At 54.9% G+C, this 134,496-nt stretch overlaps 10 protein-coding genes, 1 non-coding gene and 1 pseudogene across 17 annotated transcripts in view; 7 read left to right on the forward strand and 5 right to left on the reverse strand.

The window, feature by feature from the left end:
- Positions 1-986: 986 nt before the first annotated feature.
- Positions 987-6,882, reverse strand: TAT (tyrosine aminotransferase). Its single transcript, XM_066637637.1, has 11 exons — positions 6,648-6,882; positions 6,426-6,530; positions 5,884-5,951; positions 5,520-5,678; positions 5,011-5,149; positions 4,671-4,723; positions 4,250-4,402; positions 3,553-3,681; positions 2,802-2,885; positions 2,490-2,588; positions 987-1,130 (listed from the first exon to the last, which is right to left on the reverse strand). The coding sequence occupies exons 1-11, from the start codon at positions 6,880-6,882 to the stop codon at positions 987-989; spliced, it is 1,368 nt and encodes a 455-aa protein (XP_066493734.1).
- Positions 6,883-15,500: 8,618 nt separating this feature from the next.
- Positions 15,501-17,408, forward strand: MARVELD3 (MARVEL domain containing 3). Its single transcript, XM_066637938.1, has 2 exons — positions 15,501-15,630; positions 16,798-17,408. Exons 1-2 carry the CDS (start codon positions 15,501-15,503, stop codon positions 17,406-17,408), a joined length of 741 nt encoding a protein of 246 aa, XP_066494035.1.
- A 2,226-nt stretch (positions 17,409-19,634) lies between these two features.
- Positions 19,635-43,127, reverse strand: AP1G1 (adaptor related protein complex 1 subunit gamma 1). Its single transcript, XM_066637024.1, has 23 exons — positions 42,860-43,127; positions 35,401-35,604; positions 31,929-32,053; positions 31,396-31,537; positions 30,943-31,039; positions 30,119-30,195; positions 27,569-27,664; positions 27,353-27,433; positions 27,092-27,190; positions 26,629-26,684; positions 26,106-26,219; positions 24,564-24,704; positions 24,243-24,297; positions 23,501-23,623; positions 23,318-23,407; positions 23,090-23,217; positions 22,664-22,768; positions 22,186-22,327; positions 21,836-21,962; positions 21,648-21,743; positions 21,404-21,564; positions 20,973-21,071; positions 19,635-20,730 (listed from the first exon to the last, which is right to left on the reverse strand). The coding sequence occupies exons 2-23, from the start codon at positions 35,599-35,601 to the stop codon at positions 20,629-20,631; spliced, it is 2,457 nt and encodes an 818-aa protein (XP_066493121.1). The 5' UTR covers positions 35,602-35,604; positions 42,860-43,127; the 3' UTR covers positions 19,635-20,628.
- LOC136660789 (small nucleolar RNA SNORD71) lies at positions 24,876-24,961 on the reverse strand. The gene has a single exon (XR_010794915.1). It is a non-coding gene; the product is annotated as a small nucleolar RNA SNORD71 (small nucleolar RNA).
- Positions 43,128-46,903: 3,776 nt separating the features above from the next.
- On the forward strand, positions 46,904-51,422 carry ATXN1L (ataxin 1 like). The gene has a single exon (XM_066637231.1). The coding sequence runs from the start codon at positions 47,160-47,162 to the stop codon at positions 49,125-49,127; it is 1,968 nt and encodes a 655-aa protein (XP_066493328.1). The 5' UTR covers positions 46,904-47,159; the 3' UTR covers positions 49,128-51,422.
- Positions 51,423-53,135: 1,713 nt separating this feature from the next.
- Positions 53,136-57,405, reverse strand: ZNF821 (zinc finger protein 821). Of its 2 annotated transcripts, XM_066637171.1 has the most exons (8): positions 57,114-57,403; positions 56,933-56,997; positions 55,785-55,909; positions 55,528-55,683; positions 55,287-55,417; positions 54,854-54,958; positions 54,332-54,501; positions 53,136-53,942 (listed from the first exon to the last, which is right to left on the reverse strand). In XM_066637171.1, the coding sequence occupies exons 4-8, from the start codon at positions 55,637-55,639 to the stop codon at positions 53,282-53,284; spliced, it is 1,179 nt and encodes a 392-aa protein (XP_066493268.1). In that variant the 5' UTR covers positions 55,640-55,683; positions 55,785-55,909; positions 56,933-56,997; positions 57,114-57,403; the 3' UTR covers positions 53,136-53,281. The 2 variants fall into 2 exon arrangements, with proteins under 2 accessions (XP_066493268.1, XP_066493267.1); XM_066637170.1 differs by lacking the exon at positions 55,785-55,909 and having other exon boundaries at positions 57,114-57,405.
- Positions 57,406-57,496: 91 nt separating this feature from the next.
- Positions 57,497-63,537, forward strand: IST1 (IST1 factor associated with ESCRT-III). Of its 4 annotated transcripts, none has more exons than XM_066637174.1 (10): positions 57,497-57,590; positions 59,133-59,232; positions 59,621-59,801; positions 59,930-60,017; positions 60,275-60,358; positions 60,543-60,653; positions 60,741-60,929; positions 61,175-61,267; positions 62,035-62,083; positions 62,500-63,537. In XM_066637174.1, exons 2-10 carry the CDS (start codon positions 59,145-59,147, stop codon positions 62,697-62,699), a joined length of 1,083 nt encoding a protein of 360 aa, XP_066493271.1. In that variant the 5' UTR covers positions 57,497-57,590; positions 59,133-59,144; the 3' UTR covers positions 62,700-63,537. The 4 variants fall into 4 exon arrangements, with proteins under 4 accessions (XP_066493271.1, XP_066493272.1, XP_066493269.1 ...); XM_066637175.1 differs by lacking the exon at positions 57,497-57,590 and adding an exon at positions 57,716-57,822; XM_066637173.1 differs by lacking the exon at positions 57,497-57,590 and adding an exon at positions 57,849-58,082.
- On the reverse strand, positions 62,979-84,517 carry PKD1L3 (polycystin 1 like 3, transient receptor potential channel interacting). Its single transcript, XM_066637939.1, has 32 exons — positions 84,202-84,517; positions 83,857-83,955; positions 83,449-83,489; positions 82,821-83,288; positions 82,161-82,292; positions 81,760-81,936; positions 81,430-81,557; positions 81,200-81,329; positions 80,902-81,027; positions 79,767-79,995; positions 79,380-79,564; positions 78,938-79,168; positions 78,154-78,255; positions 77,657-77,835; positions 76,742-76,888; positions 75,746-75,942; positions 73,131-73,333; positions 72,409-72,577; positions 72,089-72,263; positions 69,060-69,321; positions 68,828-68,927; positions 68,599-68,733; positions 67,641-67,826; positions 67,112-67,409; positions 66,545-66,690; positions 66,232-66,356; positions 65,865-66,025; positions 65,458-65,668; positions 65,214-65,315; positions 64,860-64,991; positions 63,999-64,056; positions 62,979-63,328 (listed from the first exon to the last, which is right to left on the reverse strand). The coding sequence occupies exons 1-32, from the start codon at positions 84,515-84,517 to the stop codon at positions 62,979-62,981; spliced, it is 5,700 nt and encodes a 1,899-aa protein (XP_066494036.1).
- Positions 84,518-104,773: 20,256 nt separating this feature from the next.
- Positions 104,774-109,804, forward strand: DHODH (dihydroorotate dehydrogenase (quinone)). Of its 2 annotated transcripts, none has more exons than XM_066637335.1 (9): positions 104,774-104,843; positions 105,436-105,648; positions 105,780-105,979; positions 106,114-106,196; positions 106,494-106,681; positions 106,915-107,028; positions 107,206-107,359; positions 107,976-108,135; positions 109,102-109,804. In XM_066637335.1, the coding sequence occupies exons 1-9, from the start codon at positions 104,808-104,810 to the stop codon at positions 109,154-109,156; spliced, it is 1,203 nt and encodes a 400-aa protein (XP_066493432.1). In that variant the 5' UTR covers positions 104,774-104,807; the 3' UTR covers positions 109,157-109,804. The 2 variants fall into 2 exon arrangements, with proteins under 2 accessions (XP_066493432.1, XP_066493433.1); XM_066637336.1 differs by having other exon boundaries at positions 104,795-104,843; positions 105,439-105,648.
- Positions 109,805-110,464: 660 nt separating this feature from the next.
- On the forward strand, positions 110,465-110,584 carry LOC136660777 (5S ribosomal RNA; annotated as a pseudogene).
- Positions 110,585-111,394: 810 nt separating this feature from the next.
- On the forward strand, positions 111,395-113,331 carry LOC136660632 (haptoglobin-like). The gene is made up of 4 exons (XM_066637940.1): positions 111,395-111,476; positions 111,611-111,706; positions 111,975-112,052; positions 112,574-113,331. Exons 1-4 carry the CDS (start codon positions 111,395-111,397, stop codon positions 113,329-113,331), a joined length of 1,014 nt encoding a protein of 337 aa, XP_066494037.1.
- Positions 113,332-122,293: 8,962 nt separating this feature from the next.
- Positions 122,294-134,496, forward strand: part of DHX38 (DEAH-box helicase 38) — a 14,706-nt gene continuing 2,503 nt past the window's right edge. The window contains exons 1-23 of one of the 2 annotated variants that reach the window (XM_066636915.1): positions 122,294-122,472; positions 122,788-123,122; positions 123,370-123,539; positions 123,629-123,736; positions 123,942-124,107; positions 124,283-124,401; positions 124,473-124,549; positions 126,507-126,662; positions 126,830-126,991; positions 127,811-127,918; positions 128,153-128,274; positions 128,358-128,495; positions 128,605-128,791; positions 129,415-129,600; positions 131,254-131,394; positions 131,487-131,597; positions 131,680-131,796; positions 132,646-132,753; positions 132,844-132,956; positions 133,163-133,371; positions 133,453-133,607; positions 133,687-133,842; positions 133,941-134,075. In XM_066636915.1, the coding sequence (XP_066493012.1) occupies positions 122,797-123,122; positions 123,370-123,539; positions 123,629-123,736; positions 123,942-124,107; positions 124,283-124,401; positions 124,473-124,549; positions 126,507-126,662; positions 126,830-126,991; positions 127,811-127,918; positions 128,153-128,274; positions 128,358-128,495; positions 128,605-128,791; positions 129,415-129,600; positions 131,254-131,394; positions 131,487-131,597; positions 131,680-131,796; positions 132,646-132,753; positions 132,844-132,956; positions 133,163-133,371; positions 133,453-133,607; positions 133,687-133,842; positions 133,941-134,075 (3,270 nt within the window). In that variant the 5' untranslated portion in view covers positions 122,294-122,472; positions 122,788-122,796. The remainder of the gene's footprint in view (positions 122,473-122,787; positions 123,123-123,369; positions 123,540-123,628; positions 123,737-123,941; positions 124,108-124,282; positions 124,402-124,472; positions 124,550-126,506; positions 126,663-126,829; positions 126,992-127,810; positions 127,919-128,152; positions 128,275-128,357; positions 128,496-128,604; positions 128,792-129,414; positions 129,601-131,253; positions 131,395-131,486; positions 131,598-131,679; positions 131,797-132,645; positions 132,754-132,843; positions 132,957-133,162; positions 133,372-133,452; positions 133,608-133,686; positions 133,843-133,940; positions 134,076-134,496) is intronic. The other variant, XM_066636916.1, reaches the window with a different exon arrangement.

Here is a 134,496-nt window from a genome sequence, read left to right on the forward strand (position 1 = left end):
TGCCAAGCAGCTGTGGCACAGGAGCACAAGGCAAGTGTGGTGGGGCACCAGGGTCCTGTGCCCCCCTTGCAAGGGCAGACCAGAGAAATGGGGGGGGGGGAATTGAGCCCTTTGGGTCCCTTGTGGCAGGTCAATAAGGCAATACTAGCAAGAAGAAATGCAGAGTTCTGAGGTCACTGAGTGAGGGGTGCAGAACCTTGCTGCCCCCTCAGCCTTCACTGGCTAAGCACAATGGGGGGGAGTGAGGGAATGCACGTTCAGAAGGGGGGCCTCTGGTGGCCCAGGATTCTGGTTTCCTCCACACACACCCCAGCCCTGGCTGGTCTCACACCTGCTGAGGCAGCTGGTGCCCATTCTGGGCAGGTGCAGGCACCAAAAGCTGCTGTCCAGGGTCCCTGAGGGAGGCAGGATGAGGGAGGGGCAAGAAATGTGCACACACTCACAGCACATGGAGGCCAGTCTCAGCCAAAGGGCAAACAACTTTTCATGCATTTATTCATACGAAAAATACAATAACTTATGATGAGCTTCCAAGAGGCACAGGAAAAAGCAGGCCTGGGGGGAAGATGGGCACTGCCAGGCTGGGCAGGCGGGCAAGGGCTGCCTCTGCAGAGCAGTCAGCCAGGCACTTAGCTCTGGGTACCAGCAGCTGGTGGTGGGGAGAGGTTGGGCCTCTCCAAGCTCTGTTGTCGTCCTCACCGTCCTGCAGAGGATGTCAGGGCCACCTGTGGGGCTTCCCTGATACAAGCTGGCACTGGCCTGCACAGCAGGAGTGTCTCTCTGCGCTCCCTCCAAGTAGTGTCCTGCGCCTAGGACGGTGTCCCGCCCAGGAACCCCCGAGGCCCTTCAGAGACTGCTACAGCATATTGGAAGGGCACGCTGGCCAGGGTGGGCTGGGGCAGAGGCCAGTATGGCACAGCACCGGGGGGGGAGGGGGGCATGACTCAGAGAGGTGGAGTGGACGCAGCTGGGGCAGAGGCCCCTGGCTACTTGTCACATTCCAGGTCCTGCACTCCTTCTCCGCCCTGATAGTGTTGCTCACAAAACTGCCGGATACGCTGGCAGGCCTCCACCATCATCTCCTCTGGCACTGTGATCACCACACGGAAGAAGTTGGGGTATTCAAAGCACTGCCGGGAGAAGTGGGAGAAGACTGGTGAGCTGGGACCACCTTCCTCCGCAGTTTAGCCTCTGCCTGTGATGCTCTGAACGAAGGGCCCACTGCACCTGCCTTCCCAGCCTAAATTCCCCCCCCCCCCCCCGCAACACCTCCTGTCATGAAAATGCCAGGCCCTACCCTGGGTGGCCCATGGGAGGGGCAGAGAGAGGGACTGAAGCAGTAGGCCAAGCGGGGACTCAAGTAGGGGTCTGCACTGGCCAGGGGGCAGGATCAGCACAGGCCAACTCTGGGCTGTGTGCGCAGGGAGGCCTGCCAGGGAGGAGCAATAGGATACATGGTCCTGAGGATACATGTAGGATACAGTAGGATATATGGCTCCCAGAGGCCACTGGGAAATGCAGGAAGCTGGTCTGGACAGGACCCTGGCCTGAGCCAGCAGGGCACTTCCAATGTTCTCATGCCTGCCCCTGTGGCCAGCAGGCAGTGGGGCAACTGCTCTCTGCACAGCCCCAGGCCTAGCCAGACCACAGGCAGGGCCGCTGAAAGAGCCCTGGAGAAAGAGCTGAGCCACTTCTTTCCCAAAGCACCCTGAGGGATCCACGTGTGCTCCACAAGCTGCTGATATTCACCCCTAGCCCAGCCCAGTCCAGCCCAGTCCACCCCATGAGGTATAGCTTCCCTTTGCCCAGCGGTCATCCAAACCGTTTGCATGGAGAGGTGAGTACCAAACAACTTGGTGTGGGCAAAGAACAGTTTGGACTCTCAGTTGTGTGTCTGAGAACTGGGCTGTTTAGGAAAGCACAGGGCCCCTTCAGCCCTCCTTATAGGAACTCCTGCCTCATTTCCTGCCACGGGGGGGGGGGCAGGGGCGCCCTGGGGCACCTCCCAAGCAGACAGGCTTGGACTGCCTTGTATCTACTGCTGAGGTCTGTAGCCCTGAGAGATTTGCTCAATAGGAGACTATGGCAGGCAGGAGGGATGGTGCAGTGGGCCATGGCCTGTGTGCTGCTTTGGGGCCAAATAACCAGTGGGGGTGCAATTTCTGTCAGGAAAACGGTGCCTGAGAAGAGACGGCTCTCACACCATCTTGGCGCTAACCTGCCAGTCTTTTGGGTGTCCTGCGGGGACAGCAGGTTGAAGGGCTCGGAGGACACAATGATGGATCTGGCAATGGGCTTCCCAGCCCTTCACACCCCTCTCCTCCCCGGGCTTCAGGCACTTTGCCCTGGCATCTCTTGTGGTGGGTCAAAGTTTCTCGCCACCCACAGCAGGAACCAGCCACAGGAGGCAGAGGCCTGAAGGCAGGACAGGAGGAGCTGAACTTCCAGCCCCGCCCCCCCCCCCCCAAATCATCAGTCAAGACACTCACCGTGGCTGGCAGGCAGAACACTGACTGCTCCGCGATGAGCCGCTCTGTGAACTCCACATCATTCTCAAACTCAGGGAACTGTTCCATCTGAATCCCCACCTGTGGTAGCCGGGGGGGGGGGGGGAGGAAGCTGTGTATCAGAGCAGCAGCCGGAGCTGGGCCAGTTCCTCCCCCTCCAGGCCCCCAGTGGCCCAGGCCTGGCTTGGTGGCCGCCAGCATGCAGAGCACTGGGGAAGGGGCACAGGCCTCAGCAGGCAGGGGACTGTTTCCTAGGCACTGCAAGGCTCATGGAACAAAAGGTCACTTGCTCACCATGAGGTACATGGCCCCCGAGGGCCGGACAGGATGCAGCCCACAGACAGTGGAGAGTGCATCATAGCACAGGTCAGCGTTGGACTGGAGGGGACAGAGAGTGGAAGCGTCAGCACTGGGCCCGAAGCCGCACTGGTGTTGCTAGGCCTGGTGCTGCTCACCCCATAGAGCTCCCAAGCCAGGCTACGCAGCTCAGTGAGCAGTGGAGGCACCACGGAAAGGCGATCTTCACCTCTCCAACAGCAACACATCGCCCAGCAGAGATGGCAGAGGCCCTGGCAAGCCTGTGTGCTTGCCGCTTGTCCAAGTACCCAGTGCCTTGCCTATGGTCCCCTCTTGGTCCTTTGGCTGCCCTTCTTGAGCTGGGTTGTGCCTGGAGCACAGTCACAGCCACAGCCGCAGTCTCCACAGTGCATTCCTGATACGTCTCTGCCAGCGCCCCCCTCCCTTGCCTGACCTCCCCACTGCTCCCCCAGCATTTTTGCTGTTTCAGGTCATTCACAACTATTGCCACTCTCCACAACGTGTCTTAACCACACTGTCCTCAGGCATATTGGGGAGGAGCAGGGGGGCCAGGTGTTAGGAAGCCCCCCAGCTCCTCCTCCCGTCCTGAACCAGTGTAGTTACGGCAGGGAAAACAACCTTGCTGTGCCACTGCCTGAATGAGTGGGGCACCCCGCTGCTCTTTCAGGATGCTGAGGAGTATAGACAAGAGGTGCTTGGAGGAGCCCTTAGAGGGAGGTGAGGGTACCTTGAGGAAGCTGAGGGTGTTGTGGTAGAACTCCGGGGAGGTCCAGCGAAGGATGCGGCCCAGGGCTCCCTGGACCACTGTGCAGGGCCCCAGGATCCGCTGGCTCAGCCTCAACAGGCCGTCTCTGATCTGGAAGTGAAGGGGCACAAGAGAGCTTGGTGGGGGGGGGGGCATCTCCTGGCTCAGAAGCCAGAAGCAGACTGCAGTTGCTTGCGCCCAAGCAAATTAGCCATTCTTGCCTCAGCCTGCTCTGTTTGTGTGAGATGGGAGGGACCAGGACTAGCCTATGTGGCACAGGAGCAGGTTCATAGCCTGGAGACCTCCAGGCCGAGATGGACCGGACAGGAGGAGACCCAGGGACTTGCGGTCATTAGAGGCAGGGAGGGCAGAGCCTCCCCTGACCCTGGTCACCCCCCCGCCCCAAAAGACCCAACAAGTAAAAAAAAGTTGTGTCCAGAGGCCTTCTGAGGGCTGGAGAGGCCACATGCAGCCTCTCTGACCCTCACAACACCTTCAGACACAACTGGAAGGGTCGCATCCAGAGGGGCGACCACAATGGGGCACCACAATGCTTGTGTTTCACCAGCACTAAAAGTTATGGCATGGCTCTGAGGTGATCAGGCCAGTGCCTTCCACCTGCCTTCTGCCCCACTCCAGCAGCTCCTGGGCAGAGTAGGGCAGGTACCTGTTTGCTTACCTCCTTCCCAAAGATGTCCCTGCGGTCATGAATGAGGATCCAGCCCATTCGCCAGCCAGGCACCAGCCAGCGCTTAGCCAAGCCTCCACAGGACAGAATGGGCACGTTGGTGCTGAGCTTCGCCAGGGACTCATATTTGCAGTCCTCAAACACCTGCAAGCAGAGGAGGAGGAAAGGAGTGAGGGGCTACAAGGGCCAACTCCACTCAACCCTCTCCCAGCTGGGCTCCAGGAGCTGTGTGAGTAGAAGGATCTTTGCCGCTGGGAACGTCCTGCGCAGCTGGCTCTGGTTGCTGGTGATATAGGCTGGCTGTACTTGTGACCTCAGGCAGCCATGCCTGGAGTCAGCCAGCCCTTGGCAATTGGATGGGTCCAGGGCAGAAGCACGACTGCACTGTTTCACTTTCCCACACAGCACTTACCATCTCTGCATAGATCTCGTCAGCCAAGATGGGGACGCACTGCCTGGAAGCCACTGCACCAGTTAGAGGAAGAAACTCAGTCAGCCACCCAAGCCGAGGTGTGGAGGCCCAACAGACCTGCACAGCCACTGCCCAGCCCTAGGGCCAGGCAGATCAGAACAAGGCCCTCTGGGATCCTCACATGCCCAGGGCAGAACAAAAAAAAACAACAACAGAAACAGCATGCAGTGCCCAAACAGGGGGAGGCTAGAGGAGCTGCCCCAGGGAGCCAGCAGCACCTGCAGGCCCTTGGCAACAGAGGTGCTCCAGGACAGGTTCCCGGCACCTGCAGAGGGCTCACCTGCCAAGATCTTTTGCAGGTGGCTCTTGCTGAAGACAGAACCACATGGGTTGGATGGGTTGTTCACAACCAGACAGGCGGTTTTGTCATCCACCAGAGACTCCATGTGCTTCAGGTCCACCTCCCAGGACTTCTCTGGCTAGTGGGGAGACAAAAACCGAGTGGGGAACACCTTCCAGTCAGGCCCCTGGAGGACAGCTGTGCCTGCCCTGGACCTGGCTGGGGTGTCAGAGGCATCCCAGAGCTGGGAGGGAGGGAGGGGCAGCAACCCACCTCCCCTTCACCACCCTGCCTCAGTTCTGGTTTGGGGGCCCAGCCCAAGGATGTGAAGGGCAGGATGGAAGGAGGTTCTCCGGTCTGGAGCCTTGGTCCCCACATAGCCCACACAGAGCCTCTCCCGGACCCTTCTTTTCCAGCCCCAACAGGTGGAGAGGCAGAGGGAGGAAACCTCTAGGGGTGGTGGGCTGCCTGCCTGCCTGTAAAAGGGAGCAAGCGGGACCCAGGCTTACCAAGAGGTTGTAGTACTTGACTTCGATACCCATAGAATGAGCCAAGGTCTTGTAGAGTGAGAAGCCCGGGCGTGGCACCAGGATGTTCTGCCCAGGGTTGGCCAACACGGCAAGGGCCAGCTCAATGGCCTGGCTGCAGCCGCTTGTCAGAATCACATCCTGCAATGGGGGGGGGGGAGCTTTGATCAGGGTGCTTTGCTCCAGGGGGCACCCACAACAAAGGCTGACCCAGAGCCAAGAACACCAAGAAAGTGATAATTGTGTTGCAAACCTCCCTCTGGAGTGGGTGAGGAGCAGTGGGGGCACCCTTATGCCCCCCCAAAGAGCCCCTGCCCCATTCATCTGTAGGAGCAGGATCCATTACCTGAGCTTCCAGGGGCGCTTCTGGGCAGCTGTAATATTCTGCAACTACCTCCCGACAAGAGTGGTAACCTGGGAGGGAGGAAAGAGTGCAGTAAATACCTGCTGCCTTTGGGAGAGCTTTCAAACCCCAGACAGAGAACTTTTTGTTGAGGTTGAGGGGATTCCCCCAACCCCAGGAACTGGCTCTCTTCCACCATGTCCTGTGTCACGTGGCTTGACTCCGTGACTTGAGCCACCTAGATTTGTCCCCTATGATGTTTCCCAATTCTTCAAGCACCTCCAGAGTGAAGGCTTTTTTTGTGGGCAGGGACTTTGAGTCCTTACAGAGAAAGGCTCAAGGACCCTGAGGCCTTGCCCTTGCCACAGCAGTGCCCTGCCCTTTCCCCCTAAGAAAGTGTTGTGTCCTCTCTGCCCCTTGGCATCCATAAGCTCCTTCCTAGGAAACACCAAGGGGAGCCTCCAGACTCTGCTTTGCTGATGCCAAGGGCCTCCTTCCCTGCCTGGACAGATGAGCCACCTTTCTGGCTGCAGAGAGACACTTACCCACTGAGGGTGCGTATCCATTGTACCGTCCCAAGTCAAGAGCTTCCTTCATGGCCTGAGTGACCTCATCATCTGTGGGGAGGTTCCCAAACACTGTTGGGTCACCTGCAGAGAACCGGAGACTGAGCTAACTCTGCTGCTGGCTACAGCAGAGCAGCCTTTGTGCAGCCCTAGCATGGCCCCTCAGCAGCCTGCCCCTGCCCCGCCACCCCCACAGCTTACCTATGGACAGTGAGATCAGGGGCTTCTGAGGGTTGGGCTCCACTTTCATGCTGTCTACAATGGCTCGGATGGGGTTGAAGGTCCTCTTGGACATTTCAGAGGCCCTGACTGCCCAGTGGGGCTTGCGCCCCCTTGTCTTGCCTGCAGTGGGGCCCTTCCCGTTGAGGTTGATATGAACATCAAGGATGGAGGGGCGGCCCGTGTTGCCGTTCACTTGGATCAGGTATGACTCCATCTCTGCCCAGGGGAGCCTGCAGAGAGCACAGAAGGAGGCGCTTGACTCCACTCAGTCCACAGAGGCCTCTGCAGCCATCCCTGCAGAGTGCTGGCTGTGGACAGGTCATCCTTCGCCTGCAGCTGGGGCAGCGGTTTCCCTCTAGCAATGCTACTGCACTGCCTGGCAACTGGAGCATCAAACATGCTGGTGATGCGGGAGGGATCTTGTAACCAGAAGCCTGGCCTGGGTGGGTAAAGCCTATTTGCCCCTTCCGACCAGTGGGGTATGTGAGGGGGAGTCAATGGCAGGGAGTTGCTATGTGGGCAGGTGGACCTGACTGAGTCTCCATTGTCACCATCGGGACATAAGAGGCGGAGTGAGAAATCTAGAATCTTCAGTTCATGTCTTGCCTCTGCTCCTCACCAGGAGGTGGTAGACAAACCACTGCTCTTGTGCTCTTTCTCTCAGCCTCAGGTACAATTTGGAGGTATAAAATTGGGCTACCTAGGTGGGCTGTTGTAAGGACAAGTAAGATACACAGTGCCTGTGGCAACAGTGCCTCCTTGCACAATCCAGAAAGGCAGCCTCCATGCAGACTAACTCTGAGCTCCAGATTGAGGAGGGGCCTTGGGAACAGTTTCAGGCAGTTGATCTTTGCACTCCTCATAGGCTCCAAACAAAACACGGTGGAGCAACAGGCAGGATGAAGAGCAGGAGGCATACACAGCTGGTCAGTTGTGCTGACGACCAAGGCAGAGTCTCCAAGAGGCATGCTGGATCTAAGGCAGCGCCTCAGGAGCTGGAAAAGTGGCACCAGCTGCCTGCCGACTCTGAGGGTGGCCCCTTTCTCTGCCCCCACCAAAGGAGTGCAAGAGCTGCAGGGCTGTAACAAGGGGCTCCACTACTGCAGCTGCACCTGCACCTACAAGTTGCCTCAGCGAGAGGGTGCCCGGCTGGGGCAGAGAGGCCAAATGGTTCCTGTTAGTGACAGCTGACTCTCTGGTGGGACCAGCCCAGTCCTGAAGCTCAGAGCCCTGCAGGCTCTCTTGCCCCCCACCCCATATCTGCAAGGTCAGCACTCTGCTACAATTTCTCCTTCCGCTGCTGATATGAGAGCCCAAGTACCCAGAGAGTCCAAGGAACCCCTTGCCCCAGAGACTCCCCTCCTGCCCCAGCCAGGGACTAGAGGCCCCTGGGGAAAGGGGCCCTTTTTGCATCCCTAGCCCACTGAGCCCAGGTCTCCAGTTGGGAGGGGGGCTGCATCTGATGTGGTTTCCAGAAAGCTGTGTCACACACAACACTTGGGCACCGTCAGCGGAGGAGAGTCCCTGTGCAGTTGCGGGGACCCGCTTCTCTCCTCCAGGGGCATCAGCCCAGCACTTGCTGACATGCTGGTCCCCCAACCATGGAGAGGTACTGCAGCTCTGACTCCCTCCCCCCCCAGCTTCCTGGCACTCCAGGGGCCAAGCACATCAGGTGCCCTACCTGATGCACCCAAAGAGGTGGCTGCAGCTCAGCACAGTGACCAGAATGGGCGAGGGGCTCTGAAGCACCAGCTCCCCGCAAGGCTGTGCAAAAAGACCAGACCCTGCCGCACTGGAGCCGGCCTTTTATGCAGTGGGCAGGCGAGCAGGCAGCAGCCCTGGCAGGCTCACAGCAGAACCCCAGCCAAGAACTGGGTGTCAGCCTGGAGACCTTTAGCTATTGGCTGATGGGGAGGGCTGAACTCCCCACCCAGAGACCCCCCCAGCCCAAGCACTGGCCTTGCTCCAAACATCTGGCACAAACAATGCCTGCACATTAACCCTTTCCCAGGAGAGCTTTGCTGCCCATCCCGCTACCTCCTTTGAAGCCCCACCTCTGCCCTGCACACACCGCTGCCACCATGGCAATGGAGGGGCCCAGGCTCTGCACTCAGAAACAGGAAAGCCAGGCTGGAGTTGGCGGCCTTGCCAGCTCAGGGGTGTGAGCCAGACAGGAGTGGTGCCAAGGCCTCAGTGGATGGGGGGGGGGCACTGAGTTGTGGGAGGAGGAAGGCAGTACATGATGCTCTACAGAGGGCCCCCACATGTCCCAGTTTTCTCCGCCTCAGGGGCCCGGCAGACCTGGCAGACGACAGGCAGCCTGATGCAATCTGCTGGAAATGCCTTCGCCTCCAGTTCCACGTGGCAAATTGCTAATGAACCCCACATGTATCATGGCTCCCCCTGCCCCCACCCAAGCTGGGAAAGGAGAGGTGAGCTCAGCAACAGCTGGAGTCCCACCACCTCCCTGCACCCACAGCCAGTCTGCTCGACCCCCACCCCACCCTGCTGGAGCTCAAAGGGTTGGGACTGCCGGAGAGAGCCCCAGGCATCTTCCAGCAAAGCAGTTGTGTTCATCTGCAGAGCAGAGAAGGGGGGACCCACAGTGTAATGTGTCTTGCAGGAAGCCAACAAGGGGACACGTGTCAAGGAGTGCAGACCCCACCCCACATTTTCAGCCAGGGCCACCCCCACTCCAGGTGGGGCTGTATCTCTGTCATCATTGCCAAGAAGTTTGGTGCCCCAGAGCAGGCCAGTTGTCTGAAGAAGCACTGGCTTCCTGTACAGCACATCTCATCTTTTCAGTACCCCTTGGAGCTCCCCCCCCCCCGTTTTGGGTGCCAAGCTCCTTTTTTCTTCCCACTGCAGACTGGTGCAATATGTAGAGTCTGTCTGTGCCAATGGGCAGCGACTGCCTGGAGAGGTCAGGCCCCAAGAACAGCGACAGTCCCTTCCTGTAAGCTCCTGGCACTAGAAGTGACAGGTTCTTCTTTGCAGCCACCCCTCCCCAAGCACACACTGAGAAAATTGCTGCTCCCAAGAGCCCACTGCCTTACAAGTGGCAAATGATCTTCCCTGAGAACAGCAAAGGCCTAACGCTGATGTGGAGGGGGAACCCAGGGCTGCAGGTTGAGGCCCTTCAGCACCCATTGCCCTGAGTCTGAGTGACCACCAGCCCACCCCAGTCTCCCAATTGCTAGCAACCCCACAGCCCCCCAGGGCCCCACCCCCAGCAGTCCTGTTGGAGTCAGGAAACCTTCCCCCCCCCCATGGCAAGCCATGGCTGATGCTGTCTGGTAGAAGACAAATGTCCTTGAGACCCCCCCCCCCCATGCACATATTCTGCCTGGCAACCAGTTTGGGTGATGCAACACAGCGATTGCCTGCCTCCCTGGGTGCAGAGGCCAGCAGGAGTCACCGGAGCAGTGGGCCAAGTGATAGCCTGCGTTATATAAGGTAGTACTGAAGAGGCCAGGGAGGGAGGCCTTGGAGCCAGGGCTGGGCCCTCCAGCACATGCAGGGCCCCAGGGTTGCTAGTACTGATTGCCCAACCAGAAGGCATCTGGAGCAGAATTCCAGGCAGGTGGAGGCAAAGCTACAAGACAAGTAGGCGGTGAGAAGGGGGGGGCTGTTAAAACATGGCAGGAGGGAGCTTGCCTACCACAGAACCACACCAGGCATACCCTCGGCCAAGCCCTCTGCACTCTGGTGTTGCCCACTGGCTACTTCCTTGGCGGTGCCAGTTTCACCCCCTCCCATGTTCTTTCCTGTCAAAGCCCAGCACATATGACACTGAGAAGGAAGAACAGCCAGGCACCCCCTCGGCAGCTGTTCTTCAGTTTGGGGCTAGGGCTGTTCAGTCCCCCACGGGGCTCATACAGGCTCAAGCTCTCAAAGAAGATTCCGCTATAGGACTCCACCCCCTCCAGTTCTATCACATGGCCTTTCTCATCTGGATGCCTTTTAGGTTTGCCCCTTGAAGAACAGTGCACCAGTGTTTCTCAACCAGTGGTACTTGTACCACCAGAGGTACTTGAGGCGGTGTCCAGTGGTGCATGTGGGATCCCCAGACCCCCACTGCCTGGCAGTGAGACCAGCAATTCAATGTGACAAGCAGCAGTAGGGGGCTTGACTTGGCTTGGCAGGCAGAGCTCCAGTGTGCACTTTTTACATGCTCAAAAAAGCTCTCCCGCCCACCTTGAACCACTTACCAGGTGCTTGTCAGGTTGCATCTGGTCTCCCAATCCAGAAGTAACTGGAAGTACCAGTTACTTCCCGTGGTACTTCTAATATGTGGCCCATGTGAATTGGTATGGCAGGGACACACATTAAGAAATGCTGCAGTACATTAAGCCCTTGCTGGGGAGCCAATTCCAGCACCCTCTCTGGCCTCAATGTTTCCCTTTCCAGAGCCATGATTCTGCACCAGGACTCCAGTCCTTAGGACATCTTTGGTCTTTCCTCCCTTTCCTGAGACCACAAGGAAAGTAGATTTGGAGGTCTCAAACATAAAGCCCGGGGGCCAGATGTGGTCCTTGGAAGCTTTTTATCTGGCCCTTCGGCTCTCAGCTGCTGAGCCATGCTGAGGTGTCACTGCTGAAGGGGCAGCCCACATGGGTTCTCCCATATCTTGAAGTATGATCAAGATCTATGTATTTGCTCTTCTATCATTTGCAGAATGAGTTCCTAAGTGAGAAAAAAATGTTTATTTCTGGTTATCACCTGTTTAATGACATCACTTCCTGCCTAATATCATCACTTCTGGCCCTCAGCAGGCATCATGAATGCTATTCGGCCCGCTGTATGAAATGAGTTTGACATCCCTGTTCTAGACAGATTGTGGTCAAGCAGCACCCGACATGGAGGCTAAGGAGGGATGTGCAGAGAGCTGGGTTGGATTAACCTAGTAGCAAAAGTAGCATATGCTGCAAGCCTCACATTTTTGATGTGCACTAAATGTTTGTCTGGTGAAATTGGCATCTCACAATCTGGCAACCCTGTTGTTTACATGCCGGGGGGGGGGCCTGCATGCTGTATGGTACGTAATCATTACGAACGTCATTAATAACAGGATACAAATAAATTCAGTTCAAATTTAACTTTACTGCGGACTGTTGGAATCCTGTTGTACCTCACTGCCAGCAGAGCATGTGCCAGTGCTTTATGTTTTAATATTTATGTGTATTTTTTTTTAATTTATGGCCTCTTTATAACATATGCTACAGGTCTTGCACTAGCTTAATCCAGCCCTGGCAGACAGCTGTCCTCCTGCCCAGGGAAATGGGCCCTGCTGCAGTGTGAATGCACATCTCCTTCTGGAGCAACAGCAGACCCCCCCCCCCCTGAGCCCTGCGACCTTGCCCCTTTCTGGGCTGCTAGTTTCTTTCCCAGAGGCGGGAGGGCCAGGAGAGGCCAGACTCAAGACTGCTTCCTGCTGTAGCCTCTTCTGGGCCTTTGCTTAGCAGGTGACTTCATGGGCTGATCAGGGGCAGGTGGGGAGGTGTCACACTGACCTCCCCACAGCCCTCCCTCCTGAGAGCTGGGTTTCAACCTGTTGTCCCTGGAGACATGGTCGGATTATTGATGCCTCACTCCTGCCCTTCCCCAGCCCTGCCAGAGGTTCTGTGGATGCCATCGACCTTGTGTTTGAGGGACAGCTTTCCCTAGCGAGCAGCACTGACTGCGCAATGGGGAAGGTGTGGACGCGGAAAGGCCGGCTTGACGTTGCCAAGAACAGTGCCTGCCTGCCCCCGCTGGCTTTGAAGCCAAAGTCAATATTTGCCCCTTGCATCACAGCAGTTTGCTTTGTGACTTCGCACTGTCCTCTTGTGTCAGGGCCTCTGCCCTCTTCACCTCCATGGCCTTGAAGCAGCTGCAAACAGTGGGCAGGGGGGTGCTCAGTTGACTTCATGGGCACAGCAAACAGGTTATGATGCGGGCAGTGGTAATGTGAGCAAGTGGTCAGCTCCACCCCCCAATCCTTCAACTCCACCCCAGCCTGGGCAGGCCCCACTGGCTGTCTCCCACCAGTGGCAGGTCTCCCCTACGCAGGCAGCCGGTTCATCCCAAATTATAGCCTCAGTACACCATGAGGCAAGCCAGGAATCCACTGGCCAGTTCATGACCCGGGCACCACAGTGATGCTGAGCAGGCGGCGTTCCCAGAGGCTGGCCTGGTCAAGCCAACAGCAGGAGCCTTCTCTTGGGCGTGGCTGGACCCGCTCCTGGGGCAAGGCTGGAGCTCTTTCTCAGCCTCCTAAACAAGCCAAGGACAGCCAGCCAGCCAGTCAGCCAGCTAGTGGCTCCTACAAAGGAGGCCAGCTGGCCCATGAGGAAGCTTGGGCTCTGACCCCTGCCTCTCGCTTCCTGTGCCCTGGCTGGGAGGCAAAGCAGGTGGGTATCTTGTGTCCCCTGCACAGATCTTCTCCCAGGACAAGGGCTGGCTGATCGGGGGGCAAGGGTGCTAGCAAGGAGGAAGCTTCCATGCTGCAGGCACTCAGAAAGGGATCTAAAGCAAAACAACTTGCATTGTCATGCCCCCACTGCCATTGCCAAAACTGGCAGACCAGGTCCCGTTCTGGTCCCTTCGCCATAAAAAGGCTGTTTCAGGTCTGGGAAAGTGCATCAGAATACAGGCCAGCCCTGCGGGGTCAGCCAAAGGCCCTTGGACCTGGCAGGGAGCATTCTGCCCAGGCCCAGCCAGCTGCTGCTGAGAAGAGACTGCTGTTGAGGTGCCTCTTTGCAGCACCTACCCCAGGAAGCCTCCACACACAGTCACACCACTTTCCATGCCCTCCTGACAGTGGGTACCAGTGGGGGAGCATGGACTCAGCAAACACACAGCTACATGGGTGGAGATTCCCTGTGCTATAGGCTGACTGCTGCGTATGCCTCTCTGCCCCACCCCACCCCACTCCCTACAGCACTAGTAAATATGTCCTCACTATAAACTGTGTGGCTTATCCAGGCGCGGCCCACCCATGAGGCCAACTGCAGCAGCTGCCTCAGGCAGCAGACTCTTTCTGTGTACTTGCCTCCACTGCTCCTCCTTCTCCTTCCACTCCCTGGATTGGAAAAGGAAGAGGGGCGACCAAGAGGAAGAAGAGGAAATGTGGATGACGGCACTGGCCTCTCCTTTGGAACACAACTCCTTGTCCTGGGGAGGACAAGGAGTGCTTAGTCAACATGCCTGCCCCTCCCCCAAAGGAGCTCTTCCTGCCCTTGGTCTGCTGTGGTCAAAAATACACTTTAGATATAGGCTGATGGGTTCTGAGCTGTCTGTGACAGATCGGGAGAGAGATCTTGGGGTGGTGGTGGACAGGTCGATGAAAGTGTCCACCCAATGTGCGGTGGCAGTGAAGAAGGCCAATTCTATGCTTGGGATCATTAGGAAGGGTATTGAGAACAAAACAGCTAATATTATAATGCCGTTGTACAAATCTATGGTAAGGCCACACCTGGAGTATTACGTCCAGTTCTGGTTGCCGCATCTCAAAAAAGACATAGTGGAAATGGAAAAGGTGCAAAAGAGAGCGACTAAGATGATTACGGGGCTGGGGCACCTTCCTTATGAGGAAAGGCTACGGCGTTTGGGCCTCTTCAGCCTAGAAAAGAGACGCCTGAGGGGGGACATGATTGAGACATACAAAATTATGCAGGGGATGGACAGAGTGGATAGGGAGATGCTCTTTACACTCTCACATAACACCAGAACCAGGGGACATCCACTAAAATTGAGTGTTGGGCGGATTAGGACAGACAAAAGAAAATATTTCTTTACTCAGCATGTGGTCGGTCTGTGGAACTCCTTGCCACAGGATGTGGTGCTGGCGTCTAGCCTAGACGCCTTTAAAAGGGGATTGGACAAGTTTCTGGAGGAAAAATCCATTATGGGGTACAAGCCATGATGTGTATGCGCAACCTCCTGATTTTAGAAATGGGTTATGTCAGAATGCCAGATGCAAGGGAGGGCACCAGGATGAGGTCTCTTGTTATCTGGTGTGCTCCCTGGGGCATTTGGTGGGCCGCTGTGAGATCCAGGAAGCTGGACTAGATGGGCCTATGGCCTGATCCAGTGGGGCTGTTCTTATGTTCTTACACTTCTTAGGTGTGTGCACGTGCGAGAGAGAGTGCGTACACTTATGAGTGTCAGGCTTTCTGCTGTTGCCACCAGTCCCACTGTTGCTCCCACAGCAGGACATGCTACAATACCTTTGCAGCAGGTTATGGGTGTGTTGTGCTTCTGTTGAGGGGGGCAGTTCCCTGTTGTCATCAATTGATTGGGTCCTTCCATATGCCCTAGGAGAGGGTATTGCCAGCACACCACCACATTCCTGGTACATGCTGGAGGTGTTGCCAGAGGGGGTAGTAGCTAGTGAGGCTGCACCTGGGGGGGGTCTTCCTTGCGCCTCCCCCTTTGCGTTGGACAGGCAGAGGACGCAGACAAGGGCAGCGGGGTGTGTGGGGTGGCACTGTTGCTATGCTTCCTCCTGGGTCCAGGAGGCTTATGCCTTAGGCCAGCAGGACCCCCCCATTGGGCCGGGGTCGCTACTTGTTCCCCAAAGGGCGCACCCTCTGCGGCCTCAGACCCCAGGACAGCTCTTGCGCTTTGGTCTCCCTCCAGTCCGACAGACAAGCCCCGACGGAGGGGGGCGCTGGCTGAAGAAAGCACGAAGGCGGGCTGGGGGGGGCGCCCGTTCTGCTCGTCCCGGGACCCGAGCCAAGGTTGCCCGGAGCGTCTGCGCCGCGCCCGCTGGAGGCCGGAGGAGCACACCTGAGCCAGCCTCCCCTGCAGCTGCTCCGCCCCGCTCCACCTGCGCCACTCGGAGAAGCCATGGCGGCCGGGGCCTGGCGTCGGGGCCAGCAGCGGGGGCCGGGCGGCGAGGCCCCAGGCGCCCCCGAGGATGGCCGGAGCGGCGGACTCTTGGACGGGCCGCGCTGCCGCGCTCTGTGCACCACCAGAGGTGAGAGGCGGCCCAGCCGTGCCGTCCACCCGCCCGCCTCCTCTCACCGCGGCTGCCCGGGGAGGGCCACGCGCCCCTCGCAGGGACCGAAGGGAGGGCGGCGGCGGCGGATCCCCACTCCCCGCGGGCGGTGGCGGCGGCTGCCCACGAGGCTTCTCGGAAAGAACCCCGGCCCCAGTCCGCCCCGTCGGGGTGGGGGCGCAAAGAACGCGCGCTCAGTGGAAGCAGGACTTTGAACCAGCGGCGTCGCCCTTGTACCACGCGGTGACTCCGGCTCAGACGTGACCCTGACCATGTGCAGAGTGCCTCTTGCTTGGAGGGCTGCACCCACCCCCGGGCACAGCCTCTGCGCAGGCTGGAGCTGCAGCACTTTTCCCTTCCGACAGTCTCTGATAACCGCCCCCCCCCCTCCAAAGCAGGCGGACACACACTGGGGCTACGCTGGCCTCTAGGTGGCATGCACCGACTTGGCCATGGCTGGGCATTCTAGTCCCCCAGGGCGGTTGGGTTGGTGAGGGAGGTGTGGTCAGGTTGTCAGCCTATTCGCAGGGGGGCCTGGCCCCCAGGCTGAGAAGAGCCCAAACATGGGTGGAGGTGGCTTTACTCCCCACCCACCCTGTAGCCCACCCACCCTGCAGCTGGCTGGAGTCCACAGCCATGCCAGATCCTTCCCTATCAGGTTGCCAGCTAGCTCAGATCAGGGAAAGGGGGACCTCAGTTGGGGGTCACCATGCCCCCTCTCCTGGGAGCAAAAGCCTCTTGGGTCCAAATCCTAACCAACTTTCCAGCACTGGCATAGCTGTGCCAATGGGACTGCATCCTGCAGTTGGGTGGCACTCAGGCAGGCCTCCTCAAGGTAAGGGAATGTTTGTTCCCTTCCTTCAGAGCTGCATTGCCCTTATTTCGGTGCTGGAAAGTAGGTTAGGATTGCACCCTCAGTTGGAGAAAGCTCATGTGCCCCTGACTCAGCCCAAGGCAGGACAAGGTGCATCAGGCCCTTTGTGCTACTTGCCAGCTGTGCTCCTCCAAGCACAGTGAGGCTCAGAGTTTAAATCCCCCTTACCCAGGAGCACTCCATGGCTTTGTTGCCTCTTGCAGGGGTATTGCACTTACAGTGCTTGTGAGAGGGTGGCAAGTGACGTCTGCTGTTTGGCACATCTCTTGCAGGCTGCTGCCAGTTGCTCCAGCTGCTCCTCTGCCTGCTGATGATCACCTGCAGCTCCGTCTCTTACAACGCGACTGGCGGCTACACGGGGCTCTTCCAGCTGGGCAGCACCTACTACTACCAGTACGGAGGCGCCTACAGCGGCCTGAGTGGGGCGGATGGAGTCAGAGCACAGCAGCTGGATGTCCAGTTCCACCAGCTCAAGCGGCCACCAGCCCAGGCCGCCATGGCCGTTGGAGGGGCACTGATGGCTTTGGTTTGCCTCCTGCTGGGGGCCGGGCTTGTGCAGCTCCCCTGGCGTTGCCCAGCCTGGCTGCTAGTGGAGGGCTTTCTGGAGGCTGCCATAGCTGTTGGGCTCGTGCCAGGCTTGTACTTCTATTATAAGCGCTTGCAGGAGACCTACAGCTCCCAGCTGTGCAGGGAGCGTGAGAGCCTGTACCACAGCAAGGGCTACAGTGGCTTTGACTGCAGCTTGCATGGAGCAGAGATCGCAGTGGGGGTCGTCACTGGAGCGGCCATCGTGACCTTCTTCATTGGCGCCGGCTTGGCTGTGTGTGGCTTTCGGAACGCCCAGCACCCCCAAGCAAAGCCGACACAGATGCACCAGGTCTAGCAGGGCCCCCTGCAGCCAGTGAGCCTTGTTGCCAATGTTGGGTGTCACAAACACTAACTATGTGCCTAGAAGGGGGCCTTCATCCAAGTCTTAGCAAGAATGCAGCAGGCCAAGCTGTGCTAGCTGAATAACCAATTAACCTTCAGGCAAACTCCTCTGGTCTGCACAATGCAGTCTACACCTTTTTTCTGCTGCTGCCCCACCCTACAGAGCAACCAGGACAAGCCTCAGCTACCCCCCTCCAAGGTTGAATGACTCCATAAATGAATGCAGCAGTCCCTCCGCTGCTGCTGATTGTACTAGGACTCTGGCTGTTAAGGGGAACCCCTACAGGGCCTGAAACTTGTGACTGCTGTGGTAGACCTTTCTGGTGCCCCCTCCCCAAGTGCTGGCAGCTTGCAAGGAAAGTGACTGTTTGGAAAGCTGCTGGGTGGCTCAGGAAAGGTTTCCAGTCCAGTACCCCCCCCCCCCACTTCAAGGCTACTGCCTCCTGCTACTGCAGGGGGAGAACATGGGCCTATATTTTCTCATGGTGCCTCCTCGGCAAGTGCCTGGGCTTCCACAGGCTACCCCAAGGACTTGCTGACTTGATTGTTCGCTTGCATTCTGGAATGAAGTAATGGAATGAAGCCCTGAGTAATAAAAATCCCAGCTGTAGTAGCAGCCCTGGCTGTGTGCATGTTTTAAGCTAGACTGTTAAGAGGCCCATGATGTCACTTGTCTCTCCCAAGCACAAAGGATCATCTTGGCTTCTGGCTGGTTTGCATCACCCCTTTCCATTATACACCTGCATGTCACCTAAAGAGGTGGGGGGGAGGGAGGGGCAGTCTCCATGCTTCCAGTTTCTTTTGATGCCTCTGTCTAGCTCATGGGACTGCCATGCACCTGCTGCCCCCAGTGGTCAGCAAAGTCTCCCAAAGAGAGAGGGTTTGTGAATAAGGCGAAGAAGCATCAACAGTTGCAGGGGCTGGAGGGCAGAGGCTGTGAAGATGAGCAGCTGAGGGCTCTGGGGGGAGGGGGAGCTCTGGACCAATTCATTTCTCCTACTGCTTTCAAGTCACCAGGCTTTGGTTATTCCATTTCCACCCCATTGCAGACCCAAAGGAGCCTTTGCCTAAGTCAAGCGGAGGCTGGAGCCTGGACTGGTGTTTGGACAGAGGCCTCGTCCTTGGAAATGCAAGGTACCCTCCCTCCGGTAACATAGCAAGTATAAGGCACATGCCATGGCTCCTGACCTGACACAGGTTGTGGCCACTTTGGGGTGCACCTATGCCCCTGCAAGAACACTTTTCTAGTTATTTATGTCCCACCTTTGGCCCTCCATAAGGCCTGCCAGGCAGCTCACAAGTAGGGCAAATCCAATGTTGACTGTATTTGAGTCCTTCCTCAAAAGAGCTATAGCCTGGGGAGTAGTAGCTAACCTCATGTTTCTTGGAGAACCACCAAACACCAGCATTAGGGTGAGGGAATGATGATGTTTCCTAATATCTGCAGCCTCCAAAGGTCCTCAGCAGTGACCCTCCATATTAACTGACAAGCACACTAAAGGGCTTCCTTGGACATCACACCTTTCTGGTCAGTGTATGGACACTCTCAAGTGCACAGGAGAGAATCAAGATGGCGCTGTCCTCCAGAGAATAGAGCTGGAGAGGCAAGCAGTTGCTTGGGAGCACTGGATAGGCCCTAACTGCACTGGTGTGGGCTCTGTCGGAACCTATTGCACCAGACCAATCAGCCTGCCCACTCCCCAGGTTTCCCTGCCACTGTCAAGGGGCATGGCAAGTCCAACGCCCCTGGGTCGCTACATGGCAAATGCCAGTGCAGTCTCACAAGACTGCCCTTGCCTATGCTGCTTCTGTTGGGCAGGCTGGATCATTGGGGCATCAAAGCCACTAGCCTCCTTCATACAGACACGGATGGGCTCCTCAACCACCAATGTGGCAATCCACTGGGAGCCCTGCTGTAACACCCCCCCAATCCCTTGGGCGGCCCAAGCCCTGTCTGCCCCAGAACCATCTAGATCACTGAGCAAGGGAGCCCAGTAAGCTGGTGACCATCTCCCAGCAGAGGCAGGGCTGGTCTGGAGAACAAGGGATATTTCAGCTCTCTAAGGTAGGCTGCCCTGCACGTGATCAGCTGGCCCTGCCTCCTGGTAGTGGGAGGGGCATTTTCAGGTCAAGAACAGCCCCTTTCCTCTGCCTTCAAACCAGGGGGTCACTGCAGAAGTCTCATTAAACCGCATGGTCTTTATTTCAGTGCCAATATTACAGATACAACACAAACGTCCCAGGAGGAGAACGAATTCAAATGGAATCCAGGACTCTGACAGACTCAGGAAATGAAAAGGGCCAAGAGGAGGAGGAAGCAGCAGCTTTGTAGTAGAGGAGTCTTGAGATGAGTCTTTCTGCAGGCAAGGGGTGCCCCCATCGCTAAGCACCTTCTTGCCTACAACAATTTTCTACCCACCTCCCACAGCTGGCAGCCAAGGACCAGACCAGTTCCAAGATTCCAGGTGGGAGCCCCTGGAAGAGCCACTTGCTGGGGGAGCCTGCCATGTCCATTGTGAAACGCTCCTGGCAAAGCTCTCTCAGGGGTGTGGCTCCGCTGCTCACCTCCAGCATTAAATTCTCCAGGCCAAGCTTCTGTCCAGAACAGCAAATCCACCATACACCTCAGCCGGGCCCCTTTCTCAAACTCACGCCACTGCCTTCAGGTGGGAAAGCTAGTGTATAAAAGGCACCCCGACATCAGGGGACTCCACAGAGAAAGGGCCAACAGCATCCTTGGAAGAAGGTTCCAATGTGAACTCTGGATGAAAGAGCCTGAAGGTGGCAACCCCACTGCCAAGGAACCAAACCAAAACCCACCCTCCCGCCCACCGAAGGACAGCCCAAAGAGGAGAACAGCAGCCCCCTCACTGCTGGGAGGAGGGCACATGCTACAGTGTGCCTGCCCACCCTTGCCCCACTTTCCAAGAACAAGGGGAGGCAGCAGGCATGGCTCAGTGGCCAGGAGAGGAGGGGGTGCAAATGTCTCCAGAGAGGGGCTTGGTGGCCAGCCAGGCCAGTTCTCGCACTGGGCCACAGTAGCTCCCTTCAGCTCCCCGGGTCATGAGGTGCTGCTGGGGAGGGCGGGGAGACATGGTGGACTCCTGGTGGGGGTGCTCTAACCCAGAGTTCCTTCAGCTGGCCAGGTGGGGTGAGGAGGGCAGCGCTGGTGCTCACTGCCAGGACTGGGCAGGGAAGTGGTTGACTTCAGCGAGGTCCTGCATGGCTGAGCCCTTGTGGTTGTACGTCAGCTTGATCCGCATGCGGAGCTGTTGCTGCAGGAGTGGGAGACAAGAGGAGGAGGTGACCCTCTTTGCAGGAGGGACACTCCCATAGCATCTACCATCAAGGCAGGTGAGGCTGCAAGCACCTACCCATCCCCATGCTGCTCCTGAGGTTCCCAAGACACCTCTACTCCACAGGACTTTAATCTCCTCTCCCCCCCCCCCCCCGCCAGGCACACCACTGAGGTCTTCAAAAGCAGAGTCCAGCCTGTGGAGGCAGATCTCACCCTCACCTTTTGTGGATTCAGGACTTTGATGACCTGTGTGATGGTCCCTGTGTTGAAGGCCGGGATGACGCTGCTGCTGGGAGACAGGAGCTGCAGCTGGAATGTCTGGGGAGAGGTGAAAAGAAGAGTGATCTCCAATCTCAACCGGCTTTCTGCAAAGGGAGGGCCCAGCTCCAGACAGCACAGGGAAAAGTGTGGCATGGCACTTCCCCCCACCCTGAGCAGCACCTGAGATGGGGAGGTGGGCATGAGGAAGAGAAGCAGACCACACAGACTCCAGACCAGCACAAGGCACTCTCAGGGCCAGCCCTTCTCTATGAAGTGACACCAGCAGAGCCCTTTTCCAAGGATATGCCCCTCCCCAAGAATCCCCAAAGTTAAAGTGCCCTGAGAGGCTGATGAGGCAGCTGCTCCTGTCTGGAGGACTTGAAACTTGCCTTTGGTACCGCAGCCTGGAAAACAAAATCCGTCATGTCCACTTCAGTGCTGTTGGAGGCCTGAATGGTGATCACGGTCACACTAGGGTTGGTGTTTGAGCGCTCAAAGGCAAAGTCAATCTTCAGTCCATTTTTGCTGTAGGCGGTAATGGGGGGGATGCCTGAGGAGAAGAAGCCCACTGAGTGCCTGGAGGTGCTGGGGAATCCTCTGCTGGGGCCCACCCCTTGCTGCCCATGCACCTACCAGGAGGGACATCGTTGAAAATTGGCTGTGAAGAGAGTCCATCCAGCAGGAACGGGGGCTGCGAGAGCTGCGGAGCGGGAACGGGTGCTGCAGGGCCTGTGGGAACACCACACAAGAGACAGGCCAGGATGCAGCTGGCCAGGACAGGCAGGCAAGGGCTCCTCCCCTCCAGCAGACCAGTGCCTCACCTGTGGGGGCCAGGTCCCCTAGGAGGTCAAGCAGCTCGCCACCAGCAGAAGCAGGCTTGTTTGGAGGGGCTGTTGAGATCACAGGCGTGATGTCGTTGCTTCCCAAGAGGTCCAGCAGGTCATTTGCCTGATGAGGGACACCCAGCCAAGCAGTGAACACCACACCCAGTCCACATGGCAGCCTGTGGGTTCTGGAGACTGAGTGGGGCTAACAGCTGTCCCTGAGTGAGCTTCACCCCTTCCCCTCCTGCTAGCCATGTGCTGTAGAGCACCCATTCCCCCCATCCCCAAAGTTTGATCCCAGAAGTGGCCACCACACTCCTGGCAGCTGGTCTCCTCCACTCCAGTACCTGACTGGTGGGCTGCAGGCCTGAGAGAGGTGGCTTGGTCTCCAGCACTGCTGGCTCTGCCTCCCCATTGGGCTGAGCAACATCTGTCGGGCCATTGGTGGTCAGTTTCTCCATGACTGGCATCCTCTCCAGCAGGGCTGACCTACAGAGGAGATGACAAGACGGTCACTCCTGCTCAGGCTCAGTTGGACTTTTCTCGCAAGGTGGGGAGGGGGCTGGTCCTTTCTCCCACCCACTGTGGCTGTTCAGTTCCAGCATAAGCCCTGCATGCGAACAGGTCTCTCTACACACATCTTTCCATGACACCAACAAAGCGCCAAAGACCCCCTCCCAGTGGGGCACACAAGGCGCACCCACCCACAGCTGAGAGAACAACAATGCTCCCCCATCACAGGACAAATGTATAGTGGTGCCAGGAAGGGCTGTCAGCACAAGCCACAGGAACCCTGCCCGGCCTGGTGCTCAGCATTCTACTCACCTCATGTGGTCATACTTCTTGAACAAGGCATTGTACTCCACTGCCCTCTGCTGGAGCTCCACATCAATGCTGCTGCCGTATATGGACACCACCTTCTTAATGCGGCTGGAGGTGGGGAGACAGGAAGCCCAGCCATGACAAGCAGCCAAGGGGGGCACTGATGGTAGTGGCATGTGCCCGTTTCAGCTGTCCCCCCTTCAGGGTCCTCAGACACCACTTGGTGTCCATGACAGCACCTGTCCTTCCAAACCAGAAGCCCAGTTCGGCACTCATAAAGCCACCTGCTCCTCATTGCCCCTCCCAAACAAGGAGAGAGATGGAGGGAGGCAGCCAGGGGTACACAGTCACTGAAACAGCAGAGAGGTACAAGATCAGGAGGAGAGGGCAAGCCTCTCTCTACCAGGGCGCTGCCCAGAAGGCACTTACTTGACTGTGCCAGTGAACCGCGTGGACAGCTTCATGATGGCTGTGAGGGCATAGCCTCTCGTGACAGCCGCAGTCATGTTGGAGATGAGGACACTCTCCAGAACGTCAAGGACTTCATCCTCCGTGACCTGAGCGAGCCAGGAGGTGGAGGGATCAGAAGAGCTGCCATGCTGCAGGGCCACTCTGGCTCCGTTCCACAGAGCCCCCAACCACACACCCCAGACCTACCTGGATCGGCTCTTCCTCCTCACATTGGCCAGACACCAAGAGGTCTCCATACTCTCCTATGCACCAGGAACCCACCTGCACCAGAGGTTGCTAGCAGAGGAGGAAAGGACACGTCTCAGCCCGCTGCAGCAAGAGGCACCCAGAGCCCATGCCAGCAAGCGGCTTCGCACACCAAGAACTTACCTGGGAGTAGTCGCCCAGGATTGCTTTGTAGAGCCTCTGCACAGTATAGGCATGCATCTCCACACTGTTAGTGATGAGCTGGATGAGGTTGGGCACAGCATCATCGCGCACGTAACTCCCGGCCTGCAAGATGAAGGCACTAAGGAGCCATCGGGGCAAGCAAGGCATTGCAGTCCAGTGCCCTTGCCAGAGGAGAGGCTAGGCATTGCCCTGGCCCACTAGCTCAGGACAACTGCTGGCCTGCTCCTCTCCCAGACTCAAGATGGACCATGCACCACAAGCAAGCTGCACTCAGGCCATGAAAACCCTGCCGAAGGCCTAAGATGGGAGCCAGCCAGGCCAGTGCAGCAGCAAGTGCTAGGCCGTGCTCCTTGCTGCAGATAACACATTTGTGGAGCGTAGGCAGACAGAAGGGGGGCATATCAGGAGGCAGGAACTTGAGAGGGGAAATCCCTAACTGGAAGACTTGAGAGTGTCAGGGTTGGGAGAGTGTGGCACACCAGGGCAGCTGGTTCAGACCTAGCTGGCTGTGCTCACCCCTCCCAAAGACAGCTGGTTCAGACCTGGCTGGCTGTGCTCACCCTTCCCAAAGACAGCACTCCCTGCGCTGTCTGAGTCACCTCTCTGGGGCACCTCAGGGAAAAGGGAACTGCCACCCTGGTTGCTCAGCCCCGAGCAGGAGCCCTCCCCATTGAATACAATGCCTCCAGAGGCTCGGGACATGTTCAAGGACCCCGCTTACCGTGGTCAAGACTCTCATGATGGTGTCTATGTGCCAGCGCTTTGAAGGAGCATATCTGAAAGAGCAGCAGTCACAGATCCATGAGAATGCACCCAGGCTGCCCCCCCCCCCCCCGGCATCTAGGTGGCCACACAACCACCCTCTGCTTGTCCTTCCCCTAGAAAGATCCTCAGGTCCCAGTATGCATCTATCAGAGCTAAGTGACAGGGCAGGTTGAGGGAGTCTGTCCTGCTCTGCTGCCTGAGTGGGGGCAAGCTGAGGCCCCCCAGTGCCAGGAGAGGCAGCCGCAGACTGAGAAGCCAGACTGGTAGAGCCTCTTACTTTTCGGCAGCAAGAAAGATTCCCGACGCACAGTCTGCCTTGAACTCTGGCTCACAGGAGTCCAGGAAGTAGAGCAGTTCCTTCATCATGCCCCGGATGTTGTTTCCGTTCACCAGAGCAAAGCTCAGCTCCATCGCTCGCCTGGCAAGAGGGAGAGCAGGGGGGCCCCCCTGTGAGCCTGGTCTGGGCCTCAGCCCACCAGGGAAGGCTCAATATGCCACCAGCTTTCCAATCCCATCCCACCAAACAGGTAGTATGGAAGCCACAACCCCGCAACACCCCTTCCCAAGCAAGGCCCTTGGGGGTGCCAGGCGTGCTTTGTCAGCTGCTGAAGTGTCACCAGTGCGCCAGGCGCTCTGCCGATGGATCACTTTCAGGCTTCATCCTACAACAGCACTAGCCCAGTGAGAACCCACAAGACTGGCCCCCTCCCACACTCGTGCATTGCAGGTCTGGCAAGGATAGACACACATCCCCTATCTGCACAATGGAGCCCAGAGCACAGTTCCCGGGAGTGGCCAAGCACCATCAGAGACCAGCAGGATGATGAAGTAAGGGCTTGGGGAGGTAAGCAGCAGCAGGGGTAACCCCCTTTCTGATTGCAGACCCACACTGTTGCAATGCAGAAGAAAGCAGGGGAGGGGCACTTGCTGGAGCCCTCCTACACTTCTCACAGGTAAAACATAGCTCATTTGTAAACCTAGGAAACCCCAATACGATCATCACACATAGATTTAAAATGCATACACTTGCATCTCTCTCTCTCTCTCTCTCTCTCTCACACACACACACACACACACACACACACAGAGCAAAATGCTGCCCAGGGACACACCCTTTCCTGCCCCCCCCCATTCCTGAAGGTGGGAGCAATGACTGCCTGCCAACACAACTGTCACTCCTCCTTCATGCCTTCTTTTCCCTCCCTCCCCCACAAGCAGCCATCCACATTCTACCGAATGTCTACATTGTTCAGCATGGAAGTCTTATTGTGAGGGCTGCCAGGGTTGCAGTGCAAAGGAGCAACAGTTACACCAGCAGGCAGCAGCACCTCCAGGCCCTGGGGAGGGACAGAATGGACCCTTCATCACTGGCCAGCTACTGTTAACCAACAATGAAAACCACTGCTTCCTAGTCACAAGGATTCTAGATGCATGTTTCAAATACACAAAAAATGGAAGCCTGCCCAATTTATTCAGAGAGGAAGCCCTGCCTCCTCAGTTCAGGCCATGGGGTGAGCCATACCCCCCATCAATCTGTGCACCGCAAGAGGGAGGCCAAGCGCCTTTCATACCTTCTGTGCTGGGAAGTAATCTGCAAGGGGGTTTTAGTCATCAGACCTATTTGGATGCCACCCTGAGGGGGCCCACTGGGAGAAAAGGGTGAGATGTGGGCATTTGCACGGTCAGGCTTGTTCACAGAAGCACCTTGAACACTTATGGCAAGAGCAGCACTGCTGCACTTCTGCTACCATTTCACTGGCAAGGCAGAGAAGCGAGGCATTGCCAGCCAAGTACACCTATTCTGGGCAGACTGGCTCACCGTTTGATGGAAACGTCCAGGTCCTTTAGACAGTCTACGATAGTGCTCCGGTGGCGCTGCACAGCATTGTGGTCAGTCTGCACAGTCTTTAGTAAGGATGTCAAGGCAACGTATCTGCACAAAGGGAGTTGCTACGTTTAGCTCAGGACAGCCGTTCTGCCTTGTGGCGCAGAAGGAACGCAGTACTTGCAGTCAGTACTGCTGGGAAGCAGGCAAACGGCCCAACAAACAATGACAGCAGCGCCCCCCCCCATCTCTGCCCCTCAACCGCAGTGCTGGGCACATCAGGCTTCCTTGGGGCAATAGGGGTTATTCCTCATGACATAAATCCAAGCCCAGACTCCCCCATGACAACCTGCACACAGCCAGTCCCAAGGACTGCATGGCAGATGGGGCCACACTATGCTTCCTCCTCATGTGAAGTAGCATCAACACCAGCCACACCAAGGCTGTCCCATGGAAACCAGTGCAGGCATTGAAAGAACTGGGGCTGCCCCACCGCCCCAGACAGGCACAGACTCACCTGATGTTTTTGTCATTATTGAGCAAGAACCGGCCAAGGATGTTAATGGCTAATACCTGTGGAGGATAGGGGGGGGAGTCAGGAAGCACTGCACAGGGCTCCTCAGTGCTCTCTTGAGCCAAAGCACTGCACAAGGAGGCTGGGAGCAAGCCCCCGACCCCCCCATTAAAAACAAGGCACTGGCCAGCAACCTTGGCAGACAGCAGGTGGCTGCCTGGGGGGGGGGGATTCAGTTGATGGGGTTCTGGCAAGGGAATAAAGTTGGCAAGTCCCAAGGGCCAGAAATCAATGGCTGCCTCTGCTTGGCTCAAGTAACCGCTGCTGAAAAGCCCTGGGGGGAGCCATTTCCAGGTCAACCCCTACACACAAGGGGTCGCCTGATGATGCAGGCTTGACTGCGGAGACATCTTGCAAAATGCCCTGCCCAGCCCACCTCCTTCAGAGCCCCACATGTGTGACGTACCCGCAGTCCGCTCTCAGACTTGATGTCCATGATCGTCAGGACTGTCTCATACAGAATAGCATTCCCCACGTTTTTGCTTGTCTCAGTGTTAGTGGCCACCTGGAATCCAGAAAGAAGATGGTCCACCTTCCTCTATTCCCAGCTGGGGAGGCTACCCTGGCCCACCTCTGGCAGCACCTCTTGGGACCCTTCTTGGCTTTATCTGGGGAAAGTGTTGGGGTTGCACATGCAGCCCTCTCCCCCCACCCACCCCCCACTCACCTGGGCAAGGATGTCATTCATGGCTTCACTTGAGTCATCGTCGTTCCGGCCCAGAATCCTCAGCAGCCGCAGGATGCGTACCTGAAGAGACCAGGTTCACCTGCTCAGCTACATCTGCCACGGAAGGCTCCAGCAGAGCCAGCCATGGGGGACCCTCCCCCTCTAGTAGGGCTTGCCAAGAACTGACCCTTCCTTCCCTTGTCCCCAAACCTGTACCTGTAGGAAGGGGTCGCTGATTCCAGAAACGTCATGCTCCGGGGAGTAGCCAGACATGATGAGGTTTTTGAGGATGCGAACGAGCTGGGGCACAAGCTGTGGGGGACACAGAGCCACCCTCATCAGGGCCTGTGGCACCCTTGCTCCTGACCAGTGACTAAAAAGCCAAGGGGCCAAGGCCAGGGGAGTGCTATTGGTGACGGTGGTCAGCAGCTTCCTGAATCACCCCCTGATCCCAACTGTTCCCAAGGAGAGTCCTTAGCCATCTCACCAAGAGCATTTGCAGACAAGGCCGATGGCTGGAGGTGTTATTTTATTCAGAAGTAAGCCCACTGTATTCAATAAGACTTGGGCTGTAATCCTATCTTGCTCACTGGAAACAAACACTTCTCTTTACTGACAGCAGAAGCCAGGGCCACAGAATGACTGCTGGCTCAGCCCAGCTTCTACTACCTGGACTCAGTCAGGCAGTTTCTCTCATTTGCCTGCTGCCACCTCCCATCATGCTGAAGGACAACAGTCCTGCTGCCAGCCTGCACAGCTGCACAACAGTGTGGTGTGCTCCAAGGCAGCCAGCACAGGCCTGTTGGCCCTGTGGGGCTCAGCTTGCCTGGGTCTCAGAGGGAAAATTCAAGATCAGCCCTGGGTGCTCTGGACTGGGACTCCAGACAGTTTCTGTCGTCCCCGTCCCCCCCAAAAACCTACAGTCTATCAGTTTGAGGACATATCAAAACATCAGGAGGTCTGGTCTAGAGGGTAGAGCCTCCGTTTGCCTGAAGATAACATCCGCAGGTCGCCAGTTCGAGGCCACTGGCACCGTGCGACCTTGAAGCTGAGCCTTGACAAGCTGAGCCGAGTTATTCCATCCGCTCTGAGCCTGGCAGGATGGAGGCCAGAATGTGAAACCAGATCAGAGAGAAACATCTGGAATGTTGTGGTTCTTGAAAGATAGAACCTTCTTTCAATTGCAAAAATCCCTAGGGGATTTAAATAGCCTGCCTATGTAAACTGCCTTGAATAAAGTCTGAGGAGAAATCTGACGACCAAAAAAGGCGGTATATAAATACCTGTATTATTATGTTTTATCAGGACATTGCATAAACACTCTGCACTCCTCAGTCTCAGGTGTATCCTAGTCAAGTACGGCTCAGCACTCCTCAGTCTGGGGTGTATAGTGGTCAAGCCTGTCCTTCACAGGGGTGAGGGAGCAGGCCAGACATGCAAGAGCCAAGGCACCCTTCGCAGGGTGAAAAACCCCACCCTACCTTGTGCTGAGGGGAACTGAGAGTTCTCATGTGCTTCAGTCCCCAAGAGCCCCCTATCACAGAACCCCCAATTGAGTGTAGCCTCACGCTCAGCTGTAGGGGGTCACCAATCAATGCCCACCTCAGCTTGCCCCTCCAGCCAGTCAGGTGCAAATGCCCTGAGCAGAATAACCTGCGGGGCCCCAAACCAGACAGACCCTCCCCACACACTCATTCACTTGCTCTTCCTCCTCCTCTGCCCCCAACTCCCACTGCCCAGGGACACAGTGGCGCCCAGGCAATGGAAAGGATGACGACACCAAGAGTGCCCCAAAACCATCACCCAGCTAGGGGATGACCTTGTGGACCCATGAGATACAGGAAGTGAAACCAGAGAGGCCGCAGGCCTGACCCAACAGGGCTCTGCTGAGGACGGGAAATTGAAGCAGGCTCTCCCTAGGGAAAGGCTGCCCTGGGCATTAGGCTGAATCAAGGTGTCTATGCACTCAGCCCTCAGTCTGCGAGACAAGCATCAGCATTGGTGTGAGAAACACCAATTGAGCGGGAAGGCAGGAGCGCCTCCCTGGCCCAACGCAAGCATGCACTGCAGAGAAGGAAAAGAAGAAGAACAGCAGCGCTGCTTACCTTTTCATTCTAACACAACACAGCAGGGGTCCAGACAGGAGGGACAAAAGAGACGAAGCAGGCATTAGGGCGAGGAGCACCAGCTCACGGCATCCACCACAAGGCGGGCAGGGCACCCCCAGGCACAACCACCCCCAGCTCTCCCAAGGGTGGAGCAGTGGCTCCAGTCTCTCAGTGGCCAAGGCCACAACCCCTCCCCTGGCAAAAGCTCTTTGCTAGCAGCCTCACTGCTGGTGCGTGGAGTGGGAGGGTCCAGTCAGCACTGGAGGCCTGGCAAACAAAGCTGAACCACAGATTTCCCCCTGGGCACAACAGGCACTGTATCACCCGCTGCTGCCCCCACCACCACCACCGCTGCTGCTCAGCCACTCAGGCAAGTGAAGCCACTCTGCAGGAGCTTCTCATAGGCAGAGTGGTCAGGCTTGAACCACCGTCCCACTCCACCCAGCAGCAGCCACTGCCGCAGAAAGCACACAAGAGATGCAACCTGGCACAGTCAAGAGACAGGCAGACCGGGAGGCAGGAGACTGACAGTTTCAGTGAACAGAAGATGAGCTTAGCTAGAGCATCAGCCACTTTCCCAAGTGGCCAGAGCTTGTGGCAATGTCCTTTGGGAGCCCATGCGACACGGGAAAGAGATGGCCACTGGGAAAGAACTTACCTTCCTGAAGTGGGCGAGCATGTCTGGGCTTCTCTCACACATTTCAGTGAGAAGGACCACAGAGGTGTGAAGAACACCTGCCAGAGAGACAGAGAGAACAGGGCACCCATCACATCACAGTGCAAAGCCCAGTAACAGGTGGATGTACCAAGGTACTGTGGGGGCCTCTGGCTGCTCCCCCAGCACTGTCAGGCTGGGAACTGTTAAACACCTGCCCACATTCTAGAAAACAACTCCATATGAACCACCAGGAGTTTGGGACCCAGCAGCCAGCCATTTGGACTCTTCCCACCACAGGCTGCTGCTCCTGGTAGGAGGGTGAGAGACAGCCAGGACCTCTACTGGCCCCAACAGCAGCCATCTCATCTGCCCACCAGCACCAACAAAGCCGCCTTACCTTGTGGGGACAAACACCAAGCTCCATGGTGGACAGCCTGGGCTACCTACACCCCACCCCCTGCTCAAAAGCCACAGGCTGCACAGATGAGGCAGAAGCAGCTCTCCCCTTCAGATCAGCAAGATGCATCACAGCAGGTTTGTGTCACTAGCCCACACAATTCCAGGAGCCAAGTGGGACATGCTGGAGTGCACCCTTCTGCTCTGTAGCCCAACCTCCTCCACCCTGCTGGCAGGAGGGAGCAAGCAGAAGACCAACATGGCTGGGGCTTGAAGCACAGGAAGGTGAGGCAGACACAAGGCTCTTTACCTCACCAGCCGTGTGTGTGCACTGCCATTTCCACGGAGCTGTGGGAACCTCACCACACCTACTGCACAGCTCTGTCCCTCAAAAATGAAAGGAATGGCTGTGGGGGACACCTCCTCACCATGATTCTTCTCATTCAGCAGGTTTTTTGTGGCTGGCAGGAACATCTCCATGAGCTCAGGCACCTTCCTGATCACGTGAACAGCACACAAGGCTGCCTGCAGAAGGATAGGCATGTCCATGTGGGGTTGAGTGTAGGGTGCCCTCCCCCACCTGGCAAGTGGGTGCTTTTAGACAAAGAACAACTAGGTTGGTTCTGTGCCACATATTACAATGGCAGGAACAGGGGTCCAGGGAGCAAAGCAGTACCCAGGATGGCCTGGGAGGGAGAGGGAGGCTCCCAAGGCCAGGAGCAGGTTGCAGGCAAGGACTCTTCTTGCCAATGCCCAAAAGTAGGGTGGTCAAAGGCTGCGTGCCAGAAGGCAAGACTCTTGCAAACCCTTCAGGGGGGTTCCTGCAGGGCCTTCATGGAAGGGGCTGCCCAGCCTCCCTCATCGTGGGGTGGTAGTGGTACCTTTTTCCTCAAGTAGGAGTTGGAGGTCTTCAGGAGCTTCTCCACTTCCCCAGCCAAGTCCCGGCACATTTCAGAGGAGCCCATGCAGCCGAGAGTGCAGAGGGCCAGGCCCTGCACGTACTGCGTGCTGTGGTTAAGGTCACTGCAAGGGAAGGGAGGGAGGCAGCATGTCAGCCGATGCCCGGGATGGGACTCTCTCTGGTGCAGAGCATGGCTGCTCTCCAAGCAGCACACAAATGCCCCTGGGCAAGCAGGAGGCTGGAGGTAGACAAAGGATGGAGGCCTCTCTTTCAATTCCATTCATCTCTGGAATTTGCTACCCCAAAACAGGGTGAGGCCCACCCAATCAGGTGGCTACACAAGGGGATTGGACGAACTCATGAGGGACCAGAGATCTGCCCCTGGCAACTAGTAAAGGGGGCTGAAGGTTCCCTCGAAGTTCAGAGGCTACGCACCAAGAAGCAATGGTGGACTGCTAGACTAGAAGGGCTCCCTCCCTTGGCGCCTTCCCAGTAGCTGAACTCAGTCCTTACTTCTTGATGCAGTTGGTCATGAGGAGGTGGACGTCCTGCCTCTCGTCCAGCAGCAGCATGGCTCCCAGGTACCCAATGCGCTTGTCGGTGAACTTCTGAGAGGCAATCAGTTTGAGGCACTCCAGCTGCAAGAGGAGGGCAGAGGAGTCAGCCAACGAGGCAGCCACCACCACAGTTACTGCCACCCAAGTGGATCATACCAAGGGCTGGCTCAAGAGAATCCACAAGAAGTCTCCCACAGCCTGCAAAGCATTGCAGAGCCCAAACAGGAGCAAACCGTGTGAGCAGAGTCCCCAAATGAGCGGGTGTTCCCATGAACACCACTGGTGCCCAGGTGCATTCTGAAGAAATGCTACGAGCTGCTCAGAGGACAAAACGGCAACTGAGGCTGGCAGCAGAAAGCCTGGTGGGGGAAAGGAGGAGCCCAGAGGAGGAACATGCACTGCATAGCCTAAGCTATGGCATGCACACACCCCATTGACCCTGCCTGGCCCCCTGCACTGGGGAGGCAGAAACGCAGCCCCAGGACAGACTTCGAACAGCAGCAACATCGGAGCTCTGCACTCCTCCAGCTGCCCAAGGTCCACCTAGGGCAGCCCCTTGAGCACACCCCAGAAGAAGCATCTGCAGGGAGGTGGGTGCCACCCTGTTGCTGCTCTTTCACGTGGGGATGAGGAGGAAGTTCATAGTGCCCCCGGGGTACGTGGTCTTTCCAAGCCTCTCTCAGCACCCCAATCACCTTCTCCTTGCCTGCTGCCTCGCAGGCCACACAGCAGGGGGGGGGGAGAAAAACCAAGACCTCCCCACCTTTGTTCGTCTGATGGCATGGCCACCTGCCCCATTGCTGCCCTCAGGATCAGAGAAGTAAAGAAAGGAAGGGGAGGGCATCTAAGAGATGGGGGCAGCTTGATCCAGAATGCACACTTTTCCGAATCTGGAGAGCAACGCCACTTCCAACTCAACTCATGGCAAAGGGCAGCCTCTTGCCCTTCCCTGCAGTGCTGCTTGTCCTGCTTTGAGAGAGGACACAAAATCTCCCCAGCAGCTCCTGGAGCTTCTCTGGTGTGCTGAGCAAGCTCTCCAGGAGGGGCAGGCCAGGAAGAAAAGGCAGAGAAGCCAGACCCTGGGCTCTGGGGAGGAGACCCCACCCTGCAGAACAGCTGGGGCAATGCCTGCCACCTGCAGCACTTAGCTCAGGAATATGAGCCGGGCAACGTTCTCCCTTGATCAAGGGAGGAAAAAGAGGAACCTGGACCCTGGTCTATCCTCGTCACCTGCAGGGAACACAAGACAAGCAAACCCACCCCTGTGCTTCCATGAGGGAGGGGACCAGCCCAGGCTCTCTCCCTTGCTCCTCCTCTGGCTCCCAAGTGACATGCCATGGAACGTCCTGGGTTGGAGAGCAGCTACCAGCAGAGCCACAGTCAGGTTTTCACCACTCCCAGCAGAGCTGCCAATTTTTCCTTTCCTAGGCTAGGCTGTCTCTCTTTCTCTCACTTGCTGGAAAGCAAAAAGACTGAAATGACCCACTTGACCCTCCAAGCCAACTGGAACTGGTCACAAGGCCCCTTAAAACAACAGCACTGCACCAGGGGGGGTCTGCATTTCCATGTCTGCTCACCACAGAAAAGCTCATCAACTAGTTGGAAAAGCTTTCCAACTAGCCAACCTGTTTGGAAATGGGGAGGGGGGAAAAAGCACACCTTCAGCAGTCTTCCTAGAAACACAGTATGTGATAGTTGGAAATGACCTTGGAGGCCATCTAGTTCAACCCTCTCTTCAGCACAGATGACTTCAGCATCCCTGACAGATGGCTGCCTGGCCTCTGCTTGGACACTTCGAATGACAGCTCCACCACCATCACCACTTGAGGCAGACTGTTCCAGTGCCGGATAGCTTGAGTACTTGGGAAATTGCCTAGCCCAGTGATTCTAAAACTTTGGGTCCGTGGTCCATTTTTGACAGGTCATGAACCTGACAGGGCAGATTAGGCTATATGCATCAAGGGTTAAACAACCTGCTACTGGCTGGGGGGGCGGGGAAGAGGACACTACTGCCCAATCACCATTATAGCCTCAGAAGCTTGAGTGGTTTTTTTTAGATGTGTCCTGATGCTAAGTTTTGAGAACCCCTGGTCTAGCCTAAACCAGTTTCTGTACACTCTTTGGTTCTAGTCCTGCGCTCCAGAGCAACATAGCACAAAACCTTCTGGTCTTCGACATGACGGGACTTCAGATGCCTGAAGATGATTCTGCTCCCTTGGCCTTCTCCTCTCCAGACTAAACCAGCCATGCTCTGCTCACCATTCCTCACAGGATGGCTTCCAAACCCATCACCCCCTCCACCATCAAAGCCCATAGAACAAGGTGCTCAAAACAGAACACAACATTCTCAGTGAGGTCTGGCAAGTGTAGAGCAAAGAGGAGCCAGCACTCCTCGCCACCTAGGACTTGCATCTCAGCAGATGCCCTCAGAAACACTTTCCTTGCGGCCACATCACAAGCTGAATGTGAGCCAGGAGGGTGGACCACTGAGAAACCTCCCTTTTTCCCCAACATGGGCTCCTGCCAGCCAAATCTTTCCCTCTCTCCCCCCCCCCCCGTCTCCTATTTGTGCCTCTGATTTTTTGTTCCTGTGCGCAGGGCTCTTCATTTGCCTCCACTGTCTTGTTGGTTTGTGCCCACTGGTGGAGTCCATCAAGGTCTGGAATCCCGAGTCTGCAATCCTGCAGGTTAGTTCCCTTCCAGCACACTTCATGCCATCTGCAAATCTAATAAGCACCTCCTCTACACCATCATCCAGGTATTTATAAAAATTATTTGTAAAAATGTGGAACAGCACAGGACCCAAGACCGGGCCCCGGGGGCACTCCACTCCACTACAGACCTCACTGGGAAAGGTTGTACAGACAGCTTGGAGCCTAGCCAGCAGTAGTACTATAAAGCCCACATTTTATCCACCAAGATATCATAGCCTTCTGTCATAGTCCATTCGAAGCAAGGTCCTTACAAAGCAAAATCAAAGGCCATGCAATGGAATTTGCTGCCATAAGCCACAGAAGGAGCGTGCTGGAGAATTCAAAGCCTGGCTTACACATCTGCAGGGTTCTTGAAAATTATTACTTGCCACACATGGCAGAGCAACACAGAGAGATCACAACACTCTCCACATCACACTCCTTTGTGTGAAAAATCACTTGCCCCCTCAAGGGGTCCTCAGCACTTCTCTGCCAGCCTAAAGAGACAAGCAGCACTTGGTCAGAGGGCATGTTGGAAGACTTCCAGCAGCCCCTTTCTGTGGACCATAACTTCAGAAACCCGGTGCTGCCATTGGGTTACTAAACAGAGCTTCACACTGAATGCCCAGGTGGCTTTTGTGTTCCAAGGAAAGGGATACTGGTGGTCCTGGGCAGACCAAAGGTCACCGCTTGTGCTCCGCAGCCCCAGCAACAGGTGCAGAAAAGAGGGCCTACCTGGCCAAAGTGTGCAGGGTAGCCCAGCATGTGCATGTACAGCAGCTTGGCGACATTCCGGCAGCGGTATGTATTGTCCTCTTCACGGAAAGATGACCGGATGGCAGCGCATTCTTTCTGTATCATCTCCCGTTCTTCTGCCTGGGTTCGAGCTGTCCGGATGGTCCGGATCAGCTCCCGGAGTCTAATGGGGGCTGGCATCCTCTGGAAAAGAGGAGAGAAGATAGTTAAACCGTGGTAACCAATCTCTGTTTTTCTAAAGAGTGAGCAAGTGCCAGGGGTGCTGGAGCTCGGAAGCTGAGCAGCCTGAAAGGTCAACCTGTGAGGAGCTCCCTGGGCCTTGACTACACTGCTGAGACTCTCTGTAGATATTCTAGGACCGCTATCCCCAGTGGGAATAGCGGGAAGAGTGACCGCACCATCCTCTGCAGGTTTAGTGAGAAGTAAGTCCCACTATATTCAACAGGACTTACTCCCAGGTAAATGTGCCCAGGCTTGTAGCCTGAGGCTCTGGCTTTGCTCCTCCCCAGGCATGCCCAAGCTACACTCCCAGCAACAGAGACCCAACTCCCAATAGATTCTTGGGGTCAACTGCAAGCAGGTCCTGGGGAGCAGCATGCTACCTAGAAGCACATCAGAGGGGGGACTGTGGAAATGAAAACCAGGGTCAAAGGCCCCCAGAGATGATGGAAGAAGCCCTTCCCCCTGGCGTGGGAGAATAACTTTGGTCATAGTTGGAACTGCAGCAGTGACCAACATGGCACATCTCAGGTGCAGCTTTGATCCAGGTAAAACACAGGGTTGGGTGGGTAGTCACCTTAGAAAAAATTCAGGTGGAACACGTCCATTCAAAACTGCTTCCTCAATGCCATATTACACTGGACTAAGGTTCCATTTGAGATGTACATTTAAGTTGTGTTTAGGAACAGCAGGAAATTTAGAAATGTGTTTCTAGAAATTGTGCAAATAAGGAACTTGCAGAAAGGCTAATCCATGCTGTTCAGTACTGGACACACAACATCTGCTGACGTGTGCTAAGTTGAATTTGATGCTTTTCAACAGCCACTAAAATGCCACCTCATCACAAAGAGGCTAGAGACCATCGCAGTGTCTCTCTCGTCCAGTTATGACTTCCACCTGTACTCAATGGATCATTCTCTATCAACCAAGAAGATTTTGTATGAGCTGTACATGCCCCCTCCCCAGGAACAACCAGAAGGTTGAATGATGTCGGCATTCTGAAAGAACCTGCTCAAAATGCGTGGGTCTGTTTCCCTCCTGCCCTAGTCTTGCATTTGGAACCTCTGCAAACAATCATCAAAACATTTCAGTTCTGCCTCTCCATCTCCGAGGACACCCAGGGTAGTTTGCCATCATCAGAACAACAAAAACACTAGCACTACAACAAAGCAGCAAGCACATAACACCTTCTCAGCAACAGATCTGGGCAAGAGGCTGCAGCCCAAGTCCCTCAATGTTAGAGGTGGCACTCACTCGGGCGGGGAGTTTCTCTCCTCAGTCTGGAAAACAGCCAACTGCACCATGCCCACCAGCCTCTAAGCTGAAACACAGGGCAAGTATTTCCTGCATATGCATTTGTTCTCACTCCAAAAATAAGAGTAATATTTGTAACCCAGAGGATGGGTGTGGCAAGCCCCCCCCCCCCCAGAGACTAGCTTGCTGTGAGCTTTCAGAGCAGACTCCCAGGGCTGATCTTGTGGCTGCAACGTGTGGTCCCCCTTTCCTAGCACCTGGAGTTCTTCCAATCCTGCCCCTTCCTCCTTGCTTCCAGCCAATGCTGGGTGGATTTTTCTAAGAGAAGCAGCCGCAGTCTTCACTACACCTGGTGATGGCAACTGACAGAGCTGAATCCTGGCCCCAGTTACTTCCGGCATGGCATCATGTCTAATATGGTGGCTACAAGCAAAAGGCACACAACTGGTAAATCCCACGATGAACCAATCATCTAGCAGGCACCACTTCCCTATTCCATGGGTCAACTGCAAAACCCTGTTCAGTTAAGAAAGCCATGCAAGGGGGAGGCTCTCTGCCAGATTCCCATCAACAGAAAGAAGCCACAGCCCAACTTCTATAGGGACACTCTGACAGAGCTCCTATTCTGACTGCAGCCTTCCAGAGCAACAAATGTGTCAGTTGTGACTCTCTGGAGCCTCCAGTAAACCTCTGGAGATTAAAGACGGCACAAAACCTGTTGGAGGCCACCTGTCCGATGGGGCAGGATGATTGCTTTTCAAGTCCTAGATGCACTCATAAGCTAAACTCACTGTTTTGGGTTACTGATTCAGAAGAGAGCCCTTATCTGTGATGTGCTCTGTCACCCATTTTAAAAATATTTTTATTGCTTTTTTTGCTATCATTTGACATTTTTACTCATTATATATCATTTCTTAATTTAAGCAAACCCTTTTTTCTTTATATTTGCCACATTTCTCTTTGGTCTGAATCATATCATGCTGATTACAAAAAGACTCAAGTAAAACTTACTCAATCGTTTAAAATTCATTTATTTATAAAACTTATGTTTTTTGGCCTGCAAAAATGCATAAAATACATAATACAGCCCTCGTTCTGAAAAGCTTGGAGACCCCCTGCTCTAGAGGCTGCTGCCTGATTTATAAAAGCCAAGGGGTGTGGTTATAATGGAGATTGGGTACCAGTGCTCCTCCCAGTAGCAGATTGTTTAACCCATGATACAAACAGCCTAATCTTCCCTCAGTTTCGTCAACCACCAAAAGTTGGGTCATGACCCATTGGCGGGTCCCAGACTCACAGTTTGAGAACTGCTACTGCTGAAGTTTTACAGTACACCAGATCATCTCACTTGGGGACCCAACGCTTATGCCCAACACACAATAGTCCTTGGCCAATACACCTTATCCATAAGCCACCTGGGCACTTTCCCTACTGCAGAGTGATGCCTTGCATGAAAGGAATAAAGGGAGGAATTATAAGTCTTGTTCATTTGCTCCCCCCCCCATGCAACTAGGACCAGGAAGCAAGTATTCATCAGCACCTTTCAAAATCTCAGCCACCAAAGCCACAAGGAACACAGAGACTGCCTTATGCCAAGTCAGACCACAGTGGGTCCATTTAGCTCAGTATTGCCAACACTGACGGCCAGTGGGTGCTCCAAGATTTCAAGGCAGGAATTTCTGTCCATCTCACCCTGCTAGGGACTGAATCTGGGACCATCTGCATGCCAAAGATGGAGCCTGTCACTGGGCTATGGCCTCTCCCACTAAGCGCTACTACACTTCTCTCTTCCCATTGCAAACATTATGCTGACTGCTCACGAAGGAAAGGAAATTCTTCATAAGCAACTGTCCTGACCTTTCCTTCAGAGAAAGACTGCTGAGCAAAGAAACCTGTATGTCCTCCCTCCTTCTATGAAGTAAATGCTTCTAAAGGTGCACCTTATGATACTGAAATTACCTGTAGGGGGGTCCTGATCCGACTCATGGATGGGACACCACTGTGAGTCCCACAAAAAATTGAGGACAATCCATATAGCACATCCTTCCACTTTCACACCATTTTCATATTTAGCATGCACATGTGCAGAGTGGCGACATCAAGAAGCAAACACTCATTTCTGAAAACAGCTTGGCAGTGACCATGTGGTCCACTTTCTGGCTGCTGAGAAATATCATATGGACACTGCCAGCAAGCACATTTTTCACAGACTGGAAATCTAGAAAGGCTTGTCCTGCAATGCTCTCTTCTGCTACATTGACAAGTGAGCGTTATACTCCTTAAGGAACCTCCATAATATAAAACAATTTTCTGAACACATTTTCAAGAAGTTGTCCACACTGAAGTGCTTCTAAAAATAGTGCTTTAGGCAAAAGCAGACCTACTCCTGCTCCACAAAGGCAATCCCATCACAAAAGAGAAATGGGCACCCAAACCTATGCAACTATGTCCAGGGCAGCAAGTGAAGGAACTTGATGAAGACACAGGGAAGTGGGAGAGATAACAGAACATGACCTCAATAGGTGAAGGGTAGCAACAACAGTCAAATACCTCCAACAAGAATAATCACCTCATCTGGAAGCCTCACCAAAGTGATACAGGAGAGAAAAACAGACTGTTCCTAAGCAGCTGTGGGCTTCCTGAGCACTGCCCAACCTTGTTCTAGAGTCTTAACAAGTCAGCTCCTGCTGGATGAAGGGCGACCTTGTACTGGAATTGCAGAAGATCGGGCAAGGAGATAGCATGTGGTGTCAGCAGCGGCCCCTTTAAGGGTTAAGGCCTGGGCTTTGAGCAGAGGTGTGCTGCACAGCTGCAGCCACTAGAGGCAGTCAGGCCATTATAGGATATAAGGAGCACCTGATGCTGAGAGAGTTTGTGGGTTGTAGGTGAAGTGAGAGTGCAGGAGGGAGAGGAGACTCACAAAATGGACTGACTAAACTGACCTACTGGCTTGTGAACTTACAGACTGACTCACGGCTCTACTTATTGGACTGATTTTCTGGCACATGAATTCATGGACTGGCAAGCGAACAACAAACTAGCACTCTGGTGGATGGACTGGAGGGTGAACTGGTGCACTGACCTATGGACTAACAAACAGACTGCTGAGTGGTGGAAAGCTGAGGTGCGGCTGCTTACCTGGAAGGCCTGCTGCCTGGAAGGAGAGCTGGGACCCTGCATATTTACAGACAAGCCACCTACTAGTCTCCTTCCTGCTGGTACAGGTAAACTTAGCTATAGTCAAGCTGGGGAAACTAATTAGTCTTAAAGTGGGCATAGGATCTCTAGGCAAAGCTGAGAACAGGGAGCTTAGCAGAACAGACCTTACTGGACCCTCTTCTGCAATAATGTGGGCAAAAGCACAACACACAGCCATCATGGCTTGTAATTTATGATGATTTTTTCCTCCTTAGCCAATCCCCTTTTAAAGACCAGGTGCCACCACCACATCCTGTGGCAAGGAATTCCACCATTAACCACATGCTGACTAAAGAAATATTTCCTTTATTGGAGGGAGGGCTTCCTTGCAAGTTTCCCAGGATGGCTCATAAAAGTTGGAGTATTGTGTCAGAGTTCACTATCTCCCTGCTTAGCTGACTGCCATTAAAGGTTGGTAAGGTAGACTATCCCACAGTGATAATGGAGAATTACAAGGCTGTCCCAGTATTAATGGCACAAGCACTACAGGCTGAGACAGTACATTAAAATAGCTGTGCTTGCTGTTGGCAACCTTCAGTCTCAAAAGACTATGGTATCGCGCTCTGAATGGTGGTTCTGGAACAGCGTCTAGTGTGGCTGAAAAGGACGATTCGGGAGTGACAATCCCTTCCACACTGGGAGCAAGTGCAGTCTGTCCCTGGTCTGTCTCCCTGGCTATGGGCCTTCCTTCTTTGCCTCTGTCTGTTGGCCAAGTGTCTCTTCAAACTGGGAATATTCTGTGCATTTCCAAAATAGCTACATTTTCCTTACAAGGCTTCTTCTAAACTATGTTCTGAGCTAGCTCAAGGAAGCTAGCATTGGGATGCATTGGGAAATTTTTTCACAAGCTCCCTTCATCTTATTTCTTCTGTTTTCAAGATGTCCCTAAAAATAAATAAAAGCAGGAGTACAGAGGTCCTATAGGCTCCAACAACAAACATGAAATACTAAGTAGTCTTCCAGGTCTGATCAGAGCTCCTGAACAGAAATTCAACACACAAAGACGAAGACCACCATTCTCAAAGGGCAACAGGGTCATCTAACAGCCAAACTTTCGATCTCAAGAGACATGTAGGAAGTAGAAAGAAGTCTGCTGAATATTACAGTTCTGCCCCACTTCCAAATCCAAAAGACATACAGAGTCTGGTGAACACATGTGCTAGTCTGTCAGAAACTGGATTCCATTCACTAATAATACAGTATGTAGCACAGAGCACAGGTTCCTGTCCAGGGGAGCCTACAAATTACAATTAAAGTGGAAAAGACGAAGCCAGGAAAAAAGGAAGGAATGAGAATAAAGTCATTCAGTTTGGGGTAATGCTTAAATGAAGGTGGGTTGAAGAAAAAGGTGTCCCACACAGGTACCCTGGCAAGGAGTTTCAATCATGGGGAAGTGAGAGAAAATGGCCCATGAAAGCAGAATAGTAGAGCAGCAAAGACCTTGGGGACAGATGTCTGTCAAAAATGCTGTGCTACTCCCCAATTCCTTCAATGGATTTGAGCAACTGCTTTTTGTAGGGAGCAATGGTCATGCTCCTGTGTGATCATTAACTCTCCTTTGGCAAATGCACTCAACACCCTTCACACCAGACAGGGGAAGCTGAAAGGACCTCCAAGGAAAGAGAGCCAGGTCTCCGCTCCCTCTTAAGCTATTTCTTCCCAAGGCTGCATATACACAACAGGGACCAAATGTGCACACCTGTCAGGCAGAAATGGGTTGAGCACATCCCCCAACTCCTCTGGCTTCTCTGAGAGAGCCTATGCCTGTCTACTCAGAAATCAGCCCCATTAGTCAATGGGACTTACTCTCAGATAAGCATAGATGGGATAGTGGCCTCAGCTAAGCCCCTCTGGATTCCATTCAGGCACACTAACTGGCCTGCCCCCACTGCTCTTCCAAGAGGTCAGCTGAGCAGTGGGGGTGAGCTCCATCTGCCTCCTTGGAAGGGGGGGAGAAGAGTCAGGGGTTCCACCCAGCCCCAGAGGGTAGACTCCCCCCCTGCACATGCACATGACCTCCTAGGCTCATGTGAAGAGAGACTTGCTTGCTCCAGGGCCAGGCTCTGCAGGCAGCAGTGGTTTCAGAGACTCTTCTATGTCTGTCTGCTGAGAAGTAAGTCCCATTATAGCCAATGGAGCTTACTCCCAAGTAAGTATGAAAAGGATTGGAACCCCAGAACCCAACCCTAAGCCTGCCTACTCAGAACTAAGTTCCACTATAGTCAATAGTGTACCTTCTTCCCATGTAAGTGTGACTAAGATTGCAGCCTCAGAGCCCAATCCTATGCATGTCTACTCAGAAGTAAGCCCCATTATAGTCAATGGGGCTTCCACCCAATAAAGTGTGGGCAGCATTGCAGCCTGAGAGCCCACTCCTATAACTGTCAACTCAGAAGTAATAGCCAATGGGCTTCCTCCCAGGTAAGTGTGGAGAGGACTGCAGCCTCGGAGCCCAACCCTCTGCCTGCCTACTCAGGCGTCAGTCCCACTACAGTCAACGGGGCTTCCTCCAGGTAAAAGCAGCCTCGGACCGCCTTTCCTGGCCTCCAGAGCCGAACAGCCTCGGGGCCGGAGGGCATCGGCCGGAAGGCCGCAGCGCTCGTGGCTGGAGCGGGGCGGGCGGCCGAGGGTGCTCCCGCTCATCCTCCCCCCGCCGCCGGCCAGGCTCCGCGCCCTGGGAGGGAAGGCCGGTCTCTGGCTCTCCTCCCGGGTTGAGGCGCGCGTGCCCGCGAGGCCCCTCCCCGCGCGCCCCCAGTCGCTCGCTCACCGGACCGGGTCCCTGCGGCGAAGGCAGCGGCGGCGGCAGGAACCTGGCATTCAAAATGGCGGCGGCGCGGCCTCAGCACCACTACCGCAGGCGGAGGTATCCGGGGCCGGGACTCACTGGCGGCGCTTCTCCGGAGGGCGGTGTGCACACGGGCCCGCTCTGAGTGGAGCCGCCCCGGCACTGCCGCCCGGCGCCCTTCCTCGCAGGACAGCGCGCGGTCCGCCCGACACTGCGGCACTGCGCCCAGAACTAGTTTCGCTGGCGGAAGCATCTGTGTCGTCACTTGGCGGACGGGAGGACAGAGCAGAGCAGCGCCGTGTCACGCAGTGATGACGTCAGACGCCTGCCTAGTCACCGCTGCGGCTGTGTCCCTCACGCCGGTCCGGGCGGCCCCAGAGCCCGCCCTCTCCGTTCCGCTCTCAGTGACAAGCCGGGCCTGTCCGCACTTCCCTGGGAGGAGCCCCATTGGCTATAGTGGGATTTGCTTCTGAGTACGCAGGCATAGGAGTGGGCTCTGAGGTTGCAGTGTAATCCTATCCACACTCACCTGGGAGGAAGCCCCATTGACTATAATGGGAGTTACTTCTGAGTAGACAGGCATAGGAGTGGGCTCTCAGGCTGCAATCCTGCCCACACTTTCTTGGGAGTAGGCTCCATTGACTATAATGGGACTTACTTCTGAGTAGATAGGCATAGGCTTGGGCTGTAATTTTTGGGAAACCCTAGTCTCCTGGAGGGTGGCCAGATCACAAACCCAAGCCTATGCATGCCTACTCAGAAGTAAGTCCCATTACAGTCAATGGGGCTTACTCCCAGGTAATTGCAGATATAATTGCAGCCCAAGCAAGCTTCATACAGTTTATTTTGTCTCCGCTCCACTGGTCTCTATACCACGTGTGCTCAAAGAAGCAAGCATGATTAGGCATAGCAAATAAACACGGGAAACCATTTTATATGTAAGACGTTACCAATAAAACAAGACCAAAGCAGCACAGAATCAACAGAAAAAATGTACAGACCAAATGTCTGTATGCTTAAAAAGGTTTCACACCCATCTTATACACACTTAACTGGTATTAATCCCATTGAACTCAATAGGACTTACTTCTGAGTAGACATGACTGCTACTGTACTGTAGAAGCAGGAAGAGAGGGGAGTGTCTGTTGAATGCTCCCAGAGAGGATGTTATATACATGAACAAAGGAAGCTGTCCAATAATCATACAGGCCTCCCCCACTCATTTCACAGGTTAGGGCAGTGATTTTCAACCTTTTTCAACCTTTTTCATCTTGCACACTGGCAAGGTACTAAAATGGTCAAGGCACACCATCAGCTTTTTGACAATTGACAAGGCAGGCTGTGCTGTCAATGGGGGCTCACATCCCCCAATGGTCCTATTGATAAATGACACTCTCCCAAATTCCCATGGCACACCTGGGGACCATTCACAGTACACCAGTGTGCCACAGCACAGTGGTTGAAAATGGTTGGGTTAGGGAATGAAGCCAGGGTGAAAAGCAGAAATGGTTAAAAAGTGGAAACCAGTCTTTTTCAGTTTACACTTGTTGCTTCCAATGCTTTTTTAGCTAAAAAAAATTGCAAATGCCTTGCAAATTCCTTGCTGTCATACAAAGATTTCTGCAAATGGACTCTCATTAATGCCTTCAGGAATGCGAATAGACCCAAAGCTAAAGTTGGTATGTGCCTTCTCTCTCTCACATACACATACCCAGACAATTTGAATCACCATGTTATATGCAAATCAACATGAGGGAGGGCAATTTTAGCTTTTAGACCAGCAGAGAGAGGTTGAAAGAGCAGAGCATGCCTTGAATGAATGACTTCCAGCTATAATGTGTTGAAAGAACAGAAATGTGTTGAAAAATAGGGGATACCTGTATTGCAGCAGCTCTCTAAGGTTTACATCTTTCCCAGCCTTACCCACAGATGCCAAGGACTGGATTTGGGCCCAGCATCCAAAACGGGTTCTGTCACTGAGATAGCCCCACCAACAAGGCCCTGCTCTTTGTGCCCATCAAACATCTTGTTTTGTGGATGCAGGCTAGGGAGCAAAGTCTATTTTAAGGCTTGGACAAATTCATTTAGGCAAAGATGAGGTAAACCTCATCTTACCTTACCTTGAAGAAGCATCTGTTAACTGGCTTCCTACCACAGGATGCTGTGCATGCCCCATCAGCATGGCTGCACAAGGTTGTAATCCTATCTCACTCACCTGAAACAAATACCTCTAAATAACATAATCACCTCAGAGCCCAATCCTATTCAAACTTCCAGCACAAATGCAGCTATGCCAATGGGGGAAGCACTGTATCCTACGGGGGGGGGGGGGGAACAGTCATGGAGCCTTCTTCATGGTAAGGGAACATTTCTTCCCTTTCCTTGGGGCTGCATTAGTGCTAGAAAGTTGGTTAAAATTGGACCCTTCACCTCTGCAATTTAAAAAAATTGTAATTTTCCACATTCCCATTGGAAGGTTCCAAGACAGCTTACAGAAGTGTTTCTCAAACTGTGGGCTGGGACCCACTAGGTGGGTTGTGAGCCAATTTCAGGTGGGTCACCATTCATTTCAATATTTTATTTTTAATATTAGACATGATACTATCATGGTATGTGACTGCACTAGGGGAAATGTTACAGACCTGTACTTTTCACAGGCGACTACATATATGTTTTTAACAATGATAGTAAATAGGACTTACTCCTGGGTAAGGGCCCAATTATTTCCAACTTTCCAGCACTGGTGCAGCCCCCAGATAAGGGAACACATGCTCCCATACCTTGATGAGGCCTCTGTGACTGCCTCCCCACCACACAACATAGCGTATGCCCCATTGGCACAGCTGCACCAGCATTGGAAAATTGGATAGGATTGGGCCCTAAGTGTGGGTAGGATTGCAGCCTAGGATTGTTAAACATTTTCCTGCTTGATGATGTCACTTCCTGACAGATTCTCATTCTAAAAAGTAGGTCCTGGTGCTAAATGTGTGAGAACCACTGACTTACAGCATTTATTTTTTCTACATGTTCAAAGTAGATTTGGATGCCAAAGAAACATGAGGTTCTAACACATGGCATAAGCAAAGGCATGAGATAGCCTGAATCATAGCACAGTTCTAGTTCCCCTTGTTCTGAAGCTGACGTTTGAGATATGTCAAACAAGAATATATTGTGCGCGTATCTATATATCAGTATCAGAAAAGCAGTATAAAAATCCCTTAATTAAATAAATAGCACACAAGCTTTTGCAGCAGTGTTCTTCAAACTGTGGGTCATGACCCTAAGGGGGGGACTGCAGCAACCTTTCAAACCTGCCTCTTATAGGAACAAAAATGGCTCAAGTTTCACACTATTATCCACATACTCATACAAAAGGGGCAGGAGGTGGGCATATCAGATGCTGGGAGGGTGACAGGATCAGCAGTGGGTTCCCACTCTCTTTCTTGATTGAGGTTGTGGCATGAAGATCAGTAGGCTGTCCCTGAATGTCAGGTGGAAGGGAGTACAGGATACAGGTATCTTGTTGTGTGCTCCTGGAGAGATACAGGAGAGCCACTGAGTAAGTCCCGTTATAGTCAATGGAGTTTATTTCCAGGTAAGTGTAGATTAGGACTGCAGCCTGAAGCCCAATCCCATGCTTGTCTACTCAGAAGAAAGCCCCATTAGAGTCAATGGGGCTTACTCCCAGGTAAGTGTGGATAGGCCTGCAGCATGAGAGCCCGATCCTATGCAAGTCTACTCAGAGTAAGTCTCATTGTAGTCAATGGGGCTTACTCCCAGGTAAGTATGGCTAAGATTGCAGCTTCAGCCCTCAGGAAGAGGCGGTGCGGGCCTCGCTGAGCCCGACCAGCTTCCTCCAACGCCCCAACTGGGCCAGCTACGGCGGAAAGCCTCTACCTCCTCCTCCTCCCTGCGGGCGCTGCAAGGCCCGTCCCCTCCCCCCGCACCACTTACTCCACAATGACGTCACCAGCAGCGGCGGGGCCGCGTCCCTGCCGGTAGTCATGGCAACCGCCGGCGGGCGTCCTCACTGTGCGCCGGGCGCTCCGCTCTGACGTCATGGGTCGTGGTAGTTCCGGTGCGCCGAGCTGCCGGAGCGCGCGGGGGGCGGGTAGGTGGGGTCAGGCCGGAGGCGGTCGCGGGATGGAGGAGCCGGGCCAGGGAGGAAGCGGAGGCGGCGGGTGAGCGAACCGCGAGCGACGAGGGCGGGGCCCCGTACGGGGAAGGCCGGTGCCCCGCCCGAGGAGAGGAGGAAGGCCCGTCGGCCGCCCCCCGCGCGGCCATGAGAGCGGCCCAGGAGCGCGGCCAGGAGTGCCTCCCGCCCAAGAAGAGGGACCTGCCGGCGGCTGCCACGGCCAGCGAGGAGCGGGGCGAGGCCTCGACCGGGCGGGGCGGCAGGCCGAGCCAGGCTGCGCCCTGCTACGGCGAGGGGGGCGGTGGCAGCAGCCCCGAGGCGGTGGCCGGCCTGACCCTGGACCAGTACGGGCTGCTGTACAAGGTGGCGGTGCCCCCGGCCTCCTTCTCGCCCGTGGTGAACGTGAGCCCGCTGCCCCCGGCCTTTGGCATGGCCGCCTCGCAGCTCCTGCCGCCTCAGCCCTACTCGCCCCTCCACTACACGCAGCTGCCGCCAGCTCTCTTGCAGTTTGTGGGCTCACACTACTCCGTGCCCTACACTGTGCCCCCTGGCTTCCTGCCCGGCCCCCTCCTGCCAGCCTCCAGCCTGGCTGCCTCCCACATCCCCCACCTGGTGCCAACCTATGCGCCGCTCCTGGCTGAAGACCCTCCTCCTCCTGCCTCCCAGGCCGCCCTGCCCGCCCACAGCTTTGCCAAGAGCTCGGCCTCCGTCTCGCCCTCGGGTCTACTGCAGCAGCCGCCGCCGCCACATGTCAGCAGCCAGCCTTTGGATGGTGCCCAGGCTAGAATTCCCGTCTACTACCAGATGTCCCACCTGCCAGCAGGCTATTCCCCATTCGACACTCCCATCGCTGGCCCGAGCTCGGAGCAACCTCTGCGGGATGGCCAGCTGCATCCCAAAATAGTCACGGCCAATGGGGTGCAGAGGCCTGCCATCGGGTCGAAGGAAAACGAGGCCTTGGATGTGGGCAACAGCAAAGCTGAAGGACAGTGGCCCAGGACACTCCTAGCGTGCAGCACTGATGCTGCCCTCGTCGTTAGTAGTCAGGCAGCGAGAACAGAGGCCTCTGCACCCTCTCAGCGGAGCACCCCCGACATGGACCTGGAAGTGCAGAGGGTAGTGGGGGTGCTTGCTTCTCCAGACTACTCTGTTGGCTCTGCTCGCCGGAAGGATGGCTTGAGCCCTTTAAATCTTTCCCATCGCGAGCCCACTGAGCAGAAGGGGGAGTCGGTGAGGAATCCAGCAGAACCTCCTGAGAAAAGCCACTTGCAGAGGCTGTCTACAAAGTCCCCTGAGGAGCAGTTCTGCCATCAGCAAGTCCTCAAAGGCCTGATGATGACCAATGGTGAGCAAGCCTCAGGGTCTCTCCAGCCTGCTGCCCTGGATGGTCCGGGGAGAACAAGTTCAGGGGTGCTGTTGGATGTGGACTGTGGGCCCTCCCAGGGCCACTTGCCCTCCCACTTCATGAAAGGCGCCATCATACAGCTGGCCACGGGGGAGCTGAAGCGGGTGGAGGATCTGCAGACTCAGGACTTTGTGCGCAGCGCGGAAGTGAGCGGTGGCTTGAAGATCGACTCCAGCACTGTGGTGGACGTCCAGGAGAGCCCCTGGCAGGGCTTTGTCACACTGCATTTTGTGGTGGGGGAGCAGCAGAGCAAAGTGAGCATCGATGTCCCCCCTGAGCACCCATTCTTTGTGTATGGCCAGGGCTGGTCCTCATGCAGCCCAGAGCGGACGGCTCGGCTCTTCTCACTCTCCTGCCACAGACTGCAGGTGGGTGACGTCTGCATCTCCATCAGCTTGCAGAGCCTAAATGGGAGGCTTGCTTCTCAGGCTAGCCCACAGGGGGCTGCCCGAGAGAGGCTAGGGAGAGGAAGCCAAGGCCTCCGAGAGCCACAAGTCAGAGCTAGGGAGAAAAGCCTGGTGGAGAAGGGTGGGGCAGGACTGGGTTCACCCCAGGAGCCTCCCCGCCTTGAGCCTCTTGCTCTGCATGGCTGGGCAGGCCCCAGCTTCCAAAGATTTGGTGAGGAGTCCTGGCCCCCCCTGCTCCGCCCATCATTCATTCCCCAGGAGGTCAAGTTGTCTATTGAGGGCCGTTCAAATGCAGGGAAGTGAAAGGGGGGGCACTGAACTGTGCCACACTGAGCTGGGCTTTTGCCTGAGAGATGCTTAGCCTCTTCCCCAGCGGTGTGCTCGAAAGCATTCCATTGTCAGAGGTTTCCTTCCTCCACCACTGCAGAGCAGGCTTGAGTGGGTGAGGTGGGCAAGGGGGCAGGCTGTGGAAGTAGCAGTCTTTACTCTTCCTCTGCAAGGAGAGGAGTGGGATCCAAAGTCCCATGCAAGCACTTTAATAGGACCCTTGCTCACAGGCAGCAGGGTGTCTTCTCCAGGGAAATGTCTACAGGAGCAAGATGGAAAGGGGGAAGAGGCAAAAGGAGTAGGTAAGAGTTTCTGCTGAGATGGAGCTGCTGTGCTCAGAGGGGAGGTTTGTGCTACAGGGTAGAGCACTCTCGCCCTGGGCCATCTTAGCAGGTCATCATTAGGCTCAGAGTTGAGGGAGGCTGGCCTCTCAGCCTCATGCAATTTCCTCACATTTAAAGCCATTTCTGCCCAATGTTGCATATATGCAACAGGGACCAAATGTGTACACCTGTGGGCCGGGCAAAACTGGGTTAAAAAGAAACAGTTGCTGTTGCAGTTGGTTGCCCTCTTGAATGGAAATATCACCCAGTTCCTGGCCCCTTGTGCCAGAAGTGTCCAGAAGGAGAGGGTGCAAGAAAGATTGCAGGTCAGTTCTGCAGACAGATATGATTCCCAACCTGGCTTGGCCAGCTGGTTGCAACAATGCCACAATTCCCCTCTATAAAGATCAAGATGGAGGCAGCACTGGTGCAAGTGTGGGTGATGTGAAACAGAGCAAAGACAGGCAAAATGTACCAGGGAGGGATGTGCAAAGGCTGTTAGGTGGGAGACAGGCAGCCTCCTATCCCTCCAGCTAGAGAAGAACCTGCTCACGTGCAAATGCCCTGTCACCCTGAATGTCTGTACCCTGAGTGGGAATCAGGATTATTTCCCTCTAGAAACCTCCTTCCACCATCCAAATTGAAGCTCCCAGCTTGTCTCCTACTGCTGCTCTCCAATATTGTGTCAAGGCGCCTGTAAGTCGCCAGCACCAGGGACTTTCCTGAGCGACCCCCACACTCCAGGCCTCTGAATCTCCTTTCTTCCTTCCCCCACAGGCCCCTTTCCCCAACACTGTTGCACTATTGATGCCCTCAGGCCGCCCTGGGTTCTGCTCTGTGTGCCTCTCAGGCTGACACTGACCCTCTGGGGTCCCTGTGTTTATACTGGCCCCGGCCTGCCTCTTTCCCCAGGGCAAGTGTTTACTTGCCTTACTTGGAGCCTTGTTGGCTGACATTTGGAATGGTGCCTCCCCCCCTCCCCACTTTACTGGTTGAGATTAATCACCTAGGTCCTGCTTGGCAGCCTTGCCTCCAATCGAAAAGTGTTGCTTCTGCCCAGTGTGTGATGGCTTACACTCCTGTTCTCGGAACCATTGCAGGGACTTCTCTTCCTGTTTGGGGCTGCTGGAGGTCAGAAGGGCAGCCTCCCAGAGCAATAAGCTATTTCTCTCATGTGACACTACAGAGGAACCTCTTGTCCAGCCCTGGCCAACACTTGGGGAGGGCTATCTCATATGCAATAGCATGAGATTGCAACTGCCGAGCTGGCACCCTCGGCTGTTCTGTACTGAACAGGTGACCGAGACATCTTTGCAGGGGTGCTCACCAAATCTCCTCCTCCTCTCTGTTGTGGCTGGCTGTTTCTGTTGCCCCTCCCTGTGATAGCATATGTGCCTTTCTGCAACATCAGCCCCAGGAATGCTCTTGGACTGACACTGGCCTGATGGCTTGCTGTGGAGGAGAGCCCTCTGCTGTCATGGAAGGAGGCTGGCTGTGTGCCCCCCTACCTTGCTGGCAATCCCTTGCATAGCACCTTAGTAGTTGGGGTGGGCAGGCAGCTGGGCAAGGGTATGTCTGAAGCACTCCTGCTTTTTGCCTTGCCTTCTGTCCACCACAAGCAATTCTGCACCCTTCAGAAGCCTTAGGGCTAACCTAGAGCCCCACCCCTCTGCTCCAACCTGACCTTTGATGAAGCATTACCAGTCTAAGGAGGATAATCTATTTTGTTGTGCTTCTTTTGTACCTGTTTTAAATAAATCAATTTGTACTGTATATTTGTACTTGGGGTGAGATCCTATTTCCTGTTTTACCATTTAAAGTCTCTGTATACACAGACTGTATTTTTATTGTTAATGCTCTTATGAATACTGCATCTAACTTGTTGACTATGTAAACATGGTATATATCTATATATCTATATCTATATAATTATAAGCCAATAGCTTTTCCTTTGCTGTGTGAGTCTGTTGGAGCAAATGCTAGCAGGACCAAGACATATGGAACTATAAAATTATCAGTGCCCTTTCACTAGGCCCAGTCTGTGGAACTAGTTTGACTAGATGAAATTGGTAAGGACAGTGACGGGGGGGGGGGGGAGAGAGATAATTGGTTACTGATTATATGGGAAAATTTGAGACAGTGTTCTTCCTCCCAGTATCAGTGGTAGCTCAAGTGGTGCTTGTGGACCATCTACTTTTCTGGGCCTTTCCCCTGAATTGTCTTGCCCTTCTCCCAAGCTAGCTAATCATATAGCAAATCAGTTTAGATGATACCCTGACTGGACAGTGTTTGCTGGCATAGAATGTGGGTATTCAGTTATGCAGGGCTGCTGGTTAAGCATTCCAAAATAGCAAAAGGTCCCTTAGGTAGAGTTGGCTCACATGTAGATGTTTCAGCTACTCTGTACAGTTTTCTACATTCTACCAGCAATGACCAAGTTTCCAGGAGTGACACTTTAATGAGGCACTACCATTAAAGAAGGGAGCAGTGCTGATGGATGCCAGCCTCTTTCCAAGATGAGCTCCAACTGGGCCAGTCCTTTTAGGGCAGGCAAATGTACTCAATCCTTTAAGGTGCCACTTACAACTGCCTTTGCATACCACTTAATTGACTGGCTTGTACCCTCCACCACAAGGGCAGCTTGGGGGACCAAACATTCCAGCTAAATGAAGCTTTAGAAGCCAAGTGGTCTCTCCAGTGCATGCACTAAAGCGCCACAGCTCCAGGAGATACAGGGACAGGCAGTTAACCAGTATTCTTGGGAGGGCATCCTGAGGCCCCCTAGGCTACCCCTGAACTTGAAACAGCTCAAAGAAGAGGGAGGTTTATAAACCTCAACAGAATCCTCACATTCATGGCCCAGTCCTTCCCATCCCACTGAACATCCTGGGAAATCCAGAGCAGGAAGTGCAGATAAGAGGTCCTTGTTCATGCCTAGTTAGGTCTGTCCTAGTCTGCAGAAATTGAAAGAGCTGTGGGGGGGGGGGGGGGCTCTCCAGCACAGGACCTCTTGCTCTTAAAAACCCTGCCCAGGTTTTCCTGCTCACTTAGACTGGTGGCAACCAGTCCAGACTAAGCCAACAGAAGTCATCTCTCACTCTGGCTGTCCTCTCTCCCCTGCTCCCTCAGAGGGCAGTGAGGCAGGCTGAAGAAGAAACCCAAGGAGCCCTCTTTGCAGGTCACACCCAAGGGACAGGAAGTAGCAGTCCCTTGAGGCCTGCTGGCACAGGAACATGGCCCAGCTTCTAACCCTGATTCAGAATGGCTGCCTCCTAGGAGCACTGGCTCATTTGCTTAGGCTTGGAATTTTGCCACAGAGCTCTGCCGCTCAGTTTTGAGACAGCCTTGCCAGAGTCAGGCCACTGCTGATCAGAAGGAAGCCTTCTCCCAGCTCTGCTGCCCATTCTTCACCACAGATGTGTCCAGAGATGGAGCCTGGACCCTCCTGCATGCCAAGTAGATGTGGTAGCCTGCCCCAACTCAGCTGCCATGAGCACCAATCCTGTGGCAACCCAGTGTGCTGTTGCCTGGTCACCCCACTCCCCAACCTGTAATCCTGCAGTGAGATAAATGCTGCAAAATACATGCCGGAGGCAACAGCAGCCTCCTCCATTTCCATAGAAAGCCAAGACCCATTGGGCTGCTGCAAAAAGACAGTGCATCAGGACATGTACCATCTCTTTATTGCCCCCTTGGTTTGCAGGCAATGCCTTGCAGGCCCCAGCAGCTTGCAGGCTGTCCACATGTCCCCCTTCCTCCCTCAGGCACCAGCCCCATTCTAGTTTGCTGCCCCACCATCACAGCAGCTCAGTGCAGCGCAGCAGGGCTGGGCTCTTCGAAGGCCATCTTGCCCAACAGCTGGCTGTCCATCTCCATGCTCCCTACAGGCAGCGGGAAGAAGTTCATCTCTGCAGCCAGTGCTGCCATGGCAGAAGGGTCCTGGCCAAACTGGGCCCGCAACATCATGTCCATTTTCTCCAGCCGCCGCTTCAACCTCTTGGCTTCACGCTCCCGGATGAGCCGAGCCTGCCGCTTCTCCGGGGTCTCATTGGCACGCTTGAGCCGCATGGCTTCCCGGTCCCGTTGTAGCCGGCGCGCGCGCTGCTCATCTGTCTCCTGCATGCGCTGCAGGCGTTTGGCTTCCCGGTCCCTCATGCGCCGCACTTCTCGCTCCTCGGGCGTCTCATTGTCTCGGCGGCTCTTCTTGGCCGTGCGCTCCCGCTCCAGCCGCTGCAGCCTCACCTCCAGGGGCTCATTCTGCCGGCGCAAGGCCCACTTGCGCACACCCGGGGCCTGTGCTTCCAGCATCTTGCGGTAGGCCACGCAGCTGTTGCACACAAGAAGAATGCCAGCAGGATACACAGGGGGGCTTGGAGCAGCAGCTTGGTCTTCCTCCGCATGAGAAGAGCCCTCGGTAGGCAGAGCAACAGGGAGAGCATCGCCACACAACACCTCTGGCACTTTGTCACTGTGAAGGGCACAAATCAGAAATGGCAGGCAAGGAGCCAAGAGGCCACAAGAGCCTGGAGACTGCCATCTCTGTAGCAATTCCCTCACAGGCCTTATATGCCACGTCCTGCTATGCACAGCCCATGCCTGAGGTTGGGAGAAATCACCAGGTCCAAGCACCCAGAAGACTCTCTCTTCAGTCTGACCCCATTTTGCCTTCATAATGCCTCCAACAGAGCCCCCACAGGGCCTGCTAGAGCAGGGGAAGGTGAAGAAACCTCTCACAGTCCTCCCCGCAGCCCCTTCGTGCTCAGAGAGGTGCTGGGGCAGAAAATTGTCCTGGGGAGGCGTAGCTACAGGCCCAAGTTCCATTTCCATTTGCCCATGTGAGAACCTGCAGCTCCTCACCTGTTGAAAGTGGCATGGCTGGTGAAGCGTGCCCCACACACCGCACAGTTGGACAGCTGGTCCTCTGAGTGGATGAGGAGGTGCCTGCCCAGTGATCCAGGAGAACTGAGTGCTCGGCCGCAGACAGGACACAGGTAACTCTTGGTGCTGACCACAGCTGCCGCTGTGTGCTGCAATGAGGCGGGGGGGGTGAGGTAAAAAGGGTGCAGCCACCCTGTGCCCACCAGGGCTGGCCAAGGGCCAATTAAACAGTTCCCTCTTCTGTGAGAGGCAGGAGAGAGATCTACAAGCCTTCCCTGGGATGAGGTACAAACCCACAGGCAGCCACAAACAGCATTTCTTCCTCCCCTGCCTCTTCCTTCCTAGTAAAAAATCAAGCACTTTCTTCTGGGGAGGCACCCTCTCCTCTCCAGGCACAAAGTGGGGAGGAGAGGGTGCCTCCCCAGAAGAAAGTGCTTGTTTTTTTCTAGGAAGGAAGAGGCAGGGCTAGCTTGATGTGGTGTGTTCCCCTCCTCCAAATACCTGATAGACGTGAGTGATGAGTTGTTCCCGGTTGCCACATTCCAGCTGGCAGAGGGGACATCGTGAGAGCCCCATCAGGGCATCTGGGCTGGCACTCAACCCCACCTAGAAGTGAGAAGAGGCATGTTCAGAAAAAAAAAAAAGCAACACAGGAGGAGGGGGCCTAAGGCTGATCTATTGGCTGCCACCCAATGGGTCCTTCTGGCCTCCCAGCAGATGCACTGCAATACTCTGAGGAGGAATCTTTGTGCCAAAGAGAGTCCTTGAGCCAGTTCTCCCTGCTGCTGGGCTCTAACAGCTGCATCAGGGAGCCAGATGCAGCCTGGGAGGCGCCTGGACTGCCTCCTCACTGCCCTTCTTGAGCCTGTCGTGTCTGCAGTACCCTGAGCCACAGCACATGGCAGCAATGCTCAAGGAGACCCGCCTGTCTGACCTGCTTGCTAGGATCAAGCTGCTCTGCAGATTCCAGCTCCGTTTTCACCCTTGTGGCCACTGCTCCGCCCTCCTCTGAGGCAGGGGAGGAGGCCCCGTCCCGGCCTGCCTCCTCATCCCCCTCGCTGTCACCTGCAAGGCAGAGTAACACTCTTTGCAACAGATGCTTGGGCATGAAGTGTTCAAAGTGGAAGGCAATCCCTGGGCAACCACCTTCTCACACCAACAGAGGCAGAACTCACTGCTGCTGCCGCTACTGCTGCTGCTGCTGCTGCTGCCAGAGCCCTTCTCTGGCCGTGGCAGCACCGATGGTGGCTGGTCCCCAAGCAGCCCAGGGAAGTCCCTTTTCATCATGGCTTGTCGCGTGTGTTCTTCCAGCCCAGCAAAGATGTGCGCCCCTGAAAACACAAGGGCAACGGCCACCAAGGCATCAGACCACTGGCCTTCCAGAGCCCAAACAGTCTGTGATCCCTCGATGCCAAGTGATGGTCTCCCCTACCTGAAGGTGGCCCAGAGTGGGACTAATGTCTGGGGTCCACTCCCCAGGGCAGCTTTCCCCAAACCCTTCCTGCAAAGCAACGGTGGCCTGACCAATCTGTCCCTTCGCATCCTTTCCAGCATGACCTGGAAATACAAATGTCTTCAGCTGCATTAAGCACTCGGGAGGAAGGGGCTCTTCTACGTCCCTGACAGCATGGCAGCTCAGCAGTCCTCAGACCTGCATGGCCCCTTGAGGTTTGGAAAAGCTTCTCCCACCACACCACTCCTCTTCTAGGGTCATGACAGTGGGGTGTGTAAAGGACACTTTGTCAGGCTGCAGCATGGACCTCAGCCATAGAGAAAGTCTCCTTGGAGGAACGTCTCCTGCCCACCACTTTAGTAGCTGAGCTTTAATGTTCAGGGACTGAGTTGGACAGTTACGGTTTCAAACACTCCCCCCCCCAGGACTGTGCTGGACTTGTGCGCAAGGAGGAGCTGGCTTCTTTGAAACATACAGACAAATGGGCTCTTGCAGTTCCCCTTACAACTGGGGAGCACCCAACCTGAATTCTCCATAGAAAGTGAGACAATGCTTCTTTTGGCAGCTGAGAGAACTGAGAGTAACTGAGAGAAAAGCACTGCGCCTTCCTGGTAGGGTGGCCCTGACAGAATGCCAGGCAGCCAGCTGCCCTGGGAGCATAGTGCACCCCATCTCACTGCAGAGGGCTGAGCCGATCTGTTCTCCTTGCCAAGGGCACTCAGGTGGGCAGGGGCTCTCTGCTTCGTTCCCTGCAGGCACCCACCCACCCCCATACCCCAGGGATAAGGCCCTTAGGCCAGCATCTGCAGGGAAGGGCACAAAGGTAGGTATCCTTTGCAGATCCCCAGCAGGAACTGCTCTCCCCTCCTGCGCTGGGGGGGGCAGCTCTTGCAGGGCTCATAGCCCAATCCTGAGCATGCCTATTCAGAAATAAGTCCCATTATAGTCAATGGGGCTTACTCCCAAGTAAATATGGATAGGATTGCAGCCTCAGAGCCCAAGCCTATGCGTGTCTACTCAGAAGTAAGTGTGGACAGGATTGCAGCCTCAGGCAGGACAAGCCAGGGATGCCCACGCAGCAGTGATGCGCCCCCCAGCCGGGGGTCGGACCCTTCCCCCCTACTCACAGTTCACTTTATTGGGGGTGGTCTGTTTCCGACGAGACATGGTTCCCCCCCCGGAGGGGGCGCACCTGCGGAGAGAGAAGCCCCGTCATCGGCGGGAGCGGAGCGGGGAGGGCAGGGCAGGGCAGGGCAGCGGCGCCCCCCGGCCGCCGCCACCACGTCCACCACGCCCCGCCGCTCTTACCCGGCTTGGGGGCTCCGTCGCCGGCGCCGGCTGGCCCCGCGGCGCTCCAGACGGGCGGGCAGACAGACAGACAAAGGCGGACAGACGGAAAGAAGATGGCGGCGCGGCGGGAGCGCCCGGCTCGTGCACGGCGGGACCGGCGGAGGGGCGGGGGCGCGCCGGGCCAGAGCCGAGGAGGAGGAGCGCGCTCAGCCCCCTCCCCGGCCAGGGCGCCCCCCCCCCCCGCGGCTCGGCTGAGGGGACGAGAGCCGGGAGGGAAGCAGCCCGCCCACCCTGAGAGACCGGGAGACACCGGCTGAGGCTGCACCCGTGCCCACCCCCGGAGGGCGCCCGCCCGCCCGCCTCCTCCGCAGCAGCCCCCCCCGGGACGGGCTTGTTGCTAGGAGCAACAGCGCTCCCCCGGACCTGTGCGGGGGCGGAACTCTGCTTCACCGGAACCTTCGTCACGGAGCCCGCGGGAGCCCCCGGGGCGCTAAGGTGGTAACTCTCACCGGAACTTAATTTTTCCCTCCCGTGATCCTTCCGTGCAAAAAAGTAGTCCCAGGCGCGCTCCGGCGCCGCCGCGACAGGAACGGTGTGTCTTTTAGGTCCGGCGACAGCCAGAAGGGTATCCCTCCGCCTGCCAGTGCTGAGGCTAGGAAGGAGGCGACGGTGGCGGAAGCAGCAGCAACAAGGAAGCAGCAGGAGCAGCCGCCACCGCCGCCGCCCGGTGCGTCGCCTCCCCCGCTCGGAGTGCGCCCCCCTCCCGGGCGACAGGGAGCACAGCCCCCGCCGCGGTCCAGGCGAGAGGTTCAGGCGGCCGCCCTCCGGCTGCAGCAACAGGAAGAGCAGGCCCGACCCGGCCTGGTCTTCTCAACAGCAGGGCGGCCGCGCCCCCCCACCGGCCGGCCTCCCAGGAGCCTGAGCCAGGCCCAGCGCTGCCTCCTCAGGGCTTCCGCGGGGCCTTTCCGCGGCCCTCTTCCCTGTCGGGTGAGGAGCGGGCGAGCAGGCCTGGCCTCCTGGCCTGAAGTCCAGTCTCTGCGCAAGAGCCCCCCCCCCCGCTCTTGACAGCCGTGTCCCTATTGAGCAGCGTCAGGTCCCAACCAGTGGTACTCGAGGGGGTGCCTGGTGGTACTTGCAGGACTCCTGGAGCCCTGCTGCCTGGCAGTGAGACCAGGATCACGGCACAACAAATAGCGATAGGAGGCTCAGCTCTGTGGGCAGAACCCCAAAACACACTTTTCTGTGCTCAAAAAGCCCTCCTGTCCACCCTGAGCCTCCTGCTGGTGTTTGTTGTGTCAATTTTTGGCCTCCCAACCCAAAAGTCACTGGCAATGATGTCATTGCTAGTTATTTTCCGTGGTACTTTGGTGGACCATTGTGAAGAGGTACAGCAGAGGACAGATGTTGAGAAACATTGCTCTAGACTAGAGCAGTGGTTCCCAAATATTTTAGCACTGGGACCCTCTCTTTAAAATGACATTCCGTCAGGATCCCCCTTGGTTTACAAGTCTTTTAAAAAAGTTTCCGTTTACCAACTGCTGCAGCCTCTGTTTTTACCGTGTTTTACTGTGGAGGAGAACTGACTTACTAACTGACTGGTGTTGGTTGAGATTATCAGATCAGGACCATTCTGCTACAGCCATAAAGGCTGCTGTGGCCTGATTTATAAATGTCTTGGGGTTTGGCTATAATGGTGATTGAGCAGCAGTGGTTTCTCCCCCCCCCCCCCCATGTAGTAGCTTGTTTCATTCTTAACGCATTTCTGCCCAGCCCACAGTTGGACACGTTTTATCCCTGTTGCGTATATGCAACATTGGGCTGAAATGACTTAATGCACATAGCCTAATCTACCTTGTCAGTTTCGCGACTCACCAAAAACTGGGTTGCAACACACTGGTGGATCCTGACCCATAGTTTTGGAATTGCTGCTCTAGAGAGCTGGTGCCTTTTGGAGCCTTGGAGGCTGGCTTCTACCTGCCTGTGGTAGGCCAGACAGCAACAGGAGAGATTGAATTTTCTTGTGTGTGACACTTGCAGGGAAAGCACATCATGCTGGGGTCTGGGTTTAAGGCTGAACGCTTGCGAGTCAACCTACGTCTAGTCATCAATCGCCTCAAGCTGCTGGAGAAAAAGAAAAGTGAGTGCCAGGCTCTGGGAGAACCAAGCTGGCTCCCCCACCTTGTCCCCTGCACTGCCAGAGCAGCCCCCCCCCCCCCATTGTGCAGAGGTTTGGGTGGCGACAGCAGCTGTCTTGGTTCTGTGGAGATGCTTCATTTGCAGCATGCTCCTGGCTGGGGAGTCTGTGTCAGGGGTGGGGGGTTGTTGCTCATATGCACCAAAGAAGTCAGAGAAACTTGGTACAGAAAAACTTGGCTCCTCGCCTTCCCCCAGAGAGCTGTTTGTGGGATGTAATAGAGTGCTCTTCAAGCTCTTTTCCTTCTGCCGTCTCTCCACCCCCCCCCCCCCGCTGTCCTGGGACTGATGGGCTGCCTGACACTGTCCTGTGCTGTGCACTTGTTTTGCAGCTGAGCTAGCCCAGAAAGCAAGGAAAGAAATTGCGGACTACTTGGCTGCTGGCAAGGATGAGCGAGCTCGCATCCGTGTGGAGCACATCATCCGAGAGGACTACCTGGTGGAGGCCATGGAGATTCTGGAGCTGTACTGTGACCTGCTGTTGGCACGCTTTGGCCTCATTCAGTCAATGAAGTAAGGGCTCGGTGCTGCAGAATGAAGGAGTTGTCTCAGGGAAGGGAAGTGAGTCTGCCACAGAGCCTGCTGGGGCTTGCTGCTGGTCTGGATGCAGAACTGACTCTTGCGTGGCGTTGTCTCTTCAGGGAGCTGGACTCTGGCCTGGCAGAAGCCGTCTCCACCCTCATTTGGGCTGCCCCCCGGCTGCAGTCAGAAGTGGCAGAGCTGAAAATTGTGAGTAGTACAGTCTTTGTCTCTGCTTATCTTTGAGAGGGCAGGTCCCATTTGGGCTCATTTCTCTGTTCTGGGGGCTTTGGGACTGCCATTTACAACACAACCTGGCCCCGTCTTACATTTTCCGTAAGGTAAGTGTGCACAATGCTTTCTCTGAACCCTCCTGGGGGAGGACATCTGTCCAAGGGGACAGCCCCACAGTGGGCTTTGTTGTACAGGAACTTTTTTTCTGACTAAGTGTGCCATTTCTGTGCCAGGTGGCTGACCAGTTGTGTGCCAAGTACAGCAAAGAGTATGGCAAGCTGTGCCGCAGCAACCAGATTGGAACCGTCAATGACAGGGTGAGGAGGAGGTTGTGGGGGCAGGAATTCTGGTGCCTGCCATCTGTAATGGATGCTTGACACTCTCTTATAAGACACCTGTACTATGGACCTGGTGTAGGAAGGTCTTGTTAAAAGGCTGATGACCAGTCTAGCTGTGGGCAGGCAGGCATCTTGGGACTCACCCCTTTCCTCTCCTTGCCAGCTGATGCATAAGCTGAGCGTGGAAGCACCTCCCAAGATCCTGGTGGAGAGGTACCTGATTGAGATTGCCAAGAACTACAATGTGCCCTACGAACCAGACTCTGTGGTCATGGTGAGTCATGAGAGTGGGGGCAGAGCGGGCTTCTGCAGGGCTGAGAGTCCTTTTCCCCTTGTGATGCGAGTCCCTCCCCCTCCCCAGGCTGAAGCACCCACAGGTGTCGAGGCAGACCTGATTGATGTGGGTTTCGTGGATGATGCCAAGAAAGGTGGGCGAGGAGGAGGAGGAGGCTTCATGGCTCCACCTGCTGGTCCTGAGGGAGTCATGCCCATGCCTATGCCCATGCCCTCTCCAGTTCCCCCCTTTTCCTATCCTCCTCCGAAAGGGCCGGTAAGTGCTTGTTTCTTCTGTCAAACAGGAATTGGGGTGAGGCCTGGGGGTGGCCAATGGGAATCAGTTCAGAGTTTGGCTCACTCATGGCTGCTTTGGGAGCAGAGCTTCCTAAGAGCTCCCCTCCCCTCGTAATCTGGAGAGTTTTTCCAAGAGGCCTTGGTCCACCTGGTCCTATCGTGATGAGAGTCTGTGCCAGAGTTGCCTGCCTGGGGGGCATCTGACGTAGCCTTGCTCCCCTGCAGGAGAACTTCAATGGGCTGCCTGTGGGCACATACCAGCCTTTCACCAGCCTTCACCCCCCTCAGATTCCTGCAACTCCCCCAACATACGAGTCTGTAAGTAGTTGGGGAAACAGGCTTATGTTGTATTCCAGCTGCTTGTTGCTTTTGCTGGTCCCCCTTTCTTGCTTTGGTGCTGCTGCTCCCTGCTGTTGGAGGCTGCTGAGCAAGGCTAGGCCATCATTGAGCTTTCCCGGGGGGGGGGGGGGGGGGGTCAGACAGACAGACTTAGGAGTTCTCTATTTCTCCCTCCATCTTTTACAAACCAGCAGGGCATTTGGTTTGTAGCAGGTAGGCATTGCTCATTGCTGCTCTTCTCTGGAGGGAGCGCTGTCCTACTCTAGGAGCACAGACTGGTACAGGAACAGCAATAGAGGCTGGGGAAAATTTCCCTGGAGGACGATTCGTTACCGGAGTAGAGGTAGCAGAGGAAGAACAGATGGACACTTTATCAGTGGAGGCCCAGAAGAAACCATCTTCTTTTGCTCCAACTTCTCACTCAAATACCAGTTTCTCACTCTGTCTGCTGCACCCTTGGCTGTGTCTTGGGCTTGGGTTGACTGAGTTGGGTGGCGGAGGGGGTGGGTGGGTGGGTGGGTGGAATAATGTTCACATCTTTCTTTGCTTAAGTGGGAGAAAACTGGTACAGACTGCCTTTCTTGTGTGTGCTACTCTCTGCATTTTGTTTTTCTGGCTGCCAAATGTTGGCTTGTGGTAAGCTGCTCTGGGGGTGTGTTGGTGCAGGTGGGGGGGAAGAGATCCCAAGGCTGGGCACTGTGAGAGATGAGCAGCCTCTGTTCGAAACGGGCTCCTCTTTATTCTAGATTGAAGACATTGGTGCTGATAAGGATCCGCTCCCTTCACCGGTGACTGGTGAGTCCAGAAACTGGCTGGATACTGGGGGAGGGCAGGGCCATGCATGTGGAAGAGTCCTGGCTGGGCTTTGAGCTGCTACATGTGCTCTGGAAAGGAGGTGGTGGGGGGGCTTGCTCTCCTCCAGAAGCACAGGGCCCCTCTAGCCTGCTCCGCCTCATGCTGTTCCAGAGGACTGTGCCTTCTCTGCATTAAGCCAGCTCCTCTATAGGTCTCTGAGTGTACAGGCCATGCATAAAAATCTGTGGGACTCACTGGGTTCAGGGTCCCTGGTCCCTCCTGCTGTGTGAGGTGTGCCGGAGGCTGCTTGGTCAGGCCATTCCTTTTGCTTCCCCTAGACCAGTAGCAGTGATCATTCTTGCTCCCAACTTTAGCCCATTTGCACTTGGTAACAGCCTGTCCTTTGCTCATGACAGGTCCTGGACCAAAGCCAGAGGCCACAGTGAGGCCCCCAGCCGGTGTGCCCAGTTCAACCGACAACTTTGTTCTGCCAGAGTTGCCCTCGGTGCCAGACACGCTGCCTGCGGCTTCTGCTGGCCCTGGTGCTTCGGCCTCTGAAGACATTGACTTTGATGACCTCTCGCGGCGGTTTGAGGAGCTGAAGAAGAAGACCTAAGAGTGCAGGGTGGGTGGTGGACTGGCCCAGCCCGCTGCTCCCCTCTCTGAAAGCCCCGTGCTCTCTCCGCTTTGTCCTCTTCTTGGCCTTTCTTCCTACCATACTGACATCTAGCACAGCTGCTCCTGAGGGGAACCGCAGAGCCTCTCTGAGGTGGGAGTCTGGCATGGCCCGTCAGCTCTACCAACTAGTTTCTCCTCCAGTACAGAGCAAAGGGGCTGATGTACGTAGACCTTTGTTCTGCAGAAAGGGGGGCATAGGGGTAGCAAGTCTGAAGGTTCAGGCCATCTTGGTGGGACCAACATGTGTGCCCACCTCCCCCTCCCCGGGCGCCTGAGCTATGGCAGAGGAGATGCTTTGGGCCCCTGCAAGCTTTGCCCGCCACGTTCTCAGGGAGCCCTCTGGGGCCTTTACTTCTCTGCTGGGGCCGAGATTGGCGTAGGAGCCCCCCATCTCTGTGGAGGCTTCCCTGGCCCACTGGTCCTTCTGTTTGCGGTCGGCGCAGAAGCAGGCATATACCTCCATCTTGGAGGGATCCCGGCCCTGCCTTAGTGTGGCCCAGATGTGGCGCTCACTCCCGGCTGGGGTCATGTGACCAGCACATTGCTCTTGCTTCTCCCACAACCCACCTGCGCCAGGAGAGCAAAGCCAGACATGTCAGTGGCAGCAGCCTCACCCCCGCCTGCCATTGCGCCTCCTAGGGACTGGCTGTGGTGCCAGGAGGCTACCTCTGCTGCCTGTGGACCCACCTCTATATGTAACACTTTCACACAGCTTTTCTGGAATGGTGTGGTGGGTTTGTACCTTCTCTATTAATTCTCAATAAAGGTGAGGGGTATTTGTGTGTTGTGTTGGTACCAGAGCAAAGCATTAAACAATCTTGGACTGTTGGGGGGGGGTGTTAGGAGAAGAGCATCGCAGCCTCTTGTTGACTGCGCTTGGAAACACCCCACCTCATCCTCATAGTGCTTCTGATCAGTATAGCCAACTGTAGTCATCGTGCAGTTAGACAAGGAATGCTGTTTATTGGGAAGAAGGCAAATATAGGCTGGACTGGGGAGGCAAAGGCAGTAGGCATGATGGTAGGTGTGCCCCTCTGTGCTTCAGCACCAGGCTTGCACTCTGTATGGACAGCACTATGGGGGGAGGGGAGTGGCTAAGAGAAGTTTTGTGACTACCTGGAAAACCCTAGTTTCCTGGATAGTTGGGTGGGCAGCAGGTGTCCTGTGCAGGGGCTGGGGATGTATTCTGATGGTGGAGTTGCCTCGGCTCCAAGGCAGCTGCAGGGTTTGTGGCCACCTTCCTGGGATCTGGTCTCTTCTCCATCATCTTCGAGCAGTGGCTGGCCCCTCTTGTCCTACAGGGATGTGTGAACTGGGGGCCGTATCCCTTGCCTGTTCAGCCCCCCTTAGGCACAGGAACAGAACGTGGCCATGTCTTCCCCCTGGTCCTCTGCCAGCCACCCTCCCAGCCTACCATGTCCATTCTCCAGTGGCAAAGGGGGAAACCTCGTTCTCTGCCACACAGAGGTAGTGCAGCATTATGCCTCACGATGGGGGAGGCAGCTAGCTTGCTATAGGGAGACATCCACTAGCACTGCTTTGATTGCCACAAACACCTGTTTTGCCCAGTGTTAGTCTCCTTGAGACTCCTTGAGTCCTTGAGACTAACACTATGGAAGAGGTGAGATTCCATAATCGGTAATGGCTTGTTTCCATTTCTGACATTGAACTGATGTGTTGCTCTGCCCCAAGGCAGGCCAGAGTTGCTCTGGGCTGACCTTGATTAAGACCAAAAGGAAACATGGGTGTAGAGGGGGGGTGCTTGTGCCACCCTTCCCAGTTCTTGGTCTGAGCTCAGCAGCTGTTATATTTTCAGGGAGAAAGCAGGTTTTGATGAGGCCTAGAAAGCAATGGGACCCTTTGCAGCTGGTGGAGGAGGGGTAAGAGATGTAGTTTCAGCCTTGTGCTTCTGCTGGTACTGGAGTCTGGTGTTTCAGTCCAAACCAGAGGGAGAGCTTCAGCTGAAGCAACTGCACCATAGACGACTCCTTGCTGACCTGCAGTGGTGGAAGGAGGGCACCTGTGCATGTGTCCCAAAGAGCCACTGGTGCATGAGCAGCTCCCCTTGAGAGGAGGGGGGACCAGCAGCAACTCTCACCTGAGAAGCCTTCATCTCTGTAGTGAGGGTGGTCAGGAGGACAGAGACAAACAGGTTCATGATCACAAACACCATGGAAATAACACTGGTGCAGATCAGCAGGGAACCCAGCACAGGGTCCAAAGCAAAGACCTAGGGGCAGAGGAAGGACATGGGCAAAGATGCAGACCATAGTTTGGGGACTGGGCAATTCTCAAGCCTGCAAAGCCTAGGGCAGGCTGGAGTTCTTCAAAGGTGGCACCAGCTCTTTGAGCTGGGGGAGCGGAAGCCTGTTCTGGGCTCTCTTGGGGTGCCTCACTCTTTCCTTTGCCCACAGTTGTGGCGGGGCAGCTTGGTCCAGGTAGGGGTACTTACCACTTCGTAATTGAAGATCCCAATCAGGAGCCCCACAATGGTCACAGCCGAATCAAAGAAGGTCTTGTAGTTGTCAATGCTCCACCCGAACAGGAGATTACACTGATGGTTGGCCAGAGAGCAGAAGTGAAGGAGAGGTCCGGGCAGGGAGGAAAGGGAGTCACCCCAGGGGCTTCTCTCCAGGGCCAGCAGAGGGAGACCTGCTGGAGTCCTGATTTCTCATGCCCTGCAGCCACTCCCTTACCACAATGGCATAGCCCACAAGGAGCACCAGAAGAGCGAGCAAGAAGCCCAGCACCTCGTCCCAGGCTTTCTGCAGTGTCTGTGAGATGAGGTACAGGCGAGGGTTCAACTGAAGGAGGTGCCACAGCTTGACAGTTGCCAAGGCCACCAGAAAAGCGATCAGATAGGTGAGCCCAGAGTCCACCTTCACAGTCTCATAGAAGCTGATGAAACTGGGGAAAAACCAGGGGAGGGGTGGGTGGCAGAAGCAGCACTTGGGTGGGTGTTTTCAATTTGTAACCTGTCCTGGGCGCCTCTGCCTGCAGGGGCTGCTAGGAGGGTGGGGGTTGCATAGGCAAATGGCAGGGGTGCACTTTTGCACCTTTGGGACTGTATGCAGGGGTGGGAGGCCAGGGCCTGGAGTCTCACCTGCTGTGGTTCTGGCGATACTGCTGCAGGATGCATTCAGTCAGCAGGTGCCGCTTCACGTACAGGCCCACAGCAGCCACACTGAGCAGCAGTGTGCTGGCGTCCAGCAGGTTCCTCTTTCTGTGGAAGTACAGCCACTTCTGGTGCTTCAGGTGCTGGCCCTGCATGGGAGGGTGCAGCACCCCACTGACAGCTGCAAAGGCCTCTCAGGTGTATCTCTTTGTGACTTGCTCGCCCCAAATGGGAGACCAAAGTTGCCTTTCCTTCAGCTGCACACTTGGGCTGCAGTCTGATGCCCACTTATCTAGGAGTAAGTCCCTGGATGCAGTGGACAGGCCTAGGATGGTACTTGGAGCCTTGCACTCACCTGCACCAAGGCATAGTACAAGATCAGAAGCAGGAAGGCAACCTGGGCGAAGGCCAGCGGGACCAGGGTGTGCCTGCTGAGGTAGAGGCAGACAGTCTGCAGCTCAGCCGAGCCAAGGAAGGGCCCTGTCATGGAATGGGGAGCAGGCTCAAGTTGCTGGGAGCTGGGCAGCATGGGGTGCTGTCTGTCCCCACTCCCCATGTGCCAGAGGCCAAGGGACAGGCCCCTCTCTGCTTCTGTGAAAGTCCTCCCTCTCCCCCCCCCCCTCCACAGAGGTCCAGGCAGCCCAGCAGGGAAGGGTGTGCCACCTCACCACCCTCCTTGCCTATGCTGTTGGTCTCCCAGAGCAGTGTGATGACGCAGAAGAGGTTGACATTCGCATTGTAGAGCACAAATTCCGCCAAGACAGCCCGAGTGTCTTTGTCTAGCCAGTTCTTCTCTTCCAGGTAATGAAGGACGCTGGAGAAGGCACAGAAGGAAGGGGGCTGGGAAGGGCTTGCGCAGAGCCCAGTAGGTTGATAGTCACCTTGGGTGTTGAGCACAGGCCTAGATGAGGTTGGGGAAGGGGAGCTCTCTGTTGCAAGACTGGGGCAGGTAACTCATTCACTCCACTTGCGAGCTCAAGGTGGACTGAATGCTACTGGTGGCAGAGTGGGGTTGCTTGCCTCCCTTGCTCCTGGGTGTGCCAAGGAAGGGGAAGCACAGAGGAGGGGTGGATGATTCCGGCACTCTGACCCCTCCACCACACACCTTCCTTTTTTCCAAGCCAGGAGCGTGAGGGGGAACAGTGCAACGGTGGCTGGCAGGTTGTCAAGGGGAGTGGCCTCACAGAGCCACTCTCAGCTCAGTTGTTTCTCTGGACACATCTGCAGGAACGCACCTGGTGGCGTGACTAGCATTTGTGCCCAAGTTGGCCACGTAGCCACCTCCTGGATAGACAGCGAATGTCCCCCAGATGGGGTACTCTTGCAGGCTGGCTTCACTCTGGTACACCCAGGCAGTCTCTTGGGCTCCCCCATCTGGACCTGGAGCCCCCCATGCAGGCCTGGAGCCATCTGTCAGACTGCTGTCACAGTGTATGAAGCAAGGCAGACCAGGCTGCTGTGGAACTCCCTGGACCCGGATTTGTCGTAGCCGTGCACTGCCCACAAGGAAGAAGTTTCCATTCATGGCCAAGCCTGTAGGGGGAGAAGGGAGGAGAGACTGTCTGTCTGACCAGACCAGGTCACAGAGGAAGAAAGGCAAGTCTCACTAATGGGAAGAGGCGAGGGAGACAGGAGGAGGCGCAGATGCCAGATGGAAGGGCAAGCCCTAGGTTTCAGGCTCAGGGGCCTCTGGCTCTTTGCTGCCCCTGCCCCTCCGCAGAGAAGACATATAGCAGGTGGAGGCAGCCCCAGATCCCCCCTCACCTTCCGAGTTCCCATAGAGTGGGGGCAGCAGGCTATGCCTGGCCCAGCTATACAGCTGCTCCGTGGTGTGGACACGGTCCAGCTGGTCTGTGAAGCTTTTCTGGAGGACGTCGGTCAGGTAGAACTCACTGGGGCTCCTCTCAATATAGCTGAGGACCATCAGGACTGCCAGAAACGCCAATTGCACTGGGGGCAAGCAGGGGGGAGAAGGAGGGGGAGCAGCCCTTCACAAACCCTGCCAGAACTGCACCACCCTGAGACTGGCTGAGGGCTGACCTGCCCTTGCCTGCAGATCTGCCTGTAGCAGAGCCAGAGGCCAAGGGTTGTGCTGTGGCCTGGAAAGAGGCAGAAGCCAGTGCTTTCAGCAGGAGTAGTCACACACAGAGAAGACACACCCATCTTGGCAGCGGGGCAGAGGGGCGTGCCCACCACAAAGTCAATGCAGCATCCAGCACCTGTCTGCCTGCGGGCCTGGGTCTAGGCAGGCACCTGCATCCACTCTGATCTTCTGTGCTGAAAGGGCTCCATGAAACCCTGGCAACCAGCCACTGCTGTGCTGCCCTCCTGCCATGGATTGATGCCATTGCGGTGTGTATCTCTCCTTCTGTCAGTGTGGCCCTGAGTGGCTGCCTTCCTGTGTGCCTCCCCAGGCTGTCTGGCAGGGGAATATGGCACCTGTCCTATGTCCCCCTTCTCTGTCTTGGGCACCTGCTCCCCTGTGAGTCACGCAAGCTCAAGGGAGTCATGTTTGGTGATACATGTGAAAATAGGCCTGGTTCCCCACTGCCCTTCTGTTCTGGTCTCAGCCTTTGTAAGCAGATAGTCCCTTACCCTTTCCTCTGTAGCAGGACTCCCACAATACACCTTGGCATTGCCAGCAAAATGGCAGTGGGGTGGGGAAGGAGAGATTTGCACCTGGTCCTCCCTCTCTCCAGCAGGTGCCCCTCTTGTTCCTCACCTACAATCTCCCGGAGCAGAGAGCACAGCTTCTTCTCATTCACAGCTCGCTCCTTTGGCTGTGCTGTCCCCAGTTTGAGGGGGGGAGGCCTATAGACAGGCCTTGAGCCAGGGATTGCTAGCTGCCCGAGGCTTTCTGAAGAGGAGAGAGGAGATGGTACTTGAGTACCCCTCCCAGTGCCAGAGGCTGCCCTCCAGCAAAGAGCACAGCTCTGGGGTGGGGGAGTTACCTGCAAGGCCTAGAGCCTGATGCAACTGCTGCTCCTGCCCCTGGTCCAGCCCCGGCTCCTGCTTCCGCACCAGGGAGAAGACAAAGGTCAGCGCCAGCACCTGGGATCGGAGGCAACAGGTGTCAGGCTGTGGGGGCTCCTTTCTCAGGGTGTTGCTTGTCACAGACCAGCTGTGGTGGGGGGTGGGGAGGCTGCCTCTCAGAGGGTCTCTGGAACCCTGGGGCTGCTTTACCTTAAGTGGCTGCATGAGGAGGAGGCTCTGCAGCAGGGAGAGCAGCACAGTTACCACCCAGCGGGTGGCCTGGTCCCGGCTCAGCTCTAGGCTGTAGAGCACTGTGAAGAAGGCCGAGACCAGGCTGATGGCCCCCAAGGCAGCCCAGCAAACGAAGCTCCATCTCCTGGGAAGGCAGCGGGAGAGGGGCAGTGCCTGCCTGGCTGGGTCCTCCATGGGGAAGCTGCTGCGCTGGCTGCTGCCTGAGAAGAGGCAGGGAGGGCTGGAAGGCCAAGAAGGCAGATGTGTCATTGCTTGGGGCAGACCAGAGCGGGGCAGAGCTGCGCCCTCCCCTTAGGCTTGATGTCTTCTGCTGGCCCCTTTGTGTCACCTTTGGCAACCAGACCCCTGAAGGTCTGCCCAGAAACGGGTAAGGCAGGGCTTTTGGGGTCCAGGCTGATCAGTACAGGCTGCAAGCTGGCCCCATGGGGGGGACGACACAGCAGTAAGGTGACACTGCCCAGGGCCATGACTGCAACCCGCTCTCTGCCCACTGCTGTGGCTTGCTTCTTCTTTTCTTCCACAATGGCCCACTTTGTCAATTACGTTGTGCAAATGCTCATTTTGCACAGTGGACCTGTGAGAATGTTGCATAGTGCCTGACTACTGACTTATGAAACATTGATAGGCAGAATTATTTGACACAATGCCTGGAAGTGTTCCCAAGAACTCCAAAGTCCTTTGCTTAGGACTATGTTGCCTGCCCAGCTGAGCAGCTGGAGAAGCAGCTGTTTCTGGCACCAAACACCACACTCTTCTCCCAACATGCTCAGGCTGGCATTGGGATCAGCTGGGAAGGGCGATGTCTGAGGGCCTCCCACAACAGAGAGCCCACCTGGCCAACCCACTTCAAGCCTTTGGCAGTAGTACCCAATGCACCAACTTGGCCCTCATGCTGGTCCACATTACTTCCATTATATGGAAGTGTGTAGGAGCTAAGCAGCCACCGCCTGTTGTCTCACAAAGGTGACCAAAGGTTGGTCCTGCTGGACCTCTCAGCGGCTTTCGATACCATCGACCATGGTATCCTTCTGGGCCGATTGGCCGAGTTGGGAGTTGGAGGCACTGTTTTGCGGTGGTTCCGCTCCTACTTGGAGGGTCGGTCCCAGATGGTGGTGCTGGGGGATGCCTGTTCGACACCCTGGCCCTTGAGGTGCGGGGTGCCGCAGGGTTCAATTCTGTCCCCCATGCTATTTAACATCTACATGAAACCGCTGGGAGAGGTCATCCGGGGGTTTGGAGTGAGGTGTCATCAATATGCTGATGACACCCAGCTCTATCTCTCCTTTCCTCCAGACTCCAGGGTGGCGGTTGAGGGCCTGGAGCGCTGTCTGGAAGCAGTGAGGATCTGGATGGGGGCTAACAAGCTGAAATTAAATCCGGATAAGACAGAGGCTCTCCTGGTTCGGAAATCCTCGATGCAGGTGCTGGATTATCGACTTGCTCTGAATGGGGTTGCACTCCCTCTGAAGGAGCAGGTTCGCAGCTTGGGGGTCCTCCTGGACTCGCAGCTGCTCCTGGATTCCCAGGTGGCGGCTGTGGCTAGGGGGGCCTTTGCTCAGCTTCGGCTGGTGCGCCAGCTGCGACCGTACTTGGATCGTGTAGACCTGGCCACGGTGATCCATGCCACGGTGACATCGAGGTTAGATTACTGTAATGCGCTCTATGTAGGGCTGCCCCTGAAGACGGTTCGGAAACTACAATTAGTACAGAATGCGGCGGCCCGTGTGGTCACCGGAGCCAGGCAGTTTGACTCTGTCAGCCCGCTTCTCCGGGGGCTGCATTGGCTGCCCATTCGTTTCCGGGCCCAATTCAAGGTGCTGGTTTTGACCTTTAAAGCCCTATACTGCTCTGGGCCAGGATATCTTAGAGACCGCCTACTCCCGTACAATCCGGCTCGTCCTCTCAGGTCATCAGAGAAGGCCTTTTTGCAAGTGCCGCCACCCAAGGAGGTCCGGGGGGCGGCTGCAAGAAATAGGGCCATCTCGGTAGTGGCACCAACATTATGGAACTCCCTTCCCCTTGACTTGAGAATGGCTCCCTCTCTTGAGAGTTTTCGGCGAGGCCTGAAAACACTGTTGTTTAAACAAGCCTTCTGATTTCTGGCCTTCTTAACTTTTTTATACATCTTTTAGTTTTACAGGCTTGATTCCTCGGTGATCTGCTCTTTTACTCTTTTAATCTGACTACTGTTTTTATGGCCTCTGTAGTGTGTTTTTAAATGTTTTTATCTGCTTGTATTAATGTTTTTAAAATCTGTTTTTTAATATGTTGTTAGCCGCCCTGGGTCCCGTTAGGGAGAAGGGCGGGATAAAAATAAAGTTTTATTATTATTATTATTATTATTATTATTATTATTATTATGGCCATGACAACTAGCCCCCTGCCTCTTGCAGCCTTGGATGGGGCATGCTTTTTGCCTTTTGCTGCAGGGTCATGTTCTTCCCCGTTCACAGGCTCCTATCAGGGCAACTGTCCACCCTTTGGCTAAGACAAGGTACAGTGTCACATGAGTATCAGCACATTTCATGTAACAAAACACATAGCTTGAACAGAGGACAGTAGATGCAAATTTTTTAAACAAAAAACAAGCAATCCTCCAGCACACACTTTAGTCAATGGCATCTCTGCAGCCACCATTTGAACTGCAGCTGCCCCCCACCCCGTCTCAAGAGCGGCATTTGGGTTTCAGGCAATGAAAGACACCTCCCCTGCAAACTTCTTCCTACTCCCCTCCCCAAGCAGCCCGGCTCCATACCACTAAGCCTCCAGCTTATCTCAGAGATGAGACAAGTGTTTCATCTTTTCAGCTGTTCCAACAAACAGGCCATTCAGAAAGCCTCCAGTGACGTGGGGGTGTGGTGTGGGCACCAAGAATCCCAGGGTGCCACTGAGACTTCCAGGTGGGCCCCATATTCCTAACACACCACTTCTTGCTTTGGAGGAACTGGCTGTGGCAGAGAGGGGGTAATTTGGAGCAAGTTGAATACCTGGGCTCCTTGGTGTGGGGCCAGGGCTTGTGTTGCTCCTGGTGCTGCCGGAGTATGAGTAGCTGTTCAACTGCATGCAGCTGGTCACGGAGGCCATCATGTTCTAGGCCCTGCAGCTGAGCCTCCAAGTCCTTCAGCACGTGGCTCAAGTATCTGTGGAGGCTGCAGGATCTCTCTGGAAAAGAAGCAATGGGAGGGGCTGTCACAGGAAGGGGGCATGCCCTCCTTCTTCCACCCCCACAAAGTGTGTCAGGCACCAGGAGGAGTCTGTTGAAGGGGTGCCCTGTGCCCTGCTTGGGCCCAGAGCCTGTTGCTCTCACCCTGTGGGGGGACCTCGGAGTTGTTCAGGTGTTGGAGATATGAACGGAGGAGGCGGCTCAGGCCAGCCACCAGCTCAGGCACTTGTGTTGATGCCCCGGGAAGCCAGCCTGTATCTCCACCCTGGCAGAGACGGTTCTTGTACAGGAAACCCAGGGTCTCTGTCAGCTCCTGTGGAGAGAGGGAGGGAAGGAGACAGCTGGGTCTGGCACTCCCGGAAGCAGCACAGGGCTTGCTGTGCTTTCTCTTTTGTGGACTCCCGGTGGGATTTGGGTTCATTTAGGGATCCTAGGTGGCCAGAATGTGGACCAAAATGTAGACTCCCCAAGCACGCACCAGAAGTTCTCTGCACCAAAACTCAGCCAGGGAAAACTCTGCACCAAAACTCAGCCAGACCTCTGCAGACCGGGTAAATGCACATGACACAACCCATTGGACATGATGAGTCAAACGCCAACATTTGTTATTCATGGGGGTTTGGAATCTCTTGGCTGGCACAGGGATTGCAAAGTGAGTGGGGGGGGACGGACACACACACCACGCATTTCAGCAAGGAACAAAACTGCTCTGCTTCCTTTCCATTGGTTGGGCTGGGATTTGCCCCAGAGACTGGGCTCTGTGGGGTGGAATGCTACAACAGTCATTGGTGCCAGAAAGCCCCAGGCTGTGCAGGGTTCAGGGGAGGGGGCAACCCAGGTGGCTCCAGGTGCTCAGGCAGTCTTACCTGCTGGATGCGTGCAACCATGGCCACCGACCTGGGGGGCGTGGAGGTTGGCAAACATTCGGTCTTTGCGGGAGGGGGCTTCAGCGGCACAGGGGGGTGGATCAGCCGGAAGGCGTGCACAGTCAGGAGGTGTATGGGCAGGAGGAGGACGGCCGCTTCCATGCTCACCACTAGGTCCTGCCAAGTCACCACAAAGGACCCTTCTGCAAAAAAGAGGGAGGCTGAGGCCTTCAGCCCTGCTGGGGTGTGTGCGGTGCTGCTTCTGCCAAACGTGCACCTCATGAACAGACAGAACACGAACAGGAGGGCAAAGGGATCAATGGGGTAGACCCTGGGATGGGGGGCTAGGCCAGGCCAGGTTGGCAGGTGGGGGGGAGGAAGGCCATCATAAGAGTGACCTTTGTTTATCTGAAAGGCTGCAAAACTTGGCCCCAGGAAGGCCCCCTTAGGATCCAGTAGCAGAGTGTATGCTGGTGATACAGGCTAATGAAAGCCATAAGCCAAACACAAACAGATTAAAAGTTAAACAGAGCAAATCATTAGGAAGTTTAATAGGGGAAATGTTCAAATGTTTACAAGTTTAATGAAACCAAATGTTAATGCTATGTTATGGGGTGTTTATAGCTAAATTAGTAATTAGTTTCTATGTATAAGAAATAGGGAAAAATGTTTAGCATGCTTATATGTTTGGAACAAAGGAAGCATATTTGGTCTCAGTCTGATGTAGAAAGTGCAGGCTAATTGGCAGTTTTACTGAGATAGCAAAGGAATGTTTCTTTGACAGCCTTCCAAGCAGATAACGGCATGGGAGTTAGGGAGTGACACACTCCCTTTTGCTTGCAGCAATGTGAAACACAGGGTTGCTGGAAAACATCCAAGCCATTTGAGCTGGAAATTCACTACAGAGAACAATTTGGATTTTAAAATATAATTCAGACAGGCTTTCCTTTTTAAACCAAATACAGTTTGGTAAACACTGGGAAGGGCTATTTAGACCAAAGTTTCATAGAAGTTCCAAAGAGATTATAATGCTTGCTTGCAAATATTTTTCAATGCCTTAAGTGTAATCAATATATAAATTAGCTATTAGAGTAAAGCTTGATTGCCTGATGTTATTGAAACTTAAATAATAGTATAGAAATACACAGAATAGTAAAAGCAATTAAATTTGACTATTAAAAGGCTTAAAGCCACAAGTCTGAAATAATCTGTCTCGCAGACAGCTCACAGATATGGAATATAGGAGCTGTATCCCTGTAACCTTAGAGAGGCAGATGTCTGGAAGAGAGTCTAACAAGGAGACTCTAAGAAAAGTTACTCCTCACAAGATAAGAACTCTGTATATCTCTGTAGACTCAAAGTGACAGATTTAGATACTTTTAATTGGAACTCAGAGACAGATTTACAACTTAAAGTGAGATTAGATACAACACACAGAGAACTAGGGAGGAGGCAGGAAGCAGGATGTACCTGCAGCAATTAATTGGGAAAACTTATCTCTTGGCACCAAGAAAGGTTATACACAGGTTAGAAGCAGTTTTAATGAGGAGATCTAAGCAGACAGTTTATCTTGTTTGACAGACAGAAATAGAGTTGTCCGAGATACAGACACCCGCAGAAACAGCTGGACAGGAACAAGATAATAAAGCCCCTAATTAGCAAAACATAATGAGAGCCTCTGTTTGAACTGAAAGCTAACAGGAGGGGCTAGATTTAATTGAAATAAAGAGAAAGGTCTCTTAAAATCCTTATTTACAATAAGAGTTTAGTTTGTCTTGTATTAAATATGTTTATACCACTATGCATCACAATAACAAGTCACATATGGAGAATTACACATGGAATAGAGGGAAAAACCAAAAGCTTAGTTAAACAGAGGTTGGCAGAAAGCCTACAGTGTTTGATGAGACCAAACAGAAAGGAATTTGGAAAGATAAGGCTGACAACTCTGTCAAAGTCAGAAATAAGCACAAGACATACTAAAGGCCAGTAAATGAGTAAACAGTGCCATCTAGTGGTTGTTGGAAACAATGTTTCTATAATGTCTCAATGTATGTTTTCTCCTTTTCTGGAGTTTGTAACTTGAAGCCAACCAATCAAATGTTTGTAGAGTTATCTGTGGCCAGTCCTGAGAAGACCCCCATCTCTGATGTCACACACCAGCCAATGAGAAATGCAAAACTCCTCAGACAAAGGAGCCAGAATCAAATATAAGGGAGAGGCTCACACTGGAAAATTGCTTTTCTCTGAGAGCTCTGAGAGTTCCCACATAGCTCTCATTGCTCTCTTCATTTTGGACAGGAGTCCCTGAGAAGCCCATTGCTGGCAACGAAATAAAGCTTGCAGACGATCACCACTCTTGCCTACTGAGTTTGCTTTTGAACTTTGCTCTTGACCTTGCAACACTGGAGCCTCAGTGCCGCTCAGCAGCAGCACACCCCCCTACTAATGCAAGGCCCCTCCAGAGCCCAGCTATGGTGGATGCTAGAGAGGATGTGAACCAGGCAACCTCTGGCCTGCCCTGGGGACTGTGGCCAAGGCATAGGGACCCAGCTGGGATTCTGGCCAGACCTTCCCCTCCCCCACAGGAGAGAGGCCTCCAGCCCTGCCCTCACCTGGCTCTTGGGCGTGCTCCCCGGCCGGTGGGCTTTTCCAGAACATGATGTTGATGAGCATGGAGCAGAGCTGGAGAGCCAGGCAGCAGGAGAGCCTCTGCAGGCGGGTGAAGGGGCTCCAGGGTGAGCAGGTAATCACTGACAGCCACAGGTGCTCCTGTGTCAGCTTCTCCATCAGACCTGTCCAGAAGAGGTTCCTGGTGGGGGGGCAGGGAAAGGGAATAGGGTCCTCTGACAGCCCTGCTCACCTCCCTCTGTGCACCAGAAGGGGAGCCCCATTCCTGCAAGGACTCATTTCTGATGGGAAAGGAGCTGGAATCCACATCACATGCATCCCAGGCCTGGAAGTCGTGTCCCAGGAAGCAAGGGAGAGGCCCTCCATATGTGCTCAGAGGAGCACTCCTTGCCATCTTGGTCCATCTCTCAGCCTCGTCATTCTGTTCCAGAACCCCCTCCTGCAGGCAGTGCCTCAAATGAGAAGAGAGCAGTCTGGTTGAGCCCTAGCCCAACCAGCCAGCAACCAGGAGACCCCAGAGTGGGAGACCTCGGGAGCAGCACACCCTCAAAGAATGAGACCCTTCCATGCTGAGAGCCTGCATGCCTCAGTGCCTGGACATTAGTGCTAGCAAGAAGGTTGAGGCTCTGGGCCAGGAGGCTGCCCCTTGAAGACATACCACTCTTCAGGAAGTGGAACCCCGGAGGGGTAGGCTGAGCCCAAGGGGTGGAAAGCCTCTGTGCCCCTCTGGTGGAGAAAGCGGCTCCCTGGATATGGCCAAGCGCTCTGCCCTACCACATGGGTTCCCACCTTGAGGGCGGTGGAATGGGACACCCCAGGGCCAAAGTCTGCTGCACCCTAGTTCAAATGGACACTACTTCATGTTTGGTCTCACTTCTCCACACATGTTCCCTCCCAGTCCTGCATCATGCCTGCAGCAGAACACCTGTTGGGCCCAGTGCCCTGGATCAGTGCTAGGAGAGGAGGGTCCCAGCAGTTACCCAAAGGACAGGAGCTCCCTTTCGGAGGCAGCTACAAAGACCCTGTCCACTTGGCCGTCATCCAGGTCAGCCGCCAGCCAGCAATTACACAGGAAGTGCCACTTCTTCCTGGCACGCAGATCACTGACCACCAGCCGGTGCACAAACCTGCAGGCAGATCACACCATACATTTGCCCAGCAGTAAGAACTGCTAGTTGACCGCAGGGGATGCCCATCAGGCCCACTAAGGGGGGCAGCAGCTCTCTCTCCCTCGCCCAGGAAGGGAAGCGGCCCAGCGCATGGCCTGCGGCTGTTCCCCATATGGCCCTCTGGCACCACTCCTGGCTGCCCCACCCACAGTGAGCTTTGCTTCCTAGTCCTCTGTCAACAGAACCCTTTTGCCAGTATCTGGAGAGGAAGAGAGGTGGGAGAGCAGGAGGGTCTCTCTCCCCCCAGGCTGATGCACGGGCAGTATATGAGAGGCAGCAGATGGCCTAGCCCTGTGGGCTCCACAGCAAGCTTGAGTATGGGCCAGAGGGATACTCAGCAGATGGGGAGGCTAGATGGGACCGTCCTCCTGGTCTTCTTTCCAGCCAGGCTTTACTTCCACCCATCTAGAACAGCTGGTTAGCTGGCTCTTGCCACAAGCAGATCAAGGGGCTGAGAGTTTCTTCCAAGCACTGGCTTGAGGGGGATGTGGGGATTCTCCAGCTGTTAGGCTCTGGGCCCTCATGGCTCCATGTGCAGGAGAGGCCAGCAGCACAGGTGCCATAAGCCCACTGGCAGTGGTTGCTGGTGCTGGGACCTGGGTGCTCCAGGCCTGCCAGCCAGTCAGTGGCCCTGCCTGTAGCCAGCCAGCTCAGCTTGCCCTCCGCACCACCACCACTCTTGCCCCTCCCTTCTCCTCTCCCTGCTTGGAGTTGCCAGAGACCTACCAGCTGGGGTCCGGTCCAGCACTGTTGTGCCAAAGGCGGATGGCGTGCAGGTCACCCAGAGGCCTCCGTGTGGCAAAGAGGAAGGCATCCATTTCACCACGCTCCAAGCAAGGTGTTTGTGGGTGTTGCAACAGGTGTGGCTCACTCCGTCCCTCTGCCCCGTAGAGGGTGAGGATGACCTCAATGCAGAGAGGGATGTTAATCAATGAAAGGCAGGGCTTAGGAGGGGTGCAGCAGGGGGGGGGGGGCTTTGGGGGGAACTTTCTTCCAGTCTTAACCAGAAGGTGGCAGGGCTCCCACAAGCAGTGAGGCCTCCATGCGTTGGATGATGCCTCCTTCAATGCGTGCCCTTTGGGGGGAACCAGTGAGGAGACGCTGGCTGAGCTCAGCTTCTGTGAGCAGAACTGGCTGGGGCAGGAGGGGCTTGCACCATTCTTGGGATCCAGGGCCATCCCCAGCACAAATTGGGGCTCGGTGTACGGGTGGGTCTCACCTACCTTCGCTGAAGTGCCTGCCCCTCGGCGGTAGCCTGTGAAGACTTGGACCAGGTAGGGGAAGTGGGCACCAGCCTCATTATCTGCCAGGAGTGTGACTCTCACCTGGAGTAGAAGAGCCACATGGATGAGCTCTCAGGAGGGCTGCTGACATTGCTGCGCCCCCAGGAGGAGAGCGGCTGCCTGTGGACGCCTGCTGGCCTTCACTTCCCACTCTTTGCCAGATAAACATCCACACAGCCAGCCCAGCAGAACCATATGGTGCTCCCCCCACCCCAGGCCCTCATTGCAACATGCGAGGCGTGGAGGGCTGAGTAGTGAGGGAAGCAGCCACTGCTGAGGGGGGCTTTGCAGTGGACAAGGAAGGTCAGTAATGGACTACTTTCCCCAGAGACGTCCACCTGGCACCAACCAGGATGTCTTTTGTGCCAGGCAAAGTTCTTCCTGTTTCCCAAGTCTCTAAAACATCCACAGCCTTAGTTTGAAGCCTGCTCCTGCCAAGAATGTCTTTTCCTTTTATTCCAGTGCTTTAGCTTTACTTTAAGAGTTCTTGTTTTATTGTTAATTACATTTTCAAAATAAATTTCATGTCCCCTTGAGAGCACATGCCAAAAGCAGACTGTACGTTCTTAAATGGATCCATCAGTCAATAAGTGAATGGCTGGTTCCCTGGTCCGGGCAGCTTGTGGAGATGCATGCCTGGGGCTGCTGTGACTCCCTCAAATCTGCAAACACCCAGCTTGGCTCCGGCCCATCAGCCTGCTCTCTGCCACCTCACTTGTCTCACCTTGCCCAGATCTGTCCTCTGCTTCCGGTGGGCCCAGAGGACGGCAGCGCCATAGCCCAGCAAGAGGCCACTCAGCAAGGCTACCCCGGCGGGGTTTTGGTCGATCCTGCTCAGGAGCTGGCCAACATGCTGGAGGTTGATAGTGCAGGGCAGGACCAGGGATACGCAGCCAAAGAAACTGAGGTGATTGCAAAGGCACTGTGTGCTGCGGAGGGTACTCTGGGGGCCCACCTAGAAGGAAGGAAGGAAGGAAGGAAGGAAGGAAGGAAGGAAGGAGCCCCTGCATCAGGAAAAGCCTCTCCCCCCCCATCCCCACACTGCTGAGGAAGCCAGGGCTGGCACCGGGTGCCTCACCCGAACCCACAGGACACAGTGAGGGCCTCCCCACTATAGTCCGCTGGGCCTCTGCGGAAGTTCAGAGGCCTGCCTGCCTGTGCCATACCCGACAGCCATCGCTTCGCCAAGCCTGGTGCTGGTTGGCCCAGTAGTAGCACCCTGTGCTGACAACACTGATGGAGAGGTTCCTGTGGTCCTGAGAGACAGGAGTCAACTCTGCAGAGATGTAGTAGGTGCCGGGACTGTGCTGCTGCAGAGCTTCTGGGGGAACCAGCCATACATAGGCCCCCTCTGGAGTGATAGCAGTGAGTCAGCAGGGGGTGGGAGAAAATGGGCAGATCAGTGAGCAAATTCATCCTCTCACTCCTGCTGACTTTTCCACACATGGTCCATCCACTTGAACCCCAGTCCACTCATGACAACTCGCCACCACTCACCCGTCACCCCAAATGCAGCCAAGAAACCTGTCCACCCTCACCCCATGTCCCCTCACCCTCTTGCCATCTGCCCTGGGGCAAGGTGGTGTTGAGGAGGCAGCAGTTGCTGGGAAGCTGAAGGTCAGATTCCAGGCACAAGACCACCTGGAGTGGGGCTCCAGGTCTCACAGAGACCAGCAAGGCATCCTCTGTTGAAGTGATGTTCACCGCCATGCGAAAGCTCCCTGTGTGGTCAGTCAGGCTAGTGGTGGGGGGCTCCGCATCCCCCTCACCACCAAATGCAATCTAGAAACAAAGAGGGGGGATTGGGGCCAGCCACCTCCAAGGGCAGACATGGTGCAGGCTGGTCCTGATTCTGGCCAGCTCTGTTGTGTCCAGCAAAGAGGAATGATGTCTCTGTATTTGAGAGACTCAATTAATTGCCGCTGTGAGTCAACAGCCACAGCAGTTTCCCTTTGGGGCTCACGCACCAGGGACCCAACCAATGCCTTTGGCAGTTCAGGGCTCCCAGGGAGGGGTGCAGCAGCTGGGCAGCCCATCCAGAGGAGTGGTGTCCAGACACTGACATCCCTGGTCTTTGCTCTTCCCGGACACCCTCCTGATGTCTTCCTGCTCGCCATTTGTCTTCCTCCCTTCTCCTTGCTCCCTTTGCTCTTTCCCAACATTCAGCGCTCTCCCCTCCCTCACCCAACAGCCTCCAATTAGAAAGTCACCAAGGGCCCATGGGCACAGCTGGCCATTGCCTGCCTTCCCCATCCCCCCATCTCCAAGCACAAACCCAGGAGAGTAAGAGGTGCCAGAACAGCAAGCCAAGAAGGAGTCCAGGGTCTCCTCCAATACTGCAGAGAGCACTGCTCCTCAGGACCTCCAAACTGCTCCCTCCTGGGAAAATGTTTCCTTCCACGGTGGCACATTTGGGAGGGAGATTTGGATTGCAGTGCAGGGAGAAGAGGTTAGACCTACTTCCTCACCTTGTGTGGTCTCTTTTGGAGTTGCCAGTGATGGGACCTAATTCTCTTTGAGAGAATGGGAGGGACAATGATGGGTCATGCAATGCCTGCTGGTCTTGTGTGTGTGTGTGTGTGCGTGCATGTGTCCTTCAGGCCTTGGAGGGACTGTCCCACTGCACAAGCAGTTTCTGCCTTTGGGGGGAAAGGATGCACTGCCTCTCAAAGGGGATCCAGGTCCCACCTTCATCTCCTCTGCAAGGCTGTGGACATCCAGGGGCCCGTCCTTGGTCCAGAGAGCGACACTTGCCACATGTTTCACAGGCATCTGGTCCAGGTGCCTGAATGGGTTGAGTGCAAAGGAGGCTATCTGGAAAGCAGAAAACAGGAGGCAGGCAGGGAGGGAGGCAGGGAGCTGCTACAGCCCTCCCCCAAGGAGAGCGATTTGCAGTGAGGGGAGGAGCCAAGCCTTGCCAAGCCCTGCCCAAACCACTGCAGGCCTGAGGACCTGCTTCATGCCAGTGTGGGGGGGGGGCACTAACCTGGACCTGCACCTGGTCATGATGGTGGCTCAGCAGTGGTGCCAGGGAGGAGGCAGGTGGGAAGGTGACTTCCAGGGGGGCTGGTTTGGCCAGGCGGAAGGAGTGGCCAGGCAAGGAAGTGGCACTGCAGCTAGAGAGAGGGAGGGAGGACAGCCCGACCAGTTCACTGCTGCTGCTTGCCAGCTGCCCCTGCTCTCCGCACCACCCTTTGAGTGGAAAGCAAAGGCTACCTGCTGAGGGTGGTGCTGAGGGCCGGAGATGCCAACACCACAGAGGACTCCGTGGGGAGGTGGCCCAGCAGAAGCCCCGCTTGTATCTGAGGCAGGGCTGCCAGCATCTCCTCCAGTGTTGCCTCCTCCTGAAAAGCAGGAGGTGTTGTATTGGGCACAGAGCAACTTGCGCAGTGGGCCAAACAGGCTCTGACCCCCAGGCGCCAGTTGCCTGGCTGGCTGCTGCCTGCAGAGCACTCTTTTGGGTCAGGCCTGGGCAGTGTGGCAGGTTTGGGTACCAGATGGAGGCCCCCCCCCGGAGGAAGGCACAGCAGGCCCTGCTGTCCTCACCCCTGACTGGCTCCCCACATCACCCTGGCCTGGAGTTGGTGGGTTGGTGTCCCTGGCCTGGAGCAGGTTGCCCAGGGACCGGAAGAGGGCCAAGGCGGCAGTGGTGGAGATGTTGCTGTCAGGAAGGGCCGTCGGTAGCCAAGAGCTCAGAAGCAGGAGTGCATGGCTGGCGTCGGCCTGCAGGGATAAGACTGGCCATTGGGGTGCAGGGGGCCAGCGGTGGGGCCCAGCGAGGGGCTCTACTGCAGGGGCTCCCCCTAGCACCCCCTGCAATGGTCCAGGCTGGAGGAAAAATTGTCTGTGGTTCCTCCAGCAGCAGGGCCAGGTCATGAGGGCCATGGTACCCCGGCCCTCCCCCTCAGTCATCTGTGGACCCCTTCCCTCCCACCCACAGACTTTACCTGGGCAGCCCCTGAGAGCTGTGCATGGAGGCTGGTCAGACCCTCCAGTTCCCAGGCCGCCCTCTCCAACAACTGTGGGGGCACTGGTGCCTGCACTTCCTGGCTGAGTCGGAATAGCAGCTTCTCCAGGGCCTAGGGGAGCAGAGTCTGGGTGTGGGGCTGGGCAGTGCCAGGCTGCTGGGGGCCCTGACGCTAAGTCCTGCATGGCCCCCCAAAGTACCCCTGCCCACCCTGAGGGCACACCAGGGGGCACCAGCGGTGTCGCCAGTACCAAGGGCTTAGAGATTGGCTTGGCTAGCACCCAGCCCCACCTGCCTTGGAAAGGTGCCTCAGGCAGGAGGGAGCCTTGTTCAGGAATCCCACCCCCCAAGCCCCAGCCTCTGCCTTGGCCAGGGTGCCACCAGGGCAGAGAGTCCACTGGTGCTCCCCAGCCTCTTATCTTTATCTGCCAAGGAATGGCCAGCTTCCGGGGCCAGGATGTCCCTTGCCAAGGAGGGCAGAGCGCAGGGAGGCACATATTTGGCTAAGGCATTTCCAGGGCTTGGATTTCTCAAAATTCAAGCCAGTGTGCCCTGGCTGTGGGGCCCAGGCCCCTTCAAGCTCAGCCTCTTCTCAGGGCAGGGAGAAGAGGTGAAGGCTGTTGGCACAGATGGCCCCTACCTGCTCCATGGTCCCAGGTGGAAGGGGCCGAGAGCTGGACATTAAGGGCCCTGGTGTTGTGGGTGGCGAGTCCTCCACATTTGCCTTACTGGTGGGCAGTGGCTCCCTGCCAAAGCCTGGTCCAGAGTCCGGAGCAGGCTCCAGACTTGAGAGTGCAGGGTGGAGAGCTGGAGGGGCCTGGGTGAATTCTGGCTGGAGGATGGTGCGAGGAGAGGGAATGGTTTCTGGCTGGCTGCTGGGCTGGGCCTGGGTGCTGAGCCTGGGCCTACTGCCAAGGGAAGGGTAGGTGTCAGGTGCCAGCTGGACTGTGGGTTGCCCGTCTGTGCTGGCTGGCGTGTGGATGCTGGACTGTGGGTGGGGTGTGATTGCAGGCTGGGTGCTCAGGGGGCCAGTCGACGCTCCGGTGGCACCAGGAGTTGCTGTGGTCCTCTGTCTCAAGCCGCATGCCATCCTCTTGCAGGCCGACTGCTAGGAGGCAAGAAGGGAGTCAGGTGTCCTGCCTGTGCCCCCCAGCTCCCCTTTCCTGCCTCTCCCCCCTCCCTCTCCCCCAGCATGGTTGGATGGTTCTGAGTGCCATCACTGGGGCCTGAGGGCACCATTTTTAGCATTTGCCTTGCCTGGGACGCACCTGCCGAGGTGTGGAAACATCACGGTGCAGCCTGGCGGGGCCTGGGGGGAAATCGCAGAGGTGGAGTTCAGAGTTGTTTCTAGCAGTTGGGGTCAGGTCAGCTGCTCTTTGACAACCCACAGGCAGGGTCCCACCCTGGGGGTGCTGGGGTTGAAGCTTGCTTGTAGGGGGCCCAATACTGCCACAGCCAAAGAGCAGTGCACTGGGAGTTCTTGCCTTTGCCCAGACCCCAGGCTCCTTTCTTTCCTGAGCCCTTGCCAGGCCACAGCTGGAGTGAAGGGCTGTGCTGGGGGCCACGCATCTTAGAGGGAGGGGGCACTGGCCACTGCCCTGCATGCCTTCCCAGTGTACCTGGGTGCAGGCCCTCCAGAGTGTGCCCTGATGGAGGGAAGGTGGAGGCAGACTCACCAAACTGGCAGGTGAAGAAGAGCTCCTCGGAGCAGGGCTCCCGCCTTGCCCAGAACTGGCTGTCCCTCCTGATGATGGCAGGGCAGTCAGCAGTGCGTCCTGTGGAGAGGGGGAGGCACAGCCTGAGCCTGCTCAGGATCCCCACTAGCCCCATCCTCCAGCAGCAGCAGCCCCTTGAAAGGCCGAGGTGGTGCCCTGCTCAGATGAGCAGCCCTTGCCATGAGCCTGGCTGACAGGTGGGGCAGCACTGCCTGCTGGGTCAGGGCATGACTGCAGCCCCGCCCGGGAGTGTTCTGCGCCCAGCTTCATGCCTTGCCCTGGGGCAGGTGCATTCCCCCCCCTCACCATGGCCAAGGCCCCACTGGCTGGCTTTCTGTTCCTCCAGGAGAGCCGCTGCATCTGGCCCAACCCAGCTCTTGCTTCCACTGTCAAGCTGGCCCTGCAGGAACCCAGCTGAGTGCTGGTCCCAGGAGTGGAGGAGCTGGCCCCTGTGCTGCCAGCACCAGGCCCGGGCAGCTGGAAAGCTTTGCGGCACACGGACTAGCTCATAGCAGGCACCTTCTGCCCCAGGCTGGTGCTGCAGGCAGGAGGGCCATGGTTCCCCCTGTGTGAGACGCACCCATGCCCAGAGCCACAGCCAGACCCCTGTGGGCAGCTCCATGGCTCCAGCACTCTCCCAGGCTGCCTGGCCCTGCCCAGGGAGCCTCCCTTTAATACTGGCCCCCTCACCACAAATGGCCTTGCCTCACAAGAGGCCAGGAGGTTGCAAAACAACAGCAGACAAAGGCCTCTGTTTGCTTGCAGTGGGGCCACACCCAGCAAGACTGCCTGGGGGGGGCAGAAATTAGACAGGTGCAGCAGCTGCAGCTCCAGTCAGGTAGGAGTCACGTTTGCATAGACTGGGGGGGGGGCATTGTCAGGGTGGGATGGGTGAAGCACTTCCTTTGTGCTGGGGGGGCCTGGCTGGAAGGCAGGTGTTCCCTCACTGGGGCGTGCCAGAAGCCCTGTGGCACTCCTTGGGAGAGGCCATCTGGGCAAGGCTGACAGAGCGGGTGGGGATAGAGGTGCACAAGGCTGGATGGAACTCAACCAAGAGACTCAAGTGTGAAGGGGAGCAGTCACTGTTGGCCCAAAGGCTGATCCTTGGGACATACACAGGGAGGAATCGGCTGCCAGCAGAGGCCAGGTCCCTTGGACTTGAGCTTCAGAGAGTTCTCCCAGCCGTGGGCAGTGAGTGCAGGCAGAGCAGGAGTGGCGCTGTTGGTGGAGTTCCAGCGCCTGAATACCCTGTGACTGGAAGAGCCCCTGAGCATTCACCAAGGCACCTGGCAGAATACGGGTCAATCTCTCAGAGGAGAACCCCACAGGACTTTTTCAACCTGGTCTTCTGGCAAGTGAGAGTCTGTGTAAAGTAGCGGTTGGCAGGATGTGCAGGTTTCTCACTGCAGCTAAGGAGATCCAAATGCCGATATTCTTTCTCTGTCAGTAAGATGTCTGACAGAAGCTGCTGAACACAGACCACAAGGCCACGATGCCCCTGCCACACTGGGGCTGTGGGTGCACCTTTGCCCAACCTCAAGAGGGGCTTGAGGCAACAGAAAAGGACCACAGAAATGCCTGGCTCCCTAGGACAACTGGGGAGCACAAAGGAGGACCTGACAGAGGGGCCAGTGAGAAGTGGGGCACCCTCCTCTGGCTTGGGCAGCAGCCAGACACAAGGCAGCTGCTTCTGAGGAGGGCAGGGCAGCTGGAGGAGCCACAGCTGGCAGCCTGATGGATGCCCAAAGCTGCCCCCCTATTCCCTGGGCCCCCTCAAGGTCCTGGCTTGTTTCGGACCCTGCCTGGGCCTTTAGGAGATGCTTTCTGACATTCTCTTATGTGAACTGCCCTTCCTCTGTTTTGGCTCCTGCAGAGTCTTCTGCAGTGTTGGACCTGTGTGGGAAATGGGTTAAGCCTGAGGTTGTGGGGCATGCAAAGAAGCGTGGGCACCTGAGCGCCTAGGGGTTCTTTGAATGTTTGCTCAGAAGCCTGGATATGTCCTGCCCAGAGTAACAGCCTCCCTCCTGACTCTGGGCTCTGTGGAGGACAGGCAAGTGCGGCACACTGGGAAGCTGGCTGGCCACAGACACCACAGATTGCAGTCCACATGCTTGGGGGTCTCCTTTATTCAGCTTAGAGGGCTCACAGCTCGCTCAACAGGACAAGCCACAGAACAGGGCCAGGCTGCACCCTCCCCTCTCCTGTCCAGTCTTCCTGGAGAGTATCTGTTCCGGTCTTGCAATAGTGGGCGGTGGCACTATCAGGTGGAGCAATGACTGGCTTCTTGGCTACAGGCTGAGGCTGCCAGCAGGGCAGGATCACAGCGGCAGGGCCTTGCAGAGACTGTTGGCCTGAAAGCACAAGGGAGGGAGGGAGGGGGAGTTCAGCATCAAGGGTGATGTGAGGACCTGTGATCAGCCCTGCAGAATGGGGCCCAAGAAGTCCTGTCTTCCGCTTGTGGGCCCTGGATGCCTTGTCTTCTGCCCCTGCTCCTCTGGAGCCAGTCATTTGTTTGGAGGCAGGTCCAAAAAACCCTTCTGGCAGCTAGAATTGGGGGCTAAGGCATCCCTTGAAACATGGCTGCACTGTTGGTTTGCAGAGGGGCTTTGCCATGCTGGTGGCATTGTTTTCCTTCCTCTTCCTAGCCTGGACTTTGCCCTCTGCATGGCTGCCACATCCCAGGTTGACTTTGTCATGGAGCTGTTCCCCTCCCAAAAAATCCCCAAGGTTTCTTTCCTGGTGTGTCACCAGCTGCACAGACCCCTCCCCCTTGGATTCTTGCCCCAGTGTGGCCCCCGCCGGCACTGCCAACAGTGAACTACACTTGCCAGGTGGCTCCAGGGGTCAGCCAGGGCCTTGGTTGCCTGATAGGGCTGATCCCTCAGTCGCGATGGTGGGGGCAGGACCCGGTGGGCCATTGGGGGAGGGCTTTGTCCCAGCAACCTGGCACTGCTGCTGTGTGTTGGGGTAGTGCCTTTGAGCGCCCCACCCACCTGCTGAATTGATGCTGTGCCCAGGCCTTTGAAGGGTGCAGAGGTGTGGCTCTGAGGCTGGATGCCAGAGGGGCAGAGAAGAGGTGGGCCCAGGGCAATCCAGCCCTGGACCAGCAAGCAGAGGTTCTCCAGGGGCCTTCCTGGTCCTACTGCCAGAGGGCTTTCTAATGGAGCTCTGAGCATAAGGGCAAGTGGGTGTTCTCCCTACTGCCTGGGGCTGTGGCGAGACCCATTTCCTTCCCACCCTCAGCGGTCCCAGCCCAGGCTGTTCTCCTGCTCTGCCCTGATGAACAGGCCCAGAGGCTTTCCAGACTGGCTGCTCTTGACAGCAGCCCCCCCCCAGCCCCACACTGCTCTTGAGCTTGCTGCACTTGGCAGTCTCCCTGCTCCTTTTCCTCCAGGGGTACTTTCTTGACTCCCCCCCCCCACAGGAAGTGCACTGTTCTGTCCAGGGAAATGCTTCTCAGAGATGGGGGAGCCCCAGAGAGCTGCTTGCATGTTCTTGGGCCTGTCTCAGAGCTCTTTTAGGGTCCAGGGTTCCATTTAGGAGCTTTTCCTGAGCCCAGTGCCCCTCCTATTCAGTGTTCTGCCTTTCTGTAAGAAGACCCTGCCCCCCCACTGTCATGAAGGCCCCCCCCTTGCTGGATCTCTTCCCATTACCTGTCACTCATCCAGGTCAAAGGCCATCTCATCGTTGCTGTCTGCCCTTTTCAGGATCAGGGTGCAGAAGATGGCGCAAGCCATCACCTGGAGTGCATTTGGGCAGAGAGAGGGACATTGGCAGGACCTTTGGCATGTCACCTTCATCTCTCTTCCTTTCCCACTCCCCCGCCCCCTGGTCCAGGAGAATTCAGCTCTTGGAAGGCCTGTCCCTCTGCTTCTCCCCCCAACATTTCTTGATTGAACTCCCTCAAGTAGTGCATGGCTGGGCCAGGGGAGAAGCATGCATGAAGGGGGTGTGAGGAGGCCTGGGCAGCCAGCCTCTCCTCCATAGGGTGGCAAGATGTCTGGCCTAGGAGTGCCTTGGATGGGGCTGTGGGTGTGAAGTAGCGATGCCTTGGAGGCTTCTTTGTGGGACTGGGGGGGGGAATGACTCTCTGTTCACAGAAGAGGCGATCTGGTCGCGACGTGGGAGAGGGCACTCTTTTCCAGGGAAGATCCTTCCTGGGGGCCTCCTGAAGCACTGGAGTGGGTGAGTGATAGGGAGCAGACACATCTTGAAGGGCTGCAGCACGAGGATGCTCTGGCCAAGGGAGATAGCTGTGGCGATGAGCCAGCGCACGCTGCTCTCCTTTCCGTACTGGAAGCCGTACAGCAAGATGAAGAAGGTGGAGGCAGCGCTGAGGGAGACCAGCAGGGCCCAACTCACCAGGAGTGCCCACCAAGGGAGGCTCCACTGTGGCCTGGAGAAGGGAGGGAGGAGAGTCTGAAGCCCTCTCCAGGTGCCCAGCACCAGTAGTTGAGCCGCAGTAGTTGGTCGAGGATGGGGTTACCTTGGGCTGTGCAGGACGGCTGGAAGGCGCTGGGCCAGCACTTCTGCTGCTTCATGAACCTGCTGTTGCAGGGCTTCAGCCCCTGACCCCAGCTCCTCCAGGAGGCGGGCCACATGTGCCAGTTTCAGGACGAGGTAGCGGACACAGTATGCTTGGTGTAGTGAGTCAGGGCTACTGGGCCCGGCACTCAGGATCTTGGGTTCTGCTGCACAGTCCAAAGGAAAGCAGCAGAGTCACTTCCCAGGTGAGTGCCAGAGGGGCCAGTGCACTGAGGTGAGGGTGTGGTTGGGTTCTCACCTGCTGAACTGGCCTCCTCGGCCTCATGATCCAGGTGGACAAAATGGGCCAGCAGCTGCAGAAGCCTGTCCAGGTCCACCTCAGTTCTCCAAGACTGCTGGAGCACAACAAGCCCGGGCAGCTTCTGGGCTGTGCCCAGTGCCTGCACTGCAGTGCGCAAGCTCTAGTGAGAGACAAGAAGGAGATGCTGCAGCGGTGCTGTGGCATCAAGCCTGGTGCAAGGCAGGAAACTTCCCACCAAAGAGCCAGTGACCCCAGCAGGATGAGCGCATCTGGTCTGTTTCCTGTTGTGCATGGGGAAGAGAGCTGGGGCTCAGGGACAAGGCATGCAAAGCAAGACTTGCCCTGGCTGGAGAAGGCTGGCACAGGGGCCCTCCCTCATGAATTCCCACAGTGTGGCAAGCAGTCTCCAGGCAGAGTGGAAGAATCATTGAGGTCAGGTTGGAGTCAGGATGGGGTGCTCTGCCCAAGACTGAGCTCACCCTCCAATCTGTGGAGGAGGAGGAGGGAAAGTGACTGCCTTTAGGCCAGGCCTGCATCAGCCCACGGGCTTTAGAATATGAGAAGAGTCCTGATGGATCAGACCCAGGGCCTTCCTAGTCCAGCTTCCTTTATCTCACAGTGGCCTAAGCAGATGCCTCAGGGAGCACTCTGTCAAGTCAACCAGGAGGTTGCAAGTGCCCATTATGACTTGTAACCTGTAACCTAGGCCAGGTGGCACCAGAAAATCCTGTGGCAAGGAGTTCCACAGATTAATTATACACTGGGTAAAGAAATAGACAAACCCTGCAGGCACTTGCCTCACCTGGAGCACTTTGTCTAGGCTTGAGGGGTTGGTAGGGGCACTGGGCCTGACAGCTGCCTGGCTTGACCCACTGCTCCTGCAGGGCTTGGTGTGTCGGAATATGAAGACCACAAGCAGGTTGATGGGGAAGGTCATCAGAGAGCTCTCCACACCCACCATTATGTCCTTCCAGGAAAGAGAGAAGCTGCCTGTGCCGGAGGGAAACAGACAGGCTGGTGTCATGACCTCTGTGTCATGAGGCTGATCCTGATCTCAGCAAAGAAGTGTCCAGTACCAGCACCTTCTGGCCTGAGCACCGCCCAAGAACGGATCCTTCAACTCCTCAGTGCATGTCATCTGGTGAGAGACAATTGACACAGGGCTCCAGGGCAGAGGACTGGGACTGCGCCAACCAGGACTCCACAGGCTGAGCAGGGAGGCAATGCTGGGGGGGGGGGTCTGGGTTGGTGGGGGGAATCAAAGGCCTCAGTGCCCCTCTGGCCCTTGGCAGAGGAAGTGGCTCACACAGAACTGCTGATGACGCAGTTTCTACCTGCTGCATAGGCACCGCCTCCTCCTGAGGCCCAAACATGTGCAGAGGGGCCCACCTCCCAGTATGCAGAATGGGGCAGCCTGTGGAGATGGCTGCCCCCTCACCCTAAGGCCATGGCAGGGGACTTGCAGGGCCTGCCTGCCTGCCTTGCCACTGCTTCAGTCCCTAGCCCTGCAGTCCTTTGGTGTTTTGGGGGGGACTTACCAAGACGCAGCAGCGGCGGGGACTCCTGGGGGGGCACCTCCCAGAACATGAGGCTGATGAGGGCAGAGCAGAGCAGGAGGCACAGGCCACAGGACAGGCGCTGGACCCGGGTGAAGTGCGTGTGGGCTGGTGGCCTCAGCACCACCAGCAGGGTATGTTCCTCCTGCAGACCACGCAGGCTCCTTTGCCGAAAGAGGGCCCTGGTATAAATGAACGTGTGTGTGTGTGTGTGTGTGTGTGTGTGTGTGTGTGTGTGTGTGTGTGTGTGTGAGAGAGAGAGAGAGAGAGAGAGAGAGAGAGAGAGAGAGAGAGAGAGAGAGAGTCAGGTGGGGTCCAAGGTGGGGCTGGAAGGCCAGAACGGAGCATGGATCAAGGCTGTCCAGCCCACAGGGGCCCCGTTCCCTGGGACAGGGGAGGACTCTTGTTCCAGGGGCAGTTGGCCCACCCTTCCAGCTCTGGGTCTTGGTGCAGCAGCAAGAACTACGGACAGGGGGGAGGCTGATGGGACGGAGTGAACAGCACATCCAGGGCCCTCGCTGAATGCGGCGGGGGGGAGGGCCTCTGGTCTTACCAAAATGTCATGCGCTGCTGAGGAGTGGCCAAGAAGCCTTGGGGCATGCTGGGTCCATCCTCTGCTGGTGCAAGCCAGGTATGGCATGGGAAGTGGGCGCGAGCCCCCTGCTGCAGGTCCAGGACTGTGGCCTGTGTGACGTACCTGAGGGAAAGGGTGGCAAGTAAGGAGAGGCAGTGTCTGGCAGGGACTCTCCTCCTCCAGAGCCCAGGGCCCCGGATGCATCTGGAGGCCATTTCCCCACCACCACAGGTGAAGCATTCCACCTGCCAGGAATCCCTCACTAGGTCCCGCCCTGCACGTGGCTGGGTCAGGTGTGTAGAGGAGCCCTGCACCTGGCAGACTGACTATGGTGACTGCTCCTGCTCCCTGCTGCGCTCCTGCCATAGCCAGATGCTCTGTAGTTCTCCCAATGGCCAAGGCTCACGCAGGAGGAAGATGCTGGCATCAGCAGGCAGCCGGTGGGCTTGGCTGTCACCCCCTGATCCCCGGAGGTGGATGCAGATGACCTGCTGGAGGGAAAATGGGTGAGCAGCGGCTCTGGCGCAGGGACTGAGCAGCCACCCACACCACCCACCCAAGCCGTGCTGGGCCTGGGGATACTCACCCCAGGGCCCTGGGGCCCAGGCAGGCCAATGCGGAGCAGGTAGCAGTACTGGGCACAAGGGTCATCACTCGCAAGCACAGCTGGCTTCACCTGGGAGGGGGAGCAAGTCTTAGGGGAGGGGGGGCTGAGGCCTCCCTCCTACACACGGCTGCAGCCTCAGGAGTCCAGAAAGGCTGGGGTTGTCTCTTGCAATGGGAATGAGCCATGCCACGTTTGCCAGCCACACAGGGGGAAAAAGAGAGTGAGGATTCCATCTCTGGGGTCCAGGGAATGAACGCCTGCAAGGCCTGTTTGTTGGGGCAAATGGCAAGGCTGTGGCCCACAAGAAGAGACCAGGTTGGTGTCCTCTGTCTAGGCAATGGGCCTGGGAGGTATCTGCAGTGGCTGGGCCAGCATGCAGTGGCACTGGTGCGGCAGCTCAGTTTGTGGTACTGGCTGGACTGCGCTTGGGGAACTCAGGGCCTCTCTTTCCAATAGCCCCTTTCCATGCAGGTTTTCATCAGCAAAACAGGTCCCTCTTGTCTTGAAAGACCTTCTCTTCCTCCATGGCAGCCCTCCTGTGGCCAACTCTGCCAGTCCCTCCAAAGTGCCCCTGCCCCAACCATTCACCCCCCTTCCTGTCTGTCACCTCCCCCTCCAGCGGCTCACCCGGGTCCGGTCATGCACGTCCATCCAGCATGCCCAGGCCACCCCGGGCAGGTACAGGGCGAACAGGGCCCCCAGCAGCAATGCCAGGACAGAGTTCTTGCTCACACGCCCAAAGTACTCAGCAGTGCGCACCACGTCCACCTGTGCTGGCACCACCCAGAAAGAACTGCCAAAGAAGGAGAGATGGCTGCACAGGCAGTGCCCCTGTGTCAGGCCACTCTGCTGCCCCACCTGCAAAAGGGTGAAAAGAAGGAGCTCTCTGAGTGTGCCCATCTTGTAAGGAGCAGAAAAGACAACCCCCCCCCCAACTGCTCTTGGAACCAGTGAGCTGGAGAGGTCTGTGGACAAGTCAGGGGTGCAGCTGGACAGCCCAGAGGCCAGGGAGTATCAGCGAGACATGCGGGTCTGATGGCATAGAAGAGTGGTGGAGCCTACAGTTGTCTCACCCAAGAGCTGCAGGAGGAGCCCAGAAGACTTTCTGCTCCAAACAGAACACAAACAGCACCTGAGCAATTCTTGGCATTTGGGGTCGTAGTAGGACTGTCCAGATATGTGCTATCTTGGGGAGAATTTTTTTTTAAACAAAAAAGGTGACACTAGACCAGATGAATGAGCAGGCTGGCGTGATAAAGGACATGGTGGGGGAGGGGAGAGGAGACGCTCTCTAAGGCAAGGGGCAGAGACCCTGGCTCATCTCCTGTGCCTTGCCTGCCTCTTCCAGTGGAGGGGGGTGCAAGGGCACTGCTGAAAGGTTCCAAGACCCTTCTTGCAGCTGGACTTGTCCTTTTGGGTCCCAAGACTCACCATGCAGCCCTCGTCTCTCCACTGGGCACTGGGAGGGTACCAAGAGATACACTGGACTCCATAGGTGCTGACACGCAAGATGACTGGCTCTGGAGCAGAAGGGCTTGATGGCACCATCAGGAAGCAGCAAGGCTGTCCCTCCAGAGTGGAAAGGCCCTCCGGTCCCACTAGCCATGTGTAGCCGCCTGGGTGGCGACAAAGGGGAAAGACCATAGTGGGAGTGCTAGCCAAGGAGGAGAGACCCCTGGGAAGGAGGCCATCAGCTAACCAGCTAGGGATGGCTCTTGCCCTGTGCAAGCCTCACCCTCCCCTGCCTTGCCATACCCTGCTCAGCATGGGGCTCGATGGCATCTGGGAGTAGTGGACTCTGCGGAAAGAGCCTCAGAGGCCCCTTGGGTTCAGGAACAGCATGGATCAGCAGGGAGGCCTCTGTCCTTGTCATGTTCACCATCAGGAGCAGGGACTCCCCAGAGGAGATGCGGACAGCAGGGGAAAAAACAGCAGCCGTCGTCTGGGGCAGGAAGATCTGGGGTTGTGACAGACACCAAGAGGGCCTTAGCAGCAGTGGACCACTCAGCAGCCTGCAGGCTCCCACACCAAACCACTGCTCTGGCATCATCACAAGAGAGCTGTGTGAGGCCTGGTAGAGAGTGGAAGAAGGCCAGGTGCCCAGACTCTTCCTGGCTCGGTGGCTTTGGCTGATCTCTCAGTCAGTGCCGGGTGGAGGCTAGAGTTCTCCTTGCAGCTCTCAGGGTGACTGACAGCCCAATCCTACACAGGTCTCCTCAGAGGTGAGCCCCAGTGGGGTCTATAGGGCCTTCTCCCAGGTCAGTGAGCCTGAGAAAGGCCTGCCAGGGCCCTTCATGCCCACTAGGCATCCATGCAGGGAGAAGGCTGCCTCCCAGGTGGGGAGCAGGAGCTGGGACCTGGAGTGGGGCCTCCTGCCACCCAGCGCATGTCTTGGGCTGCGAGGATCCTACCTGCACAGGGGCACTCAAGTTGCTGATACTGATCTCAGCACCCCCAGAAAGGAGGTTCAATTCAGCTACTGTTCCTGTGATTGTCTGTGCCGTGCCTGCAGGGAACGGGCTGCCCAGGAAGCTCACCATCTAGAGACAGGGAGGGAAGGGAGCATTTCCCTCATTGACAGCTGGCCGGCTGCTTGCCAGAGCTACTCAGTCATTCTTGGCCAAAGGGCTGGTCCTGCCACTCCCTGCATTGCCCTTTGCATAGAGACTCAGGAAACAGTGTCCTGCTCTGCTACATGGGCATTCGTGCACTGCAAACAGCCTGTTGGTGTTTGACCAGCCTGAGAAGTGGCACAGTCACTGCCCCATCGTCCCTGGCCAGCCACATGAGATGGTAAAGGGGGCGGGGCGGGAGGATCAGGGCAGGAAGCCATGGGGTCAGTGGAGAGTCCCAGCCATGGCAAAGAAAAACCTCTGAAAGTTGGTTTCATTCTCCAAAATGTTCCATTTTACTTCTGAGGGCTCATGACACGCCTAACACAGTGCACTAACATGTGGCCAAAGAACAGCGGTCAGAGGCCGGGCGGACTGCAGAAGCCCAGAGAAACGCCAAACCATGCTGTGAAGCCATGCAGGCAAGAATGGAAACCAGAGGGGGAAGGCCCCAAGGCGAGGGCACGGCCGTTCGCTCAGCACATACCCTTGAAGGCCTCAGGAGGTGCTTGGCCTCCAACCCAACTGGAAGGAGAGCCTAGCACTTCTAGAGGGCCCAGAAAAGGGGAGAGGGTGTCATGGGGGCTGAGAATGGTCCCCAAGACCCCTCCGGTCAGGTTGGCCCAAGGTGGCTGCATAGTGTGATCCGAGGGCTATGCCCCGACAGCACTGTGAGGGGTCTGGAAGTGACTGCTTGACCTTGCCCTTCTGTGGGTGCCCCTCCTCCACCAGCAGCGGGGGGAGGAGAGTGCTCCCCCCCGCCACCCCCACCCTCTTCTCCTCACACCCTCTGTCCTCCAACCTGCACGTGAAGAGGAGTGCCTGGTGGCACCAAAGTGCTCACTGCAGACTGGTCTGGAAGAACCACACTGGCTGCTGCTGGCGGGTCACCGGGGAAGGACAGCCGCATCTTGCCCATGGTGGAAGAGTTAACCCTGAGAGAGGGCGGCATGGAGAAGGTCTGAGGCCAGGGAGCACATGGGGCACAAGGGCACAGACTCCAACTGGCATTGGACGGGCCCAGTCACTGTGTGGGGCACTTGTGCCCTGACAGAGTGGCCCCAACCCAAGGCTGCCATGGGAGTGTCTCCTGCAGGTGGGCAGATGGGCCTCCTCATGCCCTGCACTTCTGTGGCTGCAGGCCTATTCTCACCTGCGCACGTAGATGCTGACAAGGGGGGTCTCCACGGCCAGAGGGTGACCAGTCACCTGCTCCTGCAGAGCTTGTGCCAGATTGTGGAGGATTTGCATCAGGGCACCCACCAGAGCCTCTTGCTGCTGGAGGGAGAAAGGAGATGTTGCACGGGGCTCAGGCTGAAGCCCAGATCCCCAGGCTGGATCCCCAGAATGGGGCATAGCGGGGTGGGCGGTGCCCTCACCTGTGTGTTGCTGGCAGCAGTCCTGGGCAAGCAGGACCCCAGAGTGACCTGAAGCAGTCGGTTGGTGCCGTGGGCTGTCATGATGCTAAGGAGGTGCCGTTGTGGAGCAGGTCGGGCCCCCTCCTGCAGCAGGTGCTCACTCACGGCCTGGAACAGCCCCACCTCCTCTGCCTGACACACAAGGGCCACTCTGTAGCTGCCAGCTCTCCTTGGCCCCACCCACTCAGCATCGCCCAGTGCCAGGCCCCGTGGCAGCATCGCCCAGCATTGCCCAGGACACCCAGCATCGCCCCCGTGGGTCCAGGCAACTTCTCAGGACTTGCATCTCCAGCCCTCCCCAGATGAGCCACAGGCGGGCAAGTGCAGCCCTGTACAAGGGTGTCAGCCAAATACCAGCTTGGGGGTGCTCCAGATGCCGTCCTCTTGCAGGGGCTCAAGTAGCTGCTGGACCAGCTCCTGCAGTGGAGGCAGGTGCAGAGATCAGGACCCACTGAGCACTGGCTGGTTGGACCAGGGCATTGAGGGGGGCAGTGCACATGTCACCCAGGGTGAGCGGAGGGACAAGCAGAGAGGGAGAGAGCCTCTGTGTGTTTGAGGCCAGGGGTGGGTGGGTTGGGTTGGGGTTCAGCTCTTGGCCAGGCCCCTTTAGGGAGAGGTGAATGCATGTGTCAGCCGTGGGCCACACCCCAGTGGGGGCTGGGTGGGCTGTGACAGAAGAGACCTCTGGTGGCCCCATCCCACTGCTCACCTGCCGCCACCCGCCAGGAGCGACGCTTTGCAAGGCCTCCCAGATCTCTGCAGCCTCTGGGGACGCAAGGAGAAAGAGCCCTTCTGTAAGCCAGGTCTGTGTTGCCACCCTTGCCTAAAAGGGCTTCCATCTTTGCCTCCCTGTGCAGCTTTATGAAGGCAGTTTTTTCCTCAGGATGATAGAGGGTAATACAGAATGAAGGGTAATATGCCATTACGGCAAATGCTTAATAGGGCAAATGCTTAAAAAGCTTAAAAGCCACCCCATTTCATTTAGGGAAAAGGCTTAAAAATTGAAAACAGGCTGCTCTGCTGAATTGGCAGCTCTGTTCGGAATTGGCAAGCTCTGCTAAATGTCAAGGTTGCTCTTGGCAGCATAACAAGAGATAAAAACTTTAGAGGAACAACACATATTTTAAAATAGGCTTACTCCCTTTGAAAGTAGGGAGGATGCGAGCAGATGCGAGTATACTGGGAAACTCCTGTCTTTGAGGCTCTCTGTTTGAATGGCAAACTAAAACAGATAACAATGAGCAGATGAATACCCTTAGCAAAGGCAGTTTACAGTTTTAAAATTATTATTCTTTCATGCTTTTTAGAGCAAAGGACAGTGTTACATGCATTACATTAAAACACTGGAAGAATTATTTTAGAATTTACAAAGAAGTGCCAAAGAATATCACCATGTTTGCATGTCTGTCAGTTATTCTTCAAAGTTTTAAATAGTTTTTGTCCTTAAAGAGTAACCTACATATATACAGAGATATGGTTGGCAACCTTCAGTCTCAAAAGACTATGGTATAAGCCTACAGCACCAGGTATTCCCAGGCAGTCTCCCATCCAAGTACTAACTGATACAGGGTCATGAAAGCCATTTATGTAAATGTTTAACCAAATGTTTATGCTATGTTTATGGGTGTTTATAGCTAAATTAGTTATTAGTTTCTATGTTCAAGAAATAGGAAAAATATTATGTTTAGCATGCTCATATGTTTGGAACAAAGAAAGCATTTTTGGTCTCAGTCTGAAACTGCAAACAGAGACAGGCTGTAAATCAGTCTCAAGGAATGTTTCTTGGTAAACTGTCAAGGACATCAGATAAGGTGAACCGCTTCATGTAAAAAGAGAGTATAAGCAGCTGGAATTTCCATCTGTCAGGCTAATTGGTAGTATGATAAATGAAACTAAACTAAACAGAGAACCATGATTATTTAAGCTTCTTTAAATCAAAAAGGAAAACAAAAACAGTTTTGCCATTTTAAAACATTCAGGCTTCCTTAAACCAGAGAGAAAAAGGCTTTTTGGATTCCTGGAACATAATTCAAACAGGCTTTCCTTTTTAAACCAAATACAGTTTGGTAAAACACTGGGAAGGGCTATTTAGACCAAAGTTTCATAGAAGTTCCAAGGAGATTATAATGCTTGCTTGCAAATATTTTTCAATGCCTTAAGTGTAACCAATGTATAAATTAGCTATTAGAGTAAAGCTTGATTGCCTGATGTTATTGAAAGTTAAACAATAGTATAGAAATACACAGAATAGTAAAAGCAATTAAATTTGACTGTTAAAAAGGGCAGATGTCTGGCTAAAGTTAATTAAGAAAGTCTAACAAGGAGACTCTAAGAAAAGTTACTCCTCACAAGATAAGAACTCTGTATATCTCTGTAGACTCAGATTTAGATACTCTTAATTGGAACTAAAGAGTTACAACTTAACATGAGATTAGATACAACATACAGAGAACTAGGGAGGAGGCAGGAAGCAGGATGCGCCTGCACCAATTAATTAGGAAGAGTTATGTCTCTCTTGGCACCAAGAAAGGTTATACACAGGTTAGAGACATTTTAATGGGGAAAAAGGCCTTGGCAAAGACAGTAAATCTGTTGCTAATTAAAATAGAGTCTTCCAAGATACAGACACTCGCAGAAACAAGGACAGGAACAAGATAATAAAGCCCCTAATTAGCAAAACATAATGAGAGCCTATAAGTTGACAAAAGAAGCTGGATTTAATTAAAATAAAGAGAAAGGTCTCTTAAAATCCTTATTTACAATAAGAAGTTAGTTTGTCTTGTTTGAAATATGTTTATACCACTATGCATCACAATAACATATCACATATAGAGGGAAAACCAAAGGTTTAGTTTAAACAGAGGTTAGCAGAAAGCCCACAGTGATTGATGAGACCAGACAGAAAGGAATTTGGAAAGATAGCACTGGTGGTCAGAGATAAGCACAAAACATACCAAAAATTCCAGTTCTGTAATAAATGAGTAAACAGTGCCATCTAGCGGTTGTTGGAAACCATGTTTTCTATAATGTCTCAATGTATGTTTTCTCCTTTTTTGGAGCTTGTAACTTGAAGCCAACCAATCAAATGCTTGTAAAGTTATCTGTGACGAACCCTAAGAAAGCCCCCATTTCTGATGTCACACACCAGCCAATGAGAAATGTAAGACTCCTCAGACAAAGGAGCCAGAATCAAATATAAGGGAGAGGCTCACACTGGAAAATTGCTTTTCTCTGAGGGCTCTGAGAGTTCCCACATGGCTCTCATTGCTCTCTTCATTTTGGACAGGAGTCCCTGAGGAGCCCGTTGCTGGCAACAAAATAAAGCTTGCAGACGATCACCACTCTTGCCTACTGAGTTTGCTTTTGAACTTTGCTCTCGACCTTGCAACACTAACCAGGCCTGACCCTGCTTAGCTTCCGAGATCAGACAAGATCAGGCATGTGCAGGGTAACAGTTGCTGCATAGTAGCATTAGAAGTAAGTTTTAACTGTCTGATTTTATTAAAATGTTTGATTAAATCATAGAAACACATAGAATGGTGAAAGCCATTTCCAGTTTAAAAATCATTGTCAGTCTTACAGAGAAACAGCTTAGAAGGCTGTTTTGCTAGGTTCACAGACTTTGGAATTTGGAAAAGTTGCATCTCAAAGATAAAACTCTTTTTTGGCAGCAGTATGTGGCCAAGCCAAGATGTTACAAGCGGGGAAAACAGACATATTTGCAACATTGTAGTAAGGGAAAGCCTTAGTTGGCAGGCTGAAATAGGGTTTTAGCTAGCGAGATACAAACACCTGCAGAGACAATTTAGAAAGAATACATTTAATGGAGATAAGCAAAAACATTCATGAGAAAGCCTGTTTGAGCTGCAACTGACATAGAAAACATGTAATTTGTTTAATGGTAAATAAGAAATGGATTTCTTAAAAGAAATCCTATATACAGTGAGAGTTTCGCTTGTTTATGTTAAAATATATGAAAGATATATCTATAGATCCCTTAAATGTACTCAAAGTAACAGGTCACAAATAGAATTAAGGCATAGAGTAAAAGCAAGTTCAAAGGACCTTGCTTAACAAAGGTTGGCAGAAAGCCCCACAGTGTTTTGCTGAGAACAGGAGAAAGAGTGAAGGAGAAGATAAGACGGGTGGCTCAACCAAGGCCATCCTAAATCAGGAAAGGAGATGTATGCCAAGAAATAGGTCTAAAGACTTGCCAAAAGTCCAGTTCTGAATAAAATAAGGTTACAGTGCACTCTACTGGTTCTTGAAAACTCTGTATTCCATATGTTTAAATGTATAATTTTGCCTTATTTGGAACCTGTAACTTGAAGCTCACCAATCAAATGTCTCTAAGGCTATCTACAACAGGGGTGCTCAATAGGTGGATCGCGATCTACCGGTAGATCGCGAGGCAAAATGAGTAGATCACGGAGTGCTGACCTCCCCCTTCAGGTGCCTCTGGGAGGAAACGCCGGGAGTAAGGCCCATTGTACTCAATGGGGCTTACTCCCAGGTAAGTGTGGCTAGGATTGCAGCCTCACAGCCTAATCCTAGGCATGTCTACTCAGGAGTAAGTCCTGTTATACTCAGTGGGGCTCAAGGTACACCAACATACATTGTACACATAAATGTTATATGTTATGATGGCGCGAACATTGTAAAAAAAACTGGTAGATCTTCGGACCTTGCTGGGTTTCAAAGTAGCTCTCGAGCAAAAAAAGTGTGAGCACCCCTGATCTACAGCCTATTAAGAGTTAGCTCCATCTATGAGGTCAAACTTCAGCCAATGGGAAGTTCAAAATCTTCAAACAAAGGACCCAAAATGTTATAAAGGGTTTGGTTAAGATTGACACATGCTCTCAATGCTTTGCACAGGAGTCCCTTGAGACGCCCGTTGCTGGCAACGAAATAAAAGCTTGCAGATGATCACCCTTGACTACTGAGTCTTGCTTTGAACCTTGCAACACCTTGCAACAAGGAGACCCCAGGGGTTGTTAAGGGCCCCCTTCCTCCTGGGAAGTCAGGGCCCCAACTGGCAAGGGGCTTGTTCTGTCTTTCAGGGTGAGACCTGGTGTCCCTTTGGGGTATTTCGTTTTCCATTTCAAACTATGATTGCTTGTTGGCCACGGCTGTGTCGCCCTGGCCAACAAGGCTCCCAAATGCCATCCATAATGGAATCAAGGGGGCTGAGGGTGGCCTCCTCTGACTGCTAGAGCCACAGGGGGATCTCTTGGGGATCTCCCTATTAGAGTTTCCTTAAGCAACAGGTTCGCAGGGAACAATGAAAACTCTGGACAGAGTGCAGGGAGGTGCCCTGTGCTCTGATGCTAAGCCAGCAGTGGCCAGATGTGACCACATTTCTGGCTTCCCTGCCAAGACTGCGGCTCCTGCCCCTGAGCCGGACAGCAGTCAGCCTCCTTCCAACCCACTGACCATCACACCAGTGCCCCAACGATGCCCCCAGAAGTGGGCAGAAGGGGGACCTGCCTCTGTCCGCCCCAACTGCTTGTTGCCTGAGGCAGGGGGGAGCCATCAGGCCCTCATTCATTCAGTGAGCCCCAGAAGATGGGTGGCCAGGCTGAGTGAGTCCTCGCAGCTGCCACCCCATGGTGCTGGGGGAGAGGAGCCTGGGGGGGGTGTGTGTGCTTGGCATGAACAGGGAGCCAGTGGGACCCACCATGGCAGGGCTGGGGGGGGGAGCTTCCAGGAGGCCACTGATGGAGTCTGCATGCACAGCTAGCTCATTGGCCCCACCCACTGCCCCCCAGGGTTGTTGTCCCTGGACTACCCCAATCCTCCACGGCTACCTGCAGCAAATCTCACAAAACAAAGGGGCTCCCCTCCTGCCCTCCCATCACCTGGAAGTGGCTGCTGGTCCCCCAGGTGTCTCCAGGTGAATCTCTGCGAACTCAGTCCCTGTGAGGAGGGGCCTGAAAAAGCCCTTGCCTGAAGGACAGAGAACAAGGAATCAAGACAGGGGTGGGAGGCAGCTGAGGGAGGGACTCCCTGGAAACTAAGTACTGCAGCCCGGGGCACCTGGCCCACCCAGGTCCCCATAGGTCCCCACAGAGATCCTGCAGAGAGGTTCCCACAGCAAAGGTCCCCACAGTGGTCCTGCAGAGAGGAATGTGACTCCTCTGCCCACCTTGACCCAAGGGTGAAGCTGGGAGCGATGACCTGGCCAGCTGGCCAGAGGGGGAAGGTGTCCCTGTAGCTGACAGGCTGCCACAGGAATGCCCCAGGTAGGTCTGAAGGGACCCCCATTCAGCATGGGGCATCCTTAATCTTTGCCCGGGAGCACCTGCTGGCTGTGGCCATAGAGGCGTGGGGCAAGGGAATGTGCCGGGCATACCAGGGGAGCCTCCTGCTTCTGCTCAGTCTTGGGGCCTGTGCTTCTGGCCTCCTGGCTGGGACAGCCACCTCCCGCTACCAGACCTGCAAGAAGGACCAGCAGGAGAGCAGCTGTTGTGGGGGGCGGAAAAGGGTGGGTCACCAGCCTGCCCAGGTGCCATCTTTCAGGGCATCGACACCCTTGTCTGCCAGCCATGTGATGTGGATGGTGGGGGTGCTGTGGCATCTTTCAGCTTGTTCCTCACCAAGTATGCAGAGCACAGGGCGCCTTCTGTGGCACACAGCACCTGTGGCCTGCTGCAGAAGATCTTGTGGACTCGAGAGCCAAGTGCAGGTGGAAGGGAGCTGGTGGGGCCCTCGCGAAGGAGGCAGGATCCCTGGGCAAACAGAGAGAGAGAGAGAGAGAGATCCAGCAGGGGAGCAGGCAGGGCTATGAGGCAGGCAGCAGGGCCTGGTCGCGGCAGATGGAAATAAGCGGAAGTCTGTGCCCCAGGTAGATGCAAACGAGATAGGCTGCCCAGCCAAACCGCCTTCTCTGGGCATCCCAGCCTTGGGCAGCCACTGGACTTTCTGCTGGGACCCTACCCTAGGTCAGGGAAGCCCTTTGGCCCTAATTCAGTGGGGCACCGTCTGCTTTCTGGACCCAGCTGTGTGATGGATCCCCAGCCAGCCAGCCCTCTCTTCCCCTCACCCCGGATGGATTGACTCACCTGCTGCAGGAGACTTCACAACCCACCAGCTCTGTGTACCCCTCAGCTGCCTCCACAAGGCATCCCCTGTGGCCTCCTGTTGGGCCTGTGCCAGGTGCCCTCCCCACTGAGCACAGGCAGCATGGGCTTCTCGAAAGGTCAACCTCTCCTGGACAATTCGGTAGCAAGTGCCCTGGTGCCCTATGGGCACAGTCCTGCCAAGGACCCAGAGCAGCAGAGTCAGGCTGACTGACACCTGTGCCATCTTCCTGGCAGGTGGAGAAGGTGATGGTGTCAGGACTCTGCCAGGCACAGAAGGAAACAGAGGTCCGCCTCCCTCATGAGTTCTGTTTGCCCATGAAAATGATGGCACAGCCAGCCTGCCACAAGCACCAGGCAGAGAAATTTGATTCTTTCAGACCTGAGGAAGGCCCTGGGCTGAGAGAGAACCACTGCTCTCAAGTATGCTGGATTGGGTGGGAGAGAGCACAGGGCCTATGACATGACCCCACTGCGGTGGGGGCTTGTTCCCAAATGCAATTTTGTTCAGGGGACTGGAAAGGACTTGCTTTCCAAGAAGAGCAAGACAGAGATGAATTGGCAACCTCCAAATTCTGCAAGTTTCTGCAAGTGGTGGCTGTTGATTTGTCAGTGATGAAAAGAATCACTTGTGTGTAGCAGAACCTTCTTGCTGGCTCTGTATGTGTGTGTGCAGGGGATGGTTACAGAGCCATCTGGAGCCTTTCTGGTCTGACCCAGCAGCCAAAAGTCTTCTGATTTTATTAAGGAATGGAACCTCCAAGTACAGCACAAGCATACCCCTCAGGCCCCAGTGCTGGTGATATGCAGTCTGAAAGTCTGCCCAGAGTCTGCCCCATGTTTTGATGGGCTTGATGGACCCACCTTGGCCTGATCCAGCAGCTGGGAGCCTGCTAAAGCTCTTAACAGCCGCAGCTTTACCTCTCCACCCTCTCCCTGCCAAGCTTTCCACCCTCTCTGATGATGTTCCACTCAGCATTGTCTGGGCAGCAGAGCCCAGAGGAGCTGCTTCTGGCAAGGCATGTGGCTTCTTTGGCCTCTACTGGTGTGGGGCAAGCTGGGTGCTTGTTCACCCAGGGCTTGTTTTGCCGGGAGGCCTGGCGCCAGCCAAAAAGAAAGAAAAGGCCCCTCACCTCCTCCTGGTGAGCTTTGTGGGCAGGTGATCTTCCACAGACCTTCTCTCAGCATGGGACAGCTGAGGGGGGGGGGACAATGATAAAAGCTGGACCCCTTGCTTTGTCCTCCCCTGCAAGGCTCTCCAGGATTGCCAAGGCAGGACTACGGCTATTGTTTTATGGTATATTGTTTTATCATGGCCTGTTTATCTTTTTCAATTATTATCTTATTAAAAATATTATTTTAAACATATTATTAAGTATTATTAATTTATCAATTTTTATCTCTTATTATCTATTATTTTAATTATATTATTATTTTCTTTTTCAATCTTTATCTTATTATAAATATCATGAAATACTTACAGCCCAATCCTATTCACACTTCCCTGGGAGATAGCCCCATTGACTAGAATGGAACTTACTTCTGAGCAGACATGCATAGGATGTGGCTGTTAATTGTTAGATATTATTTATTATTTAAATAACATATAATTAATAATTATATTAAATAATTAATATTGTTTTTATTATATTATTATCTTTTGAAATTTTCTTATTACAAATATTATTTTATATATTTTATTTATTTATTATACGTATAATTAAATATTATTTAATATTAAATATTATAAAATATTATTTCAGTTTTATTATTATCTTTTTGCATGATGACTTACAGCCCAAGGTCTACTCAGAAGTCTCATTAAAGGCAGTGGGACTTACTCCCAGGAAAGTGTGGATAGGATTGGGCTGTTCCACGCCGGCTTCTCAACGCGGTTTCCACCGCAAAAACCAGGGAAGAGGCTCTCTGTATTGAGGGGCTCCCAGTGAGACTTTCGCCTCCCTCCCCGACACTACACCGCGCAGCCTGCAGGGGCGCCAGAGAGATACAGCCCGCGCTCCCAGCCAGCGGGGTCGGAATGCGCGTGCGCGGCGGCAGGTCCGCAGACCGTCCCAGGAGCCTCTGGCCGCCAGGGGGCGATCGAGGAAGGACAGCTGGGGTGAAGGGCGTTGCCGTTATTGCGTGATGGTGGCGCTTAAAGGGGGTCGGAAGTGACGACGGGGATCCTGCCTCTTTGGTAGCGGCGCTCTAGGAAGCTGTTCGCTCCTTGCCTGTGCGCGACCGGAAGTGCTCAGCTGCCCACGTGCAGTCCCCGCCGGCATGGCGGGTGGCGCCGCTGCGGCTTCCACGCTGCGGGTGAGAGCCTGGCGCCCCCGGAGCCCTCGCGGCGGCCGGCGAAAGGGGGGCGGCCTGGCGGGGCCTCCTGGCTGGGCCTGTTCCCCGGGTCGGAGCGGACTGGGCGCTATGGCTGCAGTCCTACCCACACTTACCTGGGAGGAAGCCCCACTGACTGCAGTGGGACTTTCTTCTGAGGAGACATTCACAGGCTTGGGCTCTGAGGCTGCACTCCTATCCGCACTCACCTGGAAGTAAGCCCCATTGAGTATAATGGGGCTTACTTCTGAGTAGACAGGCATAGGCTTGGGCTCTAATCCTGTCCACCCTTACCTGGGAGTAAGCTCATTGACTATAAGGGGACTTGCTTCTGAGGAGACACGCATAGGATTGGGCTCTGAGGCTGCCATCCTCTCCACACTTTCCTGGGAGTAAGCCCCATTGACTCTAATGGGACTTACTTCTGAGTAGACATTCACAGGCTTGGGCTCTGAGGCTGCAATCCTATCCACACTTACCTGGGAGTAAGCCACATTGACTGCAATGGGACTTAACTCTGAGCAGACATGCACAGGCTTGGGGTCTAACTGTCAATCTTGCTCTCCCTCCCCAGCAGCGCATCAGAGAGGCAGCTGTGGTCCTTGGTGGGGGTGGCCTGCTGTTTGCCTCCTATCTTGTTGCAACAGGAGACCCTCACTTCTATACCACGCGGCTGATGCCGGCCCTGCAGAGGCTGGTGGGCCCCGAGGCGTCCCACCTGCTAGCCGTGCGCCTGGTCGCTCTGGGGATTGTGCCGCGGACCAACCAGGTGGACTCAGGCATGCTGGTGCGTTGGAGGGGCTTGGGCTGGGATACCCCATCACTGTCCCCTGCCTTTGTGCCCCTAAGTGGCTTCTCCTCGGGAGGTGCCAGTTCTCACTAATTCAGCCGAGGTGCTTGTTCTGCAATCACTGGCAGGAGATGGAAGTCTTTGGACGCTGCTTTCGGAACCCTGTGGGCCTGGCTGCTGGTTTTGACAAGCACGGAGAGGCTGTAGATGGGCTCTACAAGATGGGGTTTGGCTTTGTGGAGGTGGGGAGTGTCACACCAGAGCCTCAGGAGGGGAACCCCAGACCTCGGGTCTTCCGGCTGCCTGAGGACCAGGCCATCATCAACCGGTAGGAGGCTGGAGTGAGTGGGAGCAGTGTGTGGGCCTGCTCTGATGGGGGGGGGGTGGATGGTGGGGTGAGGGAAAGGATGCAGCCCTTGCAATTGAGAGGAGGGAGCTGATGGAGCTTTTCTTGCCTCACAGGTATGGGTTCAACAGCCATGGGCATGCTATGGTGGCGCGTAGGCTTCAGGCCCGGCAGGAAACGCAGCATCGGCTTAGTGCAGGTGAGGAGGGTTGTCCCTCTACTTCCCTTCTGAGTTTTGAGAGATCCTTTATTGTCCCGTCTTCTTTTTTTGCCAAAAGTGAGAGAGACACGGAAGTTCTCGCAGCCAAATAACTGGATGCATTTTAGTTGTTGGACTCCCTGTGGCACACGTTATTCACCAGCATGGCACATCTCTGGCGCTTCATTGAGGAATAGCTGGTGGCTCATCATCAATAGCTGGTGGGTCTCAGAGAATGGCCTCAGGCTCATCTCCTTCCTGGGTGGTTGATGCCTGTCTGTGTCCATGTCTCTTTAGCGGGGATGCCCCTTGGAATAAACCTCGGCAAGAACAAGGCCTCGGTGGATGCAGCAGCAGATTATACTGCAGGGGTGCGGGTGCTGGGCCCGCTGGCCGACTACGTGGTGGTGAACGTGTCCAGTCCCAACACGCCGGGGTTGCGGGACCTGCAAGGCAAAGCAGAGCTGCGTCTTTTGCTGGCCAAGGTAGTTGCTGGGCCCTGACCCTCCTTGGGCCTGCCACTTGTGTCGTCTGGAGCGGCCTGTACTGTTCTCTGCTCATCTGTGGTTGTTGCCTCCTGTTTAGGAGAGGTGATTCCTTCTCCTCATGGCGCCGTGCCATTTCCCAGTTGTGTTGTGTCTGGCTGCCTGGGTAGGGGTCTCAAACAGTACCCCTGCACTGCTTGGCTCACAACTGTGTGCCCTGCTGCCCCTGGCAGGTGCTGGCTGAGAGGGACTCCCTGGCATCTGAGCACAAGCCAGCAGTGCTAGTGAAGATTGCCCCAGACCTGACAGCCCAGGACAAGCGGGACATTGCCAGTGTCGTCTGTGAGGTGAGCCAGGCAGGCTGCAAGTGGTCTCGCCAACCTTTTCCCCCACCCTGCCTGCCCATTTTCCTGGGGGGGTGTATTGTTCCGGGAGGGGTGCCATTCTCTGGTTTTTGAGGTCACAGTGGGAGGAGAGCGCTGCTGCTGCTGTTCTGACAATGACCAGAATCTCTTTTCTCCCAGTTAGGTGTTGATGGATTGGTGGTCACTAACACCACTGTGAGCCGTCCCAATACACTGTGTGGAGCTCTCCGTGGTGAAGGGGGAGGCCTGAGTGGGGCTCCACTACGCCAGCTCTCCACCCAAACGGTCCGGGAGATGTACTCTCTCACCCAAGGTAAGAAAGCAGAGGTAGAAGGAAGGGAGGGTGTAGCAGTTTGACACTGCTTGGGAAGCACACAAGGCTTGGAGCTTGTGGCTTGATGGGAGAGTGCAAAAAGCAGAAGCACTCTGAGGGTTGAGAGTGGAGCTGAAACTGCGAGGGGTAGAGCAAATGAAAGAGACGGCAGACGTTCATTCAGAGGGTTGATACAGGGAGAGCTGAGCCGGAAGTAGGACGGTATGAGATCAAGAGAGAAGTCCGCTCTCCCAGCCAGCTTCCTCAGACTTTTATTCATTCTCAAAACACATGATACAAAGCTATGCAATAGGGAAAATTATTGAAGGTTGCTGAAATTCACACTGGCTATAACCAGCTAGCTTTTTAGCTAACCACAACATTCCATTGACTGAAATAAGAAGCGCATCTCCAAAATACTATCGCACTGGGCTTGGAGACTCTCAGCATATTACCAAGGTCAGCAAAGCATTCTTTGCGCAGATGCAGAGTGTGCTCTGCTGTGTTGTTGTCAAATAACAAGGCATCTCAAAGCCCAGCGCCTGTGCACATAAATACCACAGGAGGGAAGAGGCCTCCAAAGACCCTCTTAGACAGGATCCCTTCTTTTCTCCAGGCCAGGTGCCCATCATTGGTGTGGGCGGGGTTTGCAGTGGACAAGATGCCCTGGAGAAGATCCGTGCGGGGGCCTCGCTGGTGCAGTTGTACACTGGCCTCACCTATCATGGACCGCCTCTGGTGGGTGCTGTGAAGCAAGAGCTGGAAGTGCTGTTGAGGTGAGTGGCAGGCTGTGTCCCCTTCCTGCTGCTGGAGGTCACAGGCTGGTTATCTCCAGGTTCCAAGACCCTCCCCCTATGCAGGACTGGAATTATAATCTGGATCCAGGGCGGGCCGTTAGCTGCATAGCTCAGCGAAATGCAGCCAGCATGGCACAGAGAACCTTGAAAATTCATACTGTGGGAATTGCCTGAACAGGGAGCTGGGCCAGTCCTACTGATTTCAACAGGCCAAGAAACTGTCTCCACTGAACAGTTAGTCACACTGGGCTCCTTCCTATGTTTGTTGTGTGAGGAGGTTCTGGGAAAACTGCAAGAGTAGATCTTATCAACCTCAAACTTCCTCACTGCTGAAGTTCCTTATGCTGAGTCTTACTCTTCACTCACGAACACAGGAGCGATATGGATAGTGCATAGAGAAATTGCAGTCTATGGGGAGGGGAGATATTGGGAATGGGTCACAGAGACGGGCAAGTGCTGGAGAGTTCAAGAGGCAGAACCAGTGGTGTGAGATGTGGGGGCTGGTTCAGGAGGTGAATTTTCAGTGTGGGGATGGAAGGCAGGCAGACAGAGAGCAAATGTCTGCCTAGATGGGGCAGGGCCAGAGAAGTAGAGAATCTTTATCTGTGTTGGTGGTGCCTTCCAGGCTCTTCTAATGAGCCCCCCCCCCATTAACAAGCAATGCCTACCTGTATGGTTTCTCTCATAGGAAAAAAAAAGAAAAAAAAAAAGATAGAAACTTTGTTTTAGGTGATGTGTGGGTCACAACTCTTCTCCAGTTAAAAGACCCTGACTCCTGGCCTCACTGCTTCTGGTCACCTCTGGGTGGAGACAGGTGTGGAGGCGGGCCCCTTGTGCAAATACAGGAGTTCCTTATGGGGCAGGGTTTCTGGGGGGCATTCAAGGCCAGGGAGCCAGGCTGTGCTGGGCGGTCAGCACATGTGACTGCTGTGTCTTGATTTTCAGGGAGCAGGGATTCCAGAGCGTGAAGGAGGCTGTGGGAGCAGATCACTGCCACTGAAGACCCCCGCTTTGGGAAGAGCCTGTCTGCACCTGGCTGTGGCCATCTTTTTGTACACATAGACGCTTGATTGATGAGGACAATCTGGGGTGGCACATGGGAGTCCAGCCACTGGATGCCTAGCTGTGCAAGATCTCTGCCCCAGCTGGGTTTGCTGTTTCTCTGCTGCAGAAGGAAGAGACGCCAATTGCTGTGCCTCTTGGACTGTCCCTGGGTTTGGTCACCTGGCAAATTGGTCCTTGATGTCCCTGGTGCAGAGTGAGCAAATATTGACCCTGCCAGGAGGCCAGGCTGGGGTTGGTTACTTGAATCGGAAATCATGAAGCAATGGGAGGGTGTGTTTTTTGTGGTTCGAGGCTGCGTGTCCTCACAACTTGGCAGCAGCTGATCTGCTGAGAGCCAGTGAGGCAGGAAACCTTATCTCTTGAGGGGGTCATAAAAGAAACCTGCTGTTGCATTTTAATTGGTCAAGGTCAGGCTCTGGAATGCTGCTGCTTCTTCATCGTGCCCCAGAGCTTTTGGAGCTTCTGAGGATGAACACCTAGGAAAGAGGCACAGTTTGGAGGTGTTCAGTGTGTCCTTTCTCGCCTAGGGTGGGAGGCCGAATTCCCATTTTGTTCCAATAAAGCTTGTTTGATCATGTTTGCAGCTATCGCCCTTTTTCATTCTTCGGATTTGATTTTGTATAGTGCCTTGGCTTGTGCTGTCAGATCCCTACATTTAGAGCTAAGAAATGGGCCAATCACATCTTATTAGGAAGCCAGCATTGGATTGATTAAAAAGAGGTGCAGGGGTGCACAATCACACAGTCCTATGTTTACTGGCCTTCAAAAGCCAGTCCAGAAGAGCACATCTGGCATTGCTTCTGAAGGGAGTAGTGACAGTGAGCTCATGGGGAGGGACTCCTGTCCTTGAGGATTTGCTTCCTCATTGGGCCTGGAGTGGGGGTAAGTTCACCTCATGTGAGCAGCTATGGATTGATGCCTGGGAGGCAGCAGAATTGGAGCCGCAGCAGTCCTGCTGTTTTAGGGTGCTGCAGGTAGCAGTGCTATGAAGTGTGCCTGGCACCCAGTACAGAGATGATAGGACGTGCGTGCAGTGGCACCCAGTACAGAGATGATAGGACGTGCGTGCAGTGGCAGCCCCTGACTCAGAGGCAGGGCTTGGAGTGGCTACTGGGCTTTGATGCCACCCTGTCTGAGCTTGTTCCCAAACTGATCATGTTGAGTGTTGACCCATGGCCCAGGAAAACACGAGGAGAAGACTGGCTACTTCCCAGTGATGGAAGGTGCCCTTTGCCTGCGCAGTTCCAGCAGCAACCGTTACCCTGCATATGCCCGATCTTGTCTGATCTCAGAAGCTAAGCAGGGTCAGGCCTGGTTAGTACTTGGATGGGAGACCACCTGGGAATACCGGGTGCTGTAGGCTTATACCATAGTCTTTCGAGACTGAAGGTTGCCAACCAGGGAGCAAGACAGACTGTGCAGAGGGTGCCTGAGGCTGCAGGATTAGAGCCAAGGGTGGCCTCTGCATAGAGGTGCCAAATCAGTGTTCCAGAACTAGCAGTGGTGGAAGAAGTCAGCCAGTTGTGCAGAATCCTAGAGGCTACCCCTGAGGCCCAAGTTCTCATAGCCTCCTACTAATGAGCTGCTGGTCAAGGGTTGTGCAATGTGCCGAGGAGCTCCAGGCTCTGCTCCAGCAGGGGTTTGTTCTAGCTCTTGCTGCCGGGAATGTCTGTGACCTCTGCAAGGCCAGCAATGGCAGGAATGTGCCAGGGGTGGGGTGGTGCTACTTCTCCAGAGTGTGAGGAAGCCTCAGGAGGAACAGCGTGCAGGTACCCTACACCCTGCGTTCCCCACAACCTTCCCTGGGCCTGGGAGGGGGGCTAATGGGGCTCTTCAAGACTGCTGTCCCTTGAGAGGTGCCTGTTGGACCCACTCGCCTTCTCGGCCCCAGCAGGCTGGAATGGTGGTGGCAGGAGCTTTCCCTCCTCACCAAGCTGGAGCCAGCACAGGTGGAAGTGGGAGAACCTCCAGCCCACTACAGGGATGGGATGGGGAGGTTTTTGTCAATTCAGCCTTGATGGAGGCAAAGGGGTCTGCCTGGTGCATATTTGAAATGCACTGCTGGATGCAGTGGGGCTCTGTGGGCATAAATAAAGCCTCCAGGCTGCCTTGGGCAGCTCCTGCTCTTCTGGGGCAATGGGGACCTCTCTATTACTGTTGCTTCCTCTGCAGGATGCGTACACTTGGGCCTGGTCTGGTCTGGGGAGTGGTGGTCCTGGTGACCAGTGGAGGCTGTGCACCTGTATCCCCCAATGGTAGGTGAGACAGGCCCCAGGACTGGGGAAGCTGTGGCCTTGGGGAAGCTGGGACGATCCTCCTGGCCTGAGGGGAGGGCTTGGATGCTGGTGGCTTTCCCCTTGCAGCAACCCCTGTCCCCCTTTCTCTGCAGCCACCCACCCACCTGGAGGGAGTGCTCAAGGGCATGTTGTACACCTTGCCCCCCATCAATGTGACCCTTATTACCGACTACAGAACCCAAGCAAAGGTGAGGCTGGTCTGGTCCCGGAGGGCGGGGAGAGCACAGCCTGGGCTGATTCTGGGCCCCCTTGATGTCTCTGCTTGTGAGCCACTGGAGACATCCAGCTGGCTGATGTAGGGAGTAGAGCATTGGGCTGTGTGCAGAAGGCCTCCAGGGCAGTTCATGTTCTGGATGAATGGATGACCATTGGCCATCTTTATTGGTGGGGATTCTGGCCTAGAGGAAGAGGGGCTGCCTGTCTCTTCCTGGCCTGAGCTACCTCTCCCCCACCCAGGACTGCACCGTTTTGATCAACAGAAGCAGCTGTGGGTGAATCAGAAAGGTGAGGTGGTGCTTCCCAGCTGCGAGCCAGGTGAGAGGAGGTGTCTGGGAGTTGTGACTTGTAGGGGCTGGGGGCCGAGCTAGAGGCTGGGGAGCCTCTCAAAATGAATGAAAGGCACATAGGCCTGCAGATTTCCCTGCCTTGTGTGCTACCACTGCAGAAAAAGCACATCTATGTGATGTAAGCAACATGAAGGGGCCACATGGTGTCCAGCCACTGGCAGAAGCCTGGCTAACAGCCCTTCATGGCAATATGTCAGTGATTCGCTCCCTTCCCCCACCCCCCATTTATCCCTGGTGTGTGCCAAATCTGAAAAGATTCTTGAGGTGTTTGTGTTTACAAGGGGACAGGTAGCAGCACAGCTCTGCTTGGGTTACAGGCAGCCAGTTGGTGCAGGGGCTGGGGTCACACAAGGCAGGGTTCACAATCTGCTGGGGCTGTCTGTGCCGCAGCCAATCAGGCTTCTGGGTCCCTGTCAACAGAAGGGAGGGTTCTCGGTGTCACTGACAGGACTGGACATACACTCACAGCTGCCTCTTCCCTCCCCCCAGTGTGTGGGAGACCGAAATCACCAGTCAGCCCTGTCCAGCGCATCATTGGGGGCTTCATGGCGGCCCGGAACAGCTTCCCGTGGCAAGTGAAATTGGTGACTAGGCGGAACCGCATTGCAGGCGCCACATTGATCAGCGACCGATGGCTGCTGACCACAAGCAAGAACCTCCAGCTGAACCACACTGCTGAGGCCCCTGCAGAGGAGGTTGCACCCACGCTGCAGCTCTTCCTGGGTGATGGGAGGCCAGCTGGCCCTGTGGACCGGGTCGTTCTGCACCCCGACTTCCCTGGGGAGGTGGACCTGGCCCTGTTGCGGCTCCAGCACAGGGTGCCTATTGGGGAGGCCGTGATGCCCATCTGCCTGCCCAAGAGGGACTATGTCAGGCCGGGGCGTGTGGGCTTCATCGCTGGCTGGGGCCGCAATGTCTTCTTGGCCCACCCAGAGTACCTGCGCTATGTCCAGCTCCCCGTGGCTGACAGTGGGAACTGCACAGCCTACTATGCGGCCCATGACCCCCTTGGCCCTCCTCCCGTGCTGGGCAAGCGCACCTTCTGCGTCGGCATGAGTGAGTTGCAAGAGAACACCTGCTACGGGGATGCAGGGGGTGCCTTCGCCGTGCAGGACCCCAAGGATGAGGCCTGGTATGCAGCTGGCATCCTCAGTTTCGACAAGACTTGTGCCTACTTCAAGTTCTCTGTCTATGTGCGGCTCCTCAGTGTGACTGACTGGATATGGGAGAGCCTGGCTACAGCCTGAGTGGAACTGGGAGGCTTCCCCCTTCTTACTTTGCTATCCTGGACCACATAGCACAGCATCTCCTCCTTGAGTCACTCAGACTCCTGCCTCTCTCCCCCCCCTCCCCCACAGTTTACCTAGCAGGAGTGTGGTTCTCCTGCCTTTTGGGTTACCTGAATCTGGCCAGTCTCTCATTAAATGTCTTTGTAACCAATTTTTGTCTCTCTAACTTGTTACTGACTGACTGATCTCAACCCCAGTCTTGTCTGAAAGGAAAGGTGAGAAGCAGGGCTTGTGGTTGTGTTTTGGATAAGGGCTTGGCCTGGGGAGTGTGGTTAATCCCAGTGTGGCCCACGGCCCAAGGGCAGACTGCTGCCTGGAAGAAAAGCACGACCTCGGCTTGTTACGTGAAAATCCCCTTTTTCCCTTCCAAGTTGTGATTTTTACTAAAAGGCAGGCCTAAAACGTCTCTTTCAGGCCACAAAAGGAGTCAAATCTTAAACTCACTCATTTCTCATGTTGTTTGTCAGTCTGGGGAGACTCATTTCCTCTAGAGACACTGGAAATGTCTTTATTGTTTAAGTCAATCACTGAATATGCAAACACCTTAAAGAAGGAGGACTTTGGCAGCAAAGTCTACCACCTATTGTTAATTAAATCACAACCATTAAAGCCACCTCCAGACTCAAATCCAGTAGCAACAGGAAGTAAGCTACTCCCCCTCCCCCAGAGTCAAGCTTTGCTGATAACTGAGTTCTGGACCCTTCCACCTTTTCATCACATACTCCATGTGTACCATTGTGTGTTACCGAGCATGCCCACAGCTCTGGGATACTTCCGGTCAGTTTAGATTGACTTCCAGGTCAGACAACTCTTATAAGAGAGAACGCAGAGCTCAGGTCTCTCTCTCTCTCTCTGACTGCCCACCTGTTAGAGGGGCCATACACAGGACTCTCTTCATCCAACTGCTCCCCCCCCCACAGGTAAATATATCGTGCGTCTAAACTTCCCCCCCTCTTCTTCCCTACCTATCCCTCCCTTATCCCCCATCTTTAGTCAGCAACTGAGTTTAGCAGATTAAGGAACCCCTAAAATACCTTCCTACACCCTAACCATTTCTGTTTCCTTTTCGGATGCACCCCAAATACATAGCACATGCATCCACCACGAGTTAGGTACACCAGACAAGTATATACTTATCGATTCTCCATGTGTATTATGTTACCTTTGTGTGTTTTTGCAATAAAAATATAATCCTTTGATTGAAAGTTACCTTCCTCCCAGTCTCCTCATTAAGCTAAACAAAGGAATTTCTTTGCTCTACGCTGTCTTGTATCCAGCCTATGGTCCCAAAAGTTTCCAGAAGGCTAATATAAATAATTCCCCTAAACAAAACAGCCTTTTTGGTAACATTATTATTGGTGGAGAAAGCTGGGCAGGCATGTGTTGGTGATGCCAGTGTGACAGAGCTAACACAGGATCAGACAGTAGTTCTGCAAAGATCCTTTTGGAGATGCTAGGAAAAACCTTGCTGAATGTTAAAGGAAAAAGCATAGGGAGTAGGAACATAGATTTGAGAAACGCTAGACTCACAGATTTGTGATTTTTGGAGTTGGGTGCAGTACCTGCATGCAGACCAGGAAAATTTTACACCCATGGCTCTGGTTACAGTCTGCAAGAAACAGTACTCACTTTTTGCTCTTGATCCTGCTAAAAGGAGTCAGCTGTTTGCTCCTTATGAGTAAGCAAGCCTCAATAAAAAATTCCTTCCCAGTGAGCTTTTAACTGAAGCAATTAGCAAGCACAATATATGAGAGGGGAAAAAAAAACAAAACCATGAAAATGAATGAAGCAGAATCTAAAGAAACCCAGAACTTGTACACAAGTTCAGGAGTTAATTGTATAGAGAAATGGTTAGGAAAAAAAGGACAGAATCCATGGAAATTTGGCTGCTTTGAAAGCAATGATATTTGTGGAAAAATAGTCGATCTTTGTGAAGAATTCAAAAAGAAATACAGACCAAGAGGGGCTAAGAAGGATGCAGTTTTTGCTCATGCTTTGTGGAATGGTATTTTGACCTTCCAGAAAAGCATAGAAATAAAAGATGCCCAGATAGCAGACAAAGAGGCTAGGATAACTGATCTGAACAGGCAGTTACAACATTTCACAAATGAACATGAAGAGAATAGTAAACTAAAAGAGGATCTAGAACAAACCAGAAATTTAGTGTTAAAACTCATGACCCAGGCCCAACAAAACAAACAGTCTGTAAGCCACATGAGTTGCCAGAAGGAAATACAGCAAGTAAAAAAGGCTCTAAATTCAGTATACGGGAATGGAGCCAAAGAAATATTGGAATCAGAGCAAACTTTGCCCTCTGATGCAGTACCTGCATCTCCATTTAACCCTCAATGGGAAGGAGGGACACAGTGCCCAGTTGATCCCGTTACCACAAAGGAGATAGTGGCTAATAATAACGTTACCACGGAACTAGTATATGCTCCATGGAAACCTTCAGAACTAGAAGCTGTTGCCAGAGAACTAGGCACTTTATCAAGAAGCAACTGCCTTGACTGGATGTTCAAAGTTCACAGGCGCTATCCCCATTTAACTGGTGTAGACCTCACTCCCCTAGCACAAAAATGTGCACAGGGTCAAGACAGTGTAGCTCTGGACAGTCTTGTGGCTGCTCAGGACCTACATGGTTTAGAAATGCTCCCTTGGATGAGGTTCGTCTGGTACACCTTGGTACCAGACACCTCAATGATAAAAATCTACTGTAACACTGAACAATATAAAAATGAGAGCCCAGCTGCTTTCTTAGAAAGAAAGAAATTAATGGCCCAGCTAGTTGGTGCAGTTCCTCAGGTAGGGGGCCAGTATGACTTCGATAGACCAGATTTCATATCTGGAGTTTATGATGCTTTAAATAAGCAAACTAAAATTCATCTTGGCCTAATCAATACGGCCCATCTGACCTACGCTAGACTGCAACTTAAGCTGGCTCAAGTATCTGAATTAATGAGAGTTACTGGAACGGGGTTTGCAACACATGAACAAGAGGAGATCCAAGAGGAACCAATCCAGGCAGTAGCCTTCTCTAATTACGACCCTTACTCCCCATATGAAAACGATAGTCAAAATTGGGAGAGAAATGGGAACCAGGATTTCAATCCATTTTACAGTCAGAATCAGGGTATAGAAATAGACAACTCCCCTGAAGAAAAGGAAATAGAGGAATATAAAGCTTACCTCAGGGAAATACTAGCAGAGAGTGAAGTCCCTGAAGAGCTTTGGGACAGAGCTACTCTGCAAGAGTTAATAGAATTAGCATCAGAATACAGTCCCAGAGCTCCTGAGCCTGTAGCAATGAGCTATAGCAATGAACCTGTAGCAACAGTTCAACAGGTAGAGCCATCTGCCTCAGAACCAGTTTTCCCCATGATGTTCTTCAGTGCTTGCACTTCCAAGCCCCCTCCTAGTAAAAATCAAGTTTTTTTGACTATTAATGGGAAAAAGATACGGGGACACATAGATTCTGGAGCCAGACTGACCTCAATTCATAGAAACTTAGTGAAAGAATGTCAGATTTTACCTGGAGAAACATATAAGGTAAAGCCTTATGAAAGTCCAGAGATTTTTGTACCTAAAGCAAAAGTGCATTTAGAATTTAAAGGATGGAAAGGTACACGTGTTGTGGCTGTACATTCAGACACGCCCACATCATTTCTTTTAGGACAAGATTTTTCTGATGTTTTGAACAGGCAGAAGTATAATAGGAAAGCTCCAGTAGGCAGAAGTCCATATGGACACATGGCTGCTAAAGCAGGAAGAGAGCAGTCTTCATTCATCTCTTCCATCAGCCAAGAAGAAATAACTTTCAAGCCTAGAATTAGGGAAAAAGGATCAGTTGGGAGTGGAAGATTTCCACTCCAAAGAAGACATTATCGTTGGAGAAAAGAATAAACCATGTGTGTGTAAAATGCATTTTAAAACCTATTAACATTTTTTCTTCTTTGATGCTAAAAGTTTAGATTATAGTGGCCTTTGGAACTCCCTGCCACTGTGCCAGCAACAAAAGTTTTACTAATAACTTTATGTTTCCTTGAAACTTTCTAGATCTTATGTAAGCAATGCAAGAAGCCAATGCATTGTTCCTAATGAAAAGAAAAGCAGGAGGAACCCTCCTAATCCTGTTGCCTCAGGGCATGCACAGAGTGCAAACTAGTAGCAATCTTTTGTTTTAATTGTTTTTTTGTTCCAGCAACTTAATGCAAGAAGCAAACAAAGCAAAACCTCTACTGCCTAATTTAGCAAAGGCTATCTTTTAGTTTTAACCCATTTTTTTTTGCTTCAACAGCAAGTAAGGACAAAGGAAAAGGAACGAGGACATGTCCTCCAAAGGACAAATGTCCTCCAAAGAACAAAAATTTACTTGAATCTCAAATTCCTTCACAGGAGCTAAGCAATGAGCCTATATGCTAATGAAGTGATTTCCTTTTATAGTACAAGTATTCTCAGGACAATTTATGTCGTTTATTTACAAATAACACCTCACTTTGCCTGTTGTATGTCACCCACAACAGACACTTTAACTGATGGACAGTGCAAGACTCAGAATGTTTATCAGCCCTTCTGATTCTCAGTCAAGTCCAGTTTATAGAGAAATTGGCTATCCAATGCTAATCTGGTACGCAGCACAAATTGGGTGATAATAAATTTCAAAATCAGTTTTTTCTTTTCTCTCTCTCTCTCTCTCTTCACAATCTCTATACACCTTATGCATGTAACCTGTATTCATGTAAATGTGATCCCAACAAGTCTACCTCATGTATTCTGTTCCAAGCAAGGCAGCCTGAGATGCAGTGAGCAGAAGGAGAATTTTTTGCATCAAGAAACATTTCTCTATGAACTCTATAGCTAAAACCAACAGATCTCCAAGCAAGAAAGAGTTATGGTTTTTCCTAAAGTTGTTTTTTTTTAATGTGTTTAACTCTTGGTACCCTCAGAAATCATGAATGCTCAGCATTATCTGGTGTACTTGATGTTTATTAGCTAGGCGGGGAAAGAAAAAGACACCTCAAGCATCCATCTGTGGACACAAGTTGAGCCACCTCACATCCCTGGAAACTCTGGCGCAAGACAAGAAACTCCCGTTTTCTGTTGGACTGTACCTCTCTTGGAAGCAGCATGGCTGTCAGAACAATCTGACTTTTCACTTGGCCTGTGGACTCTCTCTCAGTGAGACACCAAGGCAACAAGGTGACTGCACGCCATGGCGATCGCTCCAGATGAATAGGTCCAAGGTATGCAACGGGATCCACAACCTTCTTGAGTTCCAGCTGTGCCAGACGACACCCCTTCGAGGAAGACCACAACTTCGCCACCCTGATGCTGGTGACAAGCTGCTCTGTACCGCCCCACACACAAGGCACCATACTAATGAGCTGTGTTTGTCAGCATACATGATTTCTCAAGTACAAGAGATTTTATTATTGATGTTCACAAGATATGTTGTTGTTGTTGTTGTTGTTGTTTTGCTATAATTTTGTCTCAATGTGTTTTACTTAGTTTGATTTGGTGTGGGGCCATGAGACCACTCACGTGATCTCGGCCCCAAGGCGGGGAATCCTGTTACGTGAAAATCCCCTTTTTCCCTTCCAAGTTGTGATTTTTACTAAAAGGCAGGCCTAAAACGTCTCTTTCAGGCCACAAAAGGAGTCAAATCTTAAACTCACTCATTTCTCATGTTATTTGTCAGTCTGGGGAGACTCATTTCCTCTAGAGACACTGGAAATGTCTTTATTGTTTAAGTCAATCACTGAATATGCAAACACCTTAAAGAAGGAGGACTTTGGCAGCAAAGTCTACCACCTATTGTTAATTAAATCACAACCATTAAAGCCACCTCCAGACTCAAATCCAGTAGCAACAGGAAGTAAGCTACTCCCCCTCCCCCAGAGTCAAGCTTTGCTGATAACTGAGTTCTGGACCCTTCCACCTTTTCATCACATACTCCACGTGTACCATTGTGTGTTACTGAGCATGCCCACAGCTCTGGGATACTTCCGGTCAGTTTAGATTGACTTCCAGGTCAGACAACTCTTATAAGAGAGAACGCAGAGCTCAGGTCTCTCTCTCTCTCTGACTGCCCACCTGCTAGAGGGGCTATACACAGGACTCTCTTCATCCAACTGCTCCCCCCCCACAGGTAAATATATCGTGCGTCTAAACTTCCCCCCCTCTTCTTCCCTACCTATCCCTCCCTTATCCCCCATCTTTAGTCAGCAACTGAGTTTAGCAGATTAAGGAACCCCTAAAATACCTTCCTACACCCTAACCATTTCTGTTTCCTTTTCGGATGCACCCCATATACATAGCACATGCATCCACCACGAGTTAGGTACACCAGACAAGTATATACTTATCGATTCTCCATGTGTATTATGTTACCTTTGTGTGTTTTTGCAATAAAAATATAATCCTTTGATTGAAAGTTACCTTCCTCCCAGTCTCCTCATTAAGCTAAACAAGGGATTTCTTTGCTCTACGCTGTCTTGTATCCAGCCTATGGTCCCAAAAGTTTCCAGAAGGCTAATATAAATAGTTCCCCTAAACAAAACAGCCTTTTTGGTAACAGGTTGTCCCTGGCTGGGGGGTGCCTGCTGCTTCCTGGGCATTCATGGGAAGTGGGCCAGCTACAGCAAAGGACGGTGGGTGTAGAGCTGCCCCTGGTCCCGCCTGATGGAGAAACGGCTGGGGGTGTGTGCACGTGTTTGCATCAAATTGATGTGATCTCTAAGCAAGCAATTCTCATCTTTGCTTAAGACATTTAAAAAGCAGCCTCAGCACAAGGTTTTCAGCCAGCCTGCATGTCCACCTCACAAGGCTCTCACAAGTAAGAGAGTTCTCTCTACCTGTGTTACTATTACTACTACTTTTTTTTTCCATTGCCTTTTTTGTATAGTGAAAGTGGTTTACACAGGCAGGCTGCCCGTAACTGTTCCTTTTTTGAATAGGTTTTTACAGGTGTTGTTCTAGGAGAGAAACTCATAGCATCCTTCATTTCTCAAGCTGTTTCCCTTCATGGTATGATTGCTGCCCTGGCTGCATAGCTCTTGTGCTTCTACAGGCTGTACCCTCCTCTTAGTCAAGTTGCTAAGGGGGGGGGGCAAGAAGGCGGATGCCCCTCACGGGCACCTCCTGCGCATCATAGGTGTGGTGTCTGAAGAGCCAGTCCCTGCATCTACCCAGCCCAAGTGCCAGTGGCCAGAGAAGCACCACCAGGTTGAAGCGAGCAAGGGGCGCGACAGCTGTGCCGCCAAGCCCTGCCAGCCACAAGCAGTGAGCAGTGCAGCAACTGGCACCTCTGCCAATCGCGGACACCAGACGCTCACCCACACAGAGCTGGATGTCGCAGCAACCCCCTTTTCCTTGGGAGCTGCAGTGGTGGCAGTACCAGAGGCACCTGCAAAGTTCTGCTGGGAATCTGCCCAGGCTCCAGTCCCACCAAACGCGTGCAGCGAACGCCTTCCCAAGCACCGCAGGCAGGAGCAGAAGGGAAGACGCTCCCTGGGAGGAGGGCAGCCAAGCAGGCTTCTCTCCACAGTTCAGGCCTGAGTCACTGTGGGGACAGCTGGAAGGACCTACTTGTGGGGGTGGGGGCTGGGGTGATTCACCAGGGGAGCCTCAGCTGCACCATGCGCCGCCAAAGGCTCAAGCTGGGAGCCAGGCGAGGCGGGTGGTTTGGACCCAGGCAAGGCACTGACCGTGTGACCGGCCAGAAACTGATGATAAGAACAGCCCCACTGGATCAGGCCATAGGCCCATCTAGTCCAGCTTCCTGTATCTCACAGAGGCCCACCAAATGCCCCAGGGAGCACACCAGATAACAAGAGACCTCATCCTGGTGCCCTCCCCTACATCTGGCATTCTGACATAACCCATTTCTAAAATCAGGAGGTTGTGTATACACATCATGGCTTGTAACCCATAATGAATTTTTCCTCCAGAAACTTGTCCAATCCCCTTTTAAAGGCATCCAGGCTAGACACCATCACCACATCCTGTGGCAAGGAGTTCCACAGACCAACCACACGCTGAGTAAAGAAATATTTTCTTTTGTCTGTTCTAACTCTCCCAACACTCAATTTTAGTGGATGTCCCCTGGTTCTGGTGTTATGTGAGATGGTGATGTGAGTTATCATGATGGAAGAGGTGCCGGAATCCACAGGCAGGAGCCGGGCAAAGAGCACCTCGTCTGGCATCAGCGCAACTCGGGCTGGGGGCCCCTCGGAATGAGCCCCGCAGAGGCCAACCATCAGGCCGGCCTGTGCCTGTGCAGTGGCCCCCCGCAGGCACGCTGCCTTCTCAACCCCCTGCCGCTGCCCGCCGCCAACGGAAGCTCGCATCCCCCTCGGGCCCCCTGGAGCAGTTACGGGGACCCTGAGAACAGCCCACAGCACAGCTGAGCTCCCTTCCCGCCCTGCCGCCCGCTCAGAGCGCTGACTGAGGGCTCCTTCTCCCCGGCAGGGCTGCAATGGGACTTGCTTCCGAGGAGACGGGCACAGGCTCAGCTCCCAGGCAGCAGCGCCACCGCCGCTGTCCCGGGAGTGACTCCACTCGGCCCTGTGGCAGGCAGTTCCACCGGCAAACACCGTGTCGTCACTTCCTCCAGAAGAGGCAGACGCCGCTCCGTGTCAAGGACGTGCGATTTAGAGAGAGACCCGGGGACAGTCTAGCGCCGCACGTCTATGGCTCTTTCGGCCGTAAGCGGGGAACCGTCCCCCTAGCAGCCGTCAAGACCGCCCATCCGGCCAAGACAGTCCAGTGGAAACCATAGACGCCGGCTAGTCCTAGAAGGACCACTCCGGTGTCCGAGGCGGTACATCCGGTCCGCTTGGCGGCGATACATCCCTCCCTCCCCCCCCCAGGAAAGGGGGATCGGAGTGCCTAGAAGGTGCGCAGGGGGAGCAGGAAACGAGAGGCCGCTTACGTAGCCTGCTGGAAGTCCCGCCTCAGGTTGCATCGGCTTTGCCCTCGATGGTGCGGGCGGGCGGCTAGAGCGGTGGCCCCCTTCGCGGGGCATTGTGGGACGGGTAATGGCTGCGCCCGGCGAGCCGAGGGTCGGGCCTTGAAGCGGGAGCCGCAGCTTCTGCCCGGGTGAGCCGTCCAGGCCCGCGAAACAGACCAGGCCGTGGGGGGGGGGGCTGCCAGACCCCTTCTCCTCCCCCCGGCTGTCATGTGGCAGCGAGCTCTGCAGGCCGGTGGTGCCTGAGCCGGCAGGGAACTTCGCTGGCCTCCCCGCCGCCTCCCCCGGGCCAGCAGGGAGGGCCGCCCTCCCCCCTCCCGGTCTGTGGCCTGGCTCTGCCTCAGTGGCCTTACCGTGGGGTGCCTGCCTGGGCGGGCAGGACCCCTCGTGCCCAGCCCGGGCTCTGGAGGCCTGGCTAAGGCTCCTGCAACTCTCCTCTTCCGCAGGCAGCCGCGATGGGCGAGGCCCTGGAGGAGGCCTCGCTGCACCGCCTGGAGGGGGCGGCCCCGGAGACGCAGGTCGGGGGCCTGATCATCAAGAAGAGGAGCGCAGCGGAGGAGCAGCACGTCTTCAAGATCCCTGCGCCCCGCACCTCCCTGCTGGGCCTCGACCTGCTGGCGCTGCAGAAGCGCCGGGAGCGGGAGGAGAAGGACGGCAGCCCCGAGGACAGGAAGAGGTCCCGGGTCTCCTCCTACAGGGACTGGGCTGAGGGCAGGGACGACGCGGTCGGTGGCGAGGATGAGGATGGAGATGCGGCAGGGCGCGGCAGCCGGAAGGACAGGTGGGGGGTTGCGGCTGGGGGAGCTGGGGCCGTTCAGGTGGGCCGGGTGGGGGTTGAGCAGGGTGGGCTGGTTGGAGAAACACAGTGGAGGCCTTTGTCAGGGGCTCCCTGCACAGCAGCCTCTGTCTGCAGAGAGTGGGGGAGGAGGAGTGGGGCACATGGGGAGGCTCTGAGGAGGGAAGCCAGGAGAGTGTTTGAGCTGCCTTGAGCGTTCTTGCTGTGGCCAAGCCCGTTCCCCTCCCCTCAGGCATTATCGCTCAGCGCGGGTGGAGACGCCGTCCCACACCGGAGGAGTCAGCAAGGAGTTCTGGGAGCGCAGCCGGCAGCGGGAACGGGAGCGCCGGGAGCAGGGGGTCTATGCCTCCTCCAAGGAGGAGAGAGAGCGCAAGAAGGACCACGGGCGGGAGAGGGACCGAGGTGAGTTCCACCCCTGGCTTGATGTGGCTTCTTCTGCCCTGGAATGGAGGTGTGGCTGATGCTTCACTTGTGTTTTCTCTGTCTTGTAGAAGAAGGAGAGAGGAGTCGCCGCAGTAGTCGGTCTGAGCGGGACGGCTCCTCAGAGAGGAGCAGTAGCCGGAGGAATGAACCAGAAAGCCCTCGGCACCGGCCCAAAGGTACCCTCTTCTCCACCTTCCTATGTGGGAAGACAGGAGCGGGTTTGCAGTGCTGCCTGCTCTGCTTACCTAGTCGTTTCTTGTGCAAAAGTAGCTTGTAGTGATTCTTTCATGTTTGAACACTGGTAGTGGTTTTCTGGATATGCTGCTGATCAGGGTGTGATAGGAGGGTCGCCCTGAAGGTCTGTCTCTGCTTTGTGCCCAGATGCAGCGACACCGTCTCGCTCAAGCTGGGAAGAAGAGGATGGTGGTTATAGTAGCTCACGCCGCTCCCAGTGGGAGTCTCCCTCTCCCACTCCTTCCCACCGGGACTCTGAACGAAGTCACCGGGGGTCAGCTCCCCGTGACAGTGATAAGCGGGACCGTGATCGGTAAGGAGATGGTCCTTGGGCATGGGCCAGGCATTTCTGTAACAGATTAAGGGAGTCAGGCAGGCTGAAGTGGGTGTGGTGGTAAAATGGGATTTGAGCAATTGGTGTTGCTGCCACTTGTCGGGGCTTCTGGGAAGTGCTTGCCTATTGCCTTTCTCCTGGCTCCACTTTGCAGATCTGTTAGGAGCAGATATGCAGAGGAGACTCCATTGCCGACTCCTTCGTACAAGTACAACGAGTGGGCTGACAGTCCTAGGCACTCGGGTGCAACACCGTGGCTCTCCAGGGGCAGAGGTAAGAACCTGGGGGGGGAGTTGTGCAATCCGCAGCCAGAGCTGGTGCTTCAAGTGGCTTTCCTTCTCCAGGGAGGCGTGAAGGTGGCGAGGGTGGCATTGCTTTTGATTCGGAGGAGGAGCGGCAGCAGTGGGAGGACGATCAGAGGGTGAGTATGGCTTTCTGCTTGAGGCAGCTAGTTCTGTGAGGCCAGACGGAACCTGCCTCCCCCCCCCCCACGCAACTGCATTGCACACTGTATGGTACAGAGAGTACCACAAGGAAGATAAAGCAACCTTTGGGGGGGTCAGAGTTACCTGAGTGGACAGCACTGGTTTTGCGTCTACCTCTGAGTGACACGGAAGAAGATTTCTCAGGGAGTAACTGCGACTTGGGTTGGCTTGTCTGAATGAATGGTGTTTGCTGGCACTGCCAGGTGAGGCTTTTCAACTCCTTGGAGGCTGCTGGCCTGTGGGACTGCCTCGCGAAATGGGAAGCCATGGGAGACCGTCCTTTGAGGAGGTTGGGTTTCAACCTAGTAGGGCTGTTGTTGCCTGACTAGAGGCGGTCATTCTTGAACCCACCCCAGGGGTCTCATTTGCAAAGGTCCTGGTGGTTGCCCCAGAGCAGACATGAGATACAAATACTCACACAGTCAGCCCATGTCTTACACACACTCTTCTTGTGCAAATTCAAGAATACACCACCACCACTCCCCTCAAAAATAAAAGACTGAAAAAAAACAGTTTGAACAGTGCTGGTGATTCTGCCCCACCCACTTGGCATATGCTCCAGTAAAAGAACAAAGCCCTACAGTTTCAGTTCCTGCTTGTTTTTTTATGCTGTGATTTTATGTATTTGTCTTTATTTTTCACAATTGTATAGCTCTTTTTCTAGGGAGCTCAGAGTGGTCCTCACAACAACTCTGTGAGAGAGAGTGGCTGACCCAAGGTCACCCAGGAAGTTTTGTGGCTGAGCAGGGATTTGAACCTGGATCTTCCAGGTTCAACACCTGAACTACTACACCATCCTGACTTTCATTTAAGTTGTTAAAGGAACAGTATGTATTCTTGGATTCAAGGTAGCTTGGATTACAGTTGTGCCTTGGTATCCACAGTGTTTCTGTTACCAGAACCCCCTGGATAATCAAATTTGTGAGTCAGGGCACGTTAAACTCTCTGAACGTGACTGGAGCTGTGCTGCAGCCTCCACCCGGACCCCATGGGCTTGGAACCTGCAGTTCGGTAAAACCACAGGTTCCAAGTTTGTGGGGAAGGAGGTGCGATCTGTAGATGCAGTTTTGACTTTATGCACTAACTCTTGCATGAGATGTGGGCTGAGTATATTGTGGAGGCTTTGTTTTGATTTCAAAGGGTGTGGTGTTGATTCTGCAAGTGTTGCCAATTAGGGCTTGTGTGAATTGGCCAGTTTTGTCCCCACTCACTTTCCCATCCTCTAGCGCAGCTCGACTTTGAAGGTGGGAGTTCTGCCATGCGGGGATTTCTTTGGTTATCCATCTCCTGTAGACTGTTCTCTCTGGCTTTTTTTAAACTGGTTTTGCTGCCTCCTCTTGAATGCCATCAGTTGGCCAGTCTGATGTTTTTGTCCTCCTTCCTGGGATGGTTTAGTCTTCCTGTTTGACTGGCTGCTTCTCACCACTTTCCGTTCCGTGTCTCTGGTGGGTCTTGGCACCACAATGTTGTGGTCATAGAGCATGTGCAGGGTCTCTACCAAAGAGTTAGGGCCTGCTGGCTGTTCTGGAGCCTGCCTCTGCTCTTGAAGCTGACCCTCGTCTGACTTCAACCATAGCAGTATCTTTGGCTGCTTCAGCCATGCTCTTGGGTATGTGCTAACCTGTGCGCAAGCATGTGCTGCAGCGGTCATCCATCCTCTTTTCAGAATTGGAGACCGAGACACCTGGTAAGATGTGCAGGTGGGCTGGCAAGAGGGAGTTGCTTGCAGGGTGTGGGTCTTCCTGGGACTGGCAGGTTGAGTGACTCCCTGGAGTGGCTACTGCTATCTGTTGTTGCCCTCGCATTTTGGATGCTCTTTCCCAACTTGCCGCTTCCCCCCAGTGGAGATCAGAGTAGATGTGTCCAGCTGGCTCTCTTGGCCTTTCTCCCCAGCAAGCTGACCGGGACTGGTACATGATGGACGAAGGCTACGACGAGTTCCACAACCCACTGGCCTCCTCATCAGAGGAGTATGTCAGGAAGCGGGAGCAGCACCTGCAGAAGCAGAGACAGAAACGCATCTCGGCTCAGCGCAGGCAGATCAATGAGGTGCGTGTGAGGGGAGGGAGTGGCACCATGGACACAGGTCTAGGGGGAAATGCAGGCGCCAGCCTGGGGGTTGGGAGGCTGGTGTGCTGCTCGGCTCCTATGGCCACAGGAGCTCCTGGGTTGGTTGGCCTCAGCAGCATGCCCTTGCCCGATCTTCTGCTTGGCAGGACAACGAGCGCTGGGAGACGAACCGCATGCTGACGAGTGGTGTGGTGCACCGGCTGGAGGTGGATGAAGACTTTGAGGAGGACAGTGCTGCCAGAGTGCACCTCCTGGTCCACAACTTGGTGCCCCCCTTCCTGGATGGGCGCATTGTCTTCACTAAGCAGGTGAGTGGTGCTCTCAGAGTACCTCTGGGACTGTTTCCCCTCATATATAATCCTGCACCTCTCCTACAATCAGACAGGGCCTGCTGAGGATACCGCTGCCATCAGAAGCTGGGGGTGGTTTCTGGAGGAGTGTACAAACATACCTATCTTGCTTGGCATTTGAGGGGGGAGGGAACTCTTAGGGACCCCTTTTTAAACTAATACCTATGGGTCTTTGTTGCTGTTTTATGTGTTGTTTTTACATTTTTGGTCATGTCTGTATTATTATTATTATTATTATTTATTAACAGGTACTTAAGGACCAGCTTTCTGGCCATTAGATTGCTCTTTTAGCTTTATTCAACACAGTTTACATGGGCAGGCTTTCTCTAAACCCCCAAAGGGGTGTTTACAATGAACAGAGAAGTTCTGTCTTTTAAGAACTGACTACATTCCAGGTGGATCTTCTCACAGTCTGGTCACATTCTGGCTGCCATCTCCTCCCACACAGATAAAGAGCTTCTGAGCTGGTTTCTTTGGCTCTCACCCAAAAGAGCTCTGCTCAGCTTGTCAGGGTCTTGCCACTTCCGGGGCTTCTGCTGATCTTGAACAGACAACCTTTAGATGATATTTTGGAGCATAATGGCAGCTCTATAGACCAGACCTCCTGCCTTTACCAATAATAAACAGTTATTGTTTTAATTGCTTTAAATGTTTTTACTTAAATGTTTTGTTGTGTTTTGTTGTATTTTGTTATGTGTTGGGAAATGTGTTGAGTGCTGGAAAAGTGGTATAGAGGCAAGAGTAGGCTGAGGGTCAGTCTTTCTCCTTTCCCTCCAGCCAGAGCCTGTCATCCCTGTCAAGGATGCCACTTCAGACTTGGCCCTCATTGCCCGCAAAGGTAGCCAGCTGGTCCGGAAGCACCGGGAGCAGAAGGAGCGCAAGAAGGTGTGTGTGTGGGGGGGGGGGGGCGCTTTTCAGTGCAGGCTGTTGCAGGCCTGAGGGTTGGCCTGTCAGGTCTGCGAATGGGGAGCAACCACCTTGCACTGCTGGGTAGCAAGAGGCCAGCCTGGTTAGGGGCTCAGCTTGGAAAGATGGGCTCATGTAGGGGGTGGAGCAGCCTGTCTCCCTCCCTCCAGTGACTGACTCATGGGCACCTGTGTGTGGCTCCTTCTCTGCTAGGCCCAGCACAAGCACTGGGAGTTGGCAGGTACCAAACTGGGGAACATCATGGGCATCAAGAAGGAAGAGGAGGAGGACGGGCCTCACCAAGTCTTGGCAGAGGATGGGACCGTGGATTACAGGTAGGGGCTGGGCTGGTGCCTGAGTGGGACCCCTGAGGGGCCCTGCTAGGAAGGTGGTGCCTGAATTCTTCACCTCCTCTCAGGACAGAGCAGAAGTTTGCTGATCACATGAAGGAGAAGAGCGAGGCCAGCAGTGAGTTTGCCAAGAAGAAGTCCATTGTGGAGCAAAGGCAATACCTGCCTATCTTTGCTGTGCAGCAGGATCTCCTGACTGTCATCAGGTACCTGCCCAATTAAATCTCCTTTCTGCCTAGCCTCAGCCCTGACCCCTGACTCTACCCTGAGGGGCTGAGGCAGGCCATGGGAGTGACGGGCACTGCCTTCCCCCAGGGACAACAGTATCGTGATTGTGGTGGGGGAGACAGGCAGTGGCAAGACCACACAGCTGACGCAGTACCTGCATGAGGACAGCTACACAGACTACGGAATGATTGGCTGCACGCAACCACGCCGAGTGGCAGCCATGTCGGTGGCCAAGCGGGTCAGCGAGGAGATGGGTGTGAGCCTCGGCGAGGAGGTGAGGGCAGCGAAAGGCGTGGGGAGGGTCCTTGTGTGGAGGCAGGGGTACTGTCTTGCCACAATTGGGTGACACAAGGCTGGTCTCCTTGGAGGCTGCTCTGATTAATGTCCTGCCTCTGCATATGCTGGCGGCCCATTCCGAGGTGCCAGCTGCAGGTCTTGTTGGTGAGGAGACCTGTGCTGGAAGAGGGGCAGGAATGCCTTTTGGTGTTCTTTCCAGCTCCTTTTTCCTGAGTCTCTGTCCCTGTGGGGGCCCAGTATCTGCCCTCCTTTACTTTTCAGGCTGGGAAGCCTACCACAAGCAATGGGTAGCATATGTTGGGTGGAGGGGGAAGTACAGGTTTTGAGTAGAAATGGGCTGCACTAGGCTGAGCTTGGCTGTGACATGCTTGTGGGACATCCAGCCCCCCTCTTCTAGGGCAGCGCCAAGCACCGGCTCCTCAAAGGCTTCCATGGATGCAGCTGCAGGGGCTCGGACCCCCTGAGCTGGGATGCAGACAGACAGCCAGGCCTGGATTGCTGCATGCTCTACCCTGCATGCTGTGTGTGTTTTGTGATGCTAGCTGTCTGCTGCTGAGCTCCTCTGTCTGCCTATCTTGATCTTCCTCTGTCCCCTCCTAGGTGGGCTATGCAATCCGCTTTGAGGACTGCACTTCGGAGAACACGGTGATCAAGTACATGACGGATGGTATCTTGCTGCGTGAGTCCCTGCGCGAGGCTGACCTTGACCACTACAGTGCCATCATCATGGACGAGGCGCATGAGCGCTCCCTCAACACCGACGTCCTCTTTGGCCTCCTGCGGGAGGTCAGTGCTGGTGTGGCAGACCCTACTGTGGGCGGCTTCCCTTGTGTACTGCTTGCTGGTGGCAGGGATGGTGGCGGGGTTGGGCTGGACTACTTCCAACTCTGCAGGGGTGTGAAAAGCCCCACTAGTGCTTTGCCTCTGAAAAGGTGTCCCTGTACTCTGCAGTACTCTGTCTGCCCCCCTGGGCACAAAGGACAGTCCTGGTGCTGAGCTGGGGGGGCCCTGCCACCCATTTTTGCTGCCCCAGAAGACCAGCTGAGCCTCCTGCTTGGCTGACAAAGAGTTTGCCCCCCAAAATTTTAAAACTGACAAAAGACAGGTGTGTGTGTGGGGGGGGGGGATTCTCTTAGTAGACAGCCCAAATGAAGATCCCCCAGGTTGCTCCGGTCTCTGATGCTTCAGCTTTCTGTGGAATTGGTGTGGCTGGAGTTGCCTCTTCTCCTGGGCTCTGCTGTTGCTGTGGTTCCTCTCAGGATGCTGGCGTGACTCATGGAGGCCGGAGGGGAATTGGCAGCTCCATTAGCTAGCAAGGCGCTGACAGGGGATTGAGTACCCGCAGGCTGCACGTAGGTTGGTGGTCTCAGCTGTGTCCCCTGACCAGTGTGGTACCCACTGAAGCGGCTCCTTGGAGGAATGGCCCGAAAGGGGCTCCTGCCAGCCTTCTCCTCTCCGCACAACTTCGGTTAGGCAAGCTGGGCGGAATACTCTGAGTTGTGTCCCGTCCCGGTATCTTGTGCTTGGAGGCTGCATCTTGCTCAGACCGATGAGAAATACCTGGATGCTCAATGACCCACTGTGGGGCTTCCAAGAAATCTTATCCTGTACCCAGTGTGAGGAGTCCTGTTCTTTTGGGTCTGTGAGGGCAAGTGGTCCAAGGGAGAAGGGGCACTAGCCTGTCACTTTCCTGGCTTCTGTGCAGCCACGTGGCCAACACTTGTGGCAGTGGCTGGAAACAGGACTCCAGTGTGCTGCACTATGCAACAGGAAGGGGGATTTGTGGGGGGCCTCTGCATGGACAAGGGGAGAGCTTTGAAATGGGCACCCGTGTGAGAACCCAGAAGTTGCAATGTGTGGGGACCAACCAGAATGATGCAGCAAGTGATCTGTCCAGAATCCTTTGCCAGGCTGCATGTGGGGGGGGGGGGAGGGGGAGGGAGAAGATGGCTGGGCATGCTGCAGTAGCCCCTGCCCCCAAGCCTGTGGTTCTTGTGGTCTTTAGGTGGATGATGGAAGAAACAAGGCAGAACTGTTTGGGTCAACCTCACAGGGTGTCGGCAGGCTCTCGGTTTGCACCCAGTAGCACTAGGGACTGTGGTACTTTGTTCAGGGTCTCTTCTTCCCTTTGAGGGGAGTGTGTGGAGCCATGTGGGGGCTGGCGGGGCTGGAGTTCCAGCTGCATGACCGCAAAGTGTTGAGGGGACACTGACTATGTCTAGCTGCGCCCACCCACCTCCTTTTGCTTTGCACCAGGCTTTTGTCCAGCTTGGAGAGTTCAAATACTCCTCTTAGCTTCCGGGTCTTTTTGGTTCATTCTAAGAAAAGGCATGTCTTCCAGACGGGGCAATTCTGTGGTCCTGTCCTGTGCCTCTGAGGAGTCATGTGAGTTTCCCGCCTGCTTCTGTGGCAGTCACTGTGCTCTCACTTTGCTCCCAGGTGGTCGCCCGTCGCTCAGACCTGAAGCTGATTGTGACTTCGGCCACCATGGATGCCGAAAAGTTTGCTGCTTTCTTTGGGAATGTGCCCATTTTCCACATCCCAGGACGCACCTTCCCTGTTGATGTCCTCTTCAGTAAGGTACAGGGAGGGGTATCTCCTGGTAGCCTTGGGCTTGGTGGAGGGGTTGCTTGGTGTTTAGGAGGGTGACCGGAGCCCCTTCTTCCTCCTAGACCCCGCAGGAGGATTATGTGGAGGCAGCTGTGAAGCAGGCCCTGCAGGTGCACCTCTCCAGTGCCCCAGGAGACATCCTCATCTTCATGCCTGGCCAAGAAGACATTGAGGTAAGACCTTTGGAGGGAGCCCCAACCCTCCCACCTTGCTCCTCCGCATGCTTTCACAACTCCCTTGTGCCTCTTGTTGCAGGTCACCTCAGAGCAGATTGTGGAGCACTTGGAGGAGCTGGAGAATGCGCCTGCCCTGGCTGTGCTGCCCATCTACTCTCAGTTGCCCTCTGACCTGCAGGCCAAGATCTTCCAGAAGGTGCAGAGTGTGTGCGTGCGTGTGTGTGTGTGTGAGGGAGGCCGCCTGAGCTGCTATTCCAGCCTGCAGCAGGTCCAGCAGGTAACTGGATATCTCTATCCAGTTACTACTAAGGAGCAAGCAGGAAGGAGGTGGGGGGGAGGGTCGCCCACTGCCCCTGCTGCTTATTGAGACGTTGGGCTTCTACACTGAAGCAGCATGAGGGAGGCTTGGGTAGGAGTCGTGGCTGTTTGCATTCTGACAGGGCTACCAGTTGGTTCCTAGCTGTGAAGGAGTGTTGGAGCTAGGAGGGAGGGCTCTTGGGTCTGTGAGGTGTCACCCCTTCCCCTGGTGGCTGTATTCCTTCCCTCGCTCAGCCAGTTGTCAGTCCCAACTCTTTGGTCTGGGTTGGATGCATGTTGGACCAGGCCCGAGGGAGCACAGAGCAGGAGCACCACTGTTCCCCAAGCCTTATCCTTCCAGGAAATCATGGGGGGGGGGAGGGTGTACTGGAGCAGGCTGTGAAGGTGGGCAGAATTGTGATGGGAGCCTGGCAGGCAGAAGGCGTTGGGAACCTGAGTTTTGTTGGTGGATGAGGAAGAAGGGCTGCAACGTGGCTTTAGGCTGGTGTTGGGGGGGGAAGGAGTGGAGACTTGGGCCTGGAGGGTGCTGCCTGGGTGGGGGACATCAGCAGTCCATGTGGTTGGGCTGAAGTGAGGGAGGCCAAACTGTTGGGGCCTGCAACATCTGTCTCCTAGCACTCTCTGGGGTGGAGGTGTGGGGATGTCCCTAGCTGGGTGGTTGTGTCCTGAAAGCCCAAATGGGATTCAGGTTGTGGGAGCAACCCCCTGAGCCCTTCATTCGTTGCAGGCCCCGGACGGTGTAAGGAAGTGCATTGTAGCTACGAACATTGCGGAGACCTCACTTACTGTTGATGGGATCATGTTTGTGATTGATTCGGGCTACTGTAAGCTGAAGGTAAGGGGAAGTAACATGCAGAGGGTCTGGGGGGCAGCTGGCCTAGTGGTGAGGCCGGCTCTGGCTGATGCCATTTCTCCTGCATGCCAGGTCTTCAGTCCACGAATTGGCATGGATGCCTTGCAGATCTATCCCATCAGCCAGGCCAACGCCAACCAGCGGTCGGGCCGAGCTGGGAGGACAGGCCCAGGTCAGTGTTTCAGGTAGGATAAGAGTCAATGTGATCCTTCCGGGGGGGGGGGGGAGGAGCTGAGTGAGGGCATTTTGTGGGCGGAGGGGGGGCTTGAGGCAGCAGCACCAGGGAGGCGACCACCTGCCCGTGTGCTGCTGCTGCTGCCCTGTTTCTCCTGGCTGCTGCAGAAAAGGTGTCTGTAGCATCTTTCTTTCCCTCTTTCGGCCTTGGGGGCAGGCTGTATACCCAGAGCGCGTACAAGAACGAACTGCTCACCACCACTGTGCCAGAGATCCAGCGGACTAATCTGGCCAACGTGGTGCTTCTGCTCAAGTCGTTGGGTGTGCAGGACCTCCTGCAGTTCCACTTCATGGATCCCCCTCCGGAGGACAATATGCTCAACTCCATGTACCAGCTGTGGATCCTGGGGGCCCTGGACAATACAGGTAGTGGGATGCCACTGCCTGGTGGGGTGGGAGACAGCAGTATCTGGCTGGGAGTCCTGATGATGCTGCCCCACTCTGCAGGGGGCTTGACATCCACAGGGCGCCTGATGGTAGAATTCCCCCTTGACCCGGCCCTCTCCAAGATGCTGATTGTCTCCTGTGACATGGGCTGCAGCTCAGAAATCCTGCTCATCGTCTCCATGCTCTCGGTCCCAGCCATCTTCTACCGGCCCAAGGTATAGCAAGCTCCACAGTGGGAGGGGTGGGGCTCGCGCTGGGCTATGCCCCTTCACTCCCCCTTCCTGCATCCCACAGGGCCGGGAGGAGGAGAGCGACCAGGTGCGGGAGAAGTTTGCTGTCCCAGAGAGCGATCACCTTACCTACCTGAATGTCTACCTGCAGTGGAACAACAACAGCTACTCCACACTGTGGTGCAATGAACATTTCATCCATGCCAAGGCCATGAGAAAGGTGCCTGCCTGGGGCTGCTATAGGATCTGGCCAGAGTGGGAGGGGTGCCTGGGCCCCCCAGCCTGGCAGCTGCTCCTGTTGTTTCCGCTCCTTTCCAGGTGCGGGAGGTGCGGGCCCAGCTGAAGGACATCATGGTGCAGCAGCGTATGAGTCTGGCATCCTGTGGCACTGACTGGGATGTGGTCCGCAAGTGTATTTGTGCCGCCTACTTCCATCAGGCTGCCAAACTGAAGGTGAGGGAGAGCTGCAGGCGGGAAGGATTTTGGAACACTCTCTAAGGCCAGGGATGGAAAGAGGGGGGGTCTTTTCCATATTGGCAAGCGCAGTTCCCTTCTGACCTCTGTCATGCTCCAGTCCCAATCCCTGTGCAGGAGTGGAACCCTGGCCTCAAGATACATTGCTCAGCCCAGGCCGCAAAATGTAGGATTCCCCTTCCCTGGAGTTGGCTGCTGCAAGAAGCAACCCTGGAACTGCAGGCCCACCTCCTGCCAAGGGCTTCAGGCTTATTCTCCCACTCTGTTCCAGCCTGCAGCCCACCACTTGAGTCCTGCAGCAGTCCTCCAGGAAGCTGCTGAGCCACTGGGGCCTGGCTTCTGCCTCACAGAGATAGCAAGAACCCCCTTTCCTGCTTTGGGAACTTGGAACATCCTTCAG

The sequence above is a fragment of the Tiliqua scincoides genome, chromosome 9 (genome assembly GCF_035046505.1).
Source record: "Tiliqua scincoides isolate rTilSci1 chromosome 9, rTilSci1.hap2, whole genome shotgun sequence".
Lineage (NCBI taxonomy): Eukaryota > Metazoa > Chordata > Lepidosauria > Squamata > Scincidae > Tiliqua > Tiliqua scincoides.

Bases quoted from the DNA above. Each gene is read 5' to 3' on its own strand.
- TAT (XM_066637637.1), bottom strand. From the start codon at position 6,882: ATGGAGTCATACCTGATCCAAGTGAACGGCAACACGGGCCGCCCCTCC. The intron at 6,531-6,647 runs GTAAGCTGTGGG...GGTTCTCTGCAG, and splicing joins CCTGATCTCACTGTCCATAG to GTGACCCAACAGTGTTTGGG. The intron at 1,131-2,489 runs GTGAGTGTCTTG...TTCTCCCGGCAG, and splicing joins TGTTCTGCCTGCCAGCCACG to TGCTTTGAATACCCCAACTT.
- MARVELD3 (XM_066637938.1), top strand. From the start codon at position 15,501: ATGGCGGCCGGGGCCTGGCGTCGGGGCCAGCAGCGGGGGCCGGGCGGC. The intron at 15,631-16,797 runs GTGAGAGGCGGC...CATCTCTTGCAG, and splicing joins CGCTCTGTGCACCACCAGAG to GCTGCTGCCAGTTGCTCCAG.
- AP1G1 (XM_066637024.1), bottom strand. From the start codon at position 35,601: ATGCCAGCCCCCATTAGACTCCGGGAGCTGATCCGGACCATCCGGACA. The intron at 23,624-24,242 runs GTAAGCGGGGTC...TTCATCTTGCAG, and splicing joins TCATGAGAGTCTTGACCACG to GCCGGGAGTTACGTGCGCGA. The intron at 22,328-22,663 runs GTGAGTAGAATG...TCTCCTCTGTAG, and splicing joins AAGAAGTATGACCACATGAG to GTCAGCCCTGCTGGAGAGGA.
- ATXN1L (XM_066637231.1), top strand. From the start codon at position 47,160: ATGAGAGCGGCCCAGGAGCGCGGCCAGGAGTGCCTCCCGCCCAAGAAG.
- ZNF821 (XM_066637170.1), bottom strand. From the start codon at position 56,972: ATGTCTCGTCGGAAACAGACCACCCCCAATAAAGTGAACT. The intron at 55,684-56,932 runs GTGAGTAGGGGG...TTGTGTTTTCAG, and splicing joins CACCCCCAATAAAGTGAACT to GGGCGCACATCTTTGCTGGG. The intron at 55,418-55,527 runs GTGAGTTCTGCC...TCTGCCTTGCAG, and splicing joins CAGCAGTAGCGGCAGCAGCA to GTGACAGCGAGGGGGATGAG.
- IST1 (XM_066637174.1), top strand. From the start codon at position 59,145: ATGCTGGGGTCTGGGTTTAAGGCTGAACGCTTGCGAGTCAACCTACGT. The intron at 59,233-59,620 runs GTGAGTGCCAGG...CTTGTTTTGCAG, and splicing joins GCTGCTGGAGAAAAAGAAAA to CTGAGCTAGCCCAGAAAGCA. The intron at 60,930-61,174 runs GTAAGTGCTTGT...GCTCCCCTGCAG, and splicing joins ATCCTCCTCCGAAAGGGCCG to GAGAACTTCAATGGGCTGCC.
- PKD1L3 (XM_066637939.1), bottom strand. From the start codon at position 84,517: ATGGAGCTGCCCACAGGGGTCTGGCTGTGGCTCTGGGCATGGGTGCGT. The intron at 82,293-82,820 runs GTAGGGGCCATC...CTGCTCCCCTAG, and splicing joins CACCTGGGACCATGGAGCAG to GCCCTGGAGAAGCTGCTATT. The intron at 66,026-66,231 runs GTGAGTGCAAGG...CCTCCCATGCAG, and splicing joins TGTACTATGCCTTGGTGCAG to GGCCAGCACCTGAAGCACCA.
- DHODH (XM_066637335.1), top strand. From the start codon at position 104,808: ATGGCGGGTGGCGCCGCTGCGGCTTCCACGCTGCGG. The intron at 107,029-107,205 runs GTGAGCCAGGCA...CTTTTCTCCCAG, and splicing joins TTGCCAGTGTCGTCTGTGAG to TTAGGTGTTGATGGATTGGT. The intron at 107,360-107,975 runs GTAAGAAAGCAG...TCTTTTCTCCAG, and splicing joins GATGTACTCTCTCACCCAAG to GCCAGGTGCCCATCATTGGT.
- LOC136660632 (XM_066637940.1), top strand. From the start codon at position 111,395: ATGCGTACACTTGGGCCTGGTCTGGTCTGGGGAGTGGTGGTCCTGGTG. The intron at 111,707-111,974 runs GTGAGGCTGGTC...TCCCCCACCCAG, and splicing joins ACTACAGAACCCAAGCAAAG to GACTGCACCGTTTTGATCAA. The intron at 112,053-112,573 runs GTGAGAGGAGGT...CCCTCCCCCCAG, and splicing joins GCTTCCCAGCTGCGAGCCAG to TGTGTGGGAGACCGAAATCA.